Source organism: Phaenicophaeus curvirostris, chromosome 8 (assembly GCF_032191515.1).
Source record: "Phaenicophaeus curvirostris isolate KB17595 chromosome 8, BPBGC_Pcur_1.0, whole genome shotgun sequence".
In the NCBI taxonomy this organism is placed as follows: Eukaryota; Metazoa; Chordata; class Aves; order Cuculiformes; family Cuculidae; genus Phaenicophaeus; species Phaenicophaeus curvirostris.
The window spans coordinates 11,435,498-11,557,393 of NC_091399.1; the positions used below are offsets into that span (position 1 = coordinate 11,435,498).

Below are 121,896 nucleotides of genomic sequence, written 5' to 3' on the forward strand. Positions count from 1 at the left end.
AAAAAAATTTTTCACAGAAAGGATCATTGGGCACTGGAACAGGCTGCCCAGGGAGGTGGTTGAGTCACCTTCCCTGGAGGTGTTTAAAAGATGGGTGGACAAGGTGCTGAGGGGCATGGTTTAGTGGTTGATAGGAATGGTTGGACTCTATGATCCTGTGGGTCTTTTCCAACCTGGTGATTCTGTGATTCCCGTCCCTTCATTTGATGCCTACAAATCAGAGACGAGGAGCTATGTTGAATCTGCAGTTCCCATGGCAGCCAGCAACAGATCCTAGACCAATAAAAGCCAGAATATGATCACAGTCTATTAGTTTGATACTATAATTTATAGTTGACTTAGAACTGTGCCCCATCTAATTAAAAGTGAGCCACTTGTGAAAAGCGCAAGAGCAGAAAAAGGCAGAGAGGATCATTGCCCTAAGACCTGTGCCTCTGCAGCTGTCTTGTCAGTGAATGGCTTTTTATTTCCTGTTTCACATTGAAGTGAATTTCATTCATCACCAGAACCAATGTGACTCATGCCCCCAGCAAGAGACCGATGCAATAAGAAAGCACCAAGATGGAGGGGAAAGCACCATTCTCTAGAGCCAGTGACATGTAGAGTGCCTTTTTTCCTTAATTACGCTGTTCTGTCTGCTGTTTTTTCAAGGGCTCGTGTTTCTGCAAAGCCAGAAGGCAGCGGAAACAGAATCAAGCCAAAATCTCCTCCTCTTCCTCATTGAAATCAGGTGAGCAGAAGGACGCAGGGGTGGTGCAGGGCTGGATCTAGAGCACTGGTTAAAAGAGTTTAGGCTGGAGGTATAGGAGAGAGCAGGGATTCCTCAGAGGTCTTCTTGGCAAACTATCAGTTTTTGTGGAAAACAAATTGCTGCATTTTCACTTACATAAAATTACCAGATTTCCCCCAAATGTCCTCAAATTAGGACAAAAAACTGAGCCTTTATGTACACAAGGGTTTAAGAGATGACCAGACCCTGTTTTCCACCTGGGTTGCATTCCTGAGGCAGCTCTCAGCTGCTGGAGTAGTCGGGATGCTGCATTTGCTCCCTGAGCCATGCCAATGCAGGGTGATGGAGTATGATGCTCATATACCAGATCAGTCCATGGGCTGGTAAATAGTCTCCCACTCCACTAAGCTGCAGTGAGTCTTCTCTCATGTCTTGCCAGAGATGGCAAGGAAGTAAATGACACCTGAGAGCTCTCTGGAGATGATGATCTCTAATGTTTCACAGCATGGTTCTGCAAAGCTTTACCAGCATGGAGCAATCCATCTTCTCTACTAAGAAAGTCATCCCAGACATGAGTGTTGATTCTTTCACAGGAAACTAATTGCTGATCAGAGAGGTGCTGGAAAACATTTGGAGGATGTAGGTCATTCTGATGAAGAAAATGCAGACAGACAGTTCTCTGGCATCTCATGGTTGATGGAGCCACTGCGGCCTTGGCAGCCACTTACCTTTCTTCCAAGCCAAAGGAAGAATGACAGGTGCTGGAGCTTGCTTGGGTCCCTGGAGCCCACCACTAACACTGTGGGGTGCTTATACAACTGTGGGCTTCATAAGGACTGCCAAGGGCATGCAGGCTTCTAAGAAATTTAGGTGCTTTTTCAAAGATGTGTCCTCGGTCCTTGAGTAAAGGCACTGAACGAACTACCAGCCTGGAGGATGCTGGAGCCACCACAGCAGCACTCACTCCCAGGGATCTCCTGAAGCTGTGGCACTGTCAAGGAGCTCCTGTCCTTGCTTCCACCTGCCAGCCAACCAGAAAGTCCTCCTAGCCCTGCTACAGCCAGCAGCATTTCCAGCACAAGCTGCTTTGCCAGACTACCCTAGAGGGTTTGTATTGGCCCTAAAAGCGCTTAATCACAGCTTTCAAGATCAAGGGGATGTGAGCTGTTGCTTTTCTGAAAGTCTTGTTAATGGAATGCTCTCTCTTAGATGCTGTGGGGAGAGGTATGGCTTTCACAGGGCTCGGGATGAAGGCAGCACAGGGTAGGGGTGTTCACGTCAAGGGGAGATAACAAAAGCCCCCATCTAATGTTCACCCTGTGCCGTGACTTATGTAGGCCATGGCCCTGCAGACTTGGCACAAGCCCTTCCTTGCTTACTCCCAGGCTGCCTCCTGTAGTGGAGGATGCAGTGCAGCATCCTGTTCTCCTTCGGTGAGATCATTAGCATCTCCTGGCATCATCACCTAGCTGCTCCTGCTGTACCTATATTGCAGGTGAGATACTCTGGGCCATCAAAGTATGCAGATCTTGCTAGCAGTATTTATTTCAAGAGGAGAGGCCTGCTTGCCTTTCACAGTGTGGTAACAGATCCGTGAAATTTCAGCTGATTTATTCTGCAGGAAGCCTACAGCACACTGTTGTTCTCAGAGAGATTGCCAAGTTGTCTGTTCTTGGTCATTGCAGGCTCCTACCTGTCCTCTCCAGTGCCAGTATCTCCCTGATGGATGTGGGGTCTGCTCATCAGAAGTCCCAGCCTCCAGATTTACAAAGATTATCTCTTCTGTGCCTTTTTTTTCTAGACACTAAATCTTAATCTTGTGTGCTTTACATCCACCTGAAATTCATGGCCTGTTGTGAACTTTCCCATTCGAAAGGTGCTGTCAGCAGCTCTGTCTTGTCCTTCATCAGGAAGCCTGGGGGCTGGCTCCCAGCAGTACTGCACAGCTTTCAGCACAGGGATGCTGGTATGGGAACTTTCCCTGCTTTCTGGGCTGGTCCTTCTCTCATGAAACTCATAACCTCTATATTGCATGAAATATCTTAATTTAATATTCCATCTAATCTGTGTATACAATTACATCCAAGGCCATTTACCATTGAGGCCATCACCAGACTTCATCTTACAGCTTCCAAACTCAGCCATTTTTTCCATCTATAAAACATCTTCTTCTGGGCTTTCAGCATCATGCTGCTGATCTCCTGCCCAGGAAGCAGAAACTTGAAGAGAGCCACATTGCCTCTGAAGAAAGCTGTCTCCATGGGGCTGGCTGAAGTGTCTGAGTCACACCTCAGACAGGCTGCAATTAGTGGGTAGAATGTTTTCTCTAAGACCTCTGCTTTCACGAGCCGCCTCTGCCAGCTTCACCATGATGCTTCAAGGGGACGTGGTGAGATCCTGAGTCATACTGGGGAGCAGGTTAAAAACCTTGTGGATTATTTCACTTCTCTCCCTGCCAGTTCCTTTTCCCAGTGACCAGCAGCAGCTTTGCCAATCAGGCATGAACCACAATCAGGTTTTTGCATTGTGGGGCTGTTCTTTGCTGCCACGTTCTTCTATTTGGCACTGACAGGAGGAGTACAGTCAATAATCAGAGCTGATGAGCTGTTTAAAGCAAAGACTCTGTCTCTATCCCACCAGGGTGCAGGAAAATGAAGCAAACTCACAAAGCAGAAACCAAATTATCTCCAGTAGGGTATTCTTCCCACTGTTGCCTAAGAAGTGACAGTCGCCGGACGTCTGGGATAGAAGTGCCTTCTGTGGATGTCACACAGAGTGGCTGTGTGACAGCCTCTCCAGCTGACGAGCCTGAAGAATCAGATCATTTCTCTGTAAAATCAGCTTTCACAGCAACGTCCCTAGGAGCCAGGGATGAGGAGTTGGCGAGGAGCAAGTACCCATGGGAAGGTGAATGCCAGTGAGGGGCAGAGCAGCTTGCAAAGCATGTGAGACCACCCCAGCTGATGGTCTGTACATTTTAATGCAAAATTAATTTGTCTGTACACATCAATGGAAAATGAATCCTGTCAAACCCTGCATGTTATTTTTTTTCCAATATAGTTACAAGTTTGATTGATAAAAGTAAATGTGTTGACATTACACATAGGCACTTGCCATGTTATCACCCATTAGTCTGATTAGTGCACACAAAATGTACATATGTGTACAGTCTGTGGGCTGAAAATTGGCTCATAGATAGATCTCAAAGTACTTAGAAGAAGAAGTACAAAGTACAAAGAAGAAAGGCACCACAGAGTGGTGATAATTCTAGTGGCACGCCACAGGTACCTGTCTTCTGTGGTATTATTTTCTTATTGAGATGGTTCAAAGAGAGCAGGGACGTAATTTTAAATAATAAACAGGCATCAGGGCAATCCCACTGAAAGCAGAGAGCCAGCTGTCCCAGCTGCATTCACCCTCAGGGCTGGGACTGCTCCATGAAGCTCCATGCTTATTCCCCGGGAGCTGCCACCAGCAGTATCTGTTACCTCATGGGATGCTGCAGCAAGACAGAGAGCAGGCTGGGCCGTGCTGCAGGACACTGCTTGTACCCTAAACACCTGCACTGCAAATCAAAGCAACCACACCAAAGGAGTAAACATCAGAGAAGAAAGGAATCTTCAAAGACAACTGGACATGAAGCCAAAGTTAATTCCACTTATATCACTTTCTCCTGAAAGGGAGAAAATTCTGTCCATCACACTGAACTCTCCTTCCCTAAAGTGCAAAGTTACTGGGGGCAACCTCTGCCCGCACATTGTGGCTGCAGCTAGAGCAAGTGAAGTGGGAGAGCAAGAGGGGTCTCCCAAGGCCAGGGACACATGAAGAGAAGCTCAAACCCATAAAAACATGGAACCTTTGAGCTTCTCCTGTACTGAAAAGTGCAGTCATTGAATGGTTGGGGCGCTACTGCGTGCTTCAGTTGTGTCTGGGGAAGGGAGACTCCTGCTGGTGGTGGGATGCTCCTTGCAGCAAATGTTCAGTGCATCACCGCACCCTTCCAAAACTGGATTTCATAGAATCATAGAATGGTTTGGGTTGGAAGGTATCTTAAAGATCATCTAGTTCCAATCCCCCCTGCCATGGACAGGGACATCTTCCACTAGATCAGGCTGTGCAAGGCCCCATCCAACCTGGCCTTGAACACCTCCAGGGAGAGGCATCAACAACTTCCCTAGGCAACATGTTCCAGTGCCTCACCACCCTCATTGTAAAGAATTTCTTCCTAATGTCTAATATAAATCTTCCCCCCTCCAATTCATAGCCAATCCCCATAGTCCTATCACTATATGCTCTTGTAAAAAGTCCCTCCCCAGCTTTTCTTGAGGAACTAGAATGTCGCTATAAAGTCTCTTCTCTTCCCCAGGCTGAACAGCTCCAAATCTCTGGGACAATCCTCATGGCAGAGGTGCTCCAGCCCTCTGATCATCTTTGTGGCCCTTGTCTGTTCCTGTTCCAACAGTTGCATATCCTTCTGATGTTGATGATTCCAGAACTGGACACAACACTCCAGGTGAGGACTCACAAGAGAGGAATAGAGGGACAAAATCACCTCCTTCGACCTGCTGGCCCCCTTCTTTTTGATGCAGCCCAGGATATGGTTGGCCATCTCGGCGGTGAGCCAACATTGTTGGCTCATGTCGAGCTTCTCATCAACCAGCACTTCCAAGTCCTTCTCTGCAGGGCTGCTCTCAATCATGTCATCCCTCATTGTGTACTGAAATCGGGGATTGCCCCAACCAAGGTGTAGGACCTGACATTTAGCCGTGTCAAACTTCATGAATTTCACAAAGACCCACATCTCCAGCTTGTTCAGGTCCCTCTGGATGACATCCTGTCCTTCTGGTGTGACAACTGCACCGCTCAGCTTGGTGACATCTGCAAAATTGCTGAAGGTGCACTCGATCTCGCTGTCTGTGTCATTGATGAAGATATCAAACAGCACTGGTCGCAGTACAAACCCCTGAGGGACACCACTTGTCACAGATCTCCATCTGCACATCGAACCATTGACCACCACTCTCTGAATACGACCATCCAACCAATTCCTTATCCACCGATCAGTCCACCCATCAAATCTTTATCTCTCCAAAGAGACGGATGTTATGAGGGACCATGTCAAAGGCTTTACAGAAGTCCAGGTAAATCACATCCCTTGGTTTTCCTGTGTCCACTGATGTGGTTACCACATCATAGAAATCCACTAGGTTAATCAAACTGGTCTTGTCCTTGGTGAAGCCGTGCTAGCTACCACTAATCACCTTCCTGTCCTCCATGTGCTTTAGCATAGCTTCTAGGAGGATCTGTTCCACAATCTTCCCAGGCACAGAGGTAAGGCTGATACTGGCCAATTCCCTCAGGATTCTGGGATGGATTTCGTCAGGTCCCATAGACTTATTTACATTCAGGTTCTTTAGGTGGTCACGAACCTGATCCTCTGCTGCAGCGGGAGGGGCTTTAAGCCCCAGTCCCCTTCTGTGTCTATTGACACAGGAGGGGTGAGGAAAGTGGTTGCCAGTGAAGACTGAGGCAAAAACCTTCTTGAGTACCTCAGCTGTCTCCTCATCTGTTGATACGAGGTCACTGTTTTCATTCATCAGTTGAGTACACTTTCTTTAACCTTGCTTTTCTGACTGATGTATCTGTAGAAGCCCTTCTTGTTCATTTGCACTTCCCTTGCCAAGTTCAGCTCCAGCTGTGCCTTGGCCTTCCTGGCCCCATGCCCACACACCCAGGCAGTGTCCCTATACTCTTCCCATGTTCCCTGTCCCTGCTTGTACCACCTGTTCAGTTCCCTCTTGCTGTTCAAATTGACTAGCAGGTTTTGACTCAGACATGCCATTCTCTTCCCTTCCCTGCCTGATTTCCTGCATCTGGGGAATGAGCGCTCTTGCGCTTTATGGAAAGCATCCTTAAATATTTGCCAGCTCCGTTGTCCCTGAGGACCATATCCTGGGGGGTCCTACCAAGTAGCTCCTTTAAGAGCTGGGAGTCTGCTTTCCTGAAAGTTGGGGTCCTGACTATATTCCTTGTTTGTCTCGCATCCCTCAGGACCTTGAACTCCACAGTGCATGATCACTGCAGCTCAGGCTGCCTCCGATCTTGACATCACTGGTGAGTTCACATATGTTAGTGATCATGAGGTCCAGTATTGTATCCCCTTGGGCAGGTGTGTCGATTACCTGGGTTAAGAAATTGAATGCACCCTAGGAGTCTCCTGGATTGTCTCCTTTAGCTAGAGGAAAAAGGCTTCATTGGTATTGACATATCCCCCTCCCCCCAGGCTGCTGAAGAGGCTGCTGCTTTGCTGAGCCACAGGGTGGAGAGGAGCTAGGCAAAGGTCTGGTGGCCGCTCCACGTCAATGGCCATAACAAAGCCCATCTGTGCAGCAAGGAGAAGTCGGGGAGAACAGGCGATTGTGTCTCTGCCACTCGTTTGCCTGTCAGGATGACTAAACTGGCCCATGGTCACACATCCCCTCCTCCCACATACGAAGCAGTATGTGGAAGTGCGAAACAAAAACAAAGACTCAGAGGTGGCTCTCAAAACAAAAGTATTAATAAGATTTGTATGAGTTTTTGTGATGGAAGTGTCCTGATCTACGACCCTGGAGTTCTCTGTATTCCCACACATGGGTGGAGGTTGGACTGCAGTCCATTGTCCCCCCTGTCATCGGAACCACCGACAAAAGGTAAAGAAGATTGGGCCGATTGGCACCTCAGATGTTATCACTCCAGAACAGACTATAAGAGAACGAGAGGAGCAAGCACAAATCGGAGCTCCCTCTCAGCTGGCCTGAGACCCCCCCACTGACATTGTCCACAACCCACAGGCACCGCACTGGAGTGTTTGCAGAAACTTCATCCGCAGCAGCTTCGAGGAAACATCTAAAGACTCTATCACCAAACTCCGTACAGGTCGTACAGCCCTTTTCAACCCTTGTAGGATGCTAATATTTGCCTAGACATAAGCTTATATTCTTGACTTAGAATTGTAACATTATTGTTAATAAACTAAATGTTTAAATATAATTCTGGGTCCTACTCTGTCTACTTTGGGGTGTGACAGGTGTAAAGCGGAAAAAAGATTTCCATTTGAACACGTTGAGACTGATTACACTTGAGAAGTAACAGGGAGTAGGGTAAATGTAATCACGGTTGTTAGCATCGCTATATCAGGCTCTGAGAAACAGCCTCTTCCAGAAAACTTCATTTTCTTTAATTCCTTCCTTTTACTGGGTTGCTGAGGTAGTTATAGCACTTTGTTCTGTACAGCATTAAAAACCCTGCTCAATGCAAGTAGCTGCCATTCTTGGAGTAGCATCTGGGCTTGGGAACGGATGGCTTGCAGATTAATACTAACCTGTCACACGTGTAACTTCTCTGGCCCTGACAAACAGGGCTCAGCCCTCACTGCTCCATGGGGGAGTTGGCATCTAAGAATTTCTTCCCACTGGTGTTATTCTATTTATGTTTTCTCAAATATCTAAGGAATAAGGAAAATACTGTGGAGGCAATAAGCTTTCAGGAGTACAGATCAAACACTTTACTTATGGTGGTGAGGAAAAGTCCTTACATACGCAAGTTGTCAACAAGATAGCCTGAATTATTTAGGAGGAACTTTCTGATGGCTTCATATAGTGCGGCTAACAGCTCCATATACAAACTGTACAGAAAGCAGCTGCACTGGCATCTGAAGCCTAACATCATGAGAGGGTCCAAATTGGCAGCATTATTTTTAGACCATCAGTTACAGATGCTTCTTCAAACGTCCTCTGGTAGATACCCTCTGCTTGGAGCCTCGCTGCTCCGTGAGCTATGCTACGGCATTGGCTTGCTTGTAGGAAAGACAAACCCCCATGAACAGGCGGATTGGTTCAGAAGCAGCACCAGAAGCCTTTAGATGAGGCTGGCAGGCTCAGCTCTGTTATGCATTTCTTTTTCAAACAAAATCAGGCTTGCCCTCATGTGGCGATGCAACACCACAGCCATACTGCCTGCACTCCCAGGTTTGGGTGGGCTCAGTGAGTATTTCATACCTTTCTTTTCCTTTTTGAATGTACTCCAAGCCCACAGCAGAGAGAATCTCTCCTACTTCAGCATTTTCATGTAAACATAATTCTTGATTTTACTAGAAATTGGTGTTCTCTCCTGAGTTGCCATGGTTACTGATGCATGCCTTTCTGATTTCACACACTAATGACTGTCTCAACCTCTTTTTTGTGAAACAACCTATGTAACCCTGAAAGCAACATAAAATGAAATATTAAAGGACTTATTGTTAAGAAAGCAGACATTGTGAATCAAGACTTGGAATTAATTGCATTATCCAGCCTAGATTAAAATAGTTCAAGCCTCTAGGGCAAGCGAAAAAACAAAGGACAGCTTCTAAACCAGATTTATGTGGAATGCTGCAAATCTGAGGAATGGCTGGTGTGGGGAATATCACACACCTTGTGCACACAAGTAGTAGCCAGGCAGTGACTCCATATTTGCTGCTCCATGGAACAATGCTCTAAGAGGCCTGCCAGCCTGGCACTGGAGGGGCAGGTGCAGAAGCTGGAGCATCCCAGGCTGAAGAGCAGCATCCCCACAGGAGCTATCATCCCCACTTCCAATGCTTTTCTCCCACATCAGGGAAAGAGGAGAAGCAGTTATATTCTGGATAGCATTCAGGGTGGTGCTGGCCACAGGGAGTGATTCACAAACACGTGGAAAGTGCTGGCTTTACAGCAAAGCTTTGAGGCTCTCATCTCCTTCATCCTGTATGTTTGCTGGATTCCTGAGACCAGGCTGCAAAGACACTTCTGGAGTGTGCCATTGCTTTGGGTCAGCAGCACCTGGCTTTGAAAGACTTTCACTGGACCCAGGATCCCCCAGTGAGACTCTGACCGGAGTGTCTCAGTGCCCTTCAGCTTTTGACAGGGTAGATGAGAGCCCCGGAAGGGGGCTGAAAGCTAAAAATGCAATGTAAGAACAGTTGTAGGAGCAGTTGGCTGTCTAGGAGTTTAACGAGAAATGTGGTAGGCTCAGCACCACCGAATACCCACAAATTGTTAGTGTCCTCTGCAGATGAGCAGGGAAACTCCATCATTTGTGCTTAGGCAGATGCTCAAATGAGAAAACATACACTGTAATCTGCAAGCATGCATAGCAGTGCATGAGAAGGGCTGTCATAAATAGGTGATGGTGGATGGGCAAACCCTCAGGGAGAGCAAGCAATGCATGGAGCAGGAGGAGAACCCGGGATTAAAGATAATAGATGTAGAGGAACCAAAGCTAAAGAAAGAAATTGAGCAGAAGTCCTTTAAAAAAGGCACAGGAGAAAGTGTGCTCCAGGCAGGCTTTCACAGCGTGCTCTCATGAGGGTATATACCCTGCAAATACGCAGAACTTCAGTTGCTTTTCCTGATCACCTCTGTGGGCACAGACCTCTAAGTTCTCCCATCACCATTGCTTCAAATTCTTCAGCTTTGCTCTGAATCACAGCTTTACCCTTATCACTGTAAGTATAATAAAGGAAAGAAACTGTACATGGAGTAAAGAAATTAAAAATATTCATTGTTTGTTATACTGTTGAAAGGCAAAACTGACGCAATTTCTTAGCACAGTGTGTGCTCAGGAAAAATGCTTTTCATATCAAAGACATGGAAATATGTGACAGCTACTTCACCTTCAGGACCAGCATCATGGAGCTGGCCATGTCTTGCTCCTAGCTTTGTCAGAACCCAGAGATCCACGACACCAAAGAACCCTGAACGAGATGTGAGCAGCATATGGAGAAACATTCTGGAAGATAGCCCAAGCTGCACTAGACATTCAGTATTCCTGCCAGCTGTAGCCATGGGGTCACAGGGAGCTTGCAAGCCTCTGAGAAGGCCTGGCAAGACTTTGGGGATGGTGGTGAGCACAGAGAGCATCCAGATGCATTTTCTGCTCCATGCCCCATGAGCCCCCATACCTGCCTAGATGCTTAGTCTACAACTCAGTCCAGAAATTTCTCACTAATTCTTGGAGGTGTTTACTGTCTCATGCTATGTATTTGCATACATCCAATTTACAGTTTGCATCATCTAACTGCCTCAGTAACTGGGCAGCTGGTCCAGAAATGCTGATTTACTGCTCTGCTGATGACATAATTCATGTTTGCACTTGCAAGAAACAGCCATGGAATCCCTCCCTCCTGGACTGTATTCCACTATTGATTTGGGTTTTTTGGATTTATATTATCATGACCTGCTGTTTTACTTGGTATACTTAATACACCAGCAAGAATGTACCCATGTGTCTCGTTCCCCACAAACTGCATCTCCCACATGAGGAACATGCATCTGCCCTGCCTTGGCACTCTTGCAAGGAAGTAATTACCCCTGCCCACTGGGAATAGTAACACAACTCCAGCTGGGAGTGCAAAGAGTAAATGCCACCTTGAAATATTTCTGGTTGGGTAGTGTTTTGCTTTGCCAACATCTGTCCAGGCCACTGTCTGCAGGATCCAGCACGGCAGCCAAGCAAAGGACTGAGTGGTAACTGGTTCAAGTGGCCACATGCATCTGTGCTGAGCCCCATGCATTGGCCATTGCCAGCTCTGGCAGTTGCAGAGGTGCTCAAGCTGTCCAACCCACATCAGTACAGCTGTCTCAATAAGGGCAACATGCAGGACAAGGGAAAATGGTAATAACATGTTCCCGTTGCAGAGTGAGCGCTCAGAGCCAGCTGGCCACATGGCCATCCTCCCTATGTGCTTTTTATGTTTGATTTCCATCCAACTTGAAATAAGAACAGTCTCCTAAGGAAGGCTTTTGCCACAGCCCAAAAGGACTTGCCAGCAAGGTCAGTCCAGACCACTACAGCACAGCTTGCCAGCACCTTGCACTGAAGAAGGGCATGAACATACTTTCCTCAAGCCTCCATCCATGCCCCCTCTCAGCTTCCAGCTGCAAGCATAGGAAATAGCTACAGCACAAGCTCAGTACAAATAAAAAGAGCAAGAAAGCAATTATGTTTGTAGGCATCCTTATTCTTGTAGCCCCCCTGGACTGATTTTTTTCCCTGTAGATGGTAATTATTTTGTAGTATTTGCTTATTTCCTAAAGGAAAGCCTTTTCTTTGAAAGCAGAAATGACAAATACCGGTGTTACCTTCACACAGTGCTTCGGTGCACATCCCTGTGCAGCTTACCACAGCAGAGAGTGGATTCCTGGGGTCACAGTGTCACTTTGCATCAGCAACTGGCTTGGGACATCCAAGGGAAGGGCAAGAAGCTTTTAAAAGTTCCGTGCAGTCCTTATGTACTGGGATGCACAGTGTGACCCTTTTTTTTCCAGCACTGCACAACATGATAGGCTCATACATTTCCCTTAACATGCAATTCTGGGAAGCAGAAAACTGACACCAGAAGAATAATTTCAAGAGAACAAATGATGAGAACTACATGAAAATGAAAAACAATGGAAGGAAAAATACTTGCAAAAGGCAACTTGAGACTGCCTAGAAGGAACTGGGCAGAGTGTCTCCATCTCTGTGATGAATGATATTAACATTCCCACTAGTTTTTGGATTGCTTTTATTCCCATGGAGCAACAGGAACAAGCTCAGAGCGTGCACTCCACTCATGCTCACCTTACTCTTCTCTGAGCCCTTCATTTCCCATGCTAGGCGTCCTGCCACAAGCAGCAGCAGACAGAGGCTTGTGGGGCCAGGAGCAGCCCTGCACTGCTGAGTCCCAGTCACAAACTCCTCATATCAGGTGGGCTCTAGTGTATTAAAATGGCAGTCTTCCAGCTTCACCAATACTAATTTTCTCCTCTCTCTTAGTAACTGATTGGTACAGGTTGAGTTCGTATGGATTTAAATTCTCTAAAAAGCAGAAAATTAAAGGAAATTATGAATCAATTTACATTTAATCTGATTCATAAACCTACACACTCTACAAAATGAATTGATTTGAAATAATTAAGCTGAAGAATGTCCTCATCACCTCTTTGATAATCCTACTAGATGCACTGCATTTTCCCTATCTTTACTCTTGCTCTCTTTAGCATTTCAAATTACAGGTCCTCCTTTGGTTTTTTTTCAAGCTATCGCAAATTTACCAGGCAATTAAAAAGTGATATATAATAATAGCAGCAACAACAATAACAACAGCAATAGGCTGTGTTTGCAGCAGACGCAGAATGCTGAGGGAAGGGAGATGAAAGAGAAACTCCCTTTGCAGAGCAACCCCAGCACATGTTATTTGTTGAGCAGTGGCAGTCAGATTATTTATAAGCCTGTTCACATATGCAAGCAGGCTCCCCCTGCAGCTTCAAAATCCTCCCTGGAGCAGCAGCCCCCCGCTGTAGTGAACATCTTCCTTTGCCTAGCAGACACCCATGCTCCACTATAAGAGTTTCTTATAGATGTGAGGGCAATCACTTCAGCTTTTCTGAAGAGTTCTCATTAAGGTAATGTTTTCTACCAGCAGGTTTTATTGTCACGATGATACATTTAAATCACCTCAACCATAGCTGACTCATGTGTGAATAGCCCACAATGAGGAGCAAAACCCACTCATCATGAGAAAAATTTTCAAAGAAATAGAGAAGGGATTTTTCTGTCTCCTCAGACCTGGCATAACATGCTCCCCAGGCCATTTGTATGGTAAGATGACCCAGCACAGTACAAACGGATGGCAATTTTCTTTACCTGTTGAAGGCAAAAGAGGGAGAACTGCTGTTTTCATGGATGTATTTCACAACAAGATGCATTGCTCCAGTACCCAGTTGCTTCCATTGCTGCATTTTATTGGTGATTATAGTTTTGTCAGTGATTATGGAAATTGTCTTCATGGGCAAATACGTATCAGCTACACTCAGCTATGTGGTGGCAGTGGTATTCCACTCCAACAGAAAATTGCTGCCTGTCTAGACTGGTCCAGCGATAAAGCAGAAGGAAAATGTCATGCATCCCCAATACTGCTTCCGAAGATCTCCAGGGAATGACAATGCCTCCTTCCCCACCCAACCTCAGACAAGCATTATGGTGAGGATTTGTGAGCAGGAATTGCCAGTCCTTTGCTCATAGTTAGGATACAGCAGGTAAACAAGCCAAGGAGCAGGGTTTGTTGCCATGAGAAGGCAGTGACTGGTGCCAGCTGAAGGGCTCTGTGACATTTCCAATGGAGCAGAAGGGTTCTTCAGTCACTGACATAACATGTTACATAGAAGTGAATTGTGGCTTTCCTTGGCTTGGTTTGCTGAAGCCTTTGGTACTTTGCAAAGGAAAAGGTGTTTGATTTGATTGGGTTGATGCAACTCAGTCACCTCCTTTGTGCATTGATCCATCTTTGTACACTGCAAACTAGAGCATTCGCTCCATAGTGTGTGGCCCTGTGCTGGTGAACAGATCTTTGTCATGTCAGGAGGAGACGGATTTGCATCCTCATCGGAAAGAGGCACACAGGCATGCCTGTCTGCAGACACACCACAGGGCAAGATAACCGCTGCCTTGGCTGCTTTAGGAGGTGTGAGGCCAAGAGATGAAGGAATTACTCCCCTCTGTTTGGTGCTAGCAAGGTTGGACCTGAAATAGACCCCAGTTTGCATCTCTGCCTGTAATTAAGGAGAGACACGGAGAAAACAAATGCTACTGTGATGGTTAGGACCAGATCTGGCACTGGTGATACTCCTCTCCTTAGCAAGGGGCTGGACTAGGGACCAAACAGCAAACTTTGCTGATTTCTGGGGTTCAATATGCAAAGCATTGCCTGCATGGGAGGACTGGAGTAACTTTGGGTGTAGCAATTAAGGCACAGATCCCATCGATGAGGCAACAAGCGAGATCAACTTTATTGAGAGGATGCAAACCTTATATAGTGCTTCTGTATCCAGTAACAGCTATCCCAGTGAATTTCCACCCATGAGAATCCCGCTGTACAGTGACAGAGTGCAACCCCCTATTTTCCACAGATATGTCCCTTATCTTCATGTTTTCTGTCTAGTGCATTCTTTTGTTATTAACTCACGGATCTTAATAAAGATTCCGAGGTCTTAACAAGCTAGCAGGCAAGAGATCATTGGCAGTTTTAACAAGCTAGCAAGCATGAGAACATTGGCTGTTTGTTCTGTGCTTGCTGCTAATATTGCGGGTACACCAAGGCATCGGCCGCTTGCCCCAGCATACACACAGTACAGGAATCTTTTATGCATGCTACAGAAACAAGTTGAATATATCAAATGTCCATGAACCATAGCCTGCTTTCAGCCCTGCCAGACTCAGACACATTTAAACAGCGAGAGTAATATCCAGGGGTGATGTCACACCCCGGGAAATGCAGAGCAGCTTGGTCTGGTTGGTCTGACCGAAGGCACAGTTCCTATTTCCGTGGCTCCAAAGCTGAGCAGCGGGATCAGGGTTTTGTGAGCACGGCTGCGTTTGCTGCTGCTATGGCCAATTCAGCAACTTTTTGTGTCCATCCTGGGGGTGCTGATTGACAGGGACTGACCATGAGCCAGCAGTGGCCCAGGTGGCCAAGACGGCCAATGGCATCTTGGCTTGTGTCAGAAACGGCGTGACCAGCAGGTCCAGGAAGGTTATTCTCCCTCTGTACTTGGCACTGGTCAGACCACTCCTCGAATAGTGTGTTCATTTCTGGGCCCCTCACCACAAGAAGGATGTTGAGGCTCTGGAGCGAGTCCAGAGAAAAGCAACGAAGCTGGTGAAGGGGCTGGAGAACAGGCCTTATGAGGAAGAGCTGAGAGACCTCATTGCTCTCTACAACTACCTGAAAGGAGGTTGTGGAGAGGAGGGTGCTGGCCTCTTCTCCCAAGTGACAGGGGACAGGATGAGAGGGAATGGCCTCAGCTCCACCAGGGGAGGTTTAGGCTGAACATTAGGAAAAAAATTTTCACGGAAAGGGTCATTGGGCACTGGCAGAGGCCGCCCAGGGAGGTGGTTGAGTCACCTTCCCTGGAGGTGTTTAAGGGACGGGTGACGAGGCTCTGAGGGGCATGGGTTAGTGTTTGATAGGAATGGTTGGACTCGATGATCCGGTGGGTCTTTCTCAACCCGGTGATTCTGTGATTCTATGAAAACCGTAACGGTGGCCTAAATAGTTTGGGGTCTCAGTGCTGCCCCCGTGTGACCCAAGCTCGGTACTGCAGTGCGGGTGTCGTGCGGCGGCGGCGGCGCCGTCAGGGCGGGGGGAGCAGGGAGGGCGGAGCGCTCCGTGGGCTGCGGCTCCCCTCAGGCCTCGGGCTCGCGCTCTGTGAGCGGCGTTCCTCTCGCTGGAAGGAATGTGTTTTGCTTCCCCCCCTCCCCCGAAGTGCAGGCTCAGGCTCAAGGTGTGTGGGTGGTGTTGCGCTGTGGCTCCTGCTCTGCGTGTGGGACATCCCCGTTTGGGGTAATCGGACCCAAATTAGGATGGGAGAAAGGAGAGAAAATGGGGAAAAGAGGCAGGAAGAGGGAGAAGGAGGCAAAGAAGGGGAGAAGGGAAAAAAGAAGGAGAAAGAGAGAGAAGGAGACAAAAGAGGGAGAACGGGGGAAAAGGGAGGAAGAACGGAAAAAAGGAGGCAAGAAAGTGGGGGAAAAGGGTGGAGGAAGGGAGCTTTTGAAAGTGCTTTTATGTCTTCAATAGAGAGAGAGAGAAGCAGGGTAACATTTTTTAATCCCTTCTATAAACAGGAGTCTTCATGAAAGAAGGGATCATTTGTTATAAGTCACTAACCTATTATAAGTTTGAATATTATGTATAGTTCTGTGATTTTTTAGAACTAAAATATAGAATAAGCCTGAATAATATCTTCTAGCTAGCCTGTGCCTGGATCCTTACGCTTGCATGAGGAATTTTAGCAAATCTGCAGTTAGAAAGAATGGGAAAGAATGTGACTATCTAATTAAGCCAGATAACAGAGACTTGTGCAATGGTAAGAGGAAGAAGAACCAACTGCAGCCAGAGGCGACCTTGGACGGGGGTCCAAAGAGTCTAAGAGCAAGCACAAGAAGGAAAGTTGCAAAGTTCAATGTGATGAAGACTGCCCTCCTTCCTCCTCACCAAAGACCCTCATCGACCACTACCATGAGGAGGAGCACATGTGCAAGGAGGAGGAGATATATGTTAATAAATTCTTGGAACTAATCTTACTAACCCAACCTGCTTCTTTGAGAAGTCGTGACTATGTATACTATATATATAACCCAATACATATGAATAATATATAACAATAAAAATGTGCCAGCTTGGACACCTGATGTGCAAGCTTGGAGGAAAAATCCCCCTTGTACCCCATGCCTGGCCGTATACCTGCGACAAATTCTGAGTTAGGTGGTGTTATTCCGCGAGTCACTTGCATTTAAAACCCTTATGTGTCAAAGACTTTTATAGCGATGCAACATCCAGTTACACTTGCAGTAAATCATCTCTGTTTAGGCATTTATCTATTTACAGTTACCCAGAATATTTAGTCTTCTTGTATACTTTGAGACTTAACATCTTCATAGACTTTTTTTTTTTTTTAGTATTTGTCTTAAAATATTTCCTGTAAAAAAATACTGAAGAGGAGTTGGTGCATTCTTAACGTTCACTCTAGAGTTCGTACCTCAAGTAACTTAGGGAAATTCAGATACACCTCATAGAGGTACCTTGTCCTTCTGGAGAACTATGAATTCTTGTGTTTTGTACTCAGATGGCAGAAGAAGGGATGAACAAGGTGAAATGGGAGCAGCTGACATTCAGCTGAGAGGAAAAAGCCATTTACAGTATGAAGCACCTCCTTTAACTGAGTTTTGAAAAGGAAATGAGAAGATACGTTCTGCTGTGTATAATGAGGAATTACAAGTAGTACAGAATATTTTTCAATTATTAGCAAGAAATAATTGATAGGTAAAATGTCCAGATGCATGTGGATTTATTCGTTGATGAGAAATATTTGTGTAAACGTATATCTGCTCATCTGTGCACAAAGAGAAAAATGGTTCACATGGCTACTCTGTGTTAAAGAACATACGATATTTATAAACACAAGTACTTCCCTTAATATACAGGTGCACCAAAGAACATGTCTAGGAAAAAATACCCCACCCAAATTAGCTCTATATTACAATTATCAAAAGTGTGCTGTCAGAAATGGGGCATTTGAGAGAAAGTCTGATCCCCAGTATCCAAATTTCTGCTGTGCTAAGCCTTAGAAATGAACAAAGTATACATAGCAGGGGAATAAGAATACCAATATTTTAACAAAACTATAATTTTTGTGCTTAAGAAATCTCTTTGTCACCAGAAATTAAATCCATTGCAGATACTTCTCAGTACTCTTTTCTTTGTGCAAACTAAAATTCATCAAGAGCCAAGCTTCCTCCTTAAAAAACTTTCTGTCACTACATACCTTTATAAAAAGTCCCTCCCCAGCTTTCTTGTAGGCCCGTTCAGGTTCCAACCTGGTTATTCTATGATTCTATGATTCCATGAACACTGTAAGGTCTCCCTGGAGCCTTCTTTTCTCCAGGCAGGACAAACCAAATTCTCTTAGCCTGTACTTGTATGGCTGGTGCTCTATCCCTCTGATTGTAGAATCACAGAATCAGAATAGTTTGGGTTGGAAGAGATGTAAAGATCATCTAGTTCCACCTCCCCTGCCATGGGAAGGGATATGTACCACTAGATCAGGCAGGCCATGGCCCCATCCAACGTGGCCTTTAACACCTCCAGGGATGGGACATCCACAACTTCCCTTGGCAACCTGTGCCTGTGCCTCACCACTCTCATGGTGAAGAAATTCTTACTTATGTTTAGCCTAAATCTGCCCCTTTCCAGTTTATACTCACCGCCCCTAGTCCTATCACTTCAAGCATTTGCAAACAGTCCCTCCTCAGCTTTCCTGTAGGCTCCTTTCAGGTACTGGAATGTTGCTGTAAGATCTCCTCAGAGCCTTCTCTTCTCCAGGCTGAACAAGCCCAACTGTCTCAGCATGTTGTCGTATGGGAGGTGCTCCAGCCCTCTGATCATCCTTGTAGTCCTCCTCTGGACCCATTCCAACAGTTCCATATCCTTCTTATGTTGAGGATTCCAGAATTAGACACACTTCTCCAGATGAGTTCTCACAAGAGAGGAATAAGGGACAGAATCACTTCCCTTGACCTGCTGGCCACGCTTCTTTTGATGCACCCCAGGATACAGTTGGCCATCTGGGCTCTGAGTAGACATTGCCACTTCATGTTGAACTTCTCATCAATCAGCACCCTCAAGTCCTTCTCCACAGGGCTGCTCCCAATCACATCATCCCCCATCCTGTAATGAAATAGGGGATTGCCCCGACCCAGGTGTAGGACCTTGCACTTGGCCTTGTTGAACCTCATGAGATTCACACAAGCCCACTTCTCCAGCTTGTCCAGGTCCCTTTGCATGATGTCCCATTCTTCTGGTGTGGCAACTGCACCACTCAGCTTGGTGTCATCTGCAAACTTGCTGGTCCCAGCACTGATCCCCGTGCAGACCCCTAAGGGACACCACTTGTCGTGGTTCTCCATCTGGACATTGAGCTGTTGACCACTACTCTGAATACGACCATCCAACCAATTTCTTATCAACTGAACAGTCCACCCATCAAATCCATATCTCTCCAGCTTAGAGAGAAGAATGTTGTGAGAGATCATGTCAAAGGCTTTACAGAAGTCCAGATAGATTACATCCGTTGTATTTTTCTGATCATCCAATCAATTTTTTATCCACTCAAGCAGTACATCCATTATATTCATATTCCTCCAATTTAGAGGGATGGATGTTGTGGGAGACTGCAGCAAATGCTTTACAGATGTCCCTTGTCCACTAACTTTGGCTTCTATTCCAAGACAATGGTCTGGAGAAGACATTTTTTAATGTAGTCTTTAGAAAGATTTAATGATGGCAGTCAGATCCAGCTAGTAACCAGTTGTAAGAGCCATAAATCACCTTTCCCAGTACATTGAGGTGATGAGGAGGCTATAAAATATTGTAGACTGGTGTGCTCTCTAAAAGCCTCTATCTATATGAACCACCTGTTTCCAATATTCAGCTCAGATGTTAGGTAATGCTGAAAACCATTTTGGAGACACACATGACAGAGAAACTCTAAGAAGCAACTACCGTAGCAAGAAGAAAGATATTGGGTTCTATTTCTGAGTTAGGGCACAATTCTCAACAGTGAATTCTCATCAGGTTGGGCAGATCCTAGAATACAATTGAGTAGCTGCTCCTTCTAGTTATAATTCACAATCGTATTACAAATAAGAGGCTTTACTGCTCTGAGAGTCACTTCTGCAGATCCAGAAATTGCATCTTGATTACATGAATCATAGCTAATTATATTCATAAAACATGAAAAGTCCTAGCTGTAGAGAATTCCCATTTCCTCATAGACAAACATTAAATTGGAAAGAAATTTCATTTGTACCCAAAGCCCAGAATCAATGTGAAGATAGATTAATACAGGATTGATTTCCTTACCCTTCTATTTAGTGCATTGATAATAGCTGGTGAGAAGCTGATGTCTTTAGCCTCACAAATAAAAACAGACCTGCAAAAAGAAACTGACTCTCCATGATCTTCCTTTTTACGTATCAATAGTACGTCTATGAAAAAGAGACAGATGACACAGAGAAACAAAACATTATTTGTGAATCTAGTAACACTGAAATTTGACCTGTTCATTCCATTTGCTCATTGTCAAGAAATCACTCAACTCTGAATTCCAAATTGCTAGGACTGAGTGAACGATAGCAAATTCATTTGAAATTTTTCTACTTGCAGGTTATGTCAGATGTGGCCACATTAATCTTTACCTCTGCCATATAGACTAAAAGTGTAGTTTTCAGCTCAAGTAAACTTGTACATTTGTGTAGCAGGTTTCATTTGTGGATTTGGGAGTAATTTACACACATTAGAAAACCCAGTTTTACTGTAACTCATGAAGCTCAGGATTAGAGAAGTTTATCCAGTTTACTTTAAGCTAACAACAGTCACTTTCTTTACAAATCATGAACAAGACCTCCACCTTGTGAAACACATCTCAGCTTGATGATCCTTACTGATTTATATGCAATACTGGAATAAAAGTGATGTAGTTTGGGGTTTTTTACTGCTAATATTTTGCCAAGCACTTACAGAACCTTAATAAAGGGAGCTCAAAGGGTGCTCATACCCTTTATGAAATTTAATGTTTAAATGAAACATGAAGTATTTCAACATAGCATGATATAGTGCCATTCAGGGATAATAAAATTAGTTTTAAACAAAGTAGTTTTCTAAGACACAGTGAAAAAAAATACTACTGTCATATTGTGTGTTCTGTTGACATACAGAGACAGAATAAATGGTTTTCTTGAGGTCATCTGATCCCTGCCTAAACAAAATAGAACTAATTATTGGCTTGCTGTGATAAGAACAGTCTGTCCTTAACAACAGTATGCAAATTTTAAAAATCTCAAGAATGTATTATAACATAAACCAAAATTTAATCTATTTCATTGACTGACCACTTTTTATTTGCTTTTCTGGGCATTTCAAACAGACATTTCATTTACTTTATAACTGTTAGTTTGTTTTCTTGTTTTCATTCTCCAGACAGTTCTCCAGTGCAATATCATATGTAATGTCTAGTAATATTAATGAAGTGGCCATTTAACATTCCTGTATGTACCCTTCTGTAAAGCTTCTCTATATTTTGCTGCAAATCTCAGTTCAAGTGTTTGTAGCATAGCTGCTTTGATTAATTTTAACATTGAGGCATTGTTTCATATTGTGTTTCACTGCAGGTGAATTGTTATGAATTAATCTCCCATCATCTTTAACTGAATAAGGGAAGACAATAACAGGCAGAATCATTCGATCCTAGCAGCTTCCCTATGGGAGTTATGTTTCCAGCTATTCAGTTCTGCAGAGAGGCATTAATACACACAGTTAAGTCACGATTCACCAGACTATACTAAAATGTCCTGTTAGTGGTGCTTTGCAGCTTGCAGTGAAGCGCTACCAGAGAAGACACTAACAAGCAGTAGCATTTGATTCTAGCAGCTTCGTTACGGGAGTTATGTTTCCAGCTATTCAATTTTGCTTAAGCGCCTTAGAACGCAATATTAAGTCACAATTCAACAGGCTATACGGAATTGTATTCCTGTTAGCAGTTTGCAGCTTGCAATGAAAGCACTGCCAGAGAAGACACTAACAAGCAGCTGCATTCCATGCTCGCATCTTCCCTGTGGGAGTTATGCTTAAAGCTCTAAAATTAAAACTGTTTTGTCCTCAACACCAACCCTAGTACCCATAAATAATAGGAAATCAGGCCAATATTCTGGTAAATATCATTCTGGATAACCAGTCTTGGTAAAGCTGTCTCATATTGGCAGTGTCCCAATGATACTGCTAAAGCCCAATAACGTTTATACATGGAAGGCTCAGGATTACTCTGGGAAAAAACATTGAATCTTAACCAGATGGATCTTCCCGTCCTTTTAATAGGACAGAGAAATTTTCCTTTTGTTTTACATGGAATGAATGGCACCTGACACAGAGGACTTGACTGGGTAGAGACTGACTGTCCAGCAGGACAGCTTCTGGCTACATTACTTATAGTCTTCACCTTAACTGTAATTGTAGTGTGGAAACCCAAGTTTTAAACTGCTAAGAACAACAGACATTGTTTATATATGTTTTATAATAATTGTGTGAATAGTTTTATGGTTAAGGATAGGTGTTGATAGACCTGAGTGGGTTAAGAATTAAGCCAGTTTTCCTATAATTACATATAAAAATTTTGTATTAGTGCTAGCAACTATATTTTTTCACAGGTAACCTTTGGGACTGTGAACCATCAAATACAGGCTGTTTCTAAAATGGCTTTACAAAACCAATTAGCATTAGATATGATTTTGTTAAAGGAAAGGGTGTATGTGAGTTATTGAATTATTCTATTGATTCTATTCTAAGATTTCATGGAATGACATTAAACAAACTAGAGCACCAAACTATCAGCTGGATCCTACTTTTCCGCTCTGAATGCCTCCCTGAGAGCTAATTTGCTTTACAATTTTACGATTTATTGCTTAGAACTGCAAAATCTTCCATCTGTGCATTTGCTGTCATAGCCATGCTCTGCATTCCCACCCACATCTAGTACAATAAAAAAGAAATATTTGCATACCTGGTCAAAAGTCCACTTATTATTGCTTTCTGAGGAGGGGCCTCCTGACCCCTGATGCAGTGCATTTTCCCCAAAACCACTCTGGTGCACTGTTGCTGTAAAAGCAAAAAATGCAGCAATGGCTATGGAATAGTCAGACATGGGTACACTGAATCACTTGCTTTGAGAGTGCTAGCAGCAAGAGAAGGGGGATACTGGCCCACTGGGGCTGTGGCACAGGGTCAGCACTGCCTTAACTGCAGCTGACTGTACTCTCCTCACACAATGATGTAGCACAGGAGTTGCAGGAAAATTTGCACCTTTGCCACCCTGGCACAAACTTGGATGTACAAAGTGCTGTGCAAATGTTACATTTCCCCATGCCTCCCCAGGCTAGATAAAGGATTACAGGTGGTTGCTGTTAGAGGCTGTAGATGTTACAGTAAAAAAAACCCCATGTCTTCTGCTGGAAATACTACAGTATTTTCATAGTGTTGTGGTTTTTTTTAAGGGCAAGACTAGACAGTGTATACTGACACTTGCAGGCCAGACTGTCTTTATAAAATTTTTGCACACCATCAGCTCCTTTCACCAAAGCTTTACAATGCTTTGAAAGCCACCTTGGGTGACCTCAAAACACTCCTGAACAACTCTTTCAGGTCCTTTGATTTTGGGTACATTGCTGCAGACCAATGCACAAGTGTTCTGCCAGCTGGAGTGACATTCAGCTCTCCCTGCTGCACCCCACAGCACCCAGCAGCGGCCACCAGACGGTACAGTGGAGCTGCAGAGCTCACATCCACCTGCTGCTGGCCCTGTCTGGAGGGGTCTTGCAGTGGAATGTCAGACAGGCGCGTGCTGACATGTTTTTTTTTGCTGGCTTTCATGTAAGCATTGCTAGAACGTCTTCTCAAGTTCACAGAGTGCAAAGGAAGTCTGAAAATCACAGGTGAGGCGTGGCGCCGATTTTCCCAGGGTGCTGGGGCAGGAATGAGGGCAGAAGCCCCCTAAAGCCCTAGGCTGCAGTTAGAGGAGCTGGGGAAGATCACCTCTCGGGTCCTGTCTGGGCTGTCTGTGCTGCATCTCACAGCCTTTCCAGGAGATGGCAGGCCAGCTTTATAAATCCACCATCTGCGGTTGGCAGGGAGTGGGCAAGACCTGCAAGTGCCCAAGCGGGCTGCCTGCTGCTCCTCCGAGGCTGTCCAGAAACTCTCATCCATGGATCACTCCTTCAGCATGTCCTTGCAGTTCACTTGGGTTGCATGGGCCATGTCCTCGACAATGTTTCCCTGCTTGGGTGGCACATGGGACCTTTGCCCCTAGTCGTTGTTCAAATGTGAGCAAGCTACCATGCCCTTGTATAGTCAAAATGGACAGGACTGCAAAAGGAAGCAAATCAGTTATACAACTTTGTCTTTCAACTCCAGGGCTTCTGATTATTTATTGTGAAAGGGAGGAACCAGGTTCTGGGCTGGCAGAATAAACCACAAGTGTGAGGATTTAATCTGGTTGTGATGGTGGTGGACCAGATTCACTGAGCCACTGATGAGTCCCATGAGCCAGGATTCCAGAAACAACTGAGAAGCAAGGCTCATCCCCAGTGTTTTAAGAGCAGTCTCTAGGTTTGCTCTAAGCACTGCAGGAGTGGGTGAGAACACTGTGCTGTCAGTTCTGCATGATCCCATCCCGAGCCTGTCATAGAGAAGCTGCCAGCACAGCAGAAATTCCCATACACCCTTCATGAACATGACTGAGCACAGGGACTTCTCAGCTTGGCATGTTACTCTCTGTGCCCATACTGTTATGCAAGCCTCTGGGGAAGGTGGAAAGCCCACTTCTTTAAAAACCAGAGGCAAGCAAAGGAAATCTGCTCTGGCATATAGAACCATGCCAGCAGAGCAAAGCAAAAGCTTTAAGAATTGTTGGTCTCCTGACACATCTGCCCTAGGAATGGCTTGTCCCAAGTGGTGTCTCTAGCATGTGTGAATGCCAGTCTGAGTTCTTAAGCCATACTGCTGAGATGAACTTAATGGCTGTTATGCAGCATCTGCAGGCGTTAAAACACAGAGGGATGCAGCCCTACCTGAGGGTGCACCTGTACGTGGAAGTAAGGGGTGGAATAGCTTGGGCTTACAATCAGAACTATGTGAGTGGGTCCTTGCACATCTGGAAAGCAATTCTAGGGTGCTTCCAGTGGGTGAGGGAGCACATTAATAGCTTTCAGGGCTTTTATAAGATAGGCTACAGCTGGACCTGGTCAGAAGGAACGCCCTTTCATTAAGCACAAGATGGAGATTTTTCACCTCCAGCTCACCTGATTTCCATCATACCTGGCATTGATATGAAGATTTGGATACAGAGTCTGTTGGCTGGAACATTTGCAGTGGCCCAGGTGCTCCCACGGAAGAGGGTGTGGTGTTCCCCAGGGCTCAGTGCTGGGTCCAGCCCTGTTCAATGTCTTTATCAATAACCTGGGTGAGGGCATTGAGTGCACCCTTAGTAAGTTTATGGATGACACTAAGCTGGGTGGAAGTCTCGATCTGCTGGAGGGTCAGGAGGCTCCAAAGGGATCTGAACAGGCTGGACCACTGGGCTGAGACCAATGGCATGAGGTTTAACAAGGCCAAATGCCAGGTCCTGCACTTGGGGCACAACAACCCTGTGCAGTGCTACAGACTAGAAGTCTGGCTGGAAAGCTGCCTGGAGGAGAAGGGCCTGGGGGTGTTGGTTGACAGGGACTGACCATGACCCAGCAGTGTGCCCAGGTGGCCAAGAAGGCCAATGGCATCTTGGCTTGTATCAGAAACGGCGTGACCAGCAGGTCCATGGAAGTTATTCTCCCTCTGTACTCAGCACTGGTGAGACAGCTTTTTGAGTACTGTGTTCATTTCTGGGCCCCTCACCACAAGAAGGATGTTGAGGCTCTGGAGCAAGTCCAGAGAAGAGCAACAAAGCTGGTGAAGGGGCTGGAGAACAAGCCTTATGAGGAGTGGCTGAGAGAGCTGGGGGTGTTTAGCCTGGAGAAGAGGAGGCTGAGGGGAGACCTCATTGCTCTCTACAACTGCCTGAAAGGAGGTTGTGGAGAGGAGGGAGCTGGGCTCTTCTCCCAAGTGACAGGGGACAGGACAAGAGGGAATGTTCTCAAGCTCCACCAGGAGAGGCTCAGGCTGAACATTAGGAAAATATTCACGGAAAGGGTCATTGGGCACTGGCAGATGCTGCCGAGGGAGGTGGTTGAGTCACTTTCCCTGGAGGTGTTTAAGGCACGGGTGGACGAGGTGCTAAGGGGCATGGGTTAGTGTTTGATAGGAATGGTTGGACTCAATGATCCGATGGGTCTTTTCCAACCGGGTGATTCTGTGATGCCCTGGGGAGGCGGCACGGCGCTCCCAGAGCTCAGCGCACCTTGGGGCCGACCTGGGCCGCTCCGCCCTAACCACTTTTGAGGCTTTCTCCTTTTTTCCCCCCCTTCTTTTTTACACGTGCCAGGGGTGCAGAACCAGCACCACGCACTAGATGTCAGTCATGTCTCGCCTCCGCGACCCTTTCGGATCCTCATTTTTTTAACGCTTCCTTGCTCCTCCCCTCTGGAAAAGGAGGGGGTGCGGAGACTACCAGACACCCCCCGCCATTCCCGCCCTTCCCCGCGCTTCGCGGCGGCGCGTCCCCGCCCCGGGGCCGGTCGGTGGCGGGGGGCGGAGGATCCGCGGGGCCGGGGCGCTGTGGGGTCAGCCGGGCCGCCGCGGGGCCGCCATGCCCGCCAAGTCCAAGTACAACCTGGTGGATGACCGGCACGACCTCCGCATCCCCCTGCACAACGAGGACGCCTTCCAGCACGGTATCTGCTTCGAGGCCAAGGTGAGCAGCGAGCGCGGAGAGGTTTCGCGGATTCCTTGCCCGGCATTTGCTCCTCGACCCTCGAGATTCCCTGTTTTCCAGCTGTCTTTTAGCGTAGCTTCGGGGTTTCTTCACTTTCCCGTTGGCTTTGCCTGCTCTCCCCCAAACTCAGCTACAAATAGCTGGGGGAGGCTTCTCACCCATCCCGTAAGAATCATGGAATCATAGAATCACCCGGTTGGAAAAGACCCATCGGATCATCGAGTCCAACCATTCCTATCAAACACTAACCCATGCCCCTCAGCACCTCGTCCACCCGTGCCTTAAACACCTCCAGGGAAGGTGACTCAACCACCTCCCTGGGCAGCCTCTGCCAGTGCCCAATGACCCTTTCTGTGAAATTTTTTTTCCTAATGTCCAGCCTAAATATCCCCTGGCGGATCTTGAGGCTATTCCCTCTCATCTTGTCCCCTGTCACTTGGGAGAAGAGCCCAGCTCCCTTCTCTCCACAACCTTCTTTCAGGCAGTTGTAGAGAGCAATGAGGTCTCCCCTCAGCCTCCTTTTCTCCTGGCTAAACAACCCCAGCTCGCTGGTCTCATGGGTCAAGCTTGAGCAGGGTCACCTGCCGCTTCACCTGAGCATCTCTCCTTGGCCCTGCATCCCTCTTTGGCACTACATGGTGTTGCTTGGGGATGCTGGCCCCAGAGAGCCAGGTTCTGTGTGCGTTTTCTCAGCTAAAAGTGCAGGGCTTGGGTTTTGCTCTATATTGCCAGTGCTGTGGGTAATGAATGCTACAGTGAGTGCCGATGTGATGGGAGAATGTTGGTGTCTGCAGGATACCTTGTACCCTAGCGCTTCTCTAATGGGATAAACTCATGGTATGAACTGACAGAGGAATTTCATGCCATTTGCGGTTAGGGCCGCCTGCCCAAAATAAAAGCTTACTATTTCTCCTTACCTGTATAAACCATTCTTGCTAGTGGATTTGACAGGAAATGTTTTTTGTTTGGTTGGGTTTTTTTTCTATTGGGACCGCTCCGTCTCTTATTCCATATAGGCCATGGCTTCCCCCAGTCCAACTGTTTGCGATCTTACAGCAGGTTGAGAAAAAGCTGAGCTACCTGTCTGGGTTGCCCAGCACTGTCTGGCAGTATCATGGGAGGTAGCCAGCAATGAAATTTCAAAAGGGGAAACATAAAATCATGCCCCTTTTTGCTGTTCCTGAGCAATACAGTAGTCATGTTGATGGAATACTCCAAGAGAGGTTAACTTAGAAAAAAAAATTGTGTAAAATAGGTATTGAGTGACAGGGAGGGAGACATCTGTCACACACGGTTGTCATTGGAGCACAGGTGCTGGCAGGGGAGGAATCACAGCTTTGGCATCTAATCCTGAGCAGTGCCCCAGGGGTAAGGCTGCAGCTCCTTGGAGGATGCCAAAGTTGTGTTATTTCCCCTCATTTCATGGCTGGAAGGGTTCCACTGCAGAAGATGTCACCTGCCCAATGGCAAGTATGATGCTTCACAGAGCATATCAGCAGAGGAGTTGTTTATGGAGCAAACCTAAAACCTGCTTTACAACTCTTTCCTGGAAGAGATTGTACAAATTAAGCTTTGCAGCCTTTAGCTCCTGGATTGTTGGAGCCAATTGTTGTTTTACTGCCAGCACCTGCTCCCCTCTCACCTCCAGGGACACTGCAAAGAAGCTTCTAAATCTCATGCACCCTGGTGTAAGTGCTCTGCCTCTTCCATGCTAGGTTTGGGTGGCCCAGCTTGCAGGGTGAGGAGTGGGACAGAGTTTCAGTTGCCCCCTGGTGTGCTTGTGGCTTCTGTGTTTTCTATACTGCTGGTCTGGCTACATTAATGGGGTGGTGCATATTAGTCTTTGTTAGCTCCTTTTTCTCTTATTTTGTATCCTGTGGCACATTATGCCAAGTACAACCAACCTGGCTTCCGAATTAGTGAGTTTCTTCAGCAGCTCCTGCTGCCAGATGCAGAATGTAGATGGCTTAGGCAATTACTCCATCCTTTTATTAGATTGCTGGAGATTAATTAAATGCTGACACTGCTTTAGTTCCTTTTATCCCAAAGAATCTTGAGCGCCTAAACCCACGTGGTTCTTGTTTCGGCCAGGCACCCAGTGCAAGTCACAAAAATGAGAAACTCTCTTTAGAGCAGAACTTTGGGGAAATATTAAAGAAGAAAAATGCTCAGCTAGGGTGCCACAATATACATGTCTGTCTCCTAAAAGCCTCCTGGAATTGTTGATGGTGTGGGCAGTGGGGATCCTGGAGTTACAGCCCTCTGCAGCTGGATCAGCGGTCTCTGTTCTGGTAGCTTGGGATTCCTAACAAGTTGCTTGGGGCTCTCCAAAGAGGGATAACACATACTTGAGTTGGTATGCACTGATTTTTTTATTTTGATTTTTAATTTTGTTTTTACACTCAGACCTATATTGTCTGCTGCTATCTTTAAATGACACACATAGTGGATGTAATGTGTGTTTTGGTTCATCAGTAGCTGCTGGCATCCATGCTGATATTCCCTTGCCTCTCTCCCAAGGGAGTCGCAGTGTCTCAGAGTGGGTGGCTGCTGTCATTCACTATTTGGGCCCTTTTGAAGCACAGAGTGATGAACTCGCTCTGAAGCAAGCGGTGCTGTCACATGCAATGCCATCAGGAGACTTGTGTTGATTGTCCCCACTGAAGCTACTTGCAGCCATATACTCTGGCACAGGGACACAGAATCTGAGCGAAGTGTCCCCTAAGGATTATGTTAATCCGTTTTCTGGAGATAAATCCAATAGCTGGAAAATCCTGCTCCATCTTCTTAGGAACAGTAATATATTTCACACTTTGGATCTGTTTTAATTGGCCTCCTCTCCTGGCACCAAACCCCTCTGTTCTGAAGGCGCCTCAGTCAGGCTGCTGGGAATCAGAGGAGCTGGTTCCAAAGGAAGGCAAGGTGTTTGCTTTCTTCTGTGTCTTGTGGTCTAAGTTGTTGAATAAAATCAAAAGCCTGGCCTGAGTTAGCTGAAGTATTCAGATGAAAGAGCTGGGAACTGCAGCATGGTGTAGGGGGGCAGGCGCAAATTCTCACTTATGCAATAGTTTCCTGGTTAGATAAATGAGTACGTAGTGAGTAAAGACTCTTGCTTTCCTCCTGCACCTCTCTGGCCAGCATGGCTCCTCCAGTCGGGGCAGGGAGGAGGAGGGTGTAAGCTTATCTCTTATCTTCCCAAAGCCTTGGTGCTGTGGGACAAAAACCAAGGGCCGGTGCAAGTCCAGCAATTCTGTGCATTTAGAAATCGTGAGTCGGGCTACTCCAGTACCTCCAGAGAGATCAGCATGTAGCAAAAATTGAGTGGGGTGGTGGAGCCTGTTACCAAAGTGCTGAACCCCTTACCCGTGGGAGTGCAGCTGTACTGTGTGCTTCTAGATTTGCAAGGGGAAGCTGTTGCTGGCTGCTGTCGTTAGACCCGCTTTCAGGAGATCACTGGGCTGGGCTTTCCTCAAAAGCAGCAAGAGATCCTTCCTGTCCTGGAGATCTTGTTGTCCATAGCACAGATCTACGTACCAAATAAATACCCATTATTTGGAAACTGCTCTTAATTCTTCAATCTCAAGACCCATTAATCTATTCACACTGCCATAATATGCGTGGTTCCCAATAAAGGGGAGGGATGGGTGCAAGGACCCTCTCTGCTGCTCCCCCGTATGCAGAGAAGGGAAGATAGGACTTCCCAAGCAAACCTTGGTCCTTGGGCAGACTTGCTGCCTGCAGTCCAGGCCTGCCATGGGCTGGAACAAGATGTGCTGAGACCCAGCTTTCCTGATATCAGACCTGTTTGCAGATAAAATGTGGGACTGGAGGTTTGGGAGGATTGCTGTTCTAGGCAGCAAGTAGGGGTTTGGGCTTTAGATGGTGGTGGGTATTTTTCCCTTAAGGGATCTTGGCAACCAGGCATTTTCTATCATGTTTGCCAGTACTTTTCTCTGCTTTTGTGTGTGGGAAGCTGAAGTTGGTCTGAGCATCTGCTGCTACCTATGTTTGGAGATGGGACACGAAGGAGACTTTAGTCTGATCCAGTACGTCCCTTCCTATGACCCCTTCCAGCTCACCTGCCTACCACCCTCCTGAGGCTGCAAGCACTAGCAGAATCTGCTGGTTGCTGCAAAGGTAAATCCTTTATCAGGAAAAGGATTATAGCCTCAAATGAACTTTAAGCAGTGAATGCATGTGTTTACCCTCTTGGGTATATTTTTATGTACATCATGTCCATACACAAAAGCATTTGGAGTGAGTTGAGTTGCAGGCAGCTCTGATCAGGGCCTTCAATTCCCCTCCACTGCTTCAGGCTCCATTCCCAGTAGTTTCCCTTTCCCAGAGGGCTGCGAAGCTGGTGACAGGTTGTGTGAAGCTCTGTACCTCTTTAGCTGGCTTGGGAGAGACTTGGCAGCTTTATTTCAGGGCTGTTTGTACTGGCAGCTCTGGAGTACAGTGTACTCTGTTGGAGCTGCTCAGCCTGGAGCAAAGCTGCAGTGTGCTTTAGCCCAGGATTGCTTGCTCTAGGCTATAAATAACCTTCCAAGTGCCACGAAAGTTACTATCTGAAAGAGTGGCATACTTGTTAAGCGGCCTGTGAACTGACTTAAGAGCCAGGATTTGGCAAAGCTGTATGTGTCAAGATTGTGGGTATGTGGGTACTGGCTAGGCAGTGCATGGGCTTAGCAGATGCCATAAGGCCCTGAGGAAGAAGCAACAGGGAGTGAGATGCTCCCATCCCTGCTTTCTGGCTGCTCAAGTACTCTGGTTTTGTGCATCCTGTATGTGAACTCCTGTTAAGGTTGTAGCTGGTTGTAGGTGCAGAATACTTGGCTCCTTGGTGGGGTACGGAAATGAGAGAGAGTGGACAGCCCTGCTTCATAGGCATGGAGAAAGTTCAGCTCTCCCGCTGCACCCATTTGCTCTGTGTCCTGTGGTCCCTGCAGCAGGGCCTCATCCTGCTGCAAAGGGTCTCCCCTTATCTCACAAGCCCTGTTTTGACCAGTGCTGCCTGGCACGAGATGTTCCTGTACTGATGTCCACTGCATGGATCTGACAGACTGTGCTAAAGCAGCTATCTCCCACAGCTGGATGCACCCTGGTGTCTTCAGGGTGCAGAGCTCCATTAAGGGAGGCTTGGGTAGGGCTGGAGCCCTCCAGCTCAGCAGAGAACTCACTGCACCTGCCTGCTAGGCTCAGGCTAGAAAGCTAGGGCTTTTTTTCCATTGAAGTCAGCTGGCATGCCTACTTTCCTGTCCTTTTTGGCATCCGAGCCTGCACCACTGCAGTAGAATTCTCCCCTTTCCTTTCAGAGAGTCTGGGTGTTCCTGGGGTGCGGGGCAGAGCTGGGATTGTGCCAGCCCAGCCCTGTGGCTCACTGGGTGGAGGCTGTGTTTTTTCACTGAAAAGTCCTGATAACTGGAATTCTCCCTGCTTTCCCTGACCACAGCAGCCCTGGAAGAAGTGTTCATCAGACAGGCTGCAGAGAGGCTGTTTTTCCCCTAGCCACTGGGGGAATAAAGAGATTTCAAATCTCTTGGCTTGGGGCACCTGGCTGGGTGTGAGTACTTTGACCTTCAATTTGTGACGTGGCCATGGGTCATAGGGCTGACATCCCAGTACCTGATGTGGCCTCACATCGCTCTGGACTCTTCAGAAATCTTGAGGCCCTTGCACTCTCTAAATGCTTACCATCTGGCTGCTGGTGCTTCTGGTGACCCCTCTACAGCCTGGGTGTAGGGTCCTCTGCTTGGCTAAGGTTCTCCTGGCCCTGAGGATGGCTGCACAGCCTGTGGTGCAATGCCTCAGTCTAGGACTGCTGCCAGTATGTCTCCTCTGCCTGTGCTGCCCTGCTGCCTGCCTGCCTGCCCACAGCTCTTCTGCAGAAGCAGTGGCTCTTCATCTGTGGCAAACTCTCTGACTTAGGATGGCTTTCAAACCTGGAAACCTGGCAGCCAACCAATCTAGGCTTCCCTGTAAGTTGGCTATGATTCAGCCCTGACCTCTGCACACAGTGTTAGGCTGGCAGAAAAGCAGTATACCTTCCTTGGGAAGGCAGCAGCTTCTCTCCAGGAAGGCTTTTGCTGCCCACCACCCATGAGGGATCTCATTGACACCCCTGGGAAGGTATATCCCTGCCAGGGATCCAATCAACCTTCAGTTTTCTGAAAATACATGACACCTGCTGTCACAAAAAAACCCCATCTTCTAAAGAAAAGTCATTTCTGACAGACCAGCAAAGGAACAGTATTAAACAACCTCAAGAAAAAATGAGGAACTAAGTGAATTGTGCAAGCATTGTGTTTGTAAAATTATCTCCCTTTGTTATCTTTGGTTTGTTTGTTTTTTTTTTTTCCTTCTAGCCTAGGGTGGACTACTATTTCCCTGAACTGGTCAGGTCTTTTCTAAGCCGTGGGGGAAGGGTGCATGGTGTGGGCAGTGTCTGGAGGCCTCTTCCAGCTGTACCTGGGACAGACGGGGGAGCCTGTTTGCATGGGAAGGGACAGCAAGCAAGCACCCTTCAGGTGCTGAGGGAGGGTGCATTCTTTCATGAGTTTTCTTTTTTCCTTTCCCTTTCACACAGGTTTATTTTCCTTCCTTTTGTCTCAGGCGCCTTCATTTCTCCTCTCCGGGCTAAGCCCTAGCCCCGCTGCTTCCCTTTCCCATGACACTGACCTGCAGGAATGGATCCTGGCATGACCAGGGCCACCACCACACCTGGCATCTTGCTGGGGGCACGCAGATTTTAAAGAAGGCGAACAGCCCATGCCTGGGGTCTGGGAGTCCACATGCATGGGGGTCCATGGGGCTTTTGTCCTGGGAACCAGGGAGCCAGGTCTCAGCATTAGGGTGGGATGAGGCGGGGGAGTCCTCCACCCTGGAAGCTCCTGCTGCTTCTTGCCTCTGCCTCACCTGCTTTTTCCCATACCACTTCCCAAAATGAAAGTTGGTGCTGTGAGTAGGAGGGCTTGAGGAGAGTGGAGGAGGAGCATTTCTCATCTACAAATTGCTAGTAAATATGGGTGGTTTCTCAGGCCATCTCCGCTCTTTGCCTGGGTAACAGTAGTGTAGTTGAAAGGCCAGCCTTCAAGTAGACGTTTTAGGAGGGGATACTCAGCACATTGTGAAGGGTTACTTCTCTGCAGTGCAGTTTGCACATGTGATTCTGCCCTGAAGGCAGAAATAATCTGGGGAGACTTTGTCCATCTGTTGAGTTTTGTGAAACATGCCAAAAAATCTGAAGTGGAGGGAGTGGTGGGTGTTTTTGGAGCTGTGAGCAGAGCGATTGTGTGAAGTGAGCCCACTGGAGGTGCCATGGAATGTGGGATGCAGCAGGGTGCCTTGGAGCCTGGGTCTGGGAGCAGGGGCGAATCCATCATGGTTTGTGACCTGAGACCCTTTGTTCATATGCTTGCAAGCATGAACTGGAGGGAAATAGTTGTATAAAGGGATGTAGATAGGACAGCATCAAGATGCTCCTACTGTAGGTGCTGTTTCCCAGGAAGGTTATCCAAGGAGGTGCTTTCTGTTCCAAGGTGGTGTCTGGTTTCTGCTCCATCACCTGCTTTGGGGCAGTCCAGCCCTGCCAGGCTCGCATGTGCAGTGCATGACTAAGTGTTGCTGCTAGACAAGGTTGTGGTATTACTCAGGCATTACTCAGATCCATGTGGCTGTGGGAGCCAGCGCTGGATGGAGCTGTCTCTTGCCCAGCTGATACCTGCTGCCACTTGCCCTGTCCTTGCACGTGGCTGTATTCTGCACTCATTTGAGGAAGGAAAACTCAGGGGGAAGGAAAGTGATCACTCCTCTTGTAATGGTGACCTCACGCTGTCAGGAATAGCTGGAAGAATATAGGCATTCTCTAGCTGTAAAAGTCTGTCCTCATCTGAGCTAAAAGTCTTCCTTGCAAGTGAGTAGGAAGCAGTGCTGGGTCGTACCTGGCAGAAGGGCAGCCTGGAGAAGCTTGGTGGGAGAGGTTCTGTGGAGCTGAGACATTTGCCTGACAGGAGAGGATGGGGAAAGCTTTCTTCATTACTTAGTGCTGAAAGCTTAAGCTGCCTCTGTGCTCCTCCTTGTTTCTTACTTTTTATTGACTTTATATAAGAAAAGGAAATCAACCAATGTCAAAACCACCTTTCTTAAGGTGTTTCTTTCTGAACATTTCAAGGGTGTTTGTTTCTGAACATTTCATGGGGTGGGAAGGATCTGTTTAGGGGATGCAACCGATAACTTAACAAGACTTGTGTTTTTGCAGTCGGGTGTTGAGTAGTTGGGTCTGGGCTGTTAGTGCCGCCTTTGCTGGCAGTGTGCACCATGGGCGTTAATTCCCAGTTACATAAAGCCGCCCCGCACCATGACAGCCTGCTCAGCACGTGATGAAAATACCAGCTGTTTGGTGTTTACTTATATATCCTTTTTCTTCATATCTACTCTCAGTACTAACTCTTCAGTGCCAGTCGCTGGATACCTGCCTCTACCTCCACCTGAGGCAGGAGCTGTGCAGCTGGGGATGATCTTGTCGAGTGGCTGGTCTTGTAGAGTTTGGGGTGCAGGTGTGGAGGGTTAACAAGGAGAGATCCCTGGGATAGCATGCACACACAAAACCCTGGAGCAGTTGTGCAGCCCCTTCACTGTGCCCTCTATAAAGAAGGCAGCAGCATCCCAGTAGAGAGGAGCGAGGGAATCCCACAGCTGGGTGGGATCCCCTCTCTGCAGCCTCTCCCTGCACGGTGACCCTAGCACATGGCCAGCTGTTTGAGCATGTCTCAGCACTGGTGCTTGAAGCCAGTGACCTGGGCTTTCTTGGTGCCAGCAAAGGTTATGCTGTATGCACAGGAACATATAGCCATGCCAGGTTCAGTGCCCATGCTGCACTGCTGAGGGTTACGTCAGCACTTGCGTCAAGGTGAAGTGTGGGAGCACAGGGGGCTAGTAAAAAGACTCAAAATGCTTTTCTTTTAACTACGCATTTTTAGTGCTCTACACTGACTTTTCATCGTTTGTCTGTTTTCTGATCCTTCTGAATTTGCACTCTTCCATTTTATTTTTTAAAAGGTTTTTGTTCTGCATCTCTCCATGCTGAGCTGCAGCAGTGCAGCCGTTGGACCCCTTTGAATAGCAAAGTGGCTCCTTTATCCTGGAGGTTTGGCCTGGAGTCTCAGCATCACTGCAAAAACAGCCAAGGATTTGGCAGGGCTGTAATTAAATAGTGAAGGGCCTGTCAGTGAACAGGTTGCCCCAGCTATTTTAGGGGCTTTCCCCTCAATATCCAGGCCTGTAATAGATGACTCAGTGCAACCAATGGCATATTGGATTATACTGCCATACTTTGATCACGATGTAGATGAATGAGTCCTGCTGGCCTGATTACTGAAGTTATTTTATTGTTAGAATAAGGGCAGCTGAATCCTTGAAATGGCTTCACGGTGGGAGACATGGAAGGCTTCAGGTACAGTGAGCAAAATGGCGCCTTTCCCCAGAAGTGACTCTGGATTCCCTCCAGGGATGCCATCAAGGCTGTGGTGGGACCATGGGGTTTCCAGTGCTGTGGAAATGCAATGAACTGTCTTTTTCTTTCCTTGTAGTACATCGGGAGCCTGGATGTGCCACGGCCGAACAGTCGGGTGGAGATTGTGACGGCCATGCGGCGAATCAGGGTGAGCATGACGAGAATGCTCCTTCCCCTTCTGCATGGAAGTAGCAGGGGCACCACTCCTCCATCTCTGCCTTCAGCCTTCTCTCACTTAAGTCCTGTCTTCCAGGTTATTCCTCACTCAGTATTTTTCACTGTCTTTCTCTCCATTGAGATCACCATGTAACTTGGGGATGGTGCCTGTAAGCTTCATGTGCCACACCACCGTATTTGTAGCATCCCATTGTACCTGGGCATCCTGTGTGCCACGGCTGGGAGCTGCAGCCCGAGTGGTGGCAGGGCCTTCTCCATGCTCACGGTACTGTGCCCTACGCAGGAGCATGTACTGTAGAGGTGAGAATGGGTTGAAAGGTGGACGTGGAACATGGGCCTGCTGGCACCAGACAAAAACTGTAGCATAGAATCACCAGGTTGGAAAAGACCCATTGGATCATCGAGTCCAACTATTTCTATCAAATGCCCCTCAGCGCCTCGTCCACCTGTCCCTTAAACACCTCCAGGGAAGGTGAATCAACCACCTCCCTGGGCAGCCTGTTCCAGTGCCCAATGACCCTTTCCATGAAAAATTTTTTTCCTAATGTTCAGCCTGAACCTGCCCTGGCAGAGCTTGAGGCCATTCCCTCTCATCCTGTCCCCTGTCACCTGGGAGAAGAGGCCAGCACCCTCCTCTCCACAACTTCCTTTTAGGTAGTTGTAGAGAACAATGAGGTCTCCCCTTCTCCCGGCTAAACAACCCCAGCTCTCTCAGCCATTCCTCATAAGGCCTGTTCTCCAGCCCCCTCACCAGCTTTGTCGCTCTTCTCTGGACTCGCTCCAGAGCCAATTACAGAGCATGTCTGTAATTCAAAGGATTTCCTCATGTATCAGTCCCAATTCAAAGGCAACAGCAAACTACTTGTGGAAGAAGTACATTTGCTTTTTAATGTTTGCATAAGCACTTAATCTGCGTGAAGATTTGAACATTGTCCAGGTACGCAGAGCAGGTTAGGGCCCGGTAAATGGCAACATGCAAATTAAAGTGCTGAGTAACAAGCTCTGAGACTGGCTGGCAGCAAGATTGTTTAACAGCAAGTAGGTCAGGGGATGTCAGCTGGTAATGAAGTCATCTGGCTTCCCAAAATACTTACAGGCAGAAGACAGGGCACTCTTGCTGTATAATGCTTGGCCAGTAGCCAGGAGGGGAGCTTTCCCTGGCCTCTTACCTGCGCAACTGGAATGTGTTCAGTGGTGGATGGAGGGGTGAGCAAACCATATGCTGCCCCCACACTTGTCACAGCAGGAGCTAAGTTGCTCTCTGATGCACAAGACAGTCCTTTGGGCAGTGTTCGGACCTTGGTCCAACATATGTGGTGGTGTGGCCACAGGTGTTGGTAGTTTGGCCTGCTCTATGGATCACAGTAAGGGGTTTGCCCTGTCTTTGAGAGATGGTGCTCTCCTGGGAATAACACTCTTAATTGGGAGGAGCTGAGGGTGTTCACAGGGATGTTGAGTAATTGATGAGTGGTCTTTCTAGTGGCCTCATGGGACCTTGTGAGCACTGGACCTTGCTCATGTAGCTGAGCGGCCCTACCACGACCTGGCTGTTGCCTTACTCCTCTCTTGGCACCTCCTGCAGACTCTTGTTATAATCTCATTTTCTCTTTTCTGTTGCTACGTGGAAGTATTATATCCCAAGGACACAGATTGCAAGCCTTGTCTGTTTCAAACTTTCAACATGTAGTTTATGGGCTTTTCTCATCAGCTTTCCTAACTGGTGCCTTGTCCTCTTGGTGTGGTTAATGTTGTGGCCAGTGCGTGAATTGAGAAGTCCTTTATGGCATTAGATTTGCTTACCTTGGTTCCAGATGAAGTTTGGGAAAGAACCACTGTTAGGCCATTGAGAGCTCTTATGAACAGCTGATTTCTCTGCTGCCTTTTGAGATAAGACTTCTGAAAGAATGTGGCTCCAGCTTCAGAGTCATGCCAGTGTAGGAGGACTGGCACAATTTTGAGGTCTTAAATAATCCCTAGGAAAAAAAAAAGCAAAACACCAAAACATCCTTGTGGACCAATATAAATAAACTTTAGCATAGTATAGAAAATTCCTAGATAAAACTCTGAATGGTGGGGAAAGGACACAAAGTAGGGTAAAATAATGATTTTTTTGTCATTGTGAATGATGTGCTTGAAACTTGTGTTCAGGCTTTCTTGAGCTACTGTAAGACGGGAGAGATGCAAGTCATTGAAAAGTCATGCTTTTGCAGATCAGATCTGCCAAAGAGACTTTTCATGTCAATTTATTTGTTGCAGGGTGTTGTTTCTGAAAAGGATGCCAGAATAGTTTCTTTGGGATTGTAGGTGAGGAAGCACCTCACCTGACAGTGAGGGTCCTGAGGAGGAAAGCGCCTTGCAAGCCTACGTTGTGCCGGGAGCAGGGCCATTGGCAGCAGCATCTTCTTCTCCACTCTCCTCCCCAGCAGTTGTGACTTGGAGGGTCAGTGTCAGGGGCCTGACTGATCCTGGCTTCCTGTTTAGATAGAGTCCTGACTCTTTGGGGGCGTAGTGGAGGATGAGGCATAGCCGGCATTGCTGGGATTCCTGTTTGTGGCTGGACTCTCCGGATCACAAAGCAGAAGAGCAGCTGTGTTCAGAATAAGTCCACCAGAGCAAGATTTATATATTAAGCCCTAATTTTGTCCCTGGAGTAAGAGGGACTTTATAGAGGGAGTTGGTGTTGCAGGGCAGGGATACCATCCCCATTCTCCCCCTGCAGAAGGGCTGGTGGGGCATGGCTGTCTGGCTGCTCGCCAGAGGGAGGGTTTCTGTCGGAGCAGGAGGACATTGGAGAATTTCCAGGTTTCTTGCAGCTGGGGGATAAGTAGGGAAGGGGAGTAGCTCGGCTGCCTGCCCCTGCCTCCCTGCTTTTCCTGCCTGCGTCAACTAGGCTTGCTGGGAATGCAGCCTTGCATCTTGGTGCAAATCTCTGGCCCTGGAAGGATTCAGTGGTGCAGAACAATGGCCATGCCCAGACTGCGTTTGGACAGCAATTCTGTGAGTGTTTGCTGCAGCTTTCCTTCAGAGTCCTGTAGGGCACTGATGGCTGCATCATTACTAAAAGATACAATGCATTAGGGCTTGTTTTCCTGGCCAACACTCTGGCTTGTGTTTGTACAACTGTACCCCTTTTCTCCTCCTCATCCCAAAACAGGATGACCTGGTCCATGTTGCTTCATATCCTGAACTGCTGGGGTGGGTTTGCCTTCAAAGTGCTCCTTGGCTCCTCTGGATGCAAGGTATGGGAAACTGATCTCTGAGTCCAGATAGTTACCCTTGGGCACCTGAGCTTCAGAAGGTCCTGAGTTCAACACTAAATAAATGCTCACTGAAGCTGTAGCCAGCTTATCTTGTTGGTGGGAGCCCAAGGGACCTTCCTTGCCTAGGCTCTCCTGGGAAGGAGCAGTCCAGAGGCCACAGTGCTCTTCTACTCTCTTACTCCATGCTGATCACAGGCAAAGCTTGAGAAATTCAGATGGGAGCTCATGAGAGTGGTCTGGGATGAGTCTTGCATCTGTCAGCTACCAAAAAGGGTTTTTACAGTACTGGAGAGCCAGTACCCAAATGGATGCATCTTCCCAACCATAGAATCATAGAATGACTAGATTGAAAGAGACCCACCAGATCATCGAGTCCAACCATTCCTATCAAACACTAAACCATGCCCATTAGCACCTCGTCCACCCGTGCCTTAAACACCTCCAGGGAAGGTGAATCAAACGCCTCCCTAGACTATGAGTTGTTGAAAACTTGCATTTAAAGTGCCTGAGCTAGCTGTAGGGCATCCTTTCTTTTCCTTTTTTTGGGGGGGAGGGAGTAATGGTAGCTATATATTTTTTATGTTTTCATGATGTAAATATTTACAAATACTGTCCTTTCTCTGCTTCTGGCATGTGTCCAGTGCAGCCAGTGCTACCTGGCTGTGACTTGGTGCAGTCATTCTAGACAATTTGGAATCATCCTTTTTCTACTTGGATTGCTGAGTGCAGCTTTAATCCAGGTTTTCTTTGGTGCCAGAAAGGTTGAGATCCTAGACAGGCTCTTCTTAAGAGCTACTCCTGCGGAAGTCTCCTGCAAGCCTCTTTCTGGGAAGTGTCCTGATGAGTTTTGCAAGCTCAAAACAAGGAGGCATTTCAAGCATTTTAAAATCTAGCTCCTCTACACCACCTACTCTGTCAGTACACATTTGATTTTGTGGGAGTTCTACTGCTTTGCATAGCTGAGCTCTATTTTAACACATTAGCAAAATCGCTGATTTTCAACAAGCTTGTTTAAAGCAAGATTTTGCATCCCTTACAAGCAACATGCACAGCCGACCTAATGAGAAAATTGATGCATTTGGCCAGTTATTTGGTGTAAGTTTGAGCTCACTTAATTGAAATATTTCTGAGATGCTCCTGTTCTTGCCATGGTGAGTTTTTAAAAGCATTGGGTCATTTACAGTCATGTAGCTGCCTTTTTCTTTCATTGTGAAGAAGCAGCAAAACTGCCTGTCTGTGCTGTAAAACAGAGCAGGATTTGAAAGCTACCTAGAGGGGCAGCCCACCCCTCACCACCTGCAGGGACCTGCATGGCAGGCGGTGGGCAGTGGGCTGGCCTGGAGATGCTTAGCCTGTTGCTGCATAAAGAGCACAAGTTGCTCTTTGCAAAGTCATGGCACTTGGTGTGAGGTGAATTATCAGTGTGCTAATTACTTGATGTGATTATCCAAGGTGAACAAGCTTATGCTGTATTACATCTGGGTGGAATCAAAGGAGTATTTATAATAACTTCAATTGTTCTTTCAGTGCTTTGACACTTGCAGTAAAGACAGTGAAGGTTTCCAGGCAAGTTTATTGTTTCTCCAAGCAGAACCAGTGCCACTTAACTTCACAAGAAAATAATTGCTAATCCAGCATTGCTACTAATATGCTACTACTGAATTGTATGAAACAGTTCAGGGTCTCATGTGCAGTTAGTATTTAATGACTGAACTGGTTAAGTTAGTACCCAGGTTCACTGGAGCAGCCTTTTAACCAAGACTGCCCATAGGCAAGAAATAGTTTCCAGGACAGTTGGCCAAACCGGCTTGGCTTTGCTGCCTGTTGTAATACTGTCATGGTATTAAAACCATGGATGTGGCAAGTGCTTTCCAGAGAAGCTTTGAAAATTACTGGCAGCATTAAATAGTGTGAGTTGTATGTACACTCTGTTGTAATGCATATGTAGTGAAAGTGCAAATTTAAGGAGGTAAATGACTCCATGTGTCTAAGGGCAAGCATCAGAACTAGTAGGAAGATGTGTGAGTCTTTAATGCTGCATAGTGAGGTCTGAGCCCCAGAGGAAGCTGGATGGGGCTCTGGGCACTGCTTGATAGAGGGACTTTGGGAAGATGTTGCTATACAGATGTGAGCAAGTACTGCCTGTGCGGGCTGCCAGGCTTGCTGGGTCACACAGTGGCAGGAATGACTGGGCTCAGCCAGCTCTGCAGCCCAATGGGTCCTGGCAAGATGAGGAACTGACATGCTCCTCTTCCCCCAGTAGCTGGCCTAATAAGTCATTATGAGCTCGTTGTCTTTCAGCTTCCAGCAGTGTCCTAGCAAAGCGTTCTTTGCCAGGCTTGGGGTGGTGATGTGTCCCTTGTGGCCAGCCTTCAGACCGCAGTAGGAAGGAGAGCTTGGTGGCAGAGGGTCCAGCCTGGGAAAGAGCATGAGGTTCCCAGCTGGGCAGAGAGCTTGGTTGTGGAGTCAGTGAGGATGAAGGAAACCATAACCCAGATGAGAGAGCATGCTTTGGGAAAGCTAATAAGCCAGGAGGTGCATGCTGGTGCGTGGTCTTCCCCAAACTACCTGTCTCTCTGAGGAGTTCAGCACTTCTGTTGGGGCAGGTGTCCCACAGGTAGGTGGTGCTCAGAGCTCTGGCAGGAGCATATTGATGCTGGGCCTGCCAGAACAAGCAGCAATGTCTAGCAGAGGTTATTTCCCATCACACATCCTTGTGCTGTGTTTGCTTGGGTTGGCCTTTCCTCAGCTGGGCTTTCTTCCTTCTTCAAGAGCCAGTGGTGTCTCCCTATAACTCATCTCACTCTCCAGCTGAGGGTTTCCTTGCTGATGCTCACAGTGAGTCACATTACTGGCTTGCTGATGCAATGCAGTCATCCAAGCCATTGGCAAGTATTTACTGAGAGCTCAAGGAATGGGATGGGAAATAACCTCTGCTAAACATGGGGAGAGGACAGGTCTTCAGCATCACTCCTTCCCAGCCTAGGAATGATCTGTCAGCTCCTACCCACTCTCTAAATTCATAGACAGCTTATCAAGTCATTTCACAGACTTCTGTCCTCTTTTGTGCCTTGTGTTTCCTCCTCTTCCACCTGTCTCATGTTTGTTTGTCCTTGACAATATTTCTTCAAGCAGGCTTTAAGTATTGCACTAATGGGTTTTGTTATCCATTGTGCTCAGCAGAGCACGTGTGGGGGTGTCAGTGCCTGCTGATGAGATGTCCCAGCTTTCCGTGCTTCCTACCTTTGAGGCTCTCTATGTTGCATGCATGGTTTTGGTAGTCCAGCAAGCCCAATTCAGTGCCAGGGCTCAGCTGCACTCAAAGGAAGGGAATCTGCTGCAAACCTTGTTTTCCACAGAAACATGGTGCAGCTAATGCACATAACATCTGTGGTATCTCAAATGCTGCAGAAGCTCCTGCTGGTGCTGAGGTCACTCTCCTGCTATCTACATGCCTGCTCTGGCTTTTCCTCCTGCCTAGAAGGGAATGATTTGTTGCATGCTCTGGCTCATGGATGTGATTGGATTTAGCCTGGCTGTCAAATGGGGAGGGCTTCAACTTGTTCTGGAAGATTTGGGGTCATAAGAGCACTGGTAATTGCTGTTTGTGCAGGTTCTTACAGAAACCATCATCCTCTGATAAACCTGTGCTCCTATTGCATGGCAACAGACCTGCCTTTGATTGCCTGACCCTGTAATTTGCATAAACCTCTGTTGAAAATATTATTATTGAGGGAAAGGGCTGTGTTATGTGTCACCAGCCATAAAACGCTCAGCTCGGTGCTCTCCAGCCCCCAAGCTGTCACAGAGAGGTGGGCAACAGCCTTGTCTGCTGATAGAAACTTGCAAACAAAGATGACCATCTCCACTCATCCTTGCATTTTAGAGTAAATTCCTAACTCTGCATGAAAGTAAGATCCTGTTGCACCTGAGAGGTTAAGAGAAGAAAATGGATTTCAGCATGGAGTGCTGAGGTGTGGCTGATTTCAGGGTCTGCAACTTGTTCTGACATCTTTCCTGGTCAGCACAGTGGAGAGCTGGACCCCTCCCCTTTTTCCAATCCCCTTGAGTTTGTGTCTCCTCACATCCGTGCTGTTGATTTTATTTGAAGGTGTTTTTTTCTTCTGATTTGCTGTAACATGCAATTTTCATGTGGTTTTTAATAAATCAGGGCTTTCATTATTTTGCTGACATCATGGCACCATTTTACTCTTGGGATACAGTATTCCCTTATGCTGATGTTGCATAGACCTCAGCAGGAGTGGCATGGGCAGCTGCTTCTTCCGTCCAAGTCTGAGTGTGTCCAGAGATGATATCACTCTTGCTCTGTGATTAAGGGGAGAAATAGCTTAGGAACAGGAGAGCAAAGAATAAAACCTCACAAACAGGAACTGGGGTCAGGCAATATTTAACATCTATTTTATCGATTTTATCGATGAAACATCTATTAACATCTATTTTATCGAAACTGAGACGTGGGAAAACTGAATGACTTATCAGACTCCTTCTGAGGGAGGCATTCCTATGCAGGGAACTGAACTGAATTAAAATCGAACCAAACTGAAGTCAACATTTTAAATACTGCTCTATGTATGATCATTTCTGCTCTTGTGCTTCATTGTTGGTCCTCAAAGGCCAAGGACCCCTTCATTTAACTTGTTGAAGCATTCTCTGCTGCATCATCTCCGAAGATAGGCAAAGCATGGCACTGCAGCCTTGAAAAAATATGCTTCATGCCCCGGTTTCTTCACTGCTAAAATTAATTCTTGGTGGTTTTGGCTTAGTGCAGCCAAAGAAGGTGTTCCAAGGGGTGCTGTACATAAATGGCCAAGGGGGATAAGCCTGCCTCGTAGCCTACAGCCAGGTGGGAAGGGTTTTGTTCCAGAGTTTTGTGGCTGTGAGAGCTGTAAGGGAGTGTGTGTTACAGCGTGTTCCTACAGTGCGCAGGAGTGGAGGAAAGGATCCCATCTGTTTAAGAGGAGGGGAGGCAAAATCTATTGTGTGAGCAGGTCTGGGGAATGGATCTCATTTAATTAGGGAGTTGAAGGAAAGGATGTGTCTATTGTATGACAGCCGAACAACAAGCACAGCTGAGAACAATATAAAGGAGCCAAACACTCTTGCTGGAGCACTCTCCTAGTCCCAGTGGAGAAAGGCTGTAGCATGCAAAGCACAATGCAAGCCCTGGAGCTCCCCTGCCATGGCCTTGCAAGGGCTGCTGCTGCTCAGCATGGCACTGCACCCACAGACACATTCCTTGCCTACTGTCGTGTCCCTGTAGATAGTGGGTGAAGCAATTAGCTTTAACTGGGAATTGTGGAGGAATTGGACTTTCCCAGGCTGCAATGAAGTCTACCCAGAGGAAGACTCTGGATGAAGAATGGAGACAAATTTAGATTAATTTTCAGAGAACAACATGTTTCCTTCTCAGGCCAGACTTCCTTGATGAAAGACAAGGATCCTAGTGATTCTTGATCTGTCACTTGGTCTTCACCCGCATGAGTTTAACATGGTGGAAAATAAACCCAACCAAACCAGTTCTCCTTGCCATGTGATTCCCTGTGGAAAGTGCTGATTTATTTCAGCAGAAACTGCAAAAATTGGCCTGAAGAGGGTATTCACTGCAAGAAACTTCAGCAAAGATGGTTAAATTTCAGCATAACTCTTTAACTGAAAACAACCCTATTTTTGATATTTTACAGTGTTGTTCTTGGATTTCAATAGTGATAGTCCCTCTTAACATGATGGATGGGATTGGTCTGGACTCCTTCAAACACTCCCTGATCCTTGGGAACTTTGGGAGTGCATGTGTTATCTCCAGTACTGGAAACACAAAGAGCACATCTCTGCTGACCTCTCCATAAATGCTAGAAGTCCTCAGTACTTAAAAAAGAAAAATCCAGAGTAATTAGCCCAAAGTGGGTGGTGAGCATGATTCAAGGTACAAATCCCACTGAGCTTTCTATGGAAAAATATGGGTCATTCTGTGGTTTGAATGGATCCAAGTTCAACTCCCAGCCTGTTGATCTTCTGCCTTTGCCTAAAGTTAAAGAGCAATTCTACCTGAGGGAGCGCTCCCTGACTCACAGGTCAGAGCTGTGGACAAGTCCCCTCATTTCCTACTTATTGAATAAGCTAAACAGAGCTTTCTTTAAACTCGGGTGTCTGGGAAACCTGCCTCATATTCTTATTGGTTTTTTTTAAACTCTTTTCTATTGCTTCTTTGAAGTATATAATGAAGCAGAACATGTTATGTTGGGATGTATTAGTAGTGATTTCAATAGTGCTATATTTTGAGATATCAGTTTTCTATTTTGCTGCACATTGCCCTGCTTATGTGCCCAGGAACACACTCTTTTCATAGTGTCCCTTCCACTGTGATGACACCTTTCGATGTCTTCAGGGTTTATTTTAGGATACATTTCTGTGTCTTGTGGATGCAGCTTCTGTTCCTTTTTTCCTTTGTGAGGTTGCTTGTCCAATGCCAATATAAAATTAGCCTGAAATGACTAGCTGCCAAATTCCTGTATGTTTGACCTGGATAGCAAATACTTTTTATTCCAAACCTGCATACAAATGAGCATTGTGTTTCTCTCCTTGCTGTGGGGTTTCCAAGAAGCACAGCAGCATTCTATCATCTGTCTGTCCCTGCTTCATGTGCATCTTCACCAGTGAGGTGGGTTTCAGCCCCTTATTTCAGGCTGTGTGGTCACGTCAGAGAACATTTTTGTCAAAGTGCATGCAGAGGGGGAAACGGCAATGTATTCTCTAAGTTTCTTAGCCAACCTAATAACTTCGTGAATTTTTAACTTCGTTGAGATGGATTAGGATCTCAGCTTGCGTGGAACTAGGACTGCGCTGAGTTGTGCTGTAATCTGTTTGCTTGATATTGTCCTATATTGGCTGTTGTCTAGCTCCACCTAAAATCTGTGAACTTTTATTAGCTTGGGATATTTTGAGGATCTGAGTCTATATAATTCATTCTTAAACTCTGTAAAGGATGTTATTCAGACTTGTTGATTTAATACCTTCATTTAGTGAATAATTTTCAGCAATAAGTTATTGCTGAAATTGGAACCACGAAACAAGTGTGATGTGAATAATTACCATTTTTCTCCAGTTACAACTCAGAAACATTGTTGAACACTGCTGGCATCTAGTGAGCCCTACAGGGCTGGCTTGTTTCTGATGTGCTGAGTGATTGATGCTGTTGCTCATTCGTTTTTTATTAATTGTCTGAAATTGCTGATTTAGTTACTGTATTATCAGCTTGCCTTCCTTCAATTTGTTACTGCTTTTATGCTTGGCTGTTCTCATCTCCCTTTTCAATTGGTCTTATTCAAGCTTTTAAAGCAACTGTAGGAGAGCAGCTTTGTGGGGAGCGCTAAGAAAATACCAAAATAAACTCTGCATTTCACAACATGGGGTGTAAATCTCACCATGTTCTGATTTGGCTGCTTTGTTGAGCTGACACCTTTCTGAAGCACTGAGTGCTATGATGCCCCTCTCTTTGTCACCTGCCCTCGGGGTGGATTTGGGGTGACTGTGCTCTTCTGTGGTGTCAGCTCCCTCCATGCCGGTGGGGATGATCTCAGCTGCCTGGAGGCAGGATCTGTTTTAGAAAGATGGGAAAGAAAGCAAATCTTGAATACAGAAATTATGTATTCCTGCTGAGGAGGAAGAAGAGGCCTGGCTGGGCACTGCTGCACTGCCCAGCACCCAGGATCCCTGAAGGCATCAGGTCTTGCCTGTGCCAGAAGGAGGCAGCAGTTTAATTAGGAATTCCCTTAAATGAGCGTGACTAAATTCTTGCACATGGCAATGCTTTTCTTTAAGCCAAGCACATTCTAGCACATGCGTACAAACCCACTGTAGACTGGATGAGTTGAGCCCACCTCTTCTAGCTTCTTACCTTCTTCAAATGGTGACTGTAAGGAGCTTGTACACCTGCTGCCATTGCCTGCATAGGGCGAACCAATGTGTATCTAGTTAAAAATACCACAAATTCCAGTCAGATGTGGGGTTTCCAAGGAATGTGCTTCTGCTTGTTTATCAACAGATGGTAAAAAAATGTGTACAGCTCTTCTCTCGCCTTGTATCTCTAGGGCTGTGAAAAGCAGTGTGAAAGCAGTGCCTGCAGGTGCAAGTAGAGTCTGCTCCTTGTTTTCATTAACTTTAGGGAGCAGCTCACAGCCTGTTTATTTTTGCAACCAGCTCCACCAGTATCACATAGGCACCCACGCACTAGTTAATTCACATGCACCGCCCTTGGACATTGGAAATGGAAGCATGTGAAGGCAGGTTCAGTCCATGCTGTTACTGCTTCCTTGAATTTCTAAAAAGGGTTCAGAGATGTTTTCAAGGCTGGTGATTAGCCTGTGGCACCATCTCCACTGACCTTCATGCCTGGTTGAGGGGCACTGTTTTTCCCATCCTACAAGTAGTTGTTCCCGCTCACAGACATTGCTGTATGTGCCCAAGCTGGGGCAGAAATTATATGTCTGTGCTGGAATGGTGTCCCCAGCTTTCTCTTATAAGCTCAATATTAGTTAATCCCCAATGAAGTAGATCGTAATGTGTGTGCAGGGACCTGTTGCTGGCTTTGAGCTAATAGGTTTAGGTGAGGGATGCTTCTGGGAAGAATGGTCCTGCACTGCTGGCTGCATCCTCTCTCCCTGCACACACGGAACAGCCATGAACAGCAGGGCAAGCAGACTTGGAGATGTCTTCTAAATCTCTGTTTTGAAGGTTTTACAGAAAAAAAACAAAACCAACAAACCAAAAAAACACCAAACAAACAAAAACCCACACAAACAAACAAACAAAAAACCCAACAAAACTACCCAACCTCACCTTAAGACTGGAATAAGAAGGTGTGGAACACCTAAGGGTTTCTTGTAAGGGAGGTAAATCATCTTGAAAGCGAATGTCTGTAAAAGAGTGGATGAGGATAAGCTGTTTCCTAGAGGAACCATAGGATTGTTATTGATTTAATTTTTACGAGTTCTGATTTTTGTGCGATTCCTGTGAAAATGCTTAGACTGAAGATGGCTTGTGTATGTGTCCCAGTTTGCCACTGCAACTTGTGAAAATTGGAGGTAGTGAGGGGAGGTTGGAGAAAGTGGCCCAAGGCAGCCATCTGGTAGGAAATAGCAAACCAAGCAGAAGGAATTTATTGTGAAGTACTCAATGTTACTGGAAAATATATTTTGTGTGACAAATGGGTTTGCTGTGATCCAGGGATTGTTTCAAAGCAGCAGCCTTAACACTGCTGTGTTGCTTTCTCAACATGGGAAGTTTTAGGCTGATTCACATGTATACCTATCAATACTTGTGACCATCACATGTGGTTATCAAAATTAAACCTGAAATTGTATGGAAAAATGGGCACTGACCTTGTCAGTACAAACCAAACCCATGTCTTATTTCAGATGAACACATGCATCTCAGAGCCACATTTTTTCCCATGTTTACAAATGCCAACCCTGAGGAAGTGTTGAAGAGTTTTAAAAAGTATTGTTAAGTCCAAGAATGAAGAACCATTACTTAATTACTCCTTCCTTGCTTCCAAATTACTGTGCCCTTCAATCAAATTCTAGCTGCTGTCTAAAGCACCAGCACGGGGTATAGATAGGGTGATGGAGGGAGATGTAAACCTGAGGAGCAGCTGAAACCTGAGCTACCATGATGGTAGAGGTGTGTCCAGCGTGCCGTTTGCTGATGGAGCCAGCCCCCAAACGTATCTGTGACTCAGTGCCCTGTGGTGGGAGCTGTGCCCTCTGCAGGCATGAGTGCTGCAGGCTGGTTTTGTCCCAAGTTTTGGCAGCAGAAGAGGATAGCGCAAGCAAAGTGACTGCACTGCAGGGATCCCCACTGTCGGCTGTCCTTGCCTCTTTGTCTCTTAGTCCCAGGAAGGACCAGGGAGTTGTGGCTGTCATCCCATAGGCAAGCGCCCTGCTGGCCATGGGCATGCTCACGGCTGGTCGTGTACCTGGCAGCTGCATGTGGGAATCAGGGCCATAACGTGTCCTCAGTGGAGCCACAATAAAATTACTTCCCTTTGGCAAAGAGGAGTCCTCAACAGGACATGGGCAGCACAGCACACGTTGGTAGGATGGATTGAGGCAGTCTTCTAAAAATTAGGTTTAGTCCATTTGTTACTGATCAGATTAGTAGACTAAGCAGGTATTCTGGTATACTTCCTTCCAGCAAGCTTGAGTCCCCTGTGGGTTTAAAGTGCAGTCCAGAAACAGCGGACTGTCAGATCTTTTGACACTTTGTTCAGAAATGCCTCTTGCATGAAGCTGACCACTCTCCTGGAACACAGCTTGCTTTCCATCCACTTTGTCCCCTGACAGATGCTCAGTAGAGATGAGACAACGCAAGAGGGAGGTGCAGGCTGGCAAATGCCTTTCTGCTTTTGAGGCAGCAGGAGGGAGGGATGCTCCACACCTGGGTTGCCCACTAACTACCCCCCTGTCTCTCTGCTGCCCTACTGACTTTTCCCTCATTAGTTGAATTCTCAGAGCACTGCTCTTTCCCCAGTACAAGCTTGTAAACTTTTCCTTTTTTTTTTTCTTTTGAGGAGGAGGATAGAGGGTGAGAGGAGACAAGGACAGCTCAATGCATTTTGGTGCACTTCAATCAAAAAATTCCCACTTATTTAGCACCATCCAACCATATAGCATTCCTGGTACCTTTCCTTACTGCTGGAGAAAGCTAGTGGGCGGACTTAAATCTGGACCTGCTGCAGTTTAGATGAGCTGGAATGAAATGAGGGCATTTTTATTCAGGTTAAACTTTTTCAGATGCTTGTGAATGCAGGGGGGGTGTGTATAATGAATCTGTTATAGAAAAACATCTCTCTTCCTTAGTGTCTGCTCTGCCTAACCTGCCATACAGTGTGTAGTTACAAGATTTCTTACACTTTTATTGTGAAGAAACAGCACAACAGGGACAGATAACATGTTTCTATGGATGCTCGGGATTTTTTGCCTTTTACACATACCCATCACACTTGGATTCATACATAATTTTAGCTGTAAGCTGACAAGGTTACATGGCAATTTTAATACTCTGCTAGGAAGAATGTGTTGCACAATGGTGCACCATCTGGCATTACTTTCCATCTAAAGTTATTTGAATAGTGAACTGTCTTTTATGCAGGTGTTGAAAATAGACTTCTGTGAACCTGAGATCAATGGTAAGTCTCTGTGCTCTGACAAAATAGATGTTTCTTTTCTAACTGATAAGATTGTGGCTTTTCTAACTGATAAGATTTCACTGGTAAAATATTGAATAGGACAAAGTCTTTGAAGCAAAGGCAATAATATTTTTATTTTACAATTCAGTGCTGAATTGGATGCCCTTCTAAAAAAGACATCTTACAAAAGCAGTGGGAATAGATGCTCGTTTTAGACAAAGATCCGTGTAAAAGAATGTTCTGAATGTTCTTTTTTTTTCCTGGTTATCCAACCATGTCTGGAGACTTCCTTCAGATTATCTCCTGATCAAAACAGCTATATCTTACAAGACGACTAAGCATACCAATAAATTATCGCAGCCCTAAGACAGATTATCTCTCGACCTAAACCAGCTACATTTTACAAGACAGATTTGTATGACGAGATAATTAAACATACAAACCAGCTGCAGCGAAACTTAACAATTAATTGTCACAATTCACCCCCTTTTACTTATTGCATTTTTTGCTGAAGCCCATAATTTTGTTCTAATTTGCACAATATTAATTGTAATTTCTTATCTTGTTCTTCTTTCTTCTGATCTCTTTTCTTCAACACCATAATTTTCTAGGCCATCTCACTCTGGCCTGAGGCTGCTATCTATGGATTTGTTGGCATACTGGTTAGCTGCATTCCTTCAACTATGCTGGAAGTCAGTCTTATAAAACATGGTGAAAGGCATGGTAAAAAAAGTAACCCAGCAAGTGCACATAATAAAAAGAGTCCTACTTTCTTCCACCAAGCTACCCCTAGGAGATTATGCTGCCACCCGGACTCTAACATAGATTTCCATTTCTGCCCTGGAACATCACACATGTCCCAGGGCTTCAAAGAATCACCTCCTGGTTTTCCTAGTCCCTTATTCTATACCTTACAACAAGAAACAATAATACAGGTAACCATCAATTTTGCTCACCCTTGACTTATTCTGACTTGCTGCCTAAATGTTAGCTTCAAAGAATCACCTCCTGGTTTCACAGTCCACTCTCTGAAAGTTGGAGCCACTGGGCCCTTCACTGTAGTGGCACGAGTCCACCCCTTCTCTTTAGTCCTTATGGCTGCTTCCATTGTCAGAAGTACCAGGAAGGGTCCTTCCCGCATCATGGCTAGAGTATTCTCCTTCCAGGATTTCACTAGGACCTCCAGGTTGTATCTGATGTAGACTGAAATCCAGGGGTGCTGTTAGGGGCAGCAATCCACACTTTCTTAAATCTGCAAGAGATTGAGTTATTCAGCGCAAATAGCCTTTAAGGTTCTTATCATGGATTTCAGGGATGGGCACACCCTCTTCTCTCCCTAAATATGAGAGGCCAAACAACTTTTCATATGGAGGCACTCCCAAGTCTTTCCTTGGGGCGATTCTGATTCATAATAAAGACAGACACTTGGTCCATGGTAGTTTGGTTTCTGTCATTAGCTTGGTAATGTGTGCATGTTCCCTCTTGACAAGTTCCCAGACCAAACTGGCAGATACAACAGTTCTGCCGTCTTTGAATTTTTCCCACTTCTGGGAAGGGATCTGTCCTGGAGTATCTAGTATCTTCCTGATTTTCTAAGACTTCATCCCTATTATCTAGGATTAGAGCTAAACTTTGCCCTTCTTGCATTCTTTCTGCTGCCCATTTAGCCTCATAATCAGCAAATCTATACCTGTTTCCTGGTTGGCATTACCTCTCAGGTATCCTTAACAGTGCATGATGGTGACTTTAGTTGGTAATTGTACTGCCTCCAACAGGTGAAGTATTTCTTCAGCATGTTTAATCTGTTTTCCTTGTGCTGTCAATAGCCCTTGTTCCTTTCCATATCACTCCAAGAGCATGAACAGCTCCAAAGGCATATTTATAGTCTGTCCATATATTGATCTTTTTCCTTTTCACCAGTTTGAAGACTCTGGTCAAGGCAATAATTTCAGCTTTTTGAGCCAAAGTCCCCACAGACAATGTTTGGGATTCAATTACCTTGTCCCTAGCAGTTACTGCAAAACCAGCTTTATGGGTACCTTGTCAGACAAAGCTACTTCCATCTGAAAACCAGGAATCTTGTGCGTCATACAGAGGTTCTTCCTTCAGACCTGGTCTACTGAAATACACAGCTTCTATTCTTTCAAAACGGTCATGTGTTAGCAGTTCAGTTGTCATTCCACTGAGAAAAGACGCTGGCTTCACAATGTTAGTTACTTCAACTTCGATATTATCTGACTTGACTAGGATGGGTTGGTATTTCAGAAATCTATATGAGGCATCTTCTAATCCAAAATGCCCTTTAAAGTGTCTCAAATGCATTTTTTAGCTCCCTTGGACCATGCCACTTGGAGAGGGTTGGCTTTAAAAGTTAAATCCACAAGCAGCACCAACCTGTCATTCCAAAGAAGGTTCTGAGTTCTTTTACCATCTGTGGGAGCAGAGTCTGACAGATGGCTTCCTTTCATTCAGCTCCGAGTTCTCCTTGTTCCCTGGACAGTACATATCCCAAGCTTATCACTCGCTCTTGCACCATTTGAGCTTTCTGTTGGGAGCAAATTATTAAATTATCCATTTAATCCAAGAAAATTAAACAGACTTGCAGTCCACTGAATGCACTCAGGTCTTGTTTCAGTGGCTGTTAACAAATCATCCGCATATTTTAGACGGATTCCATCTCTAGAGGGGGGGATCCCATGCTTCAATTTCTATTGCTAATTAATTTCCAAGATTTGTTGGGGTATTCTTAAAACCTTGGGGTAACACTGTCCAAGTAATCTGGGTTTTCCTACCAGAGGTAGGACTCTCCCCTTCAAATGTTTTTGACCTTCTTTGGCTAGTGGCAGACAGCAAAATGGTGTAAACGTATCTGGACACTGTAAACCGTATCTGGTTATTCTGAATTTAGTCCACTACAGGATGCAAATCTTACAATCTCTCTATTGTCCTGCCAAAGCCCAGCAGTTACTGATCTGATAGAGGATACTGGAATGCAGAGTGCTACTAAATCGATTTGCTGTGAAAGGGGGGAAGGACAAAAAAACCCCAACAAACCAAAAAACTGAAACAAGCCCCTGTTCTTGTAAAATCATACATCTGTTTTAAACAACTTTCTCAAAAATATTCAGAGTTTTTTTCCCAGGTTAGGGTTGACCAAACAGTCCACATCCTCACACACACACACAAACTGTTGAACAATAAACAATCTTCCTTAAATCTCTTGAAAAATAAATGAGGTGTTAATCTTATTGTTCTCTTACCAATGCTTGAATAGTTCAAGCTACAAAATAAACAATCAAAGCAATTAAATTGCCAGAGGAACAGCTACCGAATTTATTGCGGCTGGAGACTATTTTGTCGCGTTTCAGCAACGTTCTACAGTGATCAGAGTTTTAAAAGTTTACCAATCAAAGGCATGTACCTTTGTTGCTTAAACCTTTTACACACGTCCAATGATCACTGCTACTTACACACTTGGTACAAATGTCTTTAGGTTTTTTCTTGAATTTTTTTTTTAATCTTTGGCATATCTCAAATATCTATCTTCGATCTTTGCTTAAAATTTTTGTTAAGAGTGCTTAGAGCTGTAGTCGGAGACTGTGGAGCTGTGCAAATCCTGGATCTGAAAGGTTCCTCTGTTGCGCTTTCCTTTTTCTGTGTCTTTCTCTGAAATTATGTATCTTCTCAGATTGCCACATTGCTGTAGCCAAGAATCAATATACTCAAACCAAACTTGTAGTATTGTTACAAATATTGCAAAATCCAGAGTTGTGCTCAAGAGGGGCAGACTACCTGGGTTAAAAGTCAAGCCCTTTAAGTTATTTCTGAGTAATAGTGAAATGCTACATGGTGTGGAACCAAGCAGAAAAGACTCACCTACAATCAGAATGCCGTATCCAGAGAGCATGGGATAAATTGCTGTCACCCAGCTCCTTGCATATGACTACAGAGACGTTCCCATTGTTCCTGTTGCAATGCACATCAATGTCCCTCTTGAACGTCACCATCCTCTCCCAGCAGCAGAGGAGCTCCCACGCTGACAGCTTTGAGCAACTCTGTTTTTGACTTGTCCACATACAGATTTAGCAGAAGCTAACTGTTCTTGATAGCAAGTGGTGGTGTGATTTATAGTGCGCCTTTGGGAATGCAGGGTATGTTCCCAGCAAGGGTTGTAGGGCATTGGTCCACCCTCCCTGGAAGAGTGCAGTTTTCTTCTCTGGGTCAGCTGATGCCCACTGGTTTTGGATGTAGTTCTGCACATTATCTCAGAGTCCTTTTGCTAGCATTTCCAATTCCACCATCACCTCTACCCTCCTCCCAGCAACAGGAAAAGCTGATACGTTAATGTTTTGCATCCCTCTTAAGCTTTCTCTCTCTGTTTCACAGCAGAAGGAGAGATGTTGGCAAACGTGGGCAGACCTAGCAGATCTCTGTGCCCAGAGCAGACATTGCTGTGGTCAAGAATAATTCCAAGCCAGAGAGGTCCGGATCAATCATACAGACAGAAGTTTCCCATTGCCCCCTTAGTAAATGGGCTTGTAGGGTGGATGTTAGCAAGGGCAGATGCTGTTGATGTGCAGCAAGTTGGTGAGACCATCTGAGGCATCCGGCAGTCATCAGCAACAAAAGGCCAATACTGGCATCTGTAGTGTGGTAATGCAAAGGACTTGCATTGGAGAAGTTAAAGGAGGCAGCGTACAGCAGCTACCCCTCCAGGTGCATGCAGGGCACCCAGCCCAGCCCAAGTACTGCTCCTCACCTGGTGCCTTGGGCTGACTGCAACCATCAGCTGCTGCCCTTCCCCGGAGCTGCAGGGGCTTGCTGGGGTGCACAAGGACCTGTGGTGAGACGTGCCTCTTTTCAGCCATAGCCAGTGAGCAGTATCCCAGCACAGCAGGGCACTGAGCAGAGCTGGTCATGGCAGCTGCTGCCACTGCTAACGTGAACTGCTACACCAGGAGCCAGCACGTCCTGAGCACAGGTTCTGCCCTGTACAGTTCAGGGTTCATCCCTTACAGTCCCTGTGGCTCAAATCTTACTTAGAGGAGCTGCATAAGCCTTATACTCCCTTTGACTCTAGCCAAGGCTACTGCTTGGGGTGAAATCCCTCTGGTTTGCTGAATTAGCCTAGGGAGCAAGGCAGAGCAAATTGCATGCTGTGTCTGTAAGCAGGGGGTAAGCAGCACATGAACCATGTGCTAGGCTCTGCAGAGCAGTAAGTGCTCCTTCTCAGTTTGGTCTGCTGCCCTGCTCTACTGGTGCTTTTCCTCTCTTCTTGTACCTGTTTGCCCAAATTCAGATTTGAAAGTCTGAAAAAATCAGCAGTGCATCTCCTGGCCTGTGGGAATTGGCCGAATTGCCATTTTATTGAATACTCTTGCTCTCTACTTTGTTATTAAGTTACACTTAGTGTTTCATTAGACAGCCAGTGGGCTGAGTTCATTAGCATTTTATTGGTTACAGCTGCACTTTGTTGCATGGGAAATGTATCCCAAAGAGCATCGGCATGCACTGGAGTGTACAGCACTACTGAGCTCTGATTGGGGCAGGATGTGCAATAGCTCTCCTAGGTGCATGGCTCTGACTTGCAAAGGAGCTTGGCTCTCACCTTGGCGTTGGGATAAAGGCCTGGATTTATGCAAGGTCTTAACAAATCTGGCCAGTCGGCCCTTCTGAGAACTTATTTGCTTGCTTCGATCAGTTCTTGCGGGAGTATTTTCCTGTGAGCTGTCAGCACAAGGGGACTTCGGCTTCAGTGTGGCAGAGGCGAAACAGTTTTCCCCATGGAACTCCCCTCTGGCAGGCTTAGGGCAAATCTGGGCAGAATCCCTTGCCTGCAGGCAGGGATTGTGGAAACCTCTGTGAGGAGCTCCCTGTTGATTCCCTGAAGCCTGAGGCTCCTGTAAAAACTGCATGCAGAGCTTCAGAAGGTGCTGGGTTAATTACTCCAAGGTAGCCAGGCTGGAAGTTTTGCAGGGCTAAATTAAGACATTCTTTAGTGTTAGGTATCAGATGCACTGCTGTGATTTCAGTACCGGTCTGATGCCTTAAAAAGGCATGAAAAGGCTCTTGTATGCAGTTTCACATCTGCTTGTTACAACAGGGAAGGAGAATATGAGAGATGGGACTTGGAAACCTGCCCTAGTGGGCTCTCTGATGAGGGACTGTGGTGAGACCTGTCTCCGTGAGGTATAAGCCCTGCAAGCAATATATGGGTTGGTACTGGGGATTTTGAGGCTGGCTGTGGCCACGGTGGGAGTTTGAGCTCTGCTTTCTCCAGCCCATCATTATGGCTTCAGCCCTGACGGTGGTGGGTTTGCACGGCTTGCCTGGTCTGTGCACTGAGGAGGACAGAGCTGCATTCCCCTTGTTGTTTTCTGACTCATCTCTAGCTCCCATCCCCATCAGTGACTTTAAAATGGCTTTGAGGAATTTTATTTTTCAGGTCTTTTGTCATTCAATTGCAGGTCCAGGCCATTAGCCTTTCCTGCCTGCTATCTCTGGCTGCCAAGGTTAATTTATTATACAGTTGTGGAAATGCCACATGAAGGCTCAACGTGGACCAAGGGCAGGGCTTTGCATCAGGGTGTCTGCCCTGTGTTCCTTCTGCAACGAGACTGTAGAAACGATGAGAGGATCAATTAAATTCCTCTTCCTTGGTCAGGCAAGCTGTAGGATGAGGGGCTTTTCTGTGGCTAGGTGGACTCAGAGAGTCTGTCCCAACGACTGTGTACAGCACCCTGCCTGTGGGACCAGCATACCAGTAGGTACCTGATATAGGTGCACCCCTGGCTGACCAGTTATGGAACTTCCCAGAATTCCCATAGGAGGAGGCTGCTCAGCCCAAGTGGCTTACCTACCATGTTCCCCTGCCAGTTCCCTCCCTGCTTGCAAGGCTCTAAATGCAAAAGTGCCTGGATTTGTGGAGTCTTGTTCTCTCCCTTGGGCTGGGCCAGAGCTTTGTCTTTAGTCATTGATCTTTGGAAGTTCCTGTTGTTTTGTTTTTGTTTTTTTTCCTGTCCAGTGACTTTTAATTGAAGTGAGTAATTACATTATCCCATCTTCCCTGGAGATTTTCACAGAGTCCTCAGCAATCGTGTTCAGTTTTATACTGAGACCCTAAGCCCCCCACTAAAAATGAAGTTTCTCTTACCTGAGCTCAGCAATGGTCACAACTTAGCAGGACAAACCCACATAGGCTGCAGGGCCCTGAGAGCTAGCAGGGTTGGAGAGGTAGTAGTCCCTCTCAAGGGAAGTACAGCCCTTCAGAGGGGTAGTGCAGGTACCTTTCACACACAGAATCACAGAATCACTAGGTTGGAAAAGACCCACAGGATCATCCGAGTCCAGCCATTCCTCTCAATCGCTAAACCATGTCCCTCAGCACCTCATCCACCTGTCTTTCCCTGGCACTGAGGTCCGACTGACAGGCCTGTAGTTCCCTGGATCCTCCCTCTGACCCTTCTGTAGATGGGCACAACATCAGCCAGCCTCCAGTCCAGTGGAACTTCCCCAGTCAGACAGGACTGCTGGAAGATGATGGAAAGGGGTTTGACAAGCACGTCCATCAGCTCCCTTGATACTCTTGGGTGGATCCCATCTGGACCCATAGACTTGTGGGTGTCTAGCTGGGCAAGCAAGTCTCTAACCATCTCCTCCTGGATCATGGGACCTTTGTTCTGCCTCTCTAACTCCTGGATGTGTGCTCAGAGAGAATAACTTCCCTTACTATTAAACACTGAGGCAAAGAAGGCATTAAGTACCTCAGCCTTGTCCTCATCCTTTGTCACAGTTCCATTTGCATCCAGTAGGGACTGAATATTCTCCCTGGTCCTCCTTTTATTGTTAATGTATTTATGGAAAGATTTTTTGTTCCCAGCAGTATCCTGGGCTGAGCAAAGTGTTATCCACATCCAGGGGCCAGATTGCCTCACAGTGTGCCCCTCCAGATGCCAGGCACAGGGAGACTGCAGGGCAAAAAGGCCTCCAGTCCTGTCCTAGCATGGATGTGCAGGTTGATGTGGGCATGTGCTCAGGAACGCGTGTGGGGTTGTGAAAATCTTTCCCTGTCCCTCTCACCCCTTCCGGTTGGAGCCACTTCAGCCCTCCCTGGGGTTTTCCTGGTGCAGGAAGGCTAATTCAGGTATTTTCTTCTATCTCCTACAGTATGAGTTTAAAGCGAAGAACATCAAGAAGAAGAAAGTGAGTCTAATTGTGTCAGTGGATGGTGTGAAGGTCATTCTGAAGAAGAAGAAGAAGGTAGGCAGCTCTGGTCCCTGGGACAGTGGTGCATGGCAGCGGGAGCCCTTCCCTTGCAGTGAAGGGACCTGCAGAGTCCTTGATTTTCTGTGAAACTTCAGTAGGCTGGGAAAGGCAAGGATGGGCTGGATGAGCTGTGTTCCCACAGGGTGGCTAAGCCAGTCCTGATGCAGGTGTTGTAGAAGGGACTCAGGGGTCTCCATGGGACGTGATGCAGGATATCGGTCCGCAGCAGGACCCGGCCCGCAGCGAAGGGTTGCAGTGGAGTAGCAGCAGAGCTGTTACAAGAGCTTACCACTCTGTCCCTGGACTGTCTCTGCCCTGCCCTTGATCTCAAGAGCAGCATCTGACATATTCATTTTCAGCTTCTTTCATTGCAGAAAAAAGAATGGGCCTGGGACGAGAACAAAATGCTCGTCATGCATGATCCCATCTACAGGTAAGCCTGCCTGGCGAGAGGATAGAGGCTTGGGTGGTTCTGCCACACCACTTAGCTCTTACCACACACCACACCAACACCATGCTGGAGGCTTTGCAGTGGAAAGCCACTGCCATCCCTGTGGACAGAGTGTTGCTTTTCTGTAGTATCCAAAAGTCCCCAGTTCTCCATCTTGCTGGCGAAAGCTAAGAGCATGGGCGTCTGTGTCCTGGGACACAACAAATGGGAGTGAGGAAAGACCCCAGCTGTGCTGGGGAAGGGGCAGCAGGCACCCAAGTGAGGAGGTTCAACTCGCCTAAAGGGCAAGGCAGAGGAGTGAGGTTTGCTCTCCTTGGTTCCTGGGGGACTTCTGAGCCACCGGCTGTCTTCTGCCCCATGCTGCCTTTGCAAAATGCTTGCTGCTGCTGAGTTAGCAGGCTAATTTTCCCAGCTGAGGCAAAACAACTGCCAAAAAACTTTGTGATGTGCTTTAGTAGGGACGTGCTGCAGAGGCTAGGCATCTGCCAGCATCCCATATTGTGTCCTGGGAAGTGTTGATATTCTCCCATCCTTTCTGTCCTTACAGGATATTCTATGTGTCCCACGACTCCCAGGACCTAAAGATCTTCAGCTACATTGCAAGGGATGGGTCTAGCAATGTCTTCAGGTGCAACGTCTTCAAGTCCAAGAAGAAGGTAAAGAAGCACATCCTGCTGTCACAGGGTCTCATTGGGACAGCCGGGACAGGATCCCGTGATGCTAAGCTGCAGCAGGAGCCCAGAGCACAGCAGTGATTTGAGCTCTGATGCCTGCAACTGTGCTCAGAGACCCCTGAGAACTGTGCCAGGCTGAGGAGGACACTGGGCTGGAGCAGCCCAGCTAAGGTTATGTTCCTCCTTTCCTCATCCACCACAGAGCCAAGCCATGCGCATTGTCCGGACGGTGGGGCAGGCGTTTGAGGTCTGCCACAAGCTGAGCCTGCAGCACACCCAACAAAATGCAGATGGACAGGAGGATGGAGACAGCGTGAGGAATGGGGATGATCTGGATGTCCCAGGTACTCTGCAAGGGCTGGGGCAGGGATGGTGCGAGGGTCCTGAAGCCTGACGGAAATGATCTGCAGAGCCACCGTCTTCCCATACTGCTCCTTGCTGGCTGGCACCTGCAGGGAATGGATTTGCACTGCAATCTGGCCTCTGGTGCCTCAGACTTAAATTGAGATCTCGCCCAGCAAGGAGTTTTCACTAGGCATTAGCCATCATCCTCACAGACATCCCCCTTGCTGGGAGCCCATGAGCAGTGCCCGGGACTCTGCTGGGTGCCTAAGTACACTTCATGCTCAGCTGCACAAGCTGCAAATATTTACTCACTGCTTCTGCAGAGAAACCCTAAGCACAGACCTTCCCAGCATCCAGAGGTGTTTGCAGGTCTGGCTCTGGCTCTCTGCAATTTTTTGCATGTACAAAGCCACACCTGGGGTCTTTTATCATGCTCCCAGGGCTGCAGGCAGCCTGTAGACCTCCCCACATTCTCAGCCCTGTGGGCAGAGGGTGCAGGGATGGATGCTCCCAGCTAGGGGGCAGCTGGTCCAAGCCCCATTACTCCAGGCTTTGTGGGACCCTGGGGAGCTGCTGTGTTCTTTGGTGCTGGTGGCTGCACTGGCAGGAATGTGTGTTTCACAAGATGTTGGTCAAACACCTCCAGTGTCCATTGCGATGCTGGTAAGTCCTGCTGCCCATCTATGTGGGGTTGCCTGCCCTGCCCTACCATGCTGTCCCGTGCTGGGTGCTGGGAAGCTCCCTATCCCACCAGGAGCAGCCTAGGCTGTGATGCAGTTTCCTGCATGCCTCTGCAACCAGTGCTATTGTGATAACCTAATCCTTGAGCTGTCCTGGACTGGTTATTGTTTGGTTTTCCTCCATATAATGTCCTGGCCATGATATGCAGTTTCCTGGAATTTTTTTTCCCCTGTAATCTCTTGTTTACCTTTATTTAGCTTTCTCTGTGACTTTCGCTCTTGATGGCCCATTTGTCTCACGGATGGGGGGAGGGTTGGCTGCTGCTCCCCAGGTTTGCTCTGCCAGGGCTGGGTGTGTTTTCAGCTGCAAGCTCAATTCCAGATGGCAGCAGGAAGCACAGCCCTGTCACTCTGTACCTGCTTTTCCCCAGAGCTGGAGGGCGGGTGGCATGGAGGTGGTGGGGACCAGCCAGTGGGTATCACTTGCCACACCGTAGCGAGCAGGCTGTGCTCTGCTGTGACTCTGTTCCTGCAGCCTGCCGCCTCGCCGGTGTGGAGAGGGCGGCTGCCTCAGCGGAGGAGACAGACATTGATGCCGTGGAGCTGCCACTGCCTGGAGCTGACATCCTCGACTTCAGCCGTGGCGTGACTGACCTTGATGCCGTGTGCAAGGAGGCAAGCACCCACACTGACGCCAAGGTGCATGGGCCCCTGCCCTAAACTCTTGGGGCACAATGCAGACCCGGCCCCATAGCTCTGATGTGCATCCCATGGGCCCAGGGATCAGGAGGGATTTTCTAGCATTCCCTGGTTCCCAGATAAAAGCTGTCTGCTGCCACCAAGCTGCCCTTGGGCTTGGAGCCCAGGATGCTCCTGGAAAGCACTGTGCCAAGGCTCAGCTATGTGCAGCCACACAGAGTGTCTAGGACAGAGCTGGTCGGGATTTTTTTTCCACATAAAAAACACCAAGCCAAACCAAACCAAAACGTTTTTGAGACAGTGGAAATTCCCATGGGAAGTATCAGTCTTTTCAGGAATTTTCTACAAAAGTATCTGGGCTGTTGTCAAAACTGAAAAAAATACTGCCTTTAAAGTTTTTCAGCATTTCCAACAAAGCATACATTTGCTTTGAACGCAGTGGCTTCTTTCCTGGGTATTTTGGGGGTCTGCCTTGTGCCACAGACCATGTGCACTTGGTGGCTCTCCGTGGCAAGGCATGTGGGATCACACTTTTGACATCGCTGTTTTGCAGGGCTGTCTCCACCCTGAAGATATCCTGACAGCATCGCCGAAGATGCTGCTGCCCTCGCCTCCCCAGCTGCCTGACCTGGGAACGCCCCTCTCTGCTCACCATCAAATGCAGCTTCTTCAGCAGCTCCTGCAGCAGCAGCAGCAGCAGACACAAGTGGCCGTGGCACAGGTTCTCCCCTTCACTCTTCCCCAGGGGCAGCAGCAGGGCTGGAGCATCCTACTGAGCCCCTCGGTGCTGCTGCTTCCTGCCTGGAAGCACTGTTGGAGGCTGGCAGCTCCATGGGGATGGCAAGTTGCCTCCCAGCAGAGATGTTCAGATGTTGCTTGTGGGAGAAGGTGGGGCACAGGGATGGGGAGGGACCATCTCCTGGCCTGCAGAGCAAGAGGAAGGGAGTGACAATTTGCCTTGACCCCATCACAAAAGACAAGTGCTTAGGTGTGCATACCACCAGGTTTCTTGGTCCCCCATATGCTGGCCAACACCTGACCTCAGAGTTAGCCCCATATGACTGCTGCCCGGGCTGTGCATCTGGCAGCTCGTTCTTCCTACAGGTACTTCTCATTAAAGCAGCTCTAAGATGCTTTATCCAACTCATTACCTTAGCTTTGCTTGTTCCCTGATCCCTCACAGAGCTCTCTGCAATTGCTCAACTTTCTTCCTGGTCTGAGCAATTGCCTGTAGCAGCTTTTCAGTGCTTTCCCATGGCTTTCCTCTTCTTACATCAGCAAATTAGTATTGTTCCTTCTGGCCAAGCAGCTGCCCCAAGAACCTGCATGCCATCTGGGGTAATGGGCTCCCCTCTGGAAGAGGGGCCTGCATCCTCTGGGGATCCTTTGTGTCTGCTCAAGTACAGTGTTGCTACAGGCAAAGCCAGGTCACTCCGTTGTAGGGATTGCTTATGTTCAGTAGGTCCCAGTCTTTGTGTACCTGCAGACCCTTGCAGTGGTGATTTCTTTTTCTTCCTACTTACGGATAAAAAACATCTGAAATAGTGTAATGACATTTCTTGGCTGACTCCTGCATGGCAGCCAGTGACCTCATCTCCTTCTCTCGCGGGGCTAATTCCCTGCTCTGGACCTCTGCCCACCCCACGGTGCTTATTGTCCCAGGAACTGTCACTTAGCTGTTCTCTAATCTCTTCAGAGCACACTGTGGTGATTTTGTGTCTTTGTAATTTATTAATTAAAAAGTTGGTCTCTGTCTTGTCAAATGCCTTTCAGATGACTGCAAGCGTTACATCAACAGCTCAGTCAATGGCAGTTGTTATTAAAAAGTACCAAGCCCATTTGTCTCTGAACACATGGTGAAGTGATGGGTACAGACTTAATTCTTTACTAATAAAGCCAAGAGATCCACTGTGATGACCAGGACCTGTGCTTGATCTACAGTTACAGGGACCATCCTCTAGTTAGCTCAGCCTCTAATTACTTGGCCAAGAATGAAATGCCGTAGTTCTCTTGTTGACTAGAGACTTGCTTTTGCAAGGCGTTTCTGGATACCTGTGGAAGTTCCTTCTCTTGAATTTAAGCCAGAAGTCCCTCCTGGATCTTGTCCCTAGGGGACTGGTGGGATCAGCCACAGCCCTCTACAAGATGTGATGTTTGGGATCTCCTTGCATCTTCTCCCAGCATCACCTGGGCCCTGATACAGGTGCCTGTAATGAAGGTAACTGCCGGCTGCAAGGAAGAGTGACTTTCAGGCTAATGCTGTCAGTACCAAGCTTTGACACCCACTTAGCATTTAAACCTGATTCCACCTCTCCCTTGTTCTGGCATCATGGACATTTGCAAGTTCCAGCCCCTTGCCTGGGCTCCTGCCATCTCCCAAGCTCGCTGTGCTTCAACTCTGCTCCACCAAGCGCGCTGCCCTGCTGCCTTGCTGATTGTGTTTGGGCAGCTCAGGACAAAGCAGGCAGTAGCTGCTTGCCAGCAAACCCTGTTACCCATCCGGAAGGGCAAGTGGCCCGCAGCTGTGCTGCTTTTGAGACCCTGCAGCCACAGCAGCAGCTCATGGGTTTGGCAGGCTACAGAGAAATACCCTGTCTTCTACAAAGTTACTTTCTATACCAAGGTGAAACTCCCTTTTTTATGGGGGAGGAGGATGTTGGGTTTTGTTTCTTTGTTTTTAAATCTGTGCTTCTCTAGTTCTCCATGAGCCTCCTGGCTCAGTCCTTGCTGGAGAGAGAAGCGCTTTTGTGAGCCATGGGTGGGTGGCAGGAAGGGGTGCTGAGCCAGTGTGGCCCCTGAGTGTTTCTGCACTGCTGTCCTGTTGTCCAGAGCATGCTCCTGGGGCTCTCCTTGCTAGAGCTCGGAGCAGAGAGTTGCCTCTGCTGTCTCTGGGCAGTGGCTCCTGGCTGATGTTGCCCCAGAGCATCCCACCCTCCCTGGGATGCAGTGCTGGTGGTAATAGATGCCCATGTATGGGTACTTATGCTGTAGTCAACGGGCATCTTGCCTGTGGACTCCCTTTGGGCTAATATCCAGGTATTGCTTCCCAGGGCCAGAGTGAGCAGTCAGCTTCCATCCCTAGAGCCGCTGTGTCTCAGCAGAGTTCTGCTGTCTGTGTTGCTACAGGCGTATCGTGCCTGTGGCAGCCAGAACGACCTGCAGCTCTAGAGCATCTCTGATGCACCAGCCCCTGCTAGCAACAGATGCTGCAGGCAGGACCCTGCCTTAAGCAGTCTCTGGGAAACCTGTCCAGAAAGACAGCTCAGCTAGGGTGAGCTTGTGGCACATGGCTGCACCCTCATGCACCAGGAACACCACCCATTCGGTTGAGCATGTCTTCTCTTCTGCATCCATCTGGCTCTCTCCTGGGCTGCCCTTTCCTCAGGCATTTTCAGTGCTCCTGCATGATTTAGGGTTTGGTCAGTGCCACCTCCCTTTGCCTCAGGCTTTTCCATCGTAGAGGCCAAGGGTTCCTATGCTGGATTTGCTGAGTGTGCCCTGGTGTGACACTGCTACCAACCTCCACTCTCCTCTTTATGCCTGCGAGTATGTGCAGGGAATGGCTTCTTCATCATTTGTTGGGGTGCTAATGATTCCTCGTAGGGGAGCAGGGATAGCTGGATTCAAAGCTCTCAGCCCTCAAGCTGCATCTCTCACATGCTTGCACATTCTGTCCTGTTACACAGGTCCACTTGCTGAAGGATCAGCTGGCTGCAGAGGCAGCAGCACGGCTGGAGGCCCAGGCTCGTGTGCACCAGCTCCTGCTCCAAAACAAGGACTTGCTGCAGCACATTTCACTTCTGGTCAAACAGGTACAGGAGCTGGAGCTGAAGCTGGCAGGGAACACCAACAGTAAGTGCTCCTACTCTCTGCCCTCCCCTCACATCTAGCTGGGTCTGTGGAGGACATGCATGTGAGGGTTTCTCTTGGGGATTTTGTTGTGTGTGCAGAGAGTGCTTGTGTGGCAGGGTGCTTGCATGCAGCGTGGCAAGGGGCATGGGGAATGCTATATGGACAGGCAGTTATGTACATCCATCAGCTGAATGTCCGCTTTCCCCAGTGGCTATATGGTCATCTCCTTACCTGCCGAAGACCCCCTCCTTGACCTTGCTCTCCAGCACAAGTGGCTATTAGCTCCCTAGAGGAGCTGGAGTGGGAGACAGTTAACTGCTTATCCAGCAAAACTGGCACTTTTCTGGCCAGCAGAAGCCCCTGGCACCAAGTTGCACCAAGTAGCCCCCTCTAAACGGTGGTGATGGGGAGGCTGACACCCAGATGGCCCTGAACCATCCTCTTCTGAACAGTGTTCAGCCAGCTGTAGTGGCCAGGGGATGCCCAGGCAAGCCAAACTGGCACTGTCTGCCTCTCAGCTGTGCTTTTCTCTTGCAGCAGGCTCCCAGGACAGTCTGCTGGAGATCACCTTCCGCTCCAACATCCCCCCCGTCCTCTGCGATCCAACCACCCCACAGATCGAAGACACCCACCCACCGCCACTGGGCCCCAGCTCAGGCTTCCCCAGCACCCTGGGCAGCCCCATAGGTAGGAACGACTGTCTGGTGAAGCTGGAGTGCTACCACTTTCTGCCAGACTCGGGGCCACCTGCCCCAGAGCCAATGCTGGGCAGCTTGGAGCTCATCAAGTTCCGCGAGTCAGGCATCGCTTCTGAATACGAGTCCAACACGGACGAGAGCGAGGATCATGACTCCTGGTCCCAGGAGGAACCGCCGCACCTGCTCCATGTCCAGCCCAGGCAGGACCTGGGAGACAGCCTGGAGGATGAGATCGCGGTGTAGGGGTTAGCAGGAGGTGGTGTGGAGCAGCTGGGACCCTCTGGAGCTGGGGCAGACCCTTGCTGTAGCCCTCTGGCCCTGGCAGGGATGAGACAGCCCGGAGGGAAGGGAGGGTAGAGGAGGGAGCGTGAGACTTCCAGCACACAGACAGAAGGTGTGTGGAGGTGAGGATGGAGCCATGCCAAGAGGATGCACCAGGCGTACTTTACTAAAGCAAGCATGGCCTTGTGTGCTGCGCTGGAGCATCCCTGCTTTGCATTGGGTAGCGAGCTGACAGCTGCTTGTGCTACCCCTTGGTCCCTGTCCCCTTGCAAGCTGTGTTTTGAGTCAGGAAGAAGCAAGAATTACCTGCTGGATTGGCCAGTGGTGGTGGGAATGCAGTAAGGCAAAGGAATTTTTTTGCTGAGGGAACGAGAGAGCAGGCACGTGGCAGCGAGCAGGGACAAGAATGAGTGAGGAACCAGCGTGGAGTGGTAGGCAGGGACTGAGCTGCTGGCGGGGGGGTCTGACGCTCTGTGTGGTGGAGAGGGTGGGAGATAAGGCCTGGTCCATGCTGTCAGGGGTGGTTAGGGTTGGTGACAGTCACATGGGTGTGCGAGTGAGAGGTGAGGCAGCAAGGGATGGTTAGGATGAGCCTAGGAAGCAGCTGTAGGGCTGAGATGAGGTTACGCGGAATGGCTGGGCATAGGCAGCTCCTGGCGGGGCAGTGATGTCTGTGGCACTTCAGGACAGTGTTTTTCCCTGCCTGAGGCAGGTGGAAGGTGCATGGACGTTGCTTACTTTTCTGCCAGGCTGTGGAGCAAAGAGGAAGTTATGACTCAATATGGAGCAAGGGCACACAGTGCAGGGCCTCATTGTCCAGTCCTTGGATTCCTCAGCATGGCTACCATGTTTCAAAGCCTTTCTGGTGCTCTCTAGTCACTTTTTCAAGCACTTCCCTCCATCCACTGCCACTAAACACTCCCCACTTTGCTTTATAGTCAAGCCCTCCCATTTCTAAGCAGTTGTTTGCCCCCAGACCAGGGCTGGAGGATGCAGTGCTAGTGTCAGCTGTGTGCAGGGATGGGCATGCTTGCCACCCCTCAAAGGGGAGCAAACTGCTAGTGTCTGCACATATCTGGTTTGCATCCTCCAGAAAAGTGAATCCAAGTTCTCAGGATCTCCCACCAGACCCCGAGATGCCTGTCACTGAGATGCAGCTGTGGGGCCCTCCAAGGGATACTGAGCTTGTTTCTTTTCTGCAAACATTTTTATCAGTTGCCTGTTGCTGCAGCCTCTGAGACTGAAGGGGTATGAGCCAGAGTCCTGATGTTCCCCCTGCTCATTTTAGAAACACTCAACAAGGAGGTGGGGATTGGCACATTTGTCTTCCTCACCATCCGTCCTCCTATACTGCCGCTTCTCTGCTTTGTTGCTTCCCTGCTGCTCCCACATTTCCAGCTCTGTCTCTGCTAGATCTGCCAGTTACTAACCCCTAGCTGAGCATCTCCCAGACACAAGCTCTTGCTCTTCTCCAGGGCTTAGCCTGGCTGCTGAGAAAGGTCCATCACTTCTTTCTGTCCCAGTCCCCTTGGAACTGAGGGCTGCCAAGGGGTGGGGTATAGGTGAGTCCCCTGGGATTGGTACAAGCTGTGCTATGTACCTTCCGCCACAGGAGGAGGATGGATTCTGTGAGGAGCTAGAAAGTCCTAGTGGGAAGTAAGGACATGGTTCAGTGTCTCCAGCCTTGGGTCCCGAGGAGTCCTCACACTGGCCACAGAGGGGACGGAGCAGGAGTGGGGAGTGGGTGCCAGTTCAGGGTGACCTGGGTGCCCCTGTCCTCTGGCCACTGATACCTCTATATACCCTGTCGTGTGCTGCTGTGTGCCAGCCCCAGCATCTTACTGCCACCTTGCCTCAGCCAGAGGTGAAGGCATGGGGTATGGGGCTGATCTCCACCAGGAGAGAGAGTGGGGTTGGCAGCATGCACAAGACATGGCACAGGTAGGGTAAGGATGCATGGGTGAGCTCAGAGAGGGATTTCCATGTGGGCAGACAGATCGTGCAGGAGAGGAGGGGATAATAGGACGTCAGCTGTACAAGCAGGTCAGGCAAAGGGAGAGACTGGAAGGAGCAGCAGCAGCAGGGGGTCTCTTCCAGGCTGGGCTGCCTGGAAGCAGGCAGGGCTGTGCCATCTCCCCATGCCACCGCTCCTGCTCAGCCCAGCTGCATGGTGAACCCAGTTGGTACCCCACAAGGAACTGTCATGACCAGCTGCAGTCTTGGGCTCCTGCCCAGAACTCTGCCCACAGGGGGCAGTGGCAGGCGCCCTGCAGGCTGCGGAGGTGCTGCTGGAGCTGGATGGGACCCTGCCAGCATCTGGAGCTGAGTGGGACCCTGCCAGTGTCCTGCCAAACTGCAGGTGTACATGTGTAAATGATCCTCGTCCTAACTCAGCGCTGCCTCTAAGATGCCTCCCCGGCCTCTTGCTTTTGTTATGGACCTTGGCTGGGGATAGATAGCTATATTTTTTGTCCTTTCTTTTCCTACAACTGTCTGTGTTACTAACTAACTGTTGACTCAGTCTATCTGTCAATGTAAGTGCACTTAACCCTTGAGTGTTGTCATTACTCAACTGGTTTTTGCTAAATAAATCTTTCTATTTCTCAAAGCTTTCTGTTGTCTCTTCCTTCTCACTGACTGTGTCTTCTTCTGTACTCTCCCCCTCCGAAACAGGAGCCAGCATTGGCAGTGGCACCCCTTGGCCTTGCACCCTCTCCAGCCTAAGCATCCTCACCTGCAGGAACTTTGTTTGCAGTGCAACCACAGGATGCCCATGAGAGGAAGGTGCCCTCAATGTTGTTGTAAAGGGGTTTCAGCCTTCCCTTTCAGCGACTGCACAGCACAGGCTTATCTTGGAGCTGACCCAGCAGATCGAGGGTGCTGGGGGGTTCCTGGCATCTGCAGAGTACCCCATGGCGATGTAGAGATACTAAGCAATGCTTTTAGGAGCTTGGGAGATGTTTGGCTGCTAGGGAAGGTAAAGTCGGGAAAACCCTTTCTTAAAGGATGACAGAAGTGTGTAGGCAAGAGCGACAGGAAGACGGGGCCAGTTGCTCCTAAAACAGTTTTTTCTGCCCCTGGCTGGAGTGATGGAGCAGTGCCCTCCTGTGGCAGCTGCCTGGCTAGCAGAGAGCTACACGGGCGCCCCAGGGGTTGAGGCCTCATGCTCCTTCTCCTCCTTCTCCCACAGGGCCTTGAGCCTGCAGTAGTACACCTTGCAGCTGTAGCCCTCCTGAAAGCAGTGCTGGATGTGGGTCTTGATCAACCACAGCGTGGGGAAGAGGCCGCAGCGTGACACACACCAGTAGCCATGCTGGGGCACTGGCTGCCGCTGGGAGGCAGTGAGGATGTCGTGAACTGTGATGCTGACACTGCTGCTGGCCAGTCGGCCCCTCTGCCAGGGTTGAATCTCATTCAAGGAGTCAGAGAAGGAGCAGGCAGTCTCTGAGAGGTCGTCGGGCTCCTCAGACTTCTGGGTGCTGGATGAAAGGCTTCCCATGTGCTGCTGGGCAGCTTCTTTGGTGCTCATGAAGTAGCTGTAGGGTGAGAACCAGGGTCTGTAGATGGTGTGGGTAGGGAGTTCATTGCCTGTTGGGGCTGGAAGCTGTGGAGGAAAGGGTCTGCAGTGAGTCAAGGGTCCCTGTGAGAGCCTGGTCTTCCATGGGGTTGGGAGTGGGGCTGGGGTCCCTTCCTCTCTGTCTCCATGGGATGCAGAGATGGCTGGCTCTGTGCCAGTGCATCCCCCCAGCACGAAGGACACCAACCCTCTGCACATGGGATGCAGGGACAGAGTGATTGGCACAAGATGCTAGTGGGCACTGAGACACTGGCACAGCACAAGACTCACCCAGCAGCCCATTGGAGCTGTCCCACAGAGAGCTCCTCTGCCACAGGGGCAACAATGAAGGGGCTGAACTGGCTCTCCGAGGGGCAACACCCACAGTTGTGATGATTTCTGCTGGGAAGATGTATGGATGAAAGCAGTATAGCTCACAAGTGGGGTGTGACTCCCCACTCCCCTGTCCTGAGAAATTACCCACTGCCATAGGCACACCCAGTCCCCTTTCCCCACACACAGAGGAGGACGTGCCCAGCCAAACGCCTCCACGGCCCTTGCAATGCTGTGGGAGGCTGAGCGGTGCCACAGCCATGCCCAAGGGGAACAAGGGGAAGCCCTCCCTACAGGCAGTACTGTCTGCCTGTGCCTCCTGCCTGGCTGCAGCTGGTGGGTGCCAGATATCACTGGGCAGGCTGTCCGGGGCACAGGGCCTCCAAGCTTTTGGTCCTGGTGCCACAGGATATGGCCCCGATGGGAATACAGGACAGGACAGAGTTCTCCATCACCCTCGCATTGTTGCTGTGTAGCTCCTGTGCCATGGTACCCCTGCCATCGTTGGCTTATGTCATGAAGGGCTGTTACACGTGTGGTACACGGCAGGATTCTCCTGGGCAATGGGAACAGCCAGCATGGGCTGGAGAGGGAGCCTTGGTGGGGTGGGCAGTGCAGAGCCCAGGATGTGGGTGGCCCCAAAGACCCCCTTGATGCTTTTTAGGTTCCGGGCTATTAAGGGCCCTATGTGAGTCCCATCGCTACAGGCAGCATGGCAGGTCTGGGCAGAGGTTCAGCAGCTCACTTCACCTGTCAGCATGGGAGGGACAGGCCCTCTGTCCCCTTGCCATTCCCTTGCTAAATTCTCTGTCTCTCTCTCTTTCCACAAACTGCTTCCCAAGTCACTTGGTGTCAGGTAAGAGAAGCTTTCGGATGTGTTGTCAATGCCAGCATGAAGCCCTGGGCTCACTGCTACCCCATCTTATCTCATGCTGTCCCCATTGCATGCACTGCCCTGTTCAGCCTTGGTGTGATCTGGCTGCCCACTGCCTCTGCAGAGCTGCTGGAGCAGCCTCCCTGTTCCCCAAATTATGTGCCCCATGCTACCAGGCTGGGAGCTGTCAGGCAGCTCTGGGACATGCTGTCCCTGCCAGGGCCCATTTCCAGCTTGTCTCACGCCCCTTCTCTGTTTCCTTTTTGCCTGCAGTGGACCAGAGTATGTTTGAGAACTCCAGAGCCAGCACAGCACCCACCCCACAGCTGCAGCACGTCCCTGCCGCAACGGGTGCCCTGCCGCAGCCCTCCCGCCTCGCTGGCAGCCAGCATCTCCGCAACCTGGGCAAGGCCATGGGGGCCAAGGTGAATGACCTCCTGCACCGTAAGGAGCCAGCTGGCCTCCCCGCTGTGGGGGTGATGAAGCTGAATGCCAAGGCCATGCTAGGTGCAGGACAGCCAGCCAGCAAGGATGGGTGAGTGTCCCCAGGGCCTGCACTCCACAGCCTGAAGAGGCCTCAGCATGGGGCTGTACATGACTTCTCTGTGCTTGCAGGGCTGTAGGGCTTGACACCTTCCCCCGGCTGGACCCCCCACCTTCCATCACCAAGAAGCGGGCACTGCGTGCCCTGAAGACTCCTCAGGACATGCTCATCGCACCACAGCCAGCAGGAACCAGCCCAAGCAGCAGCACAGAGGAGCCCCCTGAACTGCCCACAGCCCACATCAACCCCACAGATGAACGACTAGGGTTAAGGGACCTGTTCCCTCTGGAATGCTCTGGGGTCCCTAGTATAACTGGCAGCTCAGAGCTGAGTGAGAACCAGCCCACCAGTGCCCTCCCTGTGCCTGACCTCATCCATAAGGGCAGCCTGGAGAGCCACTGGAGAGCAGGCGAGAGGGGTGCCGAGACCTCATCCTGCATGGAGAAGCCTTCCCAGAGACCAGGGCTGGAGTGTGAGCCACTGGGGAGCACAGGGCAGACAGAGCCACACACCCACGGCTGGGAGGTGGAGGGGCCCCATCCTGACCTGCTCTCCTTCGAGTAGCAGTGGGGGAGCTGGCTCTCCCGAACATAACTTTTGCTGCTATGTTCCAGTTTTGGAGTTGTTATTTTGGAGAAGGAGGAGCCCTGGGGTAGCAGGAACCACTGCTGCCTTAGCATAAGGTATGGGAAGCCATGACACCCCACTTCTTCCCAGATTCTTGATATGGTCACAGCCCATCCTGCAACGGCTTCTGCAGCCCCATCCCTGGCCCGTTCACCTCAGTCACTGCAAACCTCCCATCCTGCCATGGTTCCACCATCCTGTCTGCAGCTGGGGGCCGTGCTGAGTTGGGGACCGAGGATGGCTCACTCAGCAGCCTTTGTTCTTATCCACAGGTACAGAGCAACATCCTGCCCTCAGCCCAGTCAGCTCTGCGAGAGCATGTGAACCACACAGTTCCTCATGTCTGCAGTGGCTGCTCCAGTCTGAAGGATTTTCTAGCTCACGTTCTGTGCTTGCTGAGAAATCCTATCCCAGTGTGCTGTGCCTGCAGGCTCACCCAGCTCTGGTGCCAGGGAGCCAGGATGGCAGACATCCCCAGGGCCTTCTCCATGTGCCACTTCCTTGGCATTGGTCTGCCCAGTGCGGAGCCCCACAAGACTTGCTTGTGGTACGGGCTCTGGCAGGGAGCAGGTCTGGATGCCTGGGGCCACGCAGGTGCTGACCAGCAGGTTCTGGCAGGGAACTGAGTTCCCCATGAGACCCACCCCACGTCCAACTCTTGTTTGTTTTCTGGTCTCACCTCAGCCACCATAGACCAGATCAACCTGCCCAGACAGGCAGCCCACTCTGGGAGCCAGCACAACTGCTCTCCTTTATTTCCTGGGATGGTGATGTCTTCACAAGTCCGGGACACAAAAAGCCATGTGTTCCTTTAATGCGCTTTCATTGTGTTTCCCTATGAATTACAGGAGAGGTTAGCCAGCTGTGGACCCCTGAGCCACTGCAAGAAAGCGTTTGTGAGGTGGCACTTTTTGGTTGAAGCTTTAATGTGCATCCTCATTGCAAAGGTGGTTTTGAGAAGAAAACCTCCAGAGACCAGATTTGGGCTGGAGGAAGCTAGGGGTTCGTAGGTGGGGCTCATCTGCTTGCAGGCCCTCCTGGGCCAGACAGAGCAGTTGGGTGAAAAAGTGTCTTCCACCACTTGAAGCCATGTTCCTAATGAAGGAAGGCATCCATGACCGGGGATCCCTTTGCCCCAGGGGTATCCCTGCTTGCCTGTGGGTCTGGCAGGTGCTCTGGCGACACTGGGGCTCTGCAGCACTCAGTTCCCAAGGAGGCCCTGCTAAAGAGCAAAGGAGATGCCAGAGCTGCACAGAGCCCACGGCCGGCTGGCGGTGCATGCTGAGGTAAAACATGCCCTGTGTACAACGTGATTACGTTGTGCATGGCTGATGCCACCCCACAGACAGAAATCTCTGTATATATGTGTGTATGCTAGACCTACACTACATTGTCTATACTGATGGGGGCTCGTAACCCCTCTTTGAGGAACCAACATCTTCCAACCTGGCAGATCACAAGGGAACCTTACTGCTCTCCAGTCCCTCTATTTATGCTGTCTAGGGTGTGAGTATAGTTTGGGACAAAAGATGCAGATTGCACAATAATTTTTTTTTTCTTTACTCACTGACATTTAGCACACCCTCAGTGGGAGGGGACCACCGGCACTAGCTCAGCATAGCACCCAAGCCTCCCGACGAGGCCAGGGACTAGCTGGATACTCCTGCATGGGGGCTGCAGAATAGATGAGTGAGGCAGCAGCCCCAGCATGCCTGCGTGGCTGAGGGGTGCCAGGACAAACCTCCCTTCAGGACAAAGATTGCTGGGGTGATTGCATAGGATGACGGGATCTGGTGTGTTAAAGCCACCAAGTTAAAGGAAATATCTCCACCGCTCCTTGAATACTGTGTTCAGTTCTGGGCCTCTCACCACAAGAAGGATGTTGAAGCTCTGGAGTGAGTCCAGAGAAGAGCAACGAAGCTGGGGAAGGGGCTGGTGAACAAGTCTTACGAGGAGCGGCAGAGGGAGCTGGGGTTGTTTAGCCTGGAGAAGAGGAGACTTGAGGGGAGACCTCATTGCTCTCTACAACTACCTGAAAGGAGGTTGTAGAGAGGAGGGTGCTGGCCTGTTCTCCCAAGTGACAGGGGACAGGATGAGAGGGAATGGCCTCAAGCTCCACCAGGGGAGATTCAGCTGAACATTAGGAAAAAAATTTTCACAGAAAGGGTCACTGGGCAGTGGCAGAGGCTGCCCAGGGAGGTGGTTGATTCACCTTCCCTGGAGGTGTTTAAGGGACGGGTGGATGAGGCACTGAGGGGCATGGGTTAGTGTTTGATAGGAACGGTTGGACTCGATGATCCGATGGGTCTTTTCCAACCTGGTGATTCTATGATTCTATAAAGCGGTGCCGGATGCCTGTACCTGTGCCAGAGGCCACAGGGAGCCGGGGAACACTCGAGGAGTTTCATAGAATCGTTAAGGTTGGAGAAGACCTCTTAAGACCAACCAGTACCACCGCCGCCCCAACGCGGCCGCGCCGGTGTCGGGCTGAGGGCGTGAGGCGGCTCGGGCGGGGAGGGGCCGCCCCGCCCCGTTTCCGGTGTCATGGCGGCGGGGGCGCGGCGGCGGGGTGCGGGGCGGGCGCGGCGGCGGGGCGCGAGCGGCGGGACGGCGATGTGAGGGCGGCGCCATGTCGGGCTGCCTGTGGGGCGCGGCGCCGCTGCTGGAGGCGCTGGGCCGGTTGTGGGAGGTGCAGGCGCCGCTAGGCAGCGGCTCCTCGGCCTCCGTCTACCGGGTGCGCTGCTGCGGGGACCCGCGGGCCCCGCCGGGCGCCGTCAAGGAGTTCGTGCCGCCGCGGCCCGGCCCCGCGCGCCGCCCCGGGGCCCGCCCGGCCGCCGACTGCGCCGAGTACGGCTTCCGCAAGGAGCGCGCGGCGCTCGAGCAGCTCCGCGGCCACCGCAACATCGGTAACGCCTTCCCCCCGCCTCCCCTGGCCCCGGGACCCCTCCGCCCCGCGGCAAAGCGGCGTCTCCGAAGCGGTCTCCCCCGCAGCCGGGACAGGGCAGCCCCGACCGAGGGGAAGGGGTCCCCCAGTCCCTTTGGGAATACGGGTTCCTTCGCCCCCAAACGCCCCGCGGGCAGGGCTGGTGGTGCCTCTGGGCGGACAGGCGTGAGGCCCCCTGCCTCCGCACCTCAAAGTGGTTTCGCTGCGGTGGGCGCTTCCCGGTACCCGGTTTGGGCAGACGGGACTGGGTACCCTCCTCCTCCCCGCTGCCGGGGACCTGCGGGTCACCTCCCCGGCGTGGGCGGGAGAAGGCAGCAGACGGGCGTCACGCTTGAGATGGACAGAGCTGGTTGCCCCTGGCAGGCTGGGGCACTGTTGGCCAGGCTCTGCCGGGACCCCCGGGCCGCCTGCCTGCGTGGGAGCGGGCGTGGGACGGGAGCGAGCCAGAGCATCAGAGACAGCTGCTGGAGGCCTCCAGGTTCTCCCAACTCTGACTTTTTGTCTTTGTGAAACATTTTGTAATACTGACACGCAGGAAAAGATTGGCAGATGTCTCAAAGCGAGCAGTACTATCTCTGTTTTACCCGCTGGGACCTGCATATCCGTGTCGCAGAGATTGTCCTTCCAAGCAGGAGCACCTGGCTGCGTTGCTGTAGCAGGGTCTTCCAGTATGCGTGAGACCAGTCTGCCCTCCTAAGCCTGCAGGGGTGGCATGGCTGTTTTTCCCTCCAGCTTTCTGTATATCACACTTTTGTAAAACAGATTAGATGCCTCCTGCAGCTTTTGTGGTAGTCTTGGCAGTCGTGGAGAGTAGTGGAGCATGATAACTGTAATTGCTCATTACAAATGTTTGTCAATGTGTCTCACCGTAGTGACGCTGTACGGTGTGTTCACCAACCACTACTCTGCACATGGCCCTTCTCGCTGTCTCCTCCTGGAGCTGCTGGACATCAGTGTGTCCGAGCTGCTGCTGCATTCCAGCAATCAGGGCTGTTCCATGTGGATGATCCAGCACTGCGCCCGAGACGTTCTTGAAGCCCTGGCATTCCTGCACCACAAAGGCTACGTGCATGCAGACCTCAAGCCACGCAACATCCTGTGGAGTGCAGAGGAGGAGTGCTTTAAGCTCATTGACTTTGGACTTAGCTTCAAAGAGGGGAATCAGGTTTGAAAAGTGCTGCTCTCAAAGCACTTGGATCTGTGTTGAATTGTGCGGGTCTGTGATGCTTTCAGTTCACAAGAGTGATCAGAATAGTTGCTGAGCTGGTGCTGAGGGTTTCCTGGAAAAGACTGAAATGGTGACTGGCCCCAGAAACAGAAGCTCGTGTTCCCATTCTCCTTGCGTATCTCTGGTTTCTGTTGATATCTCAGCCTTTGCACTACACATCGACATGAATTCCAAAGTTAACGATGCACTGAAAAAAGTGGTGTCTTGGCTTCCTGGAAAGTTTGCTAGTTTTTAAATATCCAGACAAGTGGGAACACCCAGATCTCTAGAATTTCCTTTTATCATCCCTTATCAAGTGTAGGAGTAGTCCAGGCTTTACCATCAGCCTCCCAGTCAATGACATTATTTCTGGCAGTGTCCTTGTGCTTTTCTTCACTTCCATCGTATCACCAGCAGCTTCCCTTTTTCAGAAAGTCTGAATGTTTCTTTCCCATGCTGTTGTGCAAATGAAAGCCCACACTGCTTGTGGAAAGTTTTTTACTAACACAGACAGATCTCTGCTTGTTCTGCTCTGCTTCTTCCTGTTTGCTTTCACTCTCTTTATTATGCCAGGGTTTTTTTGGTGATACTGTGTTTTGTAGATTTGTCCTTCCTCTTTTTATTTTTTTCCATGGCTTCTGATGAAAGCAGAGAGCCCCAGGAGCTTCTGCTGTTGGCCTGATAGAGTTTCCTTTCATTCCCTCCTCTCTCAGTAACTATGAAAGACCTTTCAGGTCTCTGAAAGGTAACACTAAAGCTTTCTCATTGGGTAGCCTCTTAGCAAATTTGTCTTCAGTCACAGTGTGATGGGCAGTAAGTCTAGTAAACAAACTGATTTTTCTCTGCAAGTGTTGTCCTGGCTTGTCCGTACTCCATGTTCTCTCCTCATTTAGAGGTTTTAAGTTCATACCCTTTTTTCACTGGTTTACCTGGTATTAATGGTACAGCCCACTGATCTGTGAATATCACAGGGTTGTGTGGTGGGTGACCTGCCTCTACATTCTCTGCTATTGGAGGTGTTTTTAATGTTTGTACTTGACAACTCCTCTGTGTTATTAGTTCTCCCACATTTTTGGATGAATGCTGGTTTGTGCTGCTAATCTGCTGCTGTCTTATCAGCAGTAAACATTCTCATGGTGTCTAATGCAGATATGATTTTTAATTCAAGTCTGTGTTTTGCTTCTTGCTCTGTTAATTACTTCATAATAGCTGATCAAGTGTTTTATTTGCTTCTGTGTTTCCTTCCAGTCTTTCTTTGGGCTGTTTCCTTTGCTAGTTCTTAGGAATACATTTGCCATGTGTGTGAACCTTCCAACTCTGCTTTGAATGTGCAGCGGGTATCAGCTTCCTCTCCCACCTTGGGCAGCAGCAGCATAAATGCACAATTTCCTTATTTGAGTCAAGGCTATTCTGCTTTTATTTGTGACAGCTCTGCTGAGCTTATCCTTAACTTTTCCTGCTATTACTGTTTAACAGAGAATGGCTGCACGTAGAGGAAGGTCTCTTCCACTTCCATCTTTCAAAATGTTTTAGAGTAAAATTCCATTTTGCAATTTGGCATTGACCATGGTGTTTTCTCTATCTCTAAATATTGTTTGTTGGGGCTGCTAAACCACTTTTGCTGTGCTAGAGGTTCTGCTTTTTGCTATAACAGGAGGGACACTGATGAGCAGCTTGTGTATCGATTTTTTTTTTAAGTTTGTAAAACGCTTCTGAGCTCTGTTCCCTGAAAATGTCATTTGTAAACTTTATTTTCAGAGAAGCAGATGATTTTGGTTTGCATATATTCTCCTGGTTCCTAATTCTGCATCTTATTCTTCTGTCATTCCTTGAGTCATGTTAGTGTGTCTAAAACAAGCCCTCCTGTGTTCAAAAGACACAGCGTGCAGTCTTTTGACGCTTAGAAGGCTCGGCTAGACAGAGCCTCAGCTTACCAACTGACTGTGAGCAGGAGGCTGGACTGGAGAGCAACCCCTTCAGCTAGCACTTGTGTTATTCTGTAATTTCCTATTTTCTTTTAAGCAGGCAGCATGTGGACGTTTTATTTTACTCTGCCAGACATGGCAGCTGGGCGGGTGTTGATCACTGCAGCACTTCCAGCTGTGGGAAGGAAGAGTTGTGTGGGAAGCACCTCTAGCAATTTCATTATCTGAGTGTTAGGTGCCTGCTTTGTTCTTCTAATGTTTTGTTCCTGAGAACATCAGTACTTTAATAATGGAAGCTGCTACAGATCCACACTGTCCAGATGAGGCTGTTTGTGCCCTTTGTTGTCAGTGTTGGACCCTTATCCTGAAACTTCTAGCATCTTCTGTGCTTATGAGAAGGTTAATGGGCCAGTCCATAGTGACATCTAGACTCTTCTTCCCAGCAGTGCTGTGCTTCAGAGAGATCTGATGTTAGTGGGGTGCCTTCTGTTTTCTGGGAGACATTTTCTGTTCCAAACAGTCTTGTTTTTTCCCCTCAATGCAGCAGTATAGGGAGTTGAACTACCTGTCTGGCACAACTGGCTGTACAACGCTTTCTGTTAGTTTAGCAATGTTTTGGTAACCCATTTGGAAGGGCCTCTGTGAACTGTTTTAAGGGTGCAGCAGAGAATCTGAACCTGGAACATTAACTTTTTGCATTTGTTTGATCCGTAGGATGTGAAATATATTCAGACAGATGGGTATCGGGCTCCAGAGGCGGAACTGCAGAACTGCCTGGCACAGGCAGGGCTCCAGAGTGAGACAGAATGTACCTCTGCTGTGGATCTGTGGAGTCTGGGAATTGTTTTACTGGAAATGTTCTCAGGAATGAAACTGAAACATACAGTCCAATCTCAGGAATGGAAGGTGAGCGAGAGCTGCTGTGGGTCTTCTTGCTTGCACCAAACTAGTCCTTCTGCTTTCTATTTGGAACCTGGATTTGTGAGGTAGCACCTGGCAACTAGAGGGTGTTTCCAGGGTATTTCTTTAATCCTATTGCCTTGAGAATTAAGGTTTCAGAGCTTTAAAGACCCACCTGCCATGTGGGACTGATGTGTCTGAAAAGGTGCCTGTGTTTACATTACTGAAAGCTGAGGGTTCCAGGAGTCATGTGTTTGGAGCCTGTGTCTTGCAAAGATTTGGGAGGTGAGTTGCGCTGGCTGTAGTGTGCCTCAGAAAGAAGAACGAAAGAGATGTCTGCCAGCTAGTTCAGCAGCACAATGGCAGAGGAATTATTTGCTGGTTTTAGTCTAACTTTAGCTCTAATTTGGGGATCTTCTTTTAAGCCTATATCCTGAGAAAACGAGGAAGACTGCGTTGTGAGCCTAGAGCCTGACTCCGTCCTCTGTCCTGTACTAAATAGTTTTTGTTATGTGCTCCCGCTTCCCAGTAAGAGTATCCTTTCAGCACCATAACATCCACTGTAACAGCAAATCTCCCTGCATATGGGAATTCCGAGCTTTTGCACAGACAAAGGGGAAAAACATCATCTGATGTGGGCCTGCAAGTTTAATGTGTGATGCTGGAGCACTGGAGATCTTTTGAGAACACCACAGTACCAGAGCCCTCTGCATCTGGTCCAGAAAATGATGAGGTATCACAACCTTTGTGCTGGCCTTTTTTTCCTCCCTGAACACTGTTTATTTTTCTTTCCAGACAAACAGTTCTGCCATCATTGATCGCATATTTGCCAGTGAAGGAGTGGTTAATTCAGCCATTCCAGCTTATCACCTCAGAGACCTTATCAAAAGGTATCTTATCATATTTATTAACTGTTGTTTAGAGATGTGTTCTGTAAGGTTTCATGCCTTGTTCTTGGTGACTTAGAGCCCACACCTAGCACTTCCCTTTCTAGTTTTTTAAAAGATCTCCCTACTGCTGTGGTAGTAATGAGCGCAAGCATTAGCAGAGACCCTGCAGCTCCTCTGGTTTTGGCACAATTTGGAGTAAGCACATAAAGAATGTCAGTCACGATGTTCATCACTTGCTGTTTCAGTGCTTTGCACTTCCTGGCAGTGAGGTTATATTTGAAGAAAACTGGAGACTTCGCTGCTTTCCGGGAGTGTTGTCAGAAACGAGGGAGGAGGGCAGACAGTGCTGCTTTTCCACTGGTGTCAAGATTTAAATGCATTTGTGCAGTTCTCTACGTAGCGGCAATCTGCCAAGGGGACTGGTTTTGCTGTCCTGTGGCTCCTTTGACATTAAAGAGTGAATGAGGACACAGCTTGGCAGAAATAGCGTCAGGACCTACTGGTATATCATAGAGTCATTTGGTTGGAAAAGACCTTTTGAGATCGTAAGAGTCCAAGCATACCTGTCCACCTCATAGAATCATATAATCATTTGGTTGGAAAAGAGTAAAATAGGGAATGTTCTCAGGCAAGCTCTGGGCTATTAGCTGCTTTGAATCCGATTTGTGGAAAGATGTGGGAGCTCCTCAGGGTGTGATTGCATTCGTAAGACTGTGTGCCTGAGGTGTAGGCTGATGAATGGCCTGGGGGGCTGGAGCTGGAACATACTGTGTTCCATGTGAACTTGTAAGTGAGCAGCTGCTGTCGTTCAGTGCTGAAGGAGAGCCAAGTACCATGTACCAAAAATGCTTTCAGGTGAACCTTCTGATGTACTTAAGCTGTGAATTGGAAGGCGTGCTTCTCGCATCTCTTTGAACCATAAACACCCCAAAGATAGGATATTCCTCTGTACTGGCTCCCTGCTTGAGTTGAATTTGTTGATGCAGGAATGACACCTGCAAGAGCATAAGGGTATCTCTTCTCTTCCAGCATGCTTCATTGTGACCAAGGAAAGCGAGCCTCCGCTGAGAAGGCTTTATGCAGCCCATTCTTCAGCATTCCCTTTGGTAAGCTGTGTGTTGCTTGTGGCTTTCTCAGCATGTCCTGGAAGCAACACAGAGTGCAGTTAAGTTGTATTGCTTCTGGTTCTGGCCTTGATGTTACTCCTTGGCTCTTTGCAGTGCTTGTAGGCTGTCTGTGGTACCATAGCAGGCAGGTCAGAGCAATGCTTGTGTTCTCAGTGCTGCCCTGCCCCTCTAGCCCTGCAGGCCATTGCTTTTCCGTGGTTGGACTCCCAGTAAATTCTGCCCAGATCAAACTGACCAAGAGCGTATTGGCAGCAGCATTCGTCTGAGGGGACAGAAATAACGAAGGTACTTAATGTAATATTGTGACCATTAAGGTGCTTTTGAAGAGTGCAGTTCTATTTGTGGTAGATAGATGTTTTTTCTCATGCCAAGAGTTTCTCAGTTCAGGAGCCAGAAATGTGAGAGACAAGGGCAGTGGCTGGTGGTGGCATATGTTGCTGCACCCTCTGCATAAGCTGAGTACAGTGAAGAGCTCTGCATCCAGCTTTTCTGCAGCATAAATTAATGTTTTGGGCATCCAGCTTCTGGCTGGGCTAGCACTTTCCCTTGAATCTCAGCCTAGATTTTCTTCAGCTGCTTGGTGTACCTTGCAGTGAAGGTTAAGTATTTTCTCTTGAGGTCCTGTCAACATACTGTCATTCCCATGTATTAGGCAAAGGTAACAAACCCTTTCCTGTTTTCAGGCTTCTCTTGTATCTCAGAAACTGGGACTGTTGTAGTCAAAGCCACCTTCCGTGAAAGGAGCTGAACCTTGCACTCAGTATTGCTTTAGGGCAGAGGGAATAGTATACTGGCAGTGCTTTCTGTGCTAGTTTTAAACACACAGACCTCAAACTGTATCTTGGAAGGTGCTTCTGTGGTTAGTGCTACAAGTTTATACAACAGCTTCATTTTTTCTTAGTTGCTGGTTCCCTTCTTTGCCAAACTTGTACATAAGCTTATGTGCACAAAGAAGCTTTTACTGATGCCTTCCTGGGAAGTCAGAAAATGATCTGTTGCCGCCTTTAACTTGGAAACAGTAGTTCTGTTTAGAGCAAAGACAGCTGAGGGTGGCTTTAGTCATCATTAGCCAAGTCATCACTTACCAGTTCATCAGCTTCTTTCTTGAGCTGCTTGCGGGCTGCAGCCCTCTGTGTTGTCAGTGTGGCTGGTACTTTGAAGAGGAGCAAAGGGGTCTGGACAGAAAGTACCTCCTAGCGCAGAAGGGTATTCCAAGAAATGCATTTGTGTTTTGGTTACAGGAAGGCCAGATGGCTCCGAGTCCTAGGGTTTAGTTTGTGCCCCTCTCTGAAGAAAGACATATGAAATGAAGGACACACAGACTTGAATAAAATGGGCAGCATGTAAGACCACAGTGACACTTCAATGTTCTTTCAGTCCCCAGTTCATCTGATGTTGCCTCTTGGTTACCAACAGTTCTGTGGAGGAATGGTCCCAGAGGTCTGCTTGGACCTGGAACATGCCTGGTTATCTGAAGCACCTTTCTTCAAAGAGCTGTCCCTGAGCACTGTCTGAACATTGTCTAGACTGATGAGGACTTTCATCTCCTGAGCTTTTCATAAGGACTCTTCCATGTCAGGCAGGAGGAGATTATAGCAAGTATGCTTGCCTCTCATTGCCTCTTGCATTATGAAATAGCCATCTTCTGTCTACATGTGGCAGAGATGTCAGTGCCCTCGTACATATTGCATGCTTAGCTTGAAAAAGTATTTCCAAGGAAATAACAGCCTGCTATCTTTGTAAACATAGTCAGAAGGCTTAAGGAATTGGAGCCATTTCCTCCCTCTCTCTTTCACTGCCAGGTATGAGAACTGTGTGATACTGCTGTTGTGTTCAGCTGCTGTAGCTGCCAATACAAATAAAAACGTTAACACACTCCAAGTACTGCAAGTTGGGCTCCCAGGTCTTAAACTCATGACTGGCCTACCAGTCCTTTTCAGGAACATGAAATCAAGCTTTTGTTCCTGGATAAGTGACACTGTCCCTTCTGCTTTGAGCTTCAGGAGGACTGTGTGTCCTCTCAGATGTGACTCTTGTACTTTGGCATTAGTCTGTCCACTGTGACTGTTTCCTTCTTCCACAGTAGTATCCATACTGTTCCGTGCCATCTTGGAGCTGCCTGTTTTCCAAAGCCAAGCACCTCACAGCAGTGGACTTTATTTCTGCTCCTGTGAAGCTGTTCACAGGATCACTGCTTACCCATCCTGTGGGTATGCCTTATTCTACATGGTTTGAGTAACTAAGTAGTTTTCCTCATTTCTGTTGCAACATTGTCCGGTGGTCTTCAAAACAGTGCGTTGCCATTGGATTTTGAAGGGGGAGAGTTTACATGGTGTTTAGGGAAGAACTGCATGATATCCCAGAGAGAGCCAAGGCTTATCCTTTAGCATAGCTTACGAATTGGAATTACAGAAGCTGGCTGGCCTGTTTTTAGCTTGTCTGATAGTTGTAATGAGAGGCGGGTTGCAAAGTGGTTCTTTCATCTTTTCACATCTCCATATATACAGGGCAGTCTGCTCAACTAGCATAGCTCTTGAGATCACATCAGCGCATGAATCTGAGCTAAGTAGTCTAACTCTAGTCTAAATTTCTGCTAGCTTTCTAATTTTAAAAGCAATTGCAGGTACTGGCCTCAATGTAATTGCAGGGTGCACTGAACCCTTTGGAAGAGTCTCTCAGTGCATAGGTGAAGATAAGTTAGAAACAAGGAGAATACAGGCTGTAAATGCAGGTAATAGTGGAGGGAAGCAAAACTGTACTGCAAAAAGCAGTAAGTGCTTGTGTATGATAGTGCATATTGAGTCAAATTCCTGCTTTCTTGCTCCTTTGGACTTTTTTTTCTTTTCTCTAATTCTTTGTGTATCAAACAGCTCCCCATATCGAAGATTTGGTGATGCTCCCCACACCTGTGCTGAGGCTGCTAAATGTTCTAAGTGATGCTTCTCTACAGTGCGAAGAAGAATATGAAGGTTGGTGCAAACCTTGCAATCCCCATACTGTAGTGTCATCTTACAGACTGTTTTTGGCTTTACAGATGTTAGAGCAAACAGAAGGGCAATTAATAGGTGCAAGAACAGCAAAGAGCTGCTCAGCTGAGATCTAGTGGGCCAGCTGCACCAACAGACAATAAATTAATAGATAGAGACAGAAACCAGAGCACGTAGTGATTTCTTGAAGGATCCCAGTTTTTTTTTTTTTAAAAAAACGAAAGTTTAGTTTTGGTTCCTTCTTTGGCTAAATGCTTACAGACCTCATAATAATGTGCTTGTGACTCTGAGCTTCTGCTGGACATGTGGAGGACTCTGAAGCTCAGTAACACAGATCCTCAAAAGTTTGCTAGTGAACTTACCAGTGGAGAACTGAAATATCACGTTGAAGCTCTTCACCTGTAGCAAAAACTGTGTGTGGTAGGTGGCAAGGCATGTTGGTGGAATTTGTGTTTCTACTTGCTCTCAAATCTGAGTGGCAAAAGCTAGAGAGCTCTGGTCATGAGAGTTTAAAAGGCTGAAAAAGGAGAATTTGTGGCAGCTGCTTTAGTTCGCCTCCTCCAGGCACCATAACTAAAAAAAAAGAAGAAAAATAACTACAAATCCAAAATGTTTTAAGTCCTGGAAGGCCAGGCTTTATATGCAAGGAAAAGCAGTCTATGTGCTCCAAAGTCTGCTGTTGGGGATTCACTGCCTGCAGGTCTGTGTTCCTGAGCTTCAGTTCAAATGCTTTGTCTCGTTATGCGACTATTGAGCAGTGTCAGCTTCTGCACTGGCACCTTTCAGTTGTTTATTTTGAATTTAGAGGAAAAGGCTACATGTTGAGTGAGTGTTCTTGATGTGTTCATCTGGCCTTCATTTGTTTCTTGGCTCATTCTACTTTGCAAAGTGAAAAACCACCTGCTCTTTCCTTTCTCAGATATCGTGGAAGACATAAGGGATGAGTGTCAGAAATATGGACCGGTGGTTTCCTTGCTTATTCCAAAGGAAAATCCTGGTAAAGGCCAAGTAAGTGAATGGAGGAAAGAGGCTGTGTATTCCCACATACAATCCATCAGCTGCAGCACCGCTGCTTGGCTCCTGGAAATCTCCTGGCTGATGATAGTGCTAAAAATATCTGGTTATCTTGAAGGACAGCAGAGGTTCCTTCCTGGTTATATAAGGTTACCTAACCTGGGAGGTCCCCATACAGCTTTAGTAGGGGATCTGGGATATGTGAGGGAAGGGGAGAAGCCAATGAGTGGGAGAGGAAGCATTGAGGATGTAGAACATCATTCCTCCTACCTTAGTGAACACGCCCCCCTTAGAAGTGAGGAGCAAGTGCTGAAATTCCAGTTCAGAGATGCAATTCGTTCCTTTTTAGCTCCACAGCTCTGGGCTCAACCAAGGATAGAGGGGAAAAAATTGTTTGGGATTTTGTAGGGGTGGGAGGGAGTGGGTGGCAAGCTACACTGGAAGTCCTATTTCTCCTCTCTCTTTCAGGTCTTTGTTGAATATGCAAATGCTGGTGATTCCAAAGCTGCCCAAAAAATGCTGACTGGAAAGATTTTTGATGGCAAGTTTGTTGTGGCTACATTTTACCCACTGAGTGCCTATAAGAGAGGATATCTGTACCAAAACTTGCTGTAGGCAGTAGCAACAATCAGAAGAGTAGTCTTGATCCTCTTCCTCACGTGTTTTACAGTTGAATGTACAAAAGAGCTTCCTAGCCCTGCTTTTGAGTCATCTGTGAAGGAGAGACGTGAAGGACTTAACTGGGCTTTGAAACTTTTACTGCTGCTTTGTGGTGTGCAGAGGAGGCTGAGATGGCTTTCAGCGTGTGCTTGTGTGTTGTGCTTGCTCAATTACATTGGGTGTGTGGCTTTGCCCTGGCAGGCACTCTGGTGGCTGGAGTGATGACTGTGGGAGCCTGGGAGGCTGAGCAGGTCTTGGCAGGCGCTTTTAAGTGACTTGAAGCCGGACCATTCGATGTCTTGGCACTTGGCTTTGCTCTGGAGAGAGGATTTCTTTGATAAGCTTTCATATAATGCGTCTACTCTCCTCCAGTGCTAGGGAGGAGGAGGAAGGCTTCCCTGCCTTTTGCTGATATCTGTGATAAAGAAGCAGAATCACCATCCTCTCTAAACTATACCAAGAAGACTTTTGAGTCTTCATATCACGTAGAGCAGAGAGAGGCAGTGAAATCATGTACTGAGCCTGTGGCATTACCCTGTTGCCATCTTGTGATTCAAGAAGAGCCATCCGTCTGACCCTGCACAGATGGCATGCTGAGCTTAGGCAGTGCAGGTAGTGCTGCCTGCAGTGAGCTGGACTTGCTTGTATGTCTGGGGTAGGGAGGGACTGATGGTGGTGTTGTCAGAGCAGTGCCAGCCTCAGTCCCAACACAACCTGTAAGCACTTTGTAACCTGAGTGATGTGAAAACCCTGTCATGTGGAATCATCTTTCTAACACATACCCTGTTCTGGCACTGATGCTCCCTAGCTCTGATGCCAAATCATCTGTAATATGTAAGTGTCTTTAGGTGGTACTTATGGAAAGAGTGCTACAGCATGCAGTATTCCTTGTGTCTCAGCAGGACTTCTGCCCTGCGAGTCTTAAAAGAAGGAACAAATCATAGGTCTATCATAGGTCCCACGCTTGACTTTTCTGTGTCGTGTGTTTTGGTTTTGCATTAACTATTAGACTTGTAGATTAGAAGCACTGACACTTTTGGTCCTTCGTAGGTTACACAAAGGGCCTGAGGCAATCTGAGATCCTGCATGGAAAGGGATTGGTCAGTCATTAGATTTGACTGGCCAGGAGAAGGTCTTTCCCAGTGCCAGGAACAACAGCCATGTGCTTTTGGAGAAAAAAAGCCTGGGCAAGCAGCATCACTGCTGCCTCAGAGTGAGCTCTCTGCTCATGTGGCATCAGTGCACAGGCACAAGTTTGCTCACACAGGTGCTGTCATGGGGTAGGCTGTTTTCCCAGGGGTGTGCAAACCCCTACACCCTTCTCCCTGGAAGGATGGATGCTTTGCTCCTGGAAAGCGCAGTGCAGAACAGCACTATGTAGAAAGGCATCAGCACATTTTGGCTTGCAGCCTTGGTACCAGTTTTAGTGAAAAGGAGAGCCCTTGTGAAATCTTTTCTTCAAATGAAATACTTGCAGGCAGCTGCCTGAACCATCTCCAGCCTTCCCTGGAGTAATACCTGAATTACCTTGCAGTTTAATTTTTGTATCTTGTTGATGCTGTATTTGCTGGTATGCTGCACTTAAAAGTTCCTTAATTTTGTCCTGTGCATGCCTTTGGTGTTCAGGAGATCCAGCGTCTGTAGCATTTCACGAGTCCGTGTTCCCCTCAGTGCTGGTGTAGCGTCCTGTCTACCACGGCCTCTCCCAGACTTCCCCAGAAAGGACCGATCTCTTTGAATTTATCGGTTGCCTTTGAGATGGTAGGTTTTCCAGGAATAAAAGAATATTCCACAATGAGTTTTAAGGTTTGCTAATCAGGCTTTTTCTGGGAATGATGCTACTTTGGTGTACTTAGCTGTAAGGCAACATCACGTAGATGGGATGTGTTATTCATTGCTTTTAATTTAACGTTCCTTGCTGTGAAGCACCTTTAGTGTCTGGGAGGAATTGGATTATTAACTAGGTGAGGATTTTTCCTATGTGAAGAGCAGTGTTTAAAGTACTCTAAGAGTTGGTAGGTATTGACTGACCTCCTCAGCTCTGAGTTGTTGCTGACTCTGGCAGGCTGAGCCACGGAAAGCACTTTGACCTAGAAATTAATCTCTTAAATGCCATTGTGTCAGCAGCATTAAGCCCCTTGGTGCAGTGTGTGAGGTCTGTCACCTACAGCAGTACTGGGACAAGGAGATGCCAGGGTTCAGGGGCAGAACTTAAATGCATGTAAATTCTCGGATGCATTTGTCTGTGACTGCGAGCTGCTCTGTCATCTTTCAAGTGCACCTCTCAGTCAGAATTGTGCTTTGGATAGAAAGCCATGCCAGGATAAATAGTTAGAGAGGTGCTACAACCTGTTGCTGCAGCATGGTAGGGCTGTTCCGTGAGAGTTTGGCTTGAGGGTTATTCATTTGCTTTAAAAGAAGCTAAATAAATCAAGATGCAAAATCCTATCACCATATTTTCTCTCTGGATGCTTATGAGCTTGAACACTGTCCTGGTAAGAGTTGAAGTTGCTAATCTCTGTCCTGTCACTGGATCCAGCCCCTAGCTTCCCTCTGCAGGCTATGGGGTACAGGGAGGTTTAGAAACTCCTCGGAGCAGAAGCATTTATCATTATCCCTCACCCTCTGCCTTCAAAGCCTTTTTCCATAAAGTGGAAGCTTTTTCTGGTGTCTCAGCGAGCTATTGGTGACTTGGCATATGTTTAAGCCCTGCTAAAACATCTGATTTTCTTAACTCTAGATTGTATCTGAAGTGTGCACAGTGATTCATTCCAAGACACCTTTTGTGTGGTGTGTGCCTGGATGGGCCTGGTTTCCTCATCTCCAAACTACTGCCTGCTTGAGCTACACAAGTGTTGAGGCTTTCTGCTCAGATACTTGCTGGGTTTCTTGGTGTGTGTTGCTGACACAGCTCCCTCCAAACAGCCTTTCGTGTAGCATTGGCTTATGTGGTCCTAGGGAGTCAACAGCAAGATGTGGAAACCCACAGACTGCCTTTGAGGGAGAAATCTGCTTTTGGGAGCAAAGGGATGAAAGATGAAGCCTCTAGAGACAGCCAGAGAAGGCTGGCACTGTTCCAGCAGGATGCCAGGGTGGACATCTGGCCCTCGTCCCTGGAAGGAAGCATTCCAGGGCACTGGGTTCCCTTGAAGTGTGTATGTGAGTGGGAAACAAGTTGATGCTCTGCTATTCCTTGGTGGTAGTTGCGTTTGGTGGAACATCTGACACAAGATGTCACTGCTAATTGAAGAATGGCTGGATAGAATTTTTCCTCTGCCTCCAGTGTCAGGGAGCAAGGGGAGAGAGCAAGTTCTTTACACTTCCACCTATTTATTATATGCAAGGACAACTGGTTTTTAAATCACTGGCTGAAGCACAAGTCAGCTCTGATCTTAGTTCTGTTCTAGTTCTTTTTTTTAATGGTCTCCAACTACCTAACAGCAAAGCTTGAGCACCGCCTTGTCCCCGGTTGTCTGTCTAGAGGGCTCGTATCCTACTTCCCACTGCGCCGGGTCCTGTAACCACACGCCTCCTTTCAGGCCAGGTGTCAGCGTTGTACCCCCGCACGCACCGTTGCTGAGCAGATGTGTGCTTGATACAGGTGATGAATAAACGATGCTACAGTGCAGACCCGTGGCTTCGCCAGCTTTTCTTGCGGGGCTCCTGCTGAAACGCCAGGTAGCTGGGCGGCTCCTCCCTCACCGTGCGCCGGGGTGTCCGTCCGGGGGTGGGAAACGGGGCTGACGGCTGGATCGCCCCTCGCTCGTCCCCCTGGAGCGGCGGGAGCGCCGGCCGGGATGGTGACCTTACCGGGGCCCCCGCCCCGTCCCGCGGGGAGAGCCGCCCGCCCCGCTCTGGCGTAGCGGATCCCGCAGTGACGCCAGCACGAGGAAACCTCGCCAAGCGCTGACGCGGCCGCCTCCCCGGGGAAGGCGGCGAGCGGCGCGGCCTCCAGCCGCCGGAGCGAGGGGGCGGGCGGCCGGCGGCGCCGCGCGCTGACGTGGCGGCTTCTCGCAGCGGGGGCGCCGCCTCGACCCCATTGGCCGGGGGGCCGGCGCTGCGTGCCGGGGGCCGGGGCGGGCGCGGGTCCGGCGGCGGCGGCCCCCGGGTGGCTATAAAGCGGCGGCTATAAAGCGGGCGCGGCGGCTCCGCGGCGGCCGGCGGGATGGAGGCGGAGGGCGGCGAAGGGGACGTCGAGGCGCTGCGGCGGCGGCTGGAGGCGGGCGGGCAGGGCCACGTCCTGCGCTTCTGGCCCGAGCTGAGCGGCGCGGCCCGGCGGGCGCTGGCGGCGGAGCTGCGCGAGATGGACGTGGCCGAGATCAACCGCTTCTTCCGCCGCGCCCGGGAAGGCGGCGGCGGGGCAGGGGCGGCGGGTCCGGAGGCGCGGCTGGAGCCGGTGCCGCGGGACGTGCTGGGCAGCGCCTCCCGGGACCGCGCGCTGCTGCCGCGCTGGGAGAGCCGCGGTAGGTGCGCGGGGCGGCGGGGCTCGGCGCGGCGCGGAGCCGGCGCGGCGGGCCCCACGCGTGTCTGCTCTCCCGGGCGCAGGGCTGCAGGAGATCGCGGGGAGCCGCGTGGCCGCGCTGCTGCTGGCCGGCGGGCAGGGCACCCGCCTGGGCGTCCCCTACCCCAAGGGCATGTGCGACGTGGGGCTGCCCTCCCGCAAGACCCTCTTCCACCTCCAGGCCCAGCGCCTGCGGCGGCTGCAGCGGCTGGCTGAGGAGCGGCACGGAGCCCCCTGCCACATCCCCTGGTGAGCGGCCCCCGCGCCCCATGGCTCGGCTCTGGGGGTCGAGGCTCGGGGGGTGTTGTCGGAGTTGGCCGAGGGCCTGTGGGGTGGGGTTGGTGGGACTCTGCTGGCACCAGCCCCGTCGGCGTGGGTGGGCTCGGGGCCTGTGGGCTGGTGCTGCCCTGCTGGTCGGCAGCAGTGGGGCAGGGTCCCGGGGGTCAGCGTGGGCCCTATTGGTGTCATCGGGCCGACGGACCCATGGTTTTGCACAGACCCTCTTGGCCTGTGACCCGTAGGTTGGCGTAGACCCCCTTGACACTAGGGCCATTGTCACGGACACAGCCGGCAGGACTCGGTGAGTTTAGACTGGCAGGTCCCGCGCTGTCCGGCTAAACCCCACAGCCCTGGGGGGGATGTGTCCCGTCCCCTCTGGCCAGACTGCCGCATGGGACGGCAGCCGAGCAAGGCAAGGGGCTGTGCTAGCGCTGTGAGCAGGAGGGTGAGTCACGGCAGGAGCTGGCCTCTGCAGCTGGGTGTCCCCCACACTGTACAGGGTGTGGTGGGGGTTTGGAGACACATGTTGTAAGGAGGGGTGGGTCCCTTCCTTTGCTTTAGGTCAGACTTTCTAAATGTTTGTGGAGGGGAAAAGACTGTCTTGAGTGTTACAGGCTGAAGTGGTTCCCCACGTTTGGGGTGAGGGGATGATCCTTTGTCTCCTCCCTGCTCATCGTGTCTCTTCCCTGTTGTGACAGGTACATCATGACAAGTGGCCGGACTATGGAGTCCACCAAGGAGTTCTTCCTGAAGCACCGCTATTTTGGCTTGAAGAAAGAAAATGTGATTTTCTTCCAGCAGGGCATGCTGCCCGCCCTGGGGTTTGATGGGAAAATCCTACTGGAAGAGAAGGGCAAGATTGCTATGGCACCAGGTCTGTAGCTGGGAGGTGACAAAAGGGGCGTGACAGGGTGAGACATGGTGCTGGGGTCAAGCTTTTGGATCTGAAGCTTGCATATGGTAGTCTGACAGTGTGACGTGGCCCACGGGTGATGCAGGCTGGAAGGTGTCTGTCTGTCTTGGCAGTGAGGCCCAGGGTGGGGTATGGTCAGGCCGATGACCCTCCACCCCAACTCCATGGAGAAGGAGCGATGAGTGTGGGTGGTTGATGGGACAACTGGGTGTTGCTGCAGCCTTAACAGTTTGTTCCCCTTGCAGATGGCAATGGGGGTCTGTATCGGGCCCTGGGGGTGCATGGCATCGTGGACGACATGGAGCAGAGAGGTGTGCAGAGTGTCCATGTCTACTGTGTGGACAACATCCTGGTGAAGGTGGCTGACCCCAGGTTCATTGGGTTCTGCTTGGAGAAGGGAGCGGACTGTGGGGCCAAGGTATGTTTTTGGGGGCAGACAAGCACCACTTCCCCGGAGCCTGACTTCCCTGACTCCTCACTCTGCCTTTGCTGGCTTGCTACAACCAGGAGGGATAGCCAAGCACTGGGAGCTTGCTGGTGGAATAGCACGAGCTGCCAGAGTCCCACATGCCCCTTGGGTCTGGCATCACTGACCTCTTCCTGGCACTGCTCTCCTCCTGCCTTGCACTGGGATTTGGCACCAACATTCCCAGGACTCACAGGTCCTCTAGTCCCTGGGGCCAGGAGCTGCCAGGGAGCCCCATGTGGTACAGGCGTATGGGATTCCTGCTACAAGCTGACGGCTGTCCTTGGCCGTCATGTCCTGGGCACCAGACCAGGACACAGTGGGTGCAGCGGACTGCTGATGCTGAGCCCATCCCTGTGTCTCACACGTAGGACGTGGCACACATTTGCTTAGAGACTGGATTGACAGAGGCTGTATGGTTGTGTTTGCATTGGCAAATGAGTGAGAGGGCTTGCCACCCTTGAAACTTTCGGAGAGCAAGCTGGGAAAGAGAAAGTAGTTCCTCCTTCTGGCTGGAGTGAGAGAAGGAGGAAATAAACCCTAGCATGCAGAAAGGACAAAACTCTGTGTCCCTGTATGCCACCCTGCTGCGGTATCAGTGACAGCTAGGGATTTGCTGGGGGGAGGGGGTGAATCTCTTACTCAGAGCAAGGTGCGTGGGGTATGAGGAAGAGGAGGGAGGTGAGGTGTTAGGGGGTGGCTCTATTGAGCCAGCTGCCACCTGTCTGTGCATGATAAGCTGGCTGTTCATGTACGGGCTGGATGCTAAAAATATGTGTGTCCTCTGCCAGCCATACGTGGGCCAGATCCTGCCCGCACCCTCTGGGTGTGCCTGACACCCTGACAGGCAGCCCTGCCAGGTCACCCTCCTCCTGTCACCATTGCCAGAAGTACCTGAGAGAGGAGAGCTCTAGCATCCCTAGCCCTGCACTATCCCTTCTATCTTGTGCAGGAAAACACCTCCGTGGGCACTGCTAGGTACAAAGGGGTGCATTTGCAGCACAGGCCTTTGGGTGTCTTTCTGTGACAATGCTTCCCTTGCATAGGTGGTGGAGAAGACCAACCCCACAGAGCCAGTTGGTGTGGTGTGCCGAGTGGATGGTGTCTACCAGGTGGTGGAGTACAGCGAGATCTCCCTGGCCACTGCCCAAAAACGGGGCCCAGACGGGCGGCTGCTCTTCAACGCGGGCAACATTGCCAATCACTACTTCACCACTGCCTTCCTGAAAGATGTAGTCAAGTAAGGGCCTGCCGAGGTGCTTGCTGGAGAGGAGCACTAGTGTCAAGTGAAGCTGGCTGCCTATGCCTTGCTTTCTGCTGGTTGAGCTTCAGGTGTTTGCAGGCGTGCTGGGATGTAAGCCCTTGGGTTCTGGTCCCTAAGCCTGGCCACTTTGCATGGTCCCTTCTGTGAGATAAGGTTTCTCTGGGACATTGCTGGCTGCCAGTGCCAGAGCGCAGGCGTGAGGGGCCGTCCTGCCCTGGGGATGAGCAGCCTGTGCCTACAGATGACTGGGGGTTGGGGCAGAGCAGCTGTCCTGCTGCAGTGGTGTCAGAGCCGGGGGCTGGAGATGAGCCTTACTCAGTGAATGACAACTCTCTCTTGTTCCATTGCAGCACTTATGAACCACGCCTGCAGCACCATGTAGCTGAGAAGAAGATCCCACATGTGGACATCACTACAGGGCAGCTGATCCAACCTGAGAAGCCCAATGGGATCAAGATGGAAAAGTTCGTCTTTGACATCTTCCAGTTTTCCAAGTATGTCCTTTTCTCTCTGCAGGGAGCAGGCTGCTGGCTCTCCCTTGAGCAGTTCTGAGAGCTCTGTGCCCACTGATGATGCCCTGGGATTAGGAAAAGATGCCAGCTCCCATGTAGCAGCAGTGCTGGTTGTGTCCTGAGATGAGCAGGGATGTGAGCAGAAGGATTTACAGGCATTGCATGTCTCTTGCTTAGCTAAGCCCTGCTCCTGGGCCAGAGGAGCATCTGCTGACTCTACAGCCCAGGTCCTCTTCCCTCCCTCCTTCATGGCTGCGAGAACAGCCTGTAGCAGGGCCGTGGTCCGGCTCAGCCCCTTTGGTAGCGGAGATGCCAAAGTGATGGGGAGTAGCCATGTTTCCCAAACCTGACCCTCTCACGCCCTGTTGCCCCCCGCAAGGAAGTTCGCGGTATTTGAGGTGCTTCGTGAGGATGAGTTTTCTCCCCTGAAGAATGCAGACAGCCAGAATGGCAAGGACAACCCCACCACAGCCCGACATGCCTTGATGTCTCTGCACCACTGCTGGGTTCTCAGTGCAGGCGGGCACTTCGTAGACGAAAATGGCACACGCATCCCTGCCATCCCTCGGTGAGTTGTTGCTCCTTGTATTCCTGCGTAAGTTTTAGCTGGATATAAAGCACCAGGTAGTCCCCAGCACTCCTGAAATCAGCTTTGCTGGTAAGACTAGCTGCAGATCCCTTCTACCAGGTGGTCTGTGGGGCAGAGCCAGGTGCAGTCTGAGTGATGATTGCAGGAGGAGTGCTCACTCAGTCGGCAGGGGCTTTCCTTCTGGCTTTGATGCCTGTGAACCGAGTTCTGCTGGTCTCTATTGCACAACCAAGGTTGCCCATACAGGGAGGAGGTGGCTTCCTAAAGCTCAAGCACGCTAGGAGTTCCATGCAGCAGCTAGACTGGGGTTGTGGCGTTCCTTGACCAAGAGACCTCCTGCCTCCCTAGTTCTGCTCTGGTTTTACCCACCTTTGCTAACGCTTGTTTATTCTCATGTAGTGTCACAAACGGAAGGTCAGATGCCACCCCAGCAGATGTCACTGACAAGTAACTATACCGTGCAGCATGCATGGTGGTGGGGCTGCGCTTAGATACTAACGGGCTGCAGGCGAAGCAGCGTGCCAGGCTGCTCTTGCTGCCATGGGTACGCGCTGGTGAGCAGGCGCTCATAGTGACTAACGGGGCCACGGGGCTTGGGGCTGCATGCTAGATGCGGGTCATGTCTCTCTACAGGACCCTGTGGATGCTACCTCTCTTGGTGGCCGGCTCTGCTGTTTCTCAGGCCACAGTGCAGAGCAGTCTGGACTGATCCCGGCCAGTCCCAGAGCTGGAGTCAGCTGCCGTCTCCTGGTGTCTGCCAGGCGTCCAGGCAGATTGAAGCAGGATTAAAAACATTTTGTGAAGATCAAGCAGGCTTTGATGCAGCATGTGCAACTCTCAGCGTAGGTGGCCAGTGGTGCTTCATGTGACTTCAGCTCTTGAGTTTTGAAGATCCAAACGGTGACATCAGGGAAAGCACCAAGCTCAGTGCTTGAAGGTTTGCAGAAGTAAATGGGAAAGTTGACAGAAGTGTTGAAGCACTTCTTCTTACATTTATCCTTAAATGCTAGTTAATGGCAATTTTATTTTTGTTACAGTTATCTGGAAACTTATCTGACTCTAAAGCAAAGAGAATTGCAAGGGCTGGGTTAGGATGGGAGTTTTATTTACTCACAGCTGGGATGGGAGGGGGGTTGTCAGCAGGGACGAGCTTTCACCTGAGTGAAGGGAGCATCTTTGGCTGCAAGGACGTGTGGACGTGAAGGTGCCACCATGGATTCTCCCTGGCCAGGCTTACGTGCTGGCTGTATCTAAGGAGTATCTGTGGGGTCCTGCAAAGCCTGATGGCAGCTGGAGCAGGGCCATAGCTGGCCTGTGGTGGGTAGCTCTGATGTGTGCATCTGCTGTTGTCCTCACCAGCTCAGGCTTGTGTGCTGAAAAGAGGAACTGAGGCAGTTGATCTGTGAGGCAAAAGCAAGAGGAGCAGGCATTGCTACAGGGAGTATTTTCTGAGTGAGCAAACAGGCTCCTGCGTCCTCAGGATTTGCTTTAAACAAGGAAGGTGTTTAAAAAAAGATCTCTGGCCGCCAGCCAAACAGGAAGGGGCTGTGAGTGCAATCTCTCATCACCCCAAGGATGCAGGAGGAGAAGGAGAGGAAGGCTAGCTTGCATGCAAGATCAAATACAGCAGGGCTCCTGTCTGGGAGGCAGAGGGTGTAGGTGCTGCTGTAGATGCACGCATGGAAAGGCACATCTAAAGTTATCTTCCCTTTCAGTCGCTGCTGGAATCTAAACTTTAGCTCGCACCTCTGTGGACAGCATGCAAGGCTTGACTAACTCAGAGCAGCTATGTGCTCGTGGAGTCTGTGTGAGCTGGCAGCCACCAGGGCCCCAGCCAGCTGCTGACCCCCTCTGCTGGCGTGTGTGAGATCTCTGGGCCCTGTCCTTGTCACCCAGCAGGATGTGGCTAACTATCTTGACTATTTTCCTCTGCAGCTTGAAGGATGCAAGTGACCTGCCAATCCAGTGTGAAATTTCTCCTCTTGTTTCCTATGGTGGAGAAGTGAGTACTGGCTCTTCAGAGCTCAAGCACCCTTGCAAATGAGCTGGGTGGGTGGGGGAGGCTGGCAGGGCACGCATACTCGCCCAGGCCGTGGGTTAATGTAAGCTATGAATTTACTGAGGAGCTTTTCAAGGCAATGGCTCCCAAGTCACTAGCATGGGAGGGGACCAGAGCTGTAAGCAGTTCAGCAGGTCAACAGAGCAGATAATGCATGGTGCCATGTTGCTCCCTGAGAAGCCCAGTCCCTTTAGCTGTTGCTTTTCTGCCTTAGGGAGGCAGGACTGGGAGCAAGGGCAGCTGATATGATGCAGTCGAAGGGCTCCATGCCCGTACGTGCCTGCAGCATTGAGTTCTGCACTGGATTCATCATCCCTCAGGCCACACATGTAGCTGTGAAGATCTTAGCAGGCAAGCGGTGATTTGGTTGCTAACAAGCTGCTTCATCCTCCATTAGGGTCTGGAGAAGTACGTGAAGGGACGAGAGTTTCGTACGCCTTTGATTATCGATGAGAATGGGATCCACGAGCTGATGAAGAATGGAATGTAGTGGTGAGGCAGTGCCCAGGCTGGGCTGCCTGTCCCACCTGGTGGGCTGGGAATTTGAACACATGAAGGTTTATAGCTGTAAGTGGTAGGGGCTGGTCCTGCTCACTCTGGCCTTTTGCAGAGGAGGATGTCACCCAGTTGGTTCTTGGCATGTTGTATGCTTCTATTTATAGTTTAATTTAAAAACCAAACACTATGGATTCCCCTTCCATGAAGCACAGCTATGGCGCTGATCTTTGCACTCTAGGCTGTGGGCATTTATTTTTAAACCTGTATATAGTAATAGTCATTGTACATGCAGAGGATTTTTATGGTACGGGGCTGGGGTTAATCTTGAATTCTTGTTTTTCTCAAATCTACATGACTATTTTTTTTAATAGGGTCCCTGTCATTGCCCATGTCGTCCTGTTTGGTCATCCTTTGTATGTTGCACTACTGGAAGCACCCAATTAAACTCTTGAGTCCCTCCTGTCTGTCATCTGGTGGTGTTTTAGTGATGGTGGCTTTCCACAGGGGCTCTCCTCGTGGAGCAGAAGTCCAATTGCATCCCACCACGTGTCCAGCTCTGACTGGTGCAGCAGGGATTGCTGCCTGAGAGGCTACAGGCAGGTCCTTTTGTCCACAGCAGCCATTTTTGGCGTTTCAGGAGGAAGCTAGGGGCTGTGCTTTCCTCCTGAATTTCTGCAAGGGGCAGGAAGCCTTGAACAGGTAAGAAAAGGCAGATGTGCTGTGCCACCGGAGTGCTTGGGGTGAAACCAGCCTGGCACGGTGCCCTCCAGCAGCGCTGTGTCCCCTCTGCACAGGGAGGGCTCTTCAGTTCCTGCCTGAGCCCACTGCCCGAGAGCATGTGGCGTCCTGACGCCCTTGAGCAGTGTGGCCCTGCTGCCTCCCCACTTGTTGGGAAGGGGAAATGGTGCTTAGCCAGCTTCTCTCCTGCTCCCAAGTCCCACCAGAGCCCCACCAGAGCCCCACCACAGCCCCTGCGGGTGCCTCAGGAGGTGTTTTTACCTGCAGGGCTGGGAATGGGGCCCAAACCACCCCCCTTGGGGGAAGTCATCAGGTCCCCCAAGTACTAAGGTGGTTGATGGGCACCTGGGGTCAGCATGCCCAGGAAGCCAGGGCCGTGTGGGGGGTCCTCGGTGGTGCCACAGCTGCTGATGCCAGCTGGGCCGTGTGTGGCCAAGTCAGGCTTGCAACTGTGGGTCCCAGGGGAGAAAGCCTGGGCTGGGGGCCAGAGCGGATGCGAGGAAACGGTGTGGAGTGCTGTGGGTGGTCTGCACCACCTCCCCCTGCCTGCTGGCTCTTCTGGGCCCTGTGAGCAGCTGCCATGGGGAAGGGACATCTTTGCTCCACCAGGGTGCAGGTGGGTGTCCCTGAAGCTGCTCCTCTGTGGAATGGAGCAGGCAGCAGCTGGAGCACAGTATAGAGCTCACCTTGAAGAGATGCGTGTGGCCCCAGGACAGGTGCTGAGCAGGAGCAAGGGGCTGCATGGTGACCCTGGGGGACTGCTGCTCCAGCTAACTCCCTGAGCACTGGGAGACGTGGAAGAAAGATGTTTGCCTTGGCTTTTTCACTCTGCATACCGACACCTTTGCGTGAGGTTCTGAGATAAAACAACGCAGCACTGGCTGCTGCCAAGTTATTATTTTATTGCCATTTCCAGGTAGCAGGAGGTGAGTGGAGCAGAGTTGGACAGTGTTTGTGCCAGTGTGCGTGGGCAAGGGTTTACTTCTCCCACTTGATTCAGAGCAGCGCAGTGTGGAGCCCTCCAGCAGGCACGGAACTAACCTGCTCCCTGCCTGCTCCTGCCTATCTTCTCTGCCAGCCTGGAGGTAGCTGTGGTGCTCTGCTCGCTGCACCTGTGGTTAGGCTGGTACGGCAGCCACAGTGAGGGTCGCTGGCATGTCACCGGCATCCTGCTGGATGGTGAATGGCTTTCTCTGTGTGGGACTCCTGTTTCTTTGTCTGGAAAGTAGGCAGGCTGGAAGGCCAGGAAGTGGATGGTTTGGGGGTTTAGAAGCATAGCTGCATCCCTGGGACAAGTGCCTTCTCCAGTGTGGGAAGACCCGTGGGACAGGAGTACTTTTGGGGAGCTGCTGGCCTGCTGCCAGAGGTATTGCTTCCCTCCCGTGGCAGTGTGGGTGCTGGCATAAAATACAGCCAAAACACTAGTTGGAAAGAATATTGGCTTTGGAGTTCCTTTGGGGTTTTTTTTGTTGTTGTTGTTTTCTTCAAATTGGCTTTTTAACTGTTGCACAAAAATTAATGTGATCTGATTATTATTTCTCTCCCTGCTGTGTTGCATAGTCTGTGGCTGCAGTGCCAAGTAGTGCTTGGAAATTATGTAAAACCATGAACTCACCACGCAGCTTGGGGAACCAGAGTGCTGCTTCAACACCATGTGCTGGGGCAGGTCTGCTGTACAGCCAGTGTCCTGACTGTGTGGTAGCCCAGCACCCTTCCCACCTGGGGTCCAGAGCAGAGCAAGCCCACGCGGGACCCTTCTGGACAGTGATAAGGCCTCTATCACTTGTGTTTTGAGGGTGTCCTGCCTGGCCCCGCACCACACGGTGCAGGAGTGGGGTCCTGGACACATGCTCCATCCCATGGCCGTGGCGGCAAATGCCAGAAGCAAAACACTGCCTATTGCTTTAAGCTCCCTTGCCAGCCATGGGGATTTTTTTTTTTTCTCTCTTGTGCTATGAATGGGTTTTGCTGCAAATTATAGCTTTGCGCACATTCCCTCAGGCCGAGGAAAATAACCTCAGCCGAAAAGTGAGCCTGGATTGGTGACTGGCTCCCCCTCTCCACTCCCTAATTGAAACCAAATGTGCAAGATGTAGGATTGTGGGATTTCTGGCCCACTCCCAGGAATCCGCAGAATGCAAACGCGCTCCCAGAGACATCTTGCATCAGCCTGGGGAAGTTTGCTCCTCGCTTGGCTCCCCCGTCCCAGGCCAGGGGCGAGGAGCCCGCTCGCCTGCCACCACCTCCCCATTCTGGTGAGTTGCTCTCGAGTGCGTGTGGAGGTGTTTGCTCCCCTAGACTTGGGGTTTGGGGAGCATGTGGGCCAGTGATGCTCTGCAGCAGAGTGTGGGCAGAGGCGTTGGGGTGTGGGTCTGCCTGGGAAGGGACTGGGGCAGCAGCAGGTCAGCGTCCCCTCTCAGGGAGGTGACATTTAGCCTCTTCTCTCCATTCCCTCCCTCCCCACCGCCAGTGTTTCCCCCCATGCCTCACATCAAGCCAATAATTCTGTGGTGTCCCTTCTTGGTTCCTGCCTGTGTGTCTGCTGGCAGAGCCAGCAGCAGTGCTGGTGAGCCAGAGAGGCCCTGCTGTCCCCAAGGTCCCCCAGCCAGACACCAGGTCACACTAGGAAGGGGACAGAGGGCCACCCGTCTGGTGCTTCTGAGCATCCTACTCCCCATCCTGGTGCTGAGGACCTGCTTGTGGCTTCCCAGCTCTGCATTGTGGTGGAGCAATTCTGTGCAGCCTTGCGCTGCGGCAGGGTGGCACCGTGCACCGTGGCACGGAGTGGGGTGGAGGCTGCAGGGTTTTGGCTAGCGGGAAGAGCTTGCTGGGTGCAGCACCCACCAGACTGTGTCCCCACAGCCAGGGCAGCTCTGAGAATGTGTAGGTCGCTTCTTGCAGCCTTTACAACTGTGATGTCCCTTCTTGACCTGGCCAGCCCATGGCTGCAGAGATGTTTGCCGCTGCAGAAAATGGGGGTGCATCCAGCCCAGAGAAGGTCTAAAATGGCATTTTTGGAGAGGAGAAGGACTACGGGTCCCAGCATGCTGCACTGTGCTCCTGCTGAGGCTGCGCCAGCAGCACAGTATGCTGGGGGCTATAGTGCCAGCTAGGGTGGGGGTCCTGAACCCCATTACTGAAACAGCACGTGCGTTGGATCATGTTCCAAGGTCACAATGAGCCTCTCACTGCTTGAGGACATTCCCTCCAGCATGGCCTCAGCATGTCCCACCCACACGCTGTTCCAGCAGGAGGGGAGCCCCCAGCCCCATGAGAGGACAGGGGCTCTGCGATGGGACCCCTGCCCAGGACCCGGCATGTGCGAGGGGTGCAGGCTGTTGCTGCCCAGCCCTGTCCCCATGGACAATGCTGCTCCAGCACTGGTGAGGGTGGAGATACCCACCTTGGAAGTGAGGTGGAGGCTTCACAGGCTGGCACAGGCTGGGGGCAAGAGGGACCATGGCTTGTGAGGGGTTTGTCTCTAAACAGGTGTGGAGCTAACTTTTTTCGCTGCCTATTTTCCCTGGTGATTTCAGTAGAACAAGAAGGGGAGTGGGAAATAAAAAGAGCAAAGAGAAAAAGCAGTAGTCGAGGGAAGCTCCCAAGCCCAGGCAGAACCCGGGAGGAGCTCCCAAAACTCTCTGCACTGAAAATTTCTTGTGATTGAAAATTTTCAGCAAACATTTTCAGACAGAACATCCCTTTTGCAGGGCGGGTGGAACAAAAAAGATTTCCATCTGAGTTGCCAATACTGCTTCACTGATTTGACCGCATGTCCCCGAGCCTCAGCACCTGAGTTACTGTCACCCTGCTGTCCCCCAGCCCTGCTCCCCTGAGGAATAAGATCAGCATTTCACAATGGCTGTGTGAGGATAATTTCCCTGTGTTAGACTAAATGTAAATGCATTGCCTGCGGGAGACTACAGCATCTGGTATCCTGATGCTTGAAAAGTTTACTCAGCCTAAAAGAATAGCGAGGAAAAAAATCCTTCGATGTTTTTTGGAATGCAGAAGGAAATTGAGATTTTTAATGTTAAAGTAACTGGCCAGTTCTGACACAGAAGCTTTGTGCACGCATCTCAGCAATGCAGTTGAAATTCTCAGTGGCAGCTGAGTTAGTTGCAACTGAATAAACTTTCCCAGCTGGGAACAGAAAAAATAAAAAAAACCACTTTCCTGAAAAAAAAACATCAAAAAAAAAAAGCCCCCCAGACCCCAGGAAAATGTCACCCTATGTCCAGGTGTTTATTTATGCCTCCTGCACACTTCACAGTGTTTAGCAGAGACCCCCAGGGAGTCCAGCAGTGCCCCACTGGGTGCAGAAAGCCTCTAGCAGGGTGCAGGTGGCAGCTCCTGGGGCTTTGCGCTCCCCTTTGGTGCTCACATGGTCCCAGCAGGCCTGCCTCCTTCCTGCTGTATCAAACCCTGGCTTTGCTAGTGAGTAGCGCCCTATCCAGCTTCCCACACACACCTTGGCAGCTGAGCTCCACAGAATGGGGGTATGCGCTGTGGTTCAGGGTAGGTTTGGGCTTTCTGTCAGTGGTGGGATGAAGCTGTGGGTCCTCACGTGGGGTGGGGGCAGGGACACAACCAGGTACCCATCTGCAGGGTTACTGAAGCTGGGCCAGCTCAGGGACCTGCCAGCTCAGGCATCCACCAGCCCAGCCTGAACATCCCTGCTATGGTGGGACTTGACTGGGGTTTACCTTAGGCTCCAAGCTAGTAAGTTGTTCCTGCAAAGGTTATTGTGGATGTAAAATAGATTAAAATAGCTTTTTTTTCAGTAAAAGGAACTAATCTGCATCCAGCGCTTCTGTGGCTGTCCCAGGAGGACAAATGTCCCCTTGGCAAATAAAGGGATGTGGCACCCAGGGAGCCTGGGACAGGGTTGGTGACGTTTAGAGTTGTCCCTGGTGCATCCCCCTGGCGTGTTACTGTCCCTCAAGGTTGTTCCTGAGAGGTATATGGGTGCAGCAGGAGCTACTTGGGCTCTGGGGGTTCCTGGTAGCTGAGGCTGAGCCAGAGCTGGGGCAGCAGGACTAAGCCTGAGGGCAGGCAAGTCCTGGGGCTGGAGCCAGAGGGGATCTGCTCCTGCTGCAGGCTGCACCCTGCTCTGAGAAGCCTTGCCAGCGCCAGCCCTTTTTCTCACCTTGCTGCAGCATAAGCCCCACTGCCAGGACCCCCAGGTCCTATCCAGCCCTTGAGGCAGCAGGTGCAAGCTGGCTCCTGTGTCCTCTGTCACACTTTCTGCATCACCAATGTCCCAGAGATCTGCTTTGCCATAGACAACTGTCACAATAAATTTAGTGTAGATCTTGGGCGTTTATCTGCATTATCTATCCTGAGCCAGAGGGCAGAGAAACCATGTGTTGCAATGTGTTATTATTTTGTTAGATGATGGTGTTTTGCAAGGTCTTGCTTTCAAAGCCGTACAAAGGTGCATGGCCCAGCTGGAGCCTTTCTGCCTGCCAGTGGAGCTGGATGGTGTCAGCCCTGAGCAGATCCCCTTTTAGGTCCCATGGCCTTTTCATGAGGCTGGCTCCAGGGACGTGGCAGAACCTCGTTACCTGCCCATGCTGGGGCTGCGTTGGCAAGGCACCATGATGCCAAACCTCCCACGGGGAGGGGATGGGACACTGGGATCCCTTTGACCACTATCACAGATGGGAGATTTAGGGTTCTGCTTCTCCTATGAGGCTTAAGTGGAGACACATGGTCTTGTGCAGGAGAAACCCTCCTGTCCTCTGCTGGCTGTCCCGAACAGGACTGGCATTTCTGTGTGACTCAGCTGACTCAATGTGACAAGTCCTGGCTCTGTCTCACAGGAGTGCCGACATGCTAGCCCTTCCCAGACCAGCCCTGCTGCTGCTGAAGCTGCTGCTGCTGCACATCCCTTGGGCTATGAGAGCCCAGGTTAACCCAGGTAAGCGAGATGGGGAACAGACAGCTGCAAGAACTATATGTGAAGTGTATTTCCCTGGGCTGTGCTTCTGCTCAGTGTCCGTGCTTGGGCTCGTGTTATCCCCGCCATCCCCGGGACTTTCCCAGCATCTGTGTGATGCAGCCCCAAGCCTGCACCTGCCTAGTCCTAAATGCAGCTTGGCTCCCACCAGTGACCCAAAAAGCATCCTTCATCTGCGATGGGTGCCTGTTCTGGCACCAGTGAGCTGGCAGGGCACTGAGGTGTGGGGCAAGCTGCTGCAGCTGTAGCCTCTGGCTCTGAGCAGGGCCCTTCTCTGTTGAGGGCACATCAAGCCCATTCAGTTTTGAGGCTGTGGTGTGCAGAAGGCAAAGTCCTTGGGTATTGTTTGCTGTCACTGGGATGCATTTTTGCAGCAGACCAAGGTTAGCTTTAGTAAAGAAGCTTGATTAGGTGCCTGGCTTCTGCTCAGAAACCACAATGCTGTGCCAGACATCAGTGAGAGAACTGTGTTTAAATGATGGTTTTTACAGAGCTCAGCCCCCGTGGGGACAGACATAGAGCCCAGGCTCCTTCAGTGCATCAGGGTTTCTCTGGAGCATCCTTGTAACAAGTCCTTTCAAAGGCTTCTTCAGTCTTTGGGAATAATTTGCTGGGTTTTCACTACAGCATAGTACTTAGTGGAGCAATCCTGCTTCTTCTGCAACCATCCAGGGCTGGCAGTGTGGGCTTTGCCTGGCCAGGATGGTTATTACCTAGGACAAAGAAGCTGAGTTGGCTCCATGTTTGGCAAGAATAAAATAGTATTTCAGTGGGAGCTGCACTCTGCAGAGCATTATAAGTGAGAGAGCTGGAGAGAAGAAGAGATGCTCCCCTTTGTGCCAGTGTTCACACTGAAGATGCTGTCATCCTCTCTGTTGCACGAGCACCTGGGGGCAGGAGCTGACCGCCAGGAGACACCGCATGCTGGGATGCGGGCTCCTTGCCAGCACAGCACTGGGTGAGCTAGAAGCCGTGGGGACAGGAGGGATCCTCAGCACTGCATCCTCACCTGGGCCCTGCTGCCTCAGTGTGGGTGTTTGCTTGGGATGGCATGCGGAAGGAGCGCTGTAGACTGGAGCAGCCAGAAAGTAAACACAGCCAAACAAGCTAGGCTTTCAGCAGCTCTCTTGGCAGCCAGACATGAAAAAACAACTCCTGGGAAGTGGTGTAGATGTGGTGCTGGGGGAGCCATCTGCCACTCGGGGATGAAGCCGGCCTGCCACCCCGGGTACTTTTCCACTCACAGCTGGGGCAGGAGTAGGTCTGGCAATGGGAGCCCCAGGGCCAGCAGGGAGGCTGAGTGCCTGCCTTTTTCACTTGTTTATCCAGGCAAATGAGGGGATGAGCAGAGCCACATGATGAAGAGCAGGTTACTATTGGTCAGGTTTTGGGTCTAGCAGCCTCTGGAGTGAGCCCTCTGGGTGCCTCCAGAGTGAGGAGTGTGGGACAGCAGTACCAGCCCACGGGCTCTCCCTCCACCACAGCAGAAATCCTTGCCAGCAAGGCAGAAGGAATCTTGGGACAGGGACCAGCTGTCTCCAGCAGCCTTGGATCGCTGCCTCTCCTTGCTCCCAGCTTCGCTGCAAGGTAGGCCAGCATCACTTCTGGCCAGTGGCTGCATTTTCCCAAGCAGGTGTGCCTGTGCAGGATTGTCCCATTGTTCTTTGTTTCCCCTCTGTAAGCCAGAGGGATAGAGAATGCTGTGCCTGACCTGTGCACGGTGCAGTGCCTGTGATGCTTTGGATGTACCCCAGCCCTGGCAGTGCCATGCTCTATTTCAGCATGTGTCTCAGCCAGGCAGGTGAGGATGATTGCCTGCTCAGAGCCTTCCTGGTCCTGTTGCAGCGGTATGCCGGTACCCCTTGGGAATGTCAGGAGGCCACATCCCTGACGACGACATCTCAGCATCCAGCCAGTGGTCTGAGTCCACAGCTGCCAAGTACGGACGGTGAGTACAGGGACAGCTGGCAGGGTGGGTGTGAGGACCCTCCTGGGACAGCTCTAGCAGAGTCTGAGCTGCTATGGAGGGGCAGAAGCAAGGCACAGCTGCCTGCAAATGGCTCCTCTGCTCTGGGTTTGCAGGCTGGACTCGGAGGACGGTGATGGTGCCTGGTGTCCTGAGGTCCCAGTGGAGCCCAATGATCTGAAGGAGTTTTTGCAGATTGACCTGCGTGCCCTGCACTTCATCACACTGGTGGGCACCCAGGGGCGCCATGCTGGGGGCCATGGCAATGAGTTTGCTCCCATGTATAAGATCAACTACAGCCGGGATGGCACTCGCTGGATCTCCTGGAGGAACCGGCATGGAAAGCAGGTGAGGATACAAGTCTGGGCTGTGCTTGCAGGTGAGTGGGAGCTGCAGCTGCCCATCCCCACCATGCCACTCCCTTCTCCCTAGGTGCTGGATGGAAACACCAACCCCTATGACATTGTGCTTAAGGACCTGGAGCCACCCGTCATTGCCCGCTTTGTCCGCTTTATCCCTGTCACTGACCACTCCATGAACGTCTGCCTGCGTGTGGAGCTGTACGGCTGTGTCTGGCTGGGTGGGTAGCATGGTCCTGTGCCCTTCCCCGTGTCTGCAGTGCCTGGCTGTACAGCTGTCTCTCTGCTGGTGCTGCCTGTCCCTCTGAGGGCTGGCAGCACTCTGGGACTGGCTGGGCTGGCTGGCAGCAGGGTGTCCATCATGACTGGCAGCTCACAGTCCAATTCCCACAGATGGGCTGGTGTCCTACAATGCGCCGGCTGGGCAGCAGCTTGTCCTTCCTGGGGGCACCATCATCTACTTGAATGACTCTGTATACGACGGGGCATTTGGGTACAGGTGAGCACTGGATGGGCTTATGCATGTTACCAGTACCATGCTGGGCAGGAGGGGATGGGGAGCTTCTCATCCCTGCATTTACAGGCTGATATGCTAACCCTCAGCAAAGCAAATACTTGGGGTCTTCCTAAAGAAGGGGATATAGCCAGCTCTGGGAGGCTGCACGTTGTGATGTGGACGGTATAATGGGGAAAGCACTTTCTGCCCTTTTCTTGGATTTATGCTAACTGCATTGCACATTCAGCATCCCACAGATTTTCCCAGAGAGAACTTGAAGAAACACAAAACCCCTTCCTGAATGTCTCAGGGGCTGTGGGGAGCTGCTAGGGGATGTGCTGGGTGGTGGCAGGTTTGTGGGGTTTGCGAGAGTCACGCTCTTTTTTCTCCCTCCCGTGCACCAGCATGACAGAGGGCCTGGGCCAGCTGACAGATGGGGTGTCGGGGCTGGATGACTTCACACAGACCCATGAGTACCATGTCTGGCCGGGCTATGACTACGTGGGCTGGCACAATGAAAGCACCACTGGTGGCTATGTGGAGATCACCTTTGAGTTTGACCGTATCAGGAACTTCACTGCCATGAAGGTTTGCACGTCCCCTGCCCCATACCCCATCCCTGTCCCTTGCCACGGCCGCACTGATGGGCTGCCCCACAGGTCCACTGCAACAACATGTTCGCCAAAGGTGTGAAGATCTTCAAGGAGGTGCAGTGTTACTTCCGCTCCGATGCCAGTGAATGGGCGCCCAGTGCCCTCTCCTCGGTTCTAGTGCTGGATGACGTGAACCCCAGTGCTCGCTTTGTCACTGTGCCACTGCTCCACCGAATGGCCAGCGCCATCAAGTGCCAGTACTACTTTGCCGACGCCTGGATGATGTTCAGCGAGATCACCTTCCAGTCAGGTACCAGACCAGTCCCTCCTGGGGGGCAGTTTGAGGGGGAAGTAGGGCTGTGGGGCACCCATGCCTTCCACCCTGATGCCCCCCTTTTCTCCCTTGACAGATGCAGCCATGTATAACAACTCAGTGGCACCGCCGGTGGTGTCTGTAGTCCCCACCACCTATGGTAAGTCATCAAAAAGTACATCGGCCTGTGTAGGAGCTGGAGTCACCTCCCTGTGAGGTAATGTTCTGTGGGGCTGTGCCCCACAGGATGGAGAAAAGGGGCATGGGCTCTCCCCTCACCCTGGCATGACTGGTTCTTTGTGGGGCTGGGTGTTGATTTGTTAACCGAAAACAAAATTATTGCCTTGGTAGGCAGGAGACTGTGGGGTACAGGAGGGAGGAGACCACAGGACCCAGCGTACAGGAGAGGGGAGACCACAGGACCCTGGTTGTTGCTAAGAGCTGTAGATAATTGCGCTAAAACCAGACTTTGCAAGGTTGGAAAACAAGAAAGCATAACAGAGCTATTTGGGCAAGTGAAAAAGCAATGCCTCAACGAGGCAGGGGTACAAAAGGGATTGCTTGTGCTTAATAAAGTGATTTCGTTTGTCACCCCAAAACGGAGTCCTTGCCTCAATTGCTACAGTTCTTGGTGTCCCCTCCTTCTGGCAGACCCCACACTCAAGGTAGATGACAGCAACACACGCATCCTGATCGGGTGTCTGGTAGCAATCATCTTCATCCTGGTGACCATCATCATCATCATACTGTGGCGGCAGTTCTGGCAGAAGATGCTGGAGAAGGTGGGCAAGGGTGAGGTGGCTGGTGAGGCACTGGGCTGGGGGGCAGGACCTCAGTATGGTGTCAGCAGAGTCTGTGCAGGGGCTGATACTCGCATCCTCTCTTTGGGAAGACAGTGATTTGTACCCATCTCCCAAGTGTGGGGATTTAGCTGAGCAGGGCATTGACTCTGGGACTTGCCTGGTTGTCTGTCCTGCTGTCCTGAAGTTGAACTGGGAAATAAAGAGCCCGAGGCAGTCTCAGTGCAGCCCCGGCTAACCAAGGGGGCGGTTGTGAAGGTGATGGAACTAATCATTTCTCCATAGAGGCAGGCTGTAGGAGGAGGGGGACAGAAGGACAAATGCACCCACACAGGTACTGCGGCCCTGGGACAGGGCACCAGAGAGGGGTGCTTGGGGTGGGCATGGCCACAGTGTCCTGGAATCCCGGAGACTCCAACCTGCAGGAAATCTGTCCCAGCTCTCACCTTCTTCACTCCCTTCTTGCAGGCATCACGGAGGATGCTGGATGATGAGATGACCGTCAGTCTCTCCCTGCCCAGTGAATCCAGCATGTTCAACCACAACCGCTCCTCTTCCTCGAGTGAGCAGGAGTCTAGCTCCACCTATGACCGAATATTCCCGCTGGGTCCTGACTACCAGGAGCCCTCCCGCCTGATCCGCAAGCTGCCTGAGTTCATGCCAGAGGAGGAGGAGGAGATGGGTGAGAGCCAGGTCACCCTGCATGCTGATAGCACATCTACACAAACGCCATGTACCAAGCCCAACACAGCTCCAGCCTAAGCATTTGACCACATTCTAAACATTTTGGCAGAGAGGGGTAGGGGGGATGTCGCATGAGCTCATACGCATCCTGCTCGAAGGTCACACATAGGCTGCAACCAAAAGCAGTCACTGTTGTCCATACTGGGCTGAGATGTGTCCCGACCACCATCCCTGAGATGCTCCTGTATCTCTTTGTCAGTGATCTGGAGGTCAGGCACTGATCGCTGCTCATTTGGTGCTTTGAGCTGGGTTAGTGCATTTGTCAGTGATGGGGAAGGAGCAGAGCAGCTTGTGGCATCTGCAGGAGCCCAGCCATGCGGGGGCAGCGCAGGGGCTCTGGTGAGGACAGGGTCAGAGAAGCCGGTGGTTGGAGCATGAAAGGTGCTCGAGAGGAAGGACACCCATGGCATGGCTGGCACCGCTGTCTACCCCGCAGGCTGCAGCAGCCCTGTGAAGCCATCCCAGGCCGGCGTTCCTGAGGGTGTCCCCCACTACGCTGAGGCTGACATCATGAACCTGCAGGGTGTGACGGGCAGCAACACGTACTCAGTGCCAGCCCTTACCATGGACCTGCTCTCCGGCAAGGATGTGGTCATCGAGGAGTTCCCTAGGAAGCTGCTGACATTCAAAGAGAAGCTAGGGGAGGGCCAGTTTGGAGAGGTGAGTGAGAACTTGACCTGCTCTGAGCAGGGCTCGGGCAATGCGCTTACAGGTTTGTGGAGGCCGGGGGAGGCCATCAGTTGTTGGAATTAAGGGCTGCCTGTTGCCGCCCTCCAGGTTCACCTCTGTGAAGTGGAGGGGATGGAGAAGTTCATGGGCAAGGATTTTGCCTTGGAGGACTTGGATGCCAGCTCAAATCACCCTTTGCTTGTTGCTGTGAAGATGCTTCGAGCAGATGCCAACAAAAATGCCAGGTACAGGGCCAAGGGCTGCACATGCCCCAGCATTGTCCCCCACATAGAGCCCACCTCATGAGAGCTGGGACACTTGCAAAGCATTCCCTGCCTCCAGTGGCCAGGCAATCTGTGCAGCTGTGAGGACCACACACGTCTGAGCTGCCTGGGGATGCCGGTCTGCTGCAGTATAGGACTCTTGGTCCTCGCTGGTCCTAATAATTTCCCTAGTGCCCCATCTACCCATGCAGTCCACCCTGCAGCCATGCGTGGATCAGCCCTGAGCTCCCCTTCATGGGCCCCAGTAATAGGGGAGGGGACCTGCACATCCCTTGTGATGCTTGGGCAGATGGGTGGTACGCTCAGGTGGTCCATGCGCACCTCCGTGCTCCTCTGGGTCTGTTTCTGTTCCGAAAAGGAATGATTTTCTGAAGGAGATCAAGATCATGTCACGGCTGAAGGACCCCAACATCATCCGTCTGCTGGCGGTGTGCATTGCTGATGACCCACTGTGCATGATCACTGAGTACATGGAGAACGGAGACCTCAACCAGTTCCTGTCCCGCCAGCAGACAGGCAGTCCCCACACCAGCCATGAACCCACCATCAGGTAGTGCTGCCTGGGATGGGCAGGGGTGCGCAGGGCTGCCTGCTCTAAGCACCCTGCTTGGCTGCGGGGTGTCCTGCTCGGGGCCATGTATGCCCCGGCTGCCATCCTTCCCAGCGCCTCAGTCCTCTGTTGTTCCCACCTTGGCAGCTACAGCAACCTGCGGTTCATGGCCACCCAGATCGCCTCTGGCATGAAATACCTCTCCTCCCTCAACTTCGTGCACCGAGACCTGGCCACACGCAACTGCCTGGTTGGGAAGCAGTACACCATCAAAATAGCTGACTTTGGCATGAGCCGGAATCTCTACAGCGGGGACTACTACCGCATCCAGGGGCGGGCAGTGCTCCCCATCCGCTGGATGTCCTGGGAGAGCATCCTACTGGTACGTGGGTTCTGGGGTCCTCTGATGGATACTAACATAGCTCTGGGGCTGCTCAAAGCCTCTTTTCCTCAGGCTGTGGCATACAGAAGGTATGGGGAAGTCTCTTCTCCCTGGAGCCCAGCTTTGCAGTGAAGCATGCAGAAAGCAGGCATGGTAGTGTGCCAGGATGCAAGATGCATCAAGCCAGGATGGGAGGACTATGATGATCTTTGGTGTCCTGATGCCCAGCTTTTGAGCAGGATGCTTGACACATTCTCCTGGCCATGGTCAGACTGGGAAGAGGGAGCAGGGTGCTTATCAAGCCTCAGCTCTCAGAGCAGTCACTGCAAGCTGTACCTGGAGCTCACCAGGCTTTGTCCCTGGGCAGAGAGCAGGTCTGCAGGACCAAACCATATTCTGGATCTGGAAGCCTGAGGCACCCAGAAAGACGTTTTGAAGCTTAGGCATGTAGGGCTTATAGAGCAGGATGGGGTAATTCCTGTACCTGACCCTGCTCTGCTCCCTCTGGCCAGGGCAAGTTCACGACAGCCAGTGATGTGTGGGCATTTGGTGTTACACTGTGGGAGACCTTCACACTGTGCCGGGAGCAACCCTACTCCCAGATGTCTGATGAGCAGGTCATCGAAAACACCGGCGAGTTTTTCCGAGACCAAGGCCGGCAGGTAGGGACAGGAAGGGATGGGATGGGGCAGGATGAAATATGGGATGGGAGGGGATGGGACAGGATGAGACAAGACCAGAAAAGATGGGAGAGGACAGGACAGGCAGCAGTACACCTGGGACATCGGGGAAAGAGTTTAAGGTGACCAGATAGGGAGCTTGGTTATGTGGGACTTATGGGTCAGAAACTCCTCCAGGAAGGAGTGCTAGTGAAGGTCCTGGCGTGGCAAACCCTGCACTTTGCACAGCTCAAGGCACCACTTGCCTACCGACCTCACTCTGGTGTTTAGGCAGGCTCGGAGACATGTGTAGGTGTCTCCAGCCTCCCAAATGTGCCATCTGGGGTTCCCCTTGCCCTTGAACACACAGCAGCACAGCCCCTGCCCCAGTGCACAGAGAAATGGGGTTCCTCAGGAGCAGTTTGCTTTTTTGTTTCTGTGGCAGTAACTCTCTCCTTTTGTCATCTTTGCCATTTGTTTTGAAGACCTACCTTCCCCAGCCTGCACTTTGCCCTGACTCAGTCTATAAGCTAATGCTCAGCTGCTGGAGACGGGACACTAAAGATCGTCCCTCCTTCCACGACATCCATCACCTTCTACAAGGGTCAGCCAGTGAAGAATGACCCTTTGCTCCTCTCCAGCTTGGTCCCCATCCTTCCCCATCCCCAGACTGAAGTCACTTCACTTGGACTTAGCAATAAAACCCAGGCAGTTGGTCTTGTTCTCATTGTACAGTGGAGCCTCAGAGGAAAACCTCTGGAGCAGCAAGGAAAGCCATGGCGTGGGAAGATTTGGACTTCCTGCTTGCTTGCTGACCGAAGCCTGGGAGCTATGTGGGTTGAGATGAGGGTTATGTACTGATGCAGCGTGTTCTAGTGACGATGATCAAGACAGAATGTCTTCTCTTCCTGGGTCAGAGGGGAGGAACATCAGCTGGACTTTCTCCGTAAGGAAGCTCCCAGCCCATGTGCAGGATTGGTGCTTGGGGGAAGGGATGTATGCAGGTACATGCCTGCAGGAACAGGGACCATCCAGCAACCACTACCTGCTTGAGGAGGAGCTGACGATTGCCACTAGCTCACAGTGGTCTGTGCAACTACAAGGTGAAAACAAAAACTCTCTGGACATTTTGGGCTTTGGACATGCAGTATGGAGGGGCAGGAAGCCTTGTTCCTGCCTGCTAGACCCTAGTTGCACAGGGAGAAGCCTGACTGCCAGCTCCTTTCCTGGCTGCATTCTCAGCCGTGGCTCCTCTGTGTCAGCCAGAGAGGAACAGGCATGCCAGCCCTGGCTAGTGGCACACTGCAGGGACCTCCTCTCACTGGCCACAGCCACTCTAGATCTGCTCAACTGCCCAAGAAATGCATTTTGGATGCCCAGCAGGTGCTGCATGGCAGCTGGTGGCAGGATGTTAGCACCTTTCATCTCCAAGGGGAAATCTCCGGGTCCTTCTCTCCCAGGGTTAACCTGCATCTTCACCGGCCATGAGAGGAAGTCACATAGCAGAGCTTCCAACATCTGCTACTCAATGTCCAAGCCTCTAACAGCCTGTGGGCATGGAGCAGTAGGCACCCTGGCTTTCCTTGGCTCTTGGCCTGGGGATTGCGGCTCAGCTGAAGCACTTGGTCTGGACTCTCGACACCCCAAACATCCCACAGCAGTCCGGCACCAGTTCATCCTCCCGGACGTGGCAGATCCATCAGCAAACTAGACAGGTGCTAAAGCCATGTGCTGCCCGAGCAGGCTATATGTTGTGCCTAAACCTGGACCCTCCTATGGCTGGACAGGAGGAACTTTATACTTACAGGATACATGGACCCCTCCATACTTTTGTACACATTGGTTCAGCACCATCAAGTCCCGTGTGGCATTATTTCCAGTATACTATTGCTAAGGCGTGTATATATTCAGTAGATGCAACTATACATAGGGACAAACCTGCTGAAGAGACACTTGCTACATGAATCTGGTTGCGTGATTTCCTTGCAGCAGTTCAGAACCTCCTTTGTGGGCAGCTCTGGGGATCCTAGCTGGTACCCACCTGCTGAGGGGTTCAGGGGCTGCTCTCTATACCCTGAAATGCTGTGTGGGGAGAGCTTGGAGGAGTGCACACAGGTGACAGCATGAGAGATGGAGGAAGGATGCTTAAGACAGTTGCTGGTTGAATCATACTGGTTGTCCATTTTCATAGGTGATAAGGAGGGTGCTCTGAGGCTCAGCATACATGTCAGGAGGTGCTCATGGGCAGGGACTGAGGCAGGACAGCGGCCCTGGGAGAGGGGAGGGAAGGGATAGACATCTGTGCTCTGTGGTTGGTCTCCCTATGTGTTGTCCCACTGGCTGCAGCAGGTGAGGTTGCGTCCTTGCTGCTCCTGTAGCCTGTGGCAGCACAGCAACTGTACAGCTGATCCAGGAGTATGGACAAGCTTTGTTCATGATGCATAATTGGTATCCACCTGCCTCTGCCCTCAGATGTGCTCTCCTTGCTCAGGGAGCTTCAGTGAGCTCAGAGCACCGGGCTGGATAGGGGCACATCTGCCTCACAGGCACTGCAGTTCCCACCAGCATAAACTCTTGGGCTCTGTGCCCGGGGAGCAGCAGGGAGCTGGCATGTCCGTCCCCTACTCCAGCTGTGACACTGACCCAAGATCTTCAGTGAACCCTGCACACCTAGACCTCTCTGCCACATCAGCACTGGGAAACTGTGACCTGGCGGCATTTCTGTTTGAATCATAGAATAACCAGGTTGGAAAAGACCCACTGGATCATCAGGTCCAACCATTCCTATCAAACACTAACCCATGCCCCTCAGCACCTCATCCACCCGCCCCTCAAACACCTCCAGGGAAGGTGACTCAACCACCTCCCTGGGCAGCCTCTGCCAGTGCCCAATGACCCTTTCCATGAAAAATTTTTTTCCTAATGTTCAGCCTAAACCTCCTCTGGCGGAGCCTGAGGCCATTCCCTCTCATCCTGTCCCCTGTCACTTGGGAGAAGAGGCCAGCACCCTCCTCTTCACAACCTCCTTTCAGGTAGTTGTAGAGACCAATGAGGTCTCCCCTCAGCCTCCTCTTCTCCAGGCTAAACAACCCCAGCTCTCTCAGCCGCTCCTCATAAGGCCTGTTCTCCAGCCCCCTCACCAGCTTCGTTGCTCTTCTCTGGACTCGCTCCAGAGCCTCAACATCCTTCTTGTGGTGAGGGGCCCAGAACTGAACACAGCATTCAAGGAGCGGTCTCACCAGTGCCGAGTACAGAGGGAGAATGACCTCCCTGGACCTGCTGGTCACGCCGTTTCTGCTACTGTCTGTGGCAAAGGATGGGAGGGCAGAGCGTGCCAGGGCTGCCCGCGGGAAGCCGCCTGCCGGACTGGGAAGGTGAGGCAAGGCAAGGGAGAGCAAGGTACGGCGGGCCAGAGAACGGCGACGCGAGGCACGTCACGGCAAGGCGAGGTAAAGCAAAACCAGGCAAAGCGAAGCGAGGCACCGTAAGGGGAGGCGGGGCGGGGGCGGGGCAGAGCAAGGCCGGCGAGGGGCAGGGCTGCGGGCAGCCCGGCCGAGCCCCGCGTCCCGCCCACCTCGGCCCACGATGGCGCCACCGGCCCCGCCGGCCCCGCCCCCTCCGCGCCTTCCGATTGGCGGCGCGGCGGGACCGGGCGGGGCCGCACGTGCGGGCAGCCCTTTTAACGCGGGCCGGGGCGGCGGGGGGCGCGCAGCGGGCCATGAAGCGGGTGGTGTTGGTGACCGGGGCCAACGGGTGAGCTTGGCGGGCACGGGAGCCGAGGGGAGCCGAGGGGAGCCGAGGGGAGCCGAGGGGAGCCGAGGGGAGCCGAGGGGAGCCGAGGGGAGCCGAGGGGAGCCGAGGGGAGCCGAGGGGAGCCGAGGGGAGCCGGGATCGGCTCGGCTCGGCATTGTATCTGACCCGGTCCCGTTGCAGCGGCGTCGGGCTGGCGCTGTGCCGGCGGCTGCTGGAGGAGGATGGCAGCATCCACCTCTGCATCGCCTGCCGTGACACCCTGAAGAGTCAAGCCACGCGGGACCTCATCCTGGCCGACCACCCCGATGCTCAGGTCTCCACTATAGAAGTGGATGTGGGTAGCCTGGCTTCTGTCCTGCGCGTTGCCCGTGAGCTCCGGTGCAGGTATCCGATCCCGGTCCCCACCCTACCGGGCACCGCCCCCCCTCACCCCCTGCTCTCTTGCTGCTTCTCACCCCTGTGCTCTTCCCCATGCAGGTTTCAGCGACTGGACTTCGTCTACCTCAATGCCGGGATCATGCCCAACCCGCGTGTGAACTTCAAGGCGCTCTGGCAGGGTCTCTTCACTGGGTAGGAGATGCCCGTGGCCTGTGGGCAGCGTGGGGTGCTGGCAGCATCATTGTGGCCGAGGCATCAAGGCTTACCCGAGGGTCTGGGACTGACCACCTTGTCTCCCTTCCCCAGTGTGACACAGAGCCCATGCCCGTGGGATGCCCGGCCTTGTGTGGAGTGGGCTGGGGTGAAGCTCTGGGATCCTGAGGCGCTTTGTGCTGCTTCTTATCCCTGGTGTGGGGCCCACTGCATGGCAGCATAGGGCAAGGGTTTGTCCAAAGCATGAATCTCCTGGCACAAGGTGTTGAATGAAAAATACTGCTGTGCTGTTTTGGAGGTGGACTTTGCTCCATACTATTACTTTGGTTCTACTGCAGGTTTTTGTTGTTCTCAGCTGTGGATCATGGTATTTTTTGCTGCTAGTACTTTGATAAGCACCATAGGGATAAACATTAGACTTTAAACAACTTGGAGAAGTCCAGCTAGGGAGCAAAGTGACTTGCGTTGAGTTTAATACAGTGGTTGGGCTGCTGGACTGCTTTACATATCTGCATTAGGCTTGGCCTTAGGGCTTAGTTCTGTGCTGGAGCTTGATTTTGTTATCTGAGTGTGAAATGGAAAACCAGACTTTTTTTAAATGGTATTTTGCTGTAGTGAAGTGAAGAAAGGGACAAGTCTACTCTAGTCTAGTCAGTATTGAGGCATTTGCAAATGAAGGTGCTGAGATACTATGTAAACTATTTCCAGCCTTTTTTTTCATGGATTAATAGAGCCCTTTGAGGTGGAAACTAGAAAGTCTGTGTGGAGCCTGTGAGGTGGGGGATACTTCTGAAGGATGGAAGCGAGGGAGCAGTAGTTTCCTTCCAGTGACATTCTTCTCTAACTCTTGTCTTTGGCTCCCAGAAAGGCGCTTCGTATGCTGACTACTGCAGAAGGCATAATGACCCAGACCGACAGGCTTAATGGAGATGGACTGCAGGAAGTGTTTGCTACCAACCTCTTTGGTCATTTTATCTTGGTGAGTCTGCGTCAAGTCTTTGGAAAGGTGATCCATGGGAGTAGGGACGACTACAGGCAGTGCTGATGAATTAGTTCTGTCTTGTAAGTTCAGATGCTAATGTAGTCTGCAGCCTGACAGATAAAAAATGATAAGGTAAAGGTCTCAGGCTTTGTTAAAATAGTAATAAATGGTGACCATTATAATTGCAAGTGTTAATATAACTTCAAGGTGACTCGATATAGTCAGTAGATAGAGATAAACCATATATAGATATCTCTGCCCAGGATGAATACCAAGGTTTGGCTATGCTAAAATCAGAGATGCTTAACTGAGCTGTTCAAGAGAATGATGGTTGCTTGTAAATGCTCCTAGTGGAACATGGGCTGAAGTTATACCTGAGCAGTGGCTGCTTCTGGCTAGTCTAGTGAAGTTTAGCCAAGAATAGGAAAGCTGAGATAAGCTTGCAGCTTTTAAAAAGTGTAAAGCTAAACTATAAGACTTTAAAATTACTGTGTTAAATAAGCTAACAATTCTTTTATAGGTTCGTCAACTTGAGTCTCTACTTTGTGGTAACGAAAAACCTTCACGACTCATTTGGACCTCTTCCAGCAATGCCAGGAAGTCTGCCTTTAGCCTCTCTGACTATCAACATACCAAGGGGCAGGAATCATACAGTTCCTCCAAATATGCTACTGACCTGACAAGTGTGGTTCTGAATAGGAAATTTAATAATCAGGTGAATGATGTCTGAAGATACCTAATGAGATCCTACTCTTTGTAATTTTCGCTACATTGTTGTTACCTGGCTGCATTTATTTGTAGGCATGTGATGACTACTGTTGCTGCTGAGCTGCATGTAGGCTGCAACATGAAGTTGTGATGTATTGTGAGGCTGTGCCTTCTTCTGGTGGGCTTGCCATGGGCATAGACTTAACATAAGCATCTCCAGTTTGAACCTCTCAGAAATAACTGTGTCTAATCTCTCTCTGGCTGTGGTAACTTTAGAGAGGAGAGCATCTACTATTAACTGGTCTCTACACTCATCTTCATTTTCTTGCTGAGAAGTACTAGGAAGGAAGTAGTATGATCCGTTCATCAACTAATTTGTTGCGTGTTTGCATGCTGACTTAGTTTCTTCTCTGCAGGGTCTGTATTCCAGTGTTGTTTGCCCTGGTCTTGTTATGTCTAACATGACCTACAGAATTTTGCCGGTTTTTATATGGAAGCTGCTAATGCCCATCATGTGGTTGGTAAGTGGTTGAGGTCATCCTGGCTGGTTTTGGGTTGAGGTCATACTGCAAGTCATATGGAGCATGCTTCTGGCTTCTTGCTATCCATACTGCTATACAGCGGCTCTTTCTGTGGGATTGAGCAGGTTAGCCCCTTGGCAAACTGTCCCTTTAGCACCTTGGGGCCCTGATTTCCAAGCTAAGTTTAGAGTTTGGTGCTGGACAACATTGTATATAGAGCCAAGGTTCAGCTCTTCCGCCATAGTAGTGTACATCAAGGCTTCTCTTGGAAGGTTTGCCAACCTGTCGTGAGCTTGTAAAATGGTACCATTTTAGTGGCGGCATTGCTCGGGATGAAACTTGGCCCCTCTGCCTTGAAATGCTGTTTGTTTCTACAACAAACCATTTTTTCACGTTTTTGTTTCCGTCTTTCTGGAGGGCAAAGCCTCCTCCTCTCTATTGCCTCTTCCCCACTTCCCACAAACTTTCCTTGCTTTTCTCCCCCTGGGCTTCAATTTTTTTTGATTCGCTGCATTTCTGTCCCTGAAGGCTACATGCTCTGAGCCTGAGTCCTGGTGCTGCAAGACTGGCCTTGCTGCTTAACCTGCCCCAGCTGGCAGCAGCTGATCCTAGTGGGTCATGTCTCCTGACAGTAGAGAGACAATCCCTTCTCCCTTGTCCTTGGCACTGGCATTATTGCAGATTGTCTCTGCTACTGCCTCATGTGCTCTTGAAACTCTTCAAGGCACATGCGTGGCCTGTTGCCACTTGCTTTGAAGGTGAGTTCTGTGCAGGGGTGTGGATCTGATGGGTTGCCGATCTGATGGATAGCTACAGAGACCAGAGTTTGTGGTGATAAAGGGATGCTTTAGTCATAAGTATGCAATGATACCTGTAGTCATCTGTGAGAAGCATTTCTACCTCTAGTAGGTGATCTAGTGTAGCTGGGCTGTAGAGAGCTTGTCAAAGAAACCTTGGGCCAAAATACAGAGTCTATCATATACTTGTTTTCCCCCCAGATCCGTTTTTTTGCCAAAACTTACACACTGACACCGTATAATGGAGCAGAAGCTCATGTAAGTAGTTCTGGATGGCTCTTCCAGGGTCTGTTGGCTTAAACAAAGAGCCTCTCGGCAAGGTGGGTGGGTGCTGTATTTTACCCCTGAACAGTATACAGCAGTGAGTGCTGGGAGACCAGCTGTGACCAAGGCCAATTTGCTATGTGATGCCTTGTGACCTTCATCAGGTGCCCATAAAATAAGTGATTTTGGAAACATACTATATATACTAAATGTACTATACTAATACTGCTCTCCCAGTTGGCAGTCAAGCAGCCATAGACATGCAGGCACAGGGAATGGAGGTGGGTAATGCAAGGCACATTGTGCCTCAAGTGCAGTAGTCAGCAAGTGTAGCCACATTTAACTGTTTTAATGGTTTAGCACTGGGGCATAAATGTGGTTCACTATTGGCTCAGGTAGGTCACAGCTGAGGGAAGCCAGCTCAGACCCTCTCTGGATATCAAATCTTGCCCTGCTTGATGAATGCACCTGTGATTGTTCTCTGGTGTCTTATTGACAGTAGAGTCGTTCACTACAGGCTTGACTGGGACTTTGTGCACTAGACTAGTACACATTTGTGCTGTCCTTCCTAGGTGTGGCTGTTCAAACAGAAGCCAGAGTACCTGGATGCACTTGTCAAATACCACAGCTGTACTTCTGGACTAGGGAAGAACTATGTGGAGGCCAGACAGGTAAATGGAACAGCAGCCTCCTTCTGCAGAGTACTTGACTCTGTCTGCTATCTGCCTTGCATGGAAGGGTTGGTGCCAAGGGTGTCCTGTGGCTGAAATGGAAACAAGGTGCATGTTGAATGCTCAGCAACAAGGAGGGATGTGGGGTGATCTGTGAGATTTCCTGAGTAACTCCTGGCTGCCAGCCTCATGCTGGAGCCTGGAAGGCAATGAAGACAATGGTCAGAACAGGATGAGTACGTGATGTTGCTTTCCCAAAATATGTTCTGGCTTGGGCATTAGTGATAGATCTTTGCCCCTCTGTGAATGTAGAAATTCTAGGGATGCACCTTGCTATCTCCAGACCTGCCTCCAGCCTCTGTGCTGGCTGCCACTGAGGTGGTAGTCTCACAGATAGTCTCTCTCTTATTGTCTTCTAGATTGATGTGGATGAAGAAACTGCTGAGGAATTTTATCAAAAGCTATTGGAACTGGAGAAGCAGGCTCTGGAGAGATACAGTGATCTCCTAGATTAAGTAAAACCAGTCTTGATGGGATAACAGTCTTATATTGTTAAAGTGGACTTTCTTCATTCTGGTGCTACACGTGTTGCCTGCTGTTCTGCAGGCACATGGCTTCAGACCCCATCTTCTTTCTCTACAGAAGATGAACAGTTCCTGAAAATGGAAATGTGAAAACTGAAGAGAATACTTAGTCTTTCTGGTATCTGATATTTTTCTGGTATAAAACTAGAAACCTAAAGCAGGTGGACTGTCTTAACACAGTTGCAAAGCAATGTCTCATGAAAATGTGATGAAACTGTGCACAATTCAGGAACATCATCAAAATTTGTGATTTAAATCTCGCTTAGTGCAGGAGAGGCAATAGTCTGGGCTGTTGCCCTCAGTCTTGGCTGTACCAGTATTTCTAGATGGCTTGAACACATTACCTGTGTCTGATCCTGAAGTACTTGAAGGCCCAACTTCAGAGGAGCTGCTCTTAATTTATACACCAAAACTGAAGCTTACATTCCAGATGTGCTAACAAGACTGAACCTTATTGGAAGTTAGGCCCTGCACAGCATCTGAAGTCAAGCTCCTGAAGAGCTTACCTGAGAAGTACAGCCCTTGCCTCAGCTCCGGGGACAGACACATGGCTGTCCGCTGGCATACATATGTTCTAACCACAACTGGCCAAAAAGGCTAAAAATGTTGATGTTAACCTGGGCTCAGGGCTAGTCTGTTCTGTTTGTATCAAGAGTGAGAGGTTACCATGTTTTATCTATTTACCTTTTTTATATACATCTACTGTACTGAATATTCTCCCTGTTGTATGTGTGGGGATCTTCACAAAGCACCTGGTGTACTTCAAATGCTGCAATGAATAAATTACTGGAACTGACTTGTCTTTGCTGCAGTGTATTCTCACTCCAATAACGGCTGCTTTTGCCTCCAAAGGCTCAAAGAGAGTTTTGTTTCTGTTGCCTTGCACAAATCTGGGAACTGTGATGTTGTCTCTTCTCTCCTGCCACAGGAAAGCTGTTCACCTCTTTGAGCTCACTTCTCACATTCCTTCTAAATAATGCAAAGCAGGCATGAGTGACTTCTGAA

General features: G+C 49.9%; 6 protein-coding genes across 10 annotated transcripts; 5 read left to right on the forward strand and 1 right to left on the reverse strand.

Annotated features, from left to right (window-relative positions):
* The first annotated feature begins 26,506 nt into the window (after nucleotides 1–26,506).
* Nucleotides 26,507–66,797, forward strand: NOS1AP (nitric oxide synthase 1 adaptor protein). 2 transcript variants are annotated; one of them, XM_069862447.1, is made up of 10 exons: nucleotides 26,507–26,718; nucleotides 36,327–36,398; nucleotides 59,057–59,149; nucleotides 59,515–59,588; nucleotides 60,154–60,262; nucleotides 60,483–60,624; nucleotides 61,841–62,004; nucleotides 62,558–62,725; nucleotides 65,691–65,856; nucleotides 66,394–66,797. In XM_069862447.1, the coding sequence occupies exons 1-10, from the start codon at nucleotides 26,614–26,616 to the stop codon at nucleotides 66,795–66,797; spliced, it is 1,497 nt and encodes a 498-aa protein (XP_069718548.1). In that variant the 5' UTR covers nucleotides 26,507–26,613. The 2 variants fall into 2 exon arrangements, with proteins under 2 accessions (XP_069718548.1, XP_069718550.1); XM_069862449.1 differs by having other exon boundaries at nucleotides 26,508–26,718; nucleotides 59,530–59,588.
* A 34-nt stretch (nucleotides 66,798–66,831) lies between these two features.
* Nucleotides 66,832–74,577, forward strand: C8H1orf226 (chromosome 8 C1orf226 homolog). Its single transcript, XM_069862450.1, has 3 exons — nucleotides 66,832–66,958; nucleotides 71,873–72,134; nucleotides 72,215–74,577. The coding sequence occupies exons 2-3, from the start codon at nucleotides 71,884–71,886 to the stop codon at nucleotides 72,705–72,707; spliced, it is 744 nt and encodes a 247-aa protein (XP_069718551.1). The 5' UTR covers nucleotides 66,832–66,958; nucleotides 71,873–71,883; the 3' UTR covers nucleotides 72,708–74,577.
* SPATA46 (spermatogenesis associated 46) lies at nucleotides 69,525–70,882 on the reverse strand. Its single transcript, XM_069862187.1, has 2 exons — nucleotides 70,487–70,882; nucleotides 69,525–70,440 (listed from the first exon to the last, which is right to left on the reverse strand). The coding sequence occupies exons 1-2, from the start codon at nucleotides 70,880–70,882 to the stop codon at nucleotides 69,970–69,972; spliced, it is 867 nt and encodes a 288-aa protein (XP_069718288.1). The 3' UTR covers nucleotides 69,525–69,969.
* A 721-nt stretch (nucleotides 74,578–75,298) lies between the features above and the next one.
* On the forward strand, nucleotides 75,299–90,052 carry UHMK1 (U2AF homology motif kinase 1). The gene is made up of 8 exons (XM_069862465.1): nucleotides 75,299–75,676; nucleotides 76,587–76,879; nucleotides 79,561–79,752; nucleotides 80,542–80,636; nucleotides 81,666–81,742; nucleotides 84,634–84,732; nucleotides 85,670–85,758; nucleotides 86,233–90,052. The coding sequence occupies exons 1-8, from the start codon at nucleotides 75,400–75,402 to the stop codon at nucleotides 86,377–86,379; spliced, it is 1,269 nt and encodes a 422-aa protein (XP_069718566.1). The 5' UTR covers nucleotides 75,299–75,399; the 3' UTR covers nucleotides 86,380–90,052.
* Nucleotides 90,053–90,549: 497 nt separating this feature from the next.
* DDR2 (discoidin domain receptor tyrosine kinase 2) lies at nucleotides 90,550–114,557 on the forward strand. 4 transcript variants are annotated; one of them, XM_069862451.1, is made up of 23 exons: nucleotides 90,550–90,887; nucleotides 90,970–91,174; nucleotides 91,903–92,078; nucleotides 92,363–92,535; nucleotides 93,630–93,823; nucleotides 94,198–94,341; nucleotides 94,739–94,927; nucleotides 104,069–104,166; nucleotides 106,051–106,153; nucleotides 106,288–106,519; nucleotides 106,604–106,751; nucleotides 106,924–107,029; nucleotides 107,431–107,614; nucleotides 107,686–107,929; nucleotides 108,030–108,092; nucleotides 108,584–108,714; nucleotides 109,201–109,414; nucleotides 109,913–110,136; nucleotides 110,254–110,390; nucleotides 110,788–110,979; nucleotides 111,127–111,361; nucleotides 111,874–112,023; nucleotides 112,506–114,541. In XM_069862451.1, the coding sequence occupies exons 1-23, from the start codon at nucleotides 90,590–90,592 to the stop codon at nucleotides 112,641–112,643; spliced, it is 3,978 nt and encodes a 1,325-aa protein (XP_069718552.1). In that variant the 5' UTR covers nucleotides 90,550–90,589; the 3' UTR covers nucleotides 112,644–114,541. The 4 variants fall into 4 exon arrangements, with proteins under 4 accessions (XP_069718552.1, XP_069718554.1, XP_069718555.1 ...); XM_069862452.1 differs by lacking the exons at nucleotides 90,550–90,887; nucleotides 90,970–91,174; nucleotides 91,903–92,078; ... (2 more) ...; nucleotides 94,198–94,341; nucleotides 94,739–94,927 and adding an exon at nucleotides 100,366–100,498 and having other exon boundaries at nucleotides 112,506–114,557; XM_069862453.1 differs by lacking the exons at nucleotides 104,069–104,166; nucleotides 106,051–106,153; nucleotides 106,288–106,519; ... (11 more) ...; nucleotides 111,874–112,023; nucleotides 112,506–114,541 and adding exons at nucleotides 95,348–95,395; nucleotides 96,884–96,950; nucleotides 97,405–97,974 and having other exon boundaries at nucleotides 90,564–90,887.
* A 1,162-nt stretch (nucleotides 114,558–115,719) lies between these two features.
* Nucleotides 115,720–121,695, forward strand: HSD17B7 (hydroxysteroid 17-beta dehydrogenase 7). The gene is made up of 9 exons (XM_069862467.1): nucleotides 115,720–115,773; nucleotides 115,954–116,157; nucleotides 116,251–116,343; nucleotides 117,229–117,343; nucleotides 117,867–118,061; nucleotides 118,471–118,575; nucleotides 119,574–119,630; nucleotides 120,209–120,307; nucleotides 120,727–121,695. The coding sequence occupies exons 1-9, from the start codon at nucleotides 115,739–115,741 to the stop codon at nucleotides 120,820–120,822; spliced, it is 999 nt and encodes a 332-aa protein (XP_069718568.1). The 5' UTR covers nucleotides 115,720–115,738; the 3' UTR covers nucleotides 120,823–121,695.
* The last annotated feature ends 201 nt before the right edge of the window (nucleotides 121,696–121,896 follow it).

Excerpts from the sequence above, each read along its gene's own strand:
- NOS1AP (XM_069862447.1), top strand. The coding sequence starts at position 26,614 with ATGCCCGCCAAGTCCAAGTACAACCTGGTGGATGACCGGCACGACCTC. Across the intron at positions 26,719-36,326 it reads GTATCTGCTTCGAGGCCAAG|TACATCGGGAGCCTGGATGT; the intron begins GTGAGCAGCGAG and ends CTTTCCTTGTAG. Across the intron at positions 59,589-60,153 it reads ATGCATGATCCCATCTACAG|GATATTCTATGTGTCCCACG; the intron begins GTAAGCCTGCCT and ends CTGTCCTTACAG.
- SPATA46 (XM_069862187.1), bottom strand. The coding sequence starts at position 70,882 with ATGGCAGTGGGTAATTTCTCAGGACAGGGGAGTGGGGAGTCACACCCC. Across the intron at positions 70,441-70,486 it reads CCAACCCCATGGAAGACCAG|CTTCCAGCCCCAACAGGCAA; the intron begins GCTCTCACAGGG and ends TTTCCTCCACAG.
- C8H1orf226 (XM_069862450.1), top strand. The coding sequence starts at position 71,884 with ATGTTTGAGAACTCCAGAGCCAGCACAGCACCCACCCCACAGCTGCAG. Across the intron at positions 72,135-72,214 it reads CAGCCAGCCAGCAAGGATGG|GGCTGTAGGGCTTGACACCT; the intron begins GTGAGTGTCCCC and ends CTGTGCTTGCAG.
- UHMK1 (XM_069862465.1), top strand. The coding sequence starts at position 75,400 with ATGTCGGGCTGCCTGTGGGGCGCGGCGCCGCTGCTGGAGGCGCTGGGC. Across the intron at positions 76,880-79,560 it reads GCTTCAAAGAGGGGAATCAG|GATGTGAAATATATTCAGAC; the intron begins GTTTGAAAAGTG and ends TTTGATCCGTAG. Across the intron at positions 79,753-80,541 it reads TCCAATCTCAGGAATGGAAG|ACAAACAGTTCTGCCATCAT; the intron begins GTGAGCGAGAGC and ends TTTTCTTTCCAG.
- DDR2 (XM_069862451.1), top strand. The coding sequence starts at position 90,590 with ATGGAGGCGGAGGGCGGCGAAGGGGACGTCGAGGCGCTGCGGCGGCGG. Across the intron at positions 107,930-108,029 it reads CGAGATCACCTTCCAGTCAG|ATGCAGCCATGTATAACAAC; the intron begins GTACCAGACCAG and ends CTCCCTTGACAG. Across the intron at positions 108,715-109,200 it reads GGCAGAAGATGCTGGAGAAG|GCATCACGGAGGATGCTGGA; the intron begins GTGGGCAAGGGT and ends CCCTTCTTGCAG.
- HSD17B7 (XM_069862467.1), top strand. The coding sequence starts at position 115,739 with ATGAAGCGGGTGGTGTTGGTGACCGGGGCCAACGG. Across the intron at positions 117,344-117,866 it reads TCTTTGGTCATTTTATCTTG|GTTCGTCAACTTGAGTCTCT; the intron begins GTGAGTCTGCGT and ends ATTCTTTTATAG. Across the intron at positions 118,062-118,470 it reads ATAGGAAATTTAATAATCAG|GGTCTGTATTCCAGTGTTGT; the intron begins GTGAATGATGTC and ends TCTTCTCTGCAG.